Source organism: Tamandua tetradactyla, chromosome 16 (assembly GCF_023851605.1).
Source record: "Tamandua tetradactyla isolate mTamTet1 chromosome 16, mTamTet1.pri, whole genome shotgun sequence".
Classification (NCBI taxonomy): Eukaryota; Metazoa; Chordata; class Mammalia; order Pilosa; family Myrmecophagidae; genus Tamandua; species Tamandua tetradactyla.
This window is the reverse complement of record NC_135342.1, coordinates 15314931-15455467: the sequence shown is the minus strand read 5'-3', so window position 1 is coordinate 15455467 and position 140537 is coordinate 15314931. Positions and strand designations below refer to the sequence as shown.

At 49.0% G+C, this 140537-nt stretch overlaps 7 protein-coding genes and 1 pseudogene across 14 annotated transcripts in view; 2 read left to right on the top strand and 6 right to left on the bottom strand.

Moving 5' to 3' along the window:
- Window positions 1–25975, bottom strand: part of LOC143658962 (optic atrophy 3 protein-like) — a 35786-nt gene extending 9811 nt beyond the window's left edge. Inside the window, exon 1 of the mRNA XM_077131427.1 lies at window positions 25235–25975. Within this exon, the coding sequence (XP_076987542.1) occupies window positions 25235–25376 (142 nt within the window). The 5' untranslated portion in view covers window positions 25377–25975. The remainder of the gene's footprint in view (window positions 1–25234) is intronic.
- Window positions 25976–29215: 3240 nt separating this feature from the next.
- On the bottom strand, window positions 29216–38019 carry GPR4 (G protein-coupled receptor 4). 5 transcript variants are annotated; one of them, XM_077131418.1, is made up of 3 exons: window positions 35346–37749; window positions 33114–33274; window positions 29216–31278 (listed from the first exon to the last, which is right to left on the bottom strand). In XM_077131418.1, the coding sequence occupies exon 3, from the start codon at window positions 30519–30521 to the stop codon at window positions 29430–29432; it is 1092 nt and encodes a 363-aa protein (XP_076987533.1). In that variant the 5' UTR covers window positions 30522–31278; window positions 33114–33274; window positions 35346–37749; the 3' UTR covers window positions 29216–29429. The 5 variants fall into 5 exon arrangements, with proteins under 5 accessions (XP_076987533.1, XP_076987536.1, XP_076987534.1 ...); XM_077131421.1 differs by lacking the exons at window positions 33114–33274; window positions 35346–37749 and adding an exon at window positions 37922–38019; XM_077131419.1 differs by lacking the exon at window positions 33114–33274.
- Window positions 38020–44921: 6902 nt separating this feature from the next.
- Window positions 44922–46979, bottom strand: LOC143660188 (calcium-binding and coiled-coil domain-containing protein 2-like; annotated as a pseudogene).
- A 17111-nt stretch (window positions 46980–64090) lies between these two features.
- Window positions 64091–87918, bottom strand: EML2 (EMAP like 2). Of its 2 annotated transcripts, XM_077131417.1 has the most exons (22): window positions 87270–87918; window positions 84541–84759; window positions 84325–84448; window positions 84057–84161; window positions 82228–82256; window positions 81881–82010; window positions 79944–80093; window positions 79360–79429; window positions 79127–79237; window positions 78022–78117; window positions 77091–77225; window positions 76154–76253; window positions 72543–72697; window positions 72265–72390; window positions 70697–70828; window positions 68708–68775; window positions 68370–68458; window positions 68034–68131; window positions 67488–67575; window positions 67027–67122; window positions 65999–66129; window positions 64091–64461 (listed from the first exon to the last, which is right to left on the bottom strand). In XM_077131417.1, exons 1-22 carry the CDS (start codon window positions 87439–87441, stop codon window positions 64336–64338), a joined length of 2550 nt encoding a protein of 849 aa, XP_076987532.1. In that variant the 5' UTR covers window positions 87442–87918; the 3' UTR covers window positions 64091–64335. The 2 variants fall into 2 exon arrangements, with proteins under 2 accessions (XP_076987532.1, XP_076987531.1); XM_077131416.1 differs by lacking the exons at window positions 84057–84161; window positions 84325–84448; window positions 84541–84759; window positions 87270–87918 and adding an exon at window positions 82706–82798 and having other exon boundaries at window positions 64095–64461.
- A 9242-nt stretch (window positions 87919–97160) lies between these two features.
- GIPR (gastric inhibitory polypeptide receptor) lies at window positions 97161–105426 on the top strand. Its single transcript, XM_077133596.1, has 14 exons — window positions 97161–97191; window positions 98238–98363; window positions 98721–98820; window positions 99283–99390; window positions 99824–99927; window positions 100601–100704; window positions 100895–101039; window positions 102580–102739; window positions 102931–102991; window positions 103234–103303; window positions 103421–103509; window positions 103611–103749; window positions 105097–105138; window positions 105223–105426. The coding sequence occupies exons 2-14, from the start codon at window positions 98271–98273 to the stop codon at window positions 105424–105426; spliced, it is 1419 nt and encodes a 472-aa protein (XP_076989711.1). The 5' UTR covers window positions 97161–97191; window positions 98238–98270.
- Window positions 105427–110219: 4793 nt separating this feature from the next.
- SNRPD2 (small nuclear ribonucleoprotein D2 polypeptide) lies at window positions 110220–114392 on the bottom strand. Its single transcript, XM_077131415.1, has 3 exons — window positions 114262–114392; window positions 112672–112851; window positions 110220–110492 (listed from the first exon to the last, which is right to left on the bottom strand). Coding segments are annotated over exons 1-3 (357 nt in total). The 5' UTR covers window positions 114264–114392; the 3' UTR covers window positions 110220–110317.
- Window positions 114393–114411: 19 nt separating this feature from the next.
- QPCTL (glutaminyl-peptide cyclotransferase like) lies at window positions 114412–121689 on the top strand. 2 transcript variants are annotated; one of them, XM_077131413.1, is made up of 7 exons: window positions 114412–115288; window positions 115792–115935; window positions 116608–116889; window positions 118648–118800; window positions 118902–119001; window positions 119454–119570; window positions 120979–121689. In XM_077131413.1, exons 1-7 carry the CDS (start codon window positions 115082–115084, stop codon window positions 121122–121124), a joined length of 1149 nt encoding a protein of 382 aa, XP_076987528.1. In that variant the 5' UTR covers window positions 114412–115081; the 3' UTR covers window positions 121125–121689. The 2 variants fall into 2 exon arrangements, with proteins under 2 accessions (XP_076987528.1, XP_076987529.1); XM_077131414.1 differs by lacking the exon at window positions 116608–116889.
- Window positions 121690–125329: 3640 nt separating this feature from the next.
- Window positions 125330–140071, bottom strand: FBXO46 (F-box protein 46). 2 transcript variants are annotated; one of them, XM_077131411.1, is made up of 2 exons: window positions 139982–140071; window positions 125330–128290 (listed from the first exon to the last, which is right to left on the bottom strand). In XM_077131411.1, exon 2 carries the CDS (start codon window positions 128207–128209, stop codon window positions 126392–126394), a length of 1818 nt encoding a protein of 605 aa, XP_076987526.1. In that variant the 5' UTR covers window positions 128210–128290; window positions 139982–140071; the 3' UTR covers window positions 125330–126391. The 2 variants fall into 2 exon arrangements, with proteins under 2 accessions (XP_076987526.1, XP_076987527.1); XM_077131412.1 differs by lacking the exon at window positions 139982–140071 and adding an exon at window positions 130688–130793.
- Window positions 140072–140537: the final 466 nt, after the last annotated feature.

Sequence of the window (140537 nt, the reverse complement as noted above, 5' to 3'; positions counted from 1 at the left end):
AGGGTTCCATAGCTCCCTAGGTTTTCCTCATCATAATACCATTTATTCTGGGATTGAACTGTTTTTCGGTTTTTTGTTCTTTTAAAATTTAGGTCTAGAGTCTCCCTTTTTCTAAAAATAGAAGAGACAGAGTGAGGGGAAGGTCTAGGAATTGATTATAGAAATAGTTCTTGTTTTAGTTTACTAATGCTGCTGGAAGGCAATATATGAGAAATGGGTTGGCTTTATAAAGGGAATTTATTAATTTGCAAGTTTACACTTCTAAGGCCATAAAAATGTCCAAACTAGGCCATTCAGAGAAAGATACCTTTGACACAAAAAAACAAACAAACAAAAAAAAACGATTCCCATCTGGGGTTACTCTGTCACATGGGAAGGCATGTAACATGGCTGGCGTCTGCTGGTCCTTGTTTCTAGTTCCAGTGCTTTCGGCTTCTGATGCCAGTGGCTTCCTCTTTAAGCATCTGTGGGCCTTCACTTAGCAGCTCCGGAATAACACTGGGCTTCATCTCTTAGCTTAGCACCTCCCAGGACTAGAGATTTCTTCTCTCCTGGCTTCTGAGTTCTGGCTTGCTTAGCATTTCATGGGAAGGTACATGGCCATGTCCACTGGGTTCTGCATCTCCAAATGTCTGCGACTTTGTTGGTGTTTAACTTTCTCCAAGATGTTTCCTCTTTTAAACTTTGAGTACTTGTGTGACACCTGAGACTCAGAGTTAGAGCTCTGAAGCTATGAAAGTGAGCAGTACTCTATACAGGAACTGTTTAAAAAGTGGAAAAAGGGATGAGACTTCAACTAGGGATATAAATGAGGCTGATCTGGATAGGACTGAGATGTACTAGGCGACTGGGTAAAGGATGATATCATCCATATTTTGAAACCTGAACTTCTAGGTGAGACTAAAGGGAGAGATGTTTATTTGGTACAAAATTTATATTTTGGGTAGGGCATTTCCTAATGTAATTTTTATGGTCAGTTTAGTTAAACACCATAAGTACATGGAATCCTGAATAATAGGGAGTGAAATATGGTTGGTTTTACCGGGTTAGTGTGATGACCCAATAAATCCCAAAGCATTTGGGGCAGTGAATAAAGCAGTATTTGCAAAGTCCCCTTGGAGGAATGGGAAGAAAGGAGGAAATATTCAACTTTCCCACTTGGACAATTTCTAATACTCTCACAAACAGTGGGGACAACCAAATCAATAGGCCAAGCCCTCGATCTTGGGGTTCACCCCTATGAAACTTATTCCTGCAAAGGACAGGCTAAGCCTACTTAAAATTAGGCCTAAGAGTCACCTCTTTTGTTGTTCAGATGTGGCCTCTCTCTAAGCCAACTCAGCAGGTGAACTCACTGCCTTCCCTCCGACATGGGACAAGACTCCCAGGGGTGTAAATCTCCCTGGCAACATGGGACAGAAAGCCTGGAATAAGCCAGGCCCCAGCATCAAGAGATTGAGAAAGCCTTCTTGACCAAAAGGGGAAAGAGAGAAATGAGACAAAATAAAGTTTCAGTGGCTGAGAGATTTCAAACAGAGTCGAGAAGTTATCCTGGAGGTTTTTCTTATGCATTATATAGACATCGCCTTTTTAGTTTATGGTGTATTGGAGGAGCTAGAGGGAAGTACCTGAAACTGTTGAGTGGTGTTCCAGTAGCCTAGATTCTTCAAGACAATTGTGTAAAGATAAAACATTTACAATGTGGCTGTGTGACTGTGAGAACCTTGTGTCTGATGCTCCTTATATCCAGGGTATGGACAGTTGAGTAAAAAATATGGATTTAAATAAATAAATAATGGGGGGACAAACGATAAAATAAATTGAGTAGATGGAAACACTAGTGACCAATGGGGGGGGGGTTAAGGTGCATGGTATATATGAGTTTTCTCTTTTTTCTTTTTATTTCTTTTTCTGGAATGATGCAAATGTTCTAAAAAAATGATCATGGTGATAAATACACAAATATGTGATGATATTGTGAGCCACTGATTGTGCACTATATATAGAAAGTGTGTGAAGATTTCTCAATAAAAAAATAAAAGTGTTTCTTCTTTTAAGACCCACCTGGAACAGGAGGAGTCACACCTCCATCCACTCAAAAGGCCACACTCACAACTGGGTATGTCACATCTCCATGGAAACAATCCAATCAAAGGTTTCCACCCTATAATACTGAATCAAGATTAAAGAACATGACTTTTTTGGGTACAAAACAGTTTCACACCAGCACATTCCAGCTGTGTATCCCAGCTCATCACTTTCAAATTCTCAGGCCAGGGGAGCGGGCCACCCATCCACGTGGGAGGGGTGAATCTGCCCCTGAAGCAGACAGCAGGCCTTCCCCTCAAAGCTCAGGGAGAGTTCCGGTGTCCCAGGCATCAGAGAGATTGGAGCATATAAACCAGGGATTGGGGGATGCCTGGCAATCGCCTCACTGTTCTCAGGGTTTTGAGCATGTGCCCTGGAGATGGCAGAGAGCCCTGGTGTTGCCCCGATGCTTGGAGAGAGCTGAGAAAAAGGTGGTCCCCCAAGGTGCCCGAATGTTGCAACCCTCATCCCAGGGTTTGGATAGGGCTGCTGCGTAGGCCCTTGGAAAGGATTGGAGCGCCATTTTCTAAACCTCCAAGGATGACAGATGACACTCAGACTTTGAAATCCAATGGAGTTTGCGCTGCAGGTTTTGATTCTGATGACCCCCGTTTACCTTTCAATTTCTCCCCATGGCATTGGGAACATGTATTCTATGGCTGTTCATCCTTTGCATATTGGAGGCAGGTAACTTGTTCTGAGTTTCATAGGTCAACAGCCAAAGGAGAATTTTTTTTGCCTTAGGATAGACCATGCCTGTAACTGAGTTTGTTGAGATTTTGTACTGTTTTTAACTAGCATTGTATTTGTATTGTTACCGGAATGGTTTAAGGCTTCTGTGATATTGGGATGGAATGAATGTATTTTGTATACAGAAAGACCATGTGTTTGTGGGGTCCAAAAGGTGGAATGTGCCAGTTTGAAGCTGTTATGTATCCTAGAAAGTCATGTCTTTTTCCTGATCCAATCTTGTGGGAACAGCCATATTTCTTCTCATCTTGATTCAATATTGTAGGGTGGAAATCTTTGATTGGATTGTTTCCATGGAAATGTGACACACCTAATTGTAGGTGTGGCCCTTTGATTAGATGGAGATATGACTCAGCCATTCAAGGTGGGTCTTGATTAGTTTACTGGAATCCTTTAAAAGAAGAAACATTTTAGAGAAAGTTCAGAGCCAAAGGAGATGCAGACATTTGGAGATGCCTGGAGGGCTGACAGCAAGAGCAGATGCCTAGAAAGGAATGTTTGGAGATGCAGAGCCCAGCAGACATGGTCATGTGCCTTCCCATGAGGTGCTGAGCAAACCAGAACCCAGAGTGGTGTCCCAGAGTTAAGTGAAGGCCCACAGATGCTTAGAAAGAAAACCACTGGCATCAGAAGCTGGAAGCAATGGAACCGGGAACAAGGACTAGCAGACGCCAGCCACATGCCTTCCCATGTGACAGTCATCGGCCTTTCTTGAGTTAAGGTATCTTTCTCTGGATGGCCTAGTTTGGACATTTTTATGGCCCAGAACTATAAATTTGCAACTTAATAAATTTCCTTTTTAAAAGCCATTCCATTTCTGGTATATTACATTCCAGCTGCATTTAGCAAACTGAAACAAGTCCCTTCCCAGCAAAAAGGCTGATTTCATTGTTTAAAATTTCTTACAGATGGTATAATCTAGGAATGCCTAGAGTGTATAATGATAGTGACTAAATGTACAAATTTAAAAAATGTTTTTGCATGAGGAAGAAAAAAGGAATGTCATTACTGCAGGGTGCTGAAAATGGATGGTAATTAAAAATTTAAAATTTTACCTTCTGTGTGAGACTAAAGCAAAAAATGTTTATTTGGTACAAAATTTATATTTTGACTAGTGCATTTCCTTAATACAACTTTTGTAGACAGCTTAATTGAACACCATAAGCACATGGAAACTTGAGTAGGACATGAGATTTTGTTGGTTTGTCCACAGTGATGCCCCGATAAATCCCAGAGTGATTTGAACAGTGGATAAAAAAGTATTTGCAAAGTCCCCTTTGGGGAATGGTGAGAAAGGGGGAAAATTCAACTTCCCCAAGTTGAATTCTTGATAGTCTCACAAGCAGTGCAGACAATCAAAGCTATAGGCTGAGCCCCTAATCTTGGGGTTTGTTCATATGAAACTTAACCCCACAAAGGATAGGTCAAGCCTACTTAAAATTAGGCCTAAGAGTCACCCCCAAGAGAACCTCTTCTATTGCTCAGATGTAGCCTCTCTCTCCAGCCAACACAACAAACAAACTCACCACCCTCCCCCTGTCTACGTGGGACATAACTCCCAGGGGTGTGGACCTTGTTGGCAACGTGGGACAGAAATCCTGGAATGAGCTGAGACTCAGCATCAGGGGATTGAGAAAACCTTCTTGACCAAAAGGGGGAAGAGTGAAATGAGACAAAATAAGTGTCAATGGCTGAGAGATTCCAAACAGAGTCGGGAGGTTATCCTGGAGGTTATACTTACGCATTAAATAGATATCACCTTGTTAGTCAAGATGTAGTAGAGAGGCTGGAGGGAACTGCCTGGAAATGTGGAGCTGTGTTCCAGTAGCCATGTTTCTTGAAGATGATTGTACAATGATAGAGCTTTCACAATGTGACTATGTGATTGTGAAAACCTGGTGTCTGATGCTCCTTTTATCTACCTTATCAACAAGACAAGTAAAACATATGGAATAAAGATGAATAATAGGGGGAACAAATGTTAAAATAAATTTAGAGTGAAATGCTGGTGATCGGTGAGGGGGAGGGGTGAGGGTATGGGATGTTTGAATTTTTTTCTGTTTTCTTTTTATTTCTTTTTCTGAATAGATGCAAATGTTCCAAGAAATGATCATGATGATGAATATGCAACTATGTGATGATATTGTGAATTACTGATTATATATGTAGAATGGAATGATCAAAAGTTACGAATGTTTTTTGGTATTTAAAAAAAATAATTAATTAATTTTTAAAAATTTCTTGCAGGCTTTTTGGCCAATTCTCCCTCTGCTATGAGTAAGTCTGGTGGCCCAGTGACTGTACTGTAAGCTCTGGAAGGGAGGTTCCCAGAAATGCCCCACTCAGAACCTGGCATCAAGAAGGCACTCAGGGAATGAATGAATGAACGAACAGCCCAAATATCATTTAGGTTTACTCAAATTTACAGCATTTAATACAACTTTTAGTGTTCAAATTTTGTCAAAACATTGTCTGTACTAACTTTATACTTTTACTGTTTGATGTTGACCCTGCCTCTGAAGACTTAAAGAATGCTGCTTTTCCCCAGAGGGAGAGTATTCAGTTCCTGGATACCAAGAGGTTGTTTAGTTATGGAAAGGGCAGTACCTGCCTCCACCTGTCCACCCCATCTTTGTTACTCTACTGCTACTTCCTGACCGAGTTATATCACATACTGCCACTTTCATTTCTTGTCTGTGCGTGCATCTGTTGAGGAGTAATATAGGCTGCTTTGGGCAAGGGACTTCTCTTCTCTAAGCCTGAGTTCCTCATCTTCAAAGTGGGGCCCCTCCCACTGCCCGACAGAACTGCTGAAAGGACCAAATGAGGTCATGCCAAACTCCCTCAGTTCAGGGCCAGGCTTAATAAATGGCAGCAAGAACTCTGGAGCCACACAGGCTTGGGGGTTCAAATCTCGGCTCTGTCACTTCCTGGATGTGCAATCCAAGCCTCAGTTTTCCCATCAGTATAAAAATGGGAATCAAAATACCCAACTGGTAGGATAAAGAGAATTGCAATGAAAGATTAGGGGACAGAACGCTCAACTTAGTAAATGTTAACCTAGCATCCTCTTCCTGACTCCTGGTAAGAATTCTATTCCTAAAACTAAGTCCTACCCCAGGTCTGGGCTCTTCCCTTGAGCTACATAAAAGAGGTTTCGGCCTCCTCATTGGTCTCCCTGCCTCCAGCCTTAATCCCATCCTCCAGACAAGAGCATGTCGCCCTCCTCTAGGATGTCCTTCCTGACCCTGGGCTTCCCCACCCCAGCCCTGACACTCTGGACCCTCACTGTGTAGTGGTAAGTCTGGTCCCCCACCTGGACTGTCAGAGCTCTGGGGGCAGGACCGGAGCCCAGCTCAGTCTTGGCTGTGTCCCCAGCACTGTCCAGTATTTTTTTTTTTGACAAGGGAATTTTTCTATTAAGATGCAGGAATGCCCTCTATGTAGGACATGACTCCCAGGGTGTAAATCTCCCTGATAATGAGGGACAGAACTCCCAGGATTTGCTGGCACCTAGCATCATGGAATTGAGAAAGTCTTTCTGACCAACAGGGCAAAGAGAAATGAGACAAAATAAAGTGTCAGTGGCTGAGAGATTTCAGAGTTGTGAAGTTATCCTGGAGGTTATTCTTATGCATTATACAGATATCACCTTTTTAGTTTATGGTGTATTGGAGTGGATCGAGGGAAGTACCTGAAACTGCTGAGCTGTGTTCCAGTAGCCTTGATTCCTGAAGATGACTGTATAATGATATAGCTTTTACAATGTGACTGTGTGATTGTGAAAACCTTGTGACTGATACTCCCTTTATCCAGGATATGGACAGATGAGTAAAAAACTATAGATAAAAAAATATATAAATAATAGGGGGGATGAGGGGTAAAATAAATTGGATAGACTGAAATACTAGTCTTCAGTGAGAGGGAGGGGAAAAGGATAAGGAATGTTTGAGATTTTTCTTTTTTCTTTTTCTAGAATGGTGCAAGTGTTCTAAAAATGTTCATGGTGATAGATACACAAGTATGTGATATTGTGAGTCCACTGATTGTACACCACATATGGACTATATGCGTGTGAAGATTTGTCTATAAAATTCTTAAAAAAAAAAAAAAGATGCAGGAATGTTAGTCCTGCTTTGTAGCATCTGATGTGAAGTCCAAGCGCTTTGTTTATTGAAATCTAGAAAGTACTCTAATTCTCACCAAATGGCAATGACTCAGCCCATTTCCAGCCACATTCTTGGGAATGACTTCCAGCCACATTCTTGGGAAAATCCATAGATTCTCTTTGGCAAAACAATGGCCTTAATTTCCAGGACGAATCCTGAACACATCTGGCTTAGTCTTTTAGATCTTTATTCTTTAAATCAACATCCTGCTGAAATTCCCTCTGTCCCCTGTCCCAGCATCACCACGGCTGACTCTATATGCCTCCAGGGCTGGGGGTGACAGGGCAAAACTGGTAGCAACCCATCGGCTCTGTTTTACACACACACACTTGTACATGCTCCTCAACATACACAACATGTACATATACACTCAGATCTACACACATTAAACACATGCACACATGTGCGCTCACATACACGGATGCATATGCACACAACCTACAAACAAAACACACACACACATACACAACACACGTACCAGTACGTTCTGATCTGTGGAACTCTGGGACAAGCCGTGAGCTCCCTCTCACCTGGCTCCGCCTTTCACCCTTCTCTCTCTCTCTCTCAATGCTTTTATCTCATCCTTCCCTTCAAAAGAATATGGGAGATGTTTGCTTCTCTTGACTCTAGGGTCCCCACCCCTCAGGCTGCCCCTTTCCTTTGCCTCAGTGGCTATCCTCTCCAGGTACCACAGCATGGTCTTCTCATGCTACACTTGCATCCACTTCCAGGACAAATTAAGTCCCAACCCATGTCCACTCTTTATCAGGTTTTTCTGAATTTCAAAAGTAACAGTCTTTTTTTAGATTTTTTTTTATTAATTAAAAAAAATTAACTAACACAACATTTAGAAATCATTCCATTCTACATATGCAATCAATAATTCTTAATATCATCACATAGATGTATGATCATCATTTCTTAGTACATATGCATCGATTTAGAAAAAGAAATAGCAAGACAACAGAAAAAGAAATAAAATGATAATATAGAGAAAAAATAAAAATAAAAATAAAAAATACAAAAATATATAAAGAAAAAAAAAACTATAGCTCAGATGCAGCTTCATTCAGTGTTTTAACATAATTACATTAAAAGTAACAGTCTTTTGATTCAGGTGACTGAGTTCATCCCTCATGTGAAGTGTGCTGATAAAGTCAGCCTTCCAAAAGGCTCCAGGCCGCAGGCCCCCCACAACCTCCAGGTCACACTCTCTAGTCCCCAGCAGACGTCTTCCAGGGGAACAGAGAACTCTCTCCATCCACCCGGTCAATTATAGTGAAGTCTTTGGCTCCGCCTGTCTGAACTGTGCATGTGCCTTCCTGAGGTGGCTAGGAGGGGCTCCTCCTTCGTGGAAACTGTTGGTCTGGGGTACAGCTGCCCCCCACCTCCCCATGCCAAGAGGGCTCAAGAGCTCAGCAGTTTACAGACGTTAGCCAGAAAGAGCACCTTTCCCCCAAGCCTGACAACACACCTGCACCCTCACAGTGGCTGTTGCATGGGAAACACAGGAAATGCCATCCTTATCTGGACATCATGTGTGCCCCACATGCCTTTCCAGACGAGAGAGAAACTCTGACAATATTTGCCATGTGCCTCTTTACTTGAGAGTGAAACCCTGAGCTTCATCGGACTTCTTGAATCAAGGTATCTTTCCTTCGGTGCCTTAGATTGGACATTTCTATAGACTTGTTTTAATTGGGATATTTTCTCGGCCTTAGAACTGTAAATTTGCAACTTATTAAATTCCCCCTTTTAAAAGCCATTCCATTTCTGGTATATTGCATTCTAGCAGGTAGCAAATTAGAATAGACACAATTTCATCTTTAGGAGCTAGCTGTTCCCTCTTTTGTGGTTCCATTTTGCTAATTTTTTTAAAAGGCTATAAATAAAGGTTCTTATTCTAGTAAGAACCGAAGGACATAAAAATTAAATGTTTAATATATATATATAGGCACAGAGAAAAAAGGCTGGAAGATTTTTATCCAAAATACTAAGAGATGGGATGGATTAAATCAATTTTATTTTCTCCTTTCCTCTGTTCTTTTCCAAGTTTTATACACTGAGCATACTTTTAAAAAAAATAAGCATAAATGTTAGTTAGCACACCAGTATAAGGAATTAATTTACTTCTTTTCCAAGACAGGTATGTAGTACCTGACGGCACCCGGTGGAGTCCCCAGGGTCAATGCCAGGTCCCTTCCCCAAGGCCAACTGGTTTCTGCATGAGCCAGCCTCTGCCAAAGCCTCCAGCCTCAGCTCTCACGCTGTACCTCAAACTCTAAGCTTAAAACAAGTGAAATTCCTGTTTTCCAGATGCACCGTGTTCTACTGACCCTTCAGGATTTTTTACATGCTCCTCTCTCTGCCTGGCACATCCTTTCCCCTCCTTCCTCCTTTCCCTATTGCTCTCCTCCTCATCTTTCAGGTCTCAGCTTCAATTTCTCCCTCCTCCAGGAAGCTCTTCTGCATCAGGTGGAGTCAGACACACCTAATGGGCTCCCTCAGTCTCTGGGTTCCGCCAACTCCAATTCTTACTTGTGTGGGTCTGTGAGCTCTGTAAGGACAAGGTTGGCTGTCTTGGCTTTGCTGGTGCTCACCAGAGCGGAGAAATCTGGGGCTCCTGGGGGAACAGGGGAGAACTGCATGCAATGATGAGGAACAGCTCCAGGACTAGAAGCCTCAAGAGTCACTGGACCATCAACCCCATCATGGGTTGAGGTGAAGGTGGGCAACTGTTGCCCTGCCAGCACCCTCAGACTCCCCTGGGCTCCCTTGGACTCTGCAGGTTAAGAGTCAACGATGCACATTCAGGGATCCTCAGGTTCGAGTCTGGACTCCATCTCCTGCTCACTCTGTGGGCTGGTGGGTGACATTCCCACTCCAAGCTCCAGTTTCTTCTCTATAAAATGGGGATGATAATAATCTCTATCCATATGGTTGTCTGGAGATTCGACAAAACTGTACCTCACCCCACCCTAAGTTTTCTGTAAAGAACAGTCATTGCTGTCAAGGCTCTAATTAGGCTCAGGCTAGGGCCACTGAATCTCAAAACTGAAAGCTTTTATTGGGTGGGGGGTAGGGGAGAGAAGACAGGAAATATGCTGCAAGGTGTGGCCCCCATTATCAATCCCCAGTGATTCCTCTTTCCTCCTGCAAATGCCACAGGAAGGCAGGGTTGCTTTCTGAAAAGAAGCCAGTCTGAAAAGACTACAGACTGTATGACTGCCCAGGGAGTTGGGGGAGGAGGGGAGTAAACCCTTTTCCCTGCTTCATTTTTCTCTTTAGTGATTACTACCATCTAGCACACCAGATATTTTATTTTCTTATCTTGTTATTGTCGGTCTCCTATCAGGAGAATCTCAACTCCAAGAAGGCAGGCAGGGACTTCCGTCTCTTTTTAAACAGCTGCATCTCCAGTGGCATTCAGTAAATATTTCTTAGTGAACAAAGATAAGGAAGGAGGAAGGACAAGCTGTGAAACAGAGATGGTAAACATGTAGTTTTTACCATATTCTCTTTTATACCATCTGAATTTTTCATCATGTGTGTTAATTCTGACCTAAGAGAATTAAACTGGAAATCAATTATAAGATACCTAGAAAAGTCCCACATTTGGAACTTAGACAATGTACTGCTAAATAACTCATGGGTCAAAGGAGAAATCACAAGAGAAACTAGAAAATACAGAAAACTGAATCACAATGAAGACATAACATGCCAAATTTTGTGGGATACAGACAAAGTAGTACATGGTGGGTGATTTATAATTAAATGCTATATAAGAGAAGAAGACAGATTTAAAAATCAATAACCTAAGACTTGGCTTTATGAAGCTAGAAAAAGAGTAAATTAAAACCACAGTAAATAGACAGAAGGAAATAATAAGGATATGAGCAGAAGTCAATGAAATAGAAAACAGACAAATGAGAAGAAAATAAAGTCAAAGGTGATTCTTTAAAAAGATATTTTGATAAACCACTAGCAGGACTGATCATGAGAAAAAGAAAGAAAACACAGATTACCAATATCAGAAATGAAAGAGGTGACATCACTACAGGCCCTACAAATATTTAAAAAGCATACCAAAGGAATATTATGAACAACTTTGTGCAAATAAATTCAGCAACCTATATGAAATGGCACAGGCTTGAAAAATATAATTTCTGAAAACTGACACTAGAAGAAACGGAAAATGTAAGAAGCCCAATGGCTATTAAGGAAATTGAATGTGTTATTTAAAACCTTCCCTTAGACTGAGAAAGTCTTCTTGATCAAAAGGAGGAAGAGAAAAATGACACAAAGTTTCAGTGGCTGAGAGATTTCAGAGTCAAGAGGTTATATATACATTATTCTCATGTATTATATAGATATCCCTTTTTGGTTTATGGTGCATTGGAGTGGCGAGAGGGAAGTACCTGATATTGTTGAACTATATTCTAGTAGCCCTGATTCTTGAAGATGACTGTATAACTATTTAGCTTTTACAATGTGACCATGTGATTGTGAAAACCTTTTGGCTAACACTTCCTTTATCCAGGCTATGGACAGAAGAGTAAAAAAATAGGACTAAGTAAATAAATAAATAATGGGGGGTAGGGAGAAGGGATAAAAAAAATTGGGATAGATTGCAATATCAGTTGTCAATGAGTGGAAGGGGTAAGGGGTATGGGATGTACAAGGGTTTTCTTTTTTCTTTTTATTTCTTTTTCTGGAGTGATGCAAATATTCTAAAAGTGATCATGGTGATGAATATACAACTACATGATGATACTGTGAGCCACAGATCGCATACTTTGGATGGTCTATATGGCACACAAAGATAACTCCATAAAAATATTTAAAAAAAAAAACAAACCTTCCCTTAAAGAAACCTTCAAGCCTAGATGGGAAGTATAACAAATATTTAAGGAAAAAAACACCTTCAATCTTACACAAAATCTTGCAGAAAATGTACAGTAAGGGAATTTTCCCCAATTTGTTTTATGAGGTCAGCAAAACTGTGATGTTAAAACTTAACAAAGACACTACATAGAAATAAAATTACAGAACATATCACTCATGACCACAGAGGTGAAAACATTTGCAAGTAAAATCCAGCAATATTAAAAAAGGATAATATATCATGACCAAGTGGGAATTAGGGATATTAGGTTGGTTTAAGATTAAAAAAAAAAAAAAACAATCATTAATTTTAATGGGAAGCAGTAACAGCACTGTGATAGCCACCCTGAGATGGCCCCAACTGTCCCTGCCTCCTGGTATTTATGCTCCTGTACGGACCCTCCTGCATCATACCAGCTTATGTGCATCTGAGTGACCAAGACAATATGGCAGAGGTGGTAACGTCATTTCCAAAATTAGGTTACAAAAGACACTGCCTCTTTTGCCTTGCTCCATCTCACTCCTGAACCTCCTCTGGTGGAGGCCGGCTACTCAGTCCTGGGCAGCCCTAAGGGGAAGCCCATGTGGAGAGCAACAGAGCCCTCTGGCTGACAACCAGCCAAGGCCCGAGGCCTGCTGCTAACCTCCACCTGAGGAGTCCCCTTAGAAGTGGATCCTCCACGCTGACAGTACTCAGGAGGGACCCAGTGCCAGAGCCACCCAGCTATGGCGCTCCTAGATTCCTGAGGCTCAGGAACTGCGAGAGATAATAAATTTGTTTCTTGTCACATTAAAAAAAAAAATGCAACCTCACCTCTGAATGCAATTCAGAGGCCTGTGAATTGCCGTTTTACACTCACTAGCATGGCTAAAATTAAACTGTGACATCAAATACTGGCTAGGATGTGAAGCAACTGGAACTATACCGGAAATTTCAGACCCCCAAACAAGCAAACAAACAAAAATTAAACATAGCTTTACCCTCTAACACAGAAATTCTACTCTTGGGTTGTATGATTCCGAGAACTGACCTCACCCCTGCCCCCTCTTCCGGCCTCCCTCTCCTTAACTCTCTGGAAGCATGAAGAATTTTGGCTGCTAGAACCTTCAAAGGTGCCCACTCTGTGTGCATCATGTTTTGAAAAAACAGCACATACCCAGATGTTTTCCCAAACCTTGCATGCAAGCCTCTGGCATTCAGCCTCCTCTCCCCCAGCTCTGTATAATTTGAGGAATGGCTGCCATAGGTGCAGACGTAGTCAAGTGAATGTGTTGCTGTCTCGCTGTTCACTGCAAGGCAGCTGCAGCTCTCTGTAAATGTGTTCCCCTAATAAATGCTCAAAGACTGACCACTCTGGTGTGCATGCTTCTTTCTTCAGAATCTTAACAGGTCCTGCTCTGCGGTGGTTTGGGGCAGTCCCAGCTGGGTCTCTGCCTATTTCATCTTTGGGAGTGAGTCCTGCTGCGGGTTCAGCAGGACACAACATTAAGTATTTACCCAAAAGAAAAGAAAACATGTTTCTATATAAATACTTGTTCAAGAATGTTCACAGCAGCTTTACCCATAATAGCCAAAAAACTGGAAACAATCCAAATGTCCATTAAGAAGAAAGCAGATAAACAAACAGCGGCATATTCATGCATTATTAGAATATTACTCAGCAATGAAAGAAACAAACTATCGATACGTGCAGCAACAAAGAAATATCTCAAAAACATTTATAAATAGAAGTTCGACATAAAGTATATACTGTGTGACTGTATTTATATAAAGTTTAAGAATAAGTGGAATTAGTCTATGATGTGAGAAATCAGAAGGGGGTGACAGAAACCAAGGAGGAAGGAACTTTCTGGTAGATGGAAATGTTTTACTTATACCTTGGATACTGGTTACATTTATCAATATTCATTAAACTATACAATTCTAGATCTGTATGTTGCCCCGTATAGATATTTTACCTAAAAAAAATACCAAAAAAATCAAATAAGAAAAGGAGTTTAGAAGCCAGTTGGACTTGTTCTTGTCCTGTGTGGCTTCAGGTAACTTGCTTTTGTCTCTCATACATTTCCTCACTCATAAAACCAGATGATCATGAACTCCCTCATAAGGTAGTTAAGACAATTTGTTGAGATAATAGAAAGCACAATAAATGAACGCTATCATTATTGTAAGGTGATAAATTATTGTTCAGAGTAAACACAGCTTCCAGCTAGTCCCTGCCCCAGCTAACCTCCCTGGATGCATTTTGGCCAGTTTAAAGCTTCCAGAGCAATAGCAGTCCAGGTGTGAACAGAAATGTGGGAGCCGCACCAGCAGAGGGGGACAGCAGGAGAGAAAGATTCTTCCTGGAGACCCAGCCTGATCCTGGCATTACTGCATCCCGAGAAGGCAGTGACACATGGTGCACCCGTCACTAGGAGGACACTGTTTGCTTCCGCCAGCCAACAATCTTTGAGTGGGAGGCTAATCCTACCCTCAATCCCCAGCCCACAGTGATTGCCTCGGCGATGGGGTAGTGACCCAAGCTGAGTCACAGAGATTCAACTTGGAAATTTGGCTGAAACTACTGGAAAGGACCTCTCTGTGCCCTGGAGCTGCCAGAAACAAAGGATGCTATGCCTGGAACTGCTGGGGCCAAACTTGTCACCAAAGGAGAAAACAGAGAACGACGAAGGTTCCTGATATCAACAGAGCCCCTGGATCTAGCTATGCCTGATGACAGTCAGCCTCCTGAGCAATAAAGCCACGTCTCTGCTTAAACTAGACTTGCAACCAAAGTCATCCTGACTAAAACCGCTGAATATGAGCTCTATGAGAGCAAGGATTTTGTATGTTTTGTTGACCATTGTAGCCATAGCTCCTAGAACAGTTCCGGGCACAAAGCAGGCACTCAAAGATTTGTTGAGTGTGTGAACTACAAGCCTCCTTATCTACTACAGCATGCCCCTCTGCTTCCACATACTTCCCTCCCCCCATACCTGGAGAGAACAACTCAACTTAGTGTGGACAATATCTGAGAGTTTACGAGGTGCCGTGGAAGCAGCTAACAGAGAGGCTCTGGAGTGTGGTGGTTCTGGGTTCAAGTACTGGCTCTGCTGCTTATTTGCTTGAAACGTTGGACAAGTTTCTCAACCTCTCTGCACCTCCATTTCCTCTTCTGCAAAATGGATTTCATAAACCATGTTAGCACATTCAAGGCTTATGGATGAAGTGACAGTGTCTGGGAGAGATTCAGCACGGCTGCCTGCAGGGACGGAACCGGGCAGTGAGCTGGAAAGCACTGAGGTAAGGGACATAACCCGAAGTCAGAATGACGAGGCTGAAATCCCAGTTCCGCTATTTACTACCGGTGTGCCCTCAGGCAGATTACATTACCTGTCCAGTTTCTTCATCTGTAAAATAGTGGCAGTGATGGTTATCTACCTCGTGGGGTTATGGTGAGGATAAATTAATACACGTTAAGACTTTAAAACAGCCTAAGTGCTTCTGATTATTACTACTTTATATTATTCTCTAGTGTCTTGTTAACACTATCCTTCCCTGCCACCATTAATCTAGAAACCAATTCTCACCACCCTCACCTCCCATAGAGCAAGGGGTGGTTTGTGATTCAATTCTGGACAATCAGAAGGGCGGGGAGCCTCCTGGGGACTTGTGGGAAGGATTTTCTTCCTTGAGGATCATTCTGTGACTCCCCGGGCCACTGCTCCTTCCCCCATATACACACACACATTCTTCCACCCTTTGGACATTGCAGTATAAAAGCATGATGCCTGGAGCTCCAGCAGCCCTTCTGAGGCCATGAGGAGAGTTACTGCCTGAACACAAGGACGGCAGCAGAAAGAGTCCTCGGGTCTGTGATGCTACCACCAAGTCACCAAAACAACCACAGAGCCACCTTCCTCAGGGCTTACTGTAAAGCCAACAATAAACATTCTCTAGTTAGTTGGGTTTTCAATTACTTGCAAATGAATACCACTTGATTTGTGTCTTGTTCTTTCTTTCACATAAGCATGCATTAAAGAAAGCACCCAGAGAAAAACTTGAGAGGAACAAAACCCTAAAAACCAAAAGGAACCAAAGGACAGGGAAGAGGTGTAACTGAGAAATTAGGATTTAACAAATGACTGTAACTGCTGACTCATTATACAGCTATTTCTTTTTAGTGTCTAGTGTATATAGAATAGCCAGAAGGAAATACCTGAAGTTGTTGAATTGTAATCCAGTAGCTCTAGTCCTTGATGATTGTAAAACTATATTGCAAAAAAATTAAAAAGTCAGTTGCCTGTGTTTGTGTGGATCTACTTCTGGCTGTTTTGTTCTGTTCTACTGATATACACATGCACACACATACACACACATATATAATCTGATCATATTACACTGCGTTAGTTAACCTACCTCTATTAAAAGTCTTAAAATCAGGTAGAGTCCAATATTAGTGGTCAATAAGAAGCTGGGGTAAGAGGTATGAAATGGTTAGGGTTTTCTTTTCCCTTTTTATTTCTTTTTCTGGAGTAATACATATGTTCTCAAAATGATCACTGAGATGAACGCACAACTAAATGATAATATTGTGAACCACTGATTGCATACTTTGGATGGATTATACGGTGTGTGATTATATCTCAATAAAATAACTTAAAAAAAAAGATACAGTACCAAAAAAAAAAAAACACCAAAAGTAAAATAGAATTTTATTCAATTTCTAAAAGAAAGGGAGGATAATATTTGGCCACACACTCGGTGCACAAGGCAGGTCTGGAAGCCGGAGGACGGCTTAGGAAAGAGAGGGAGTAAGGGAGCTCTGTGGAAATGACCAGTGTGTGGAGGCTTAGGGGTCAGCTGGAACCCAGTGGGCAGGAGACAAAGGGGAGCCAAGAAGCTGGAAGTGGGAGTAAGACCCCAGGAAGGGACAGGGGCACATTCCGGGGAGCCAAGAAACGGGGGTAGTCCTCTAAGGAATTGACCATGGAATCCCAAGAAGGGGTGGACAAGGAGGAATGGACAAGGTATTTTTGTGGGTATATAGGAAGAAAATATAAAAAACTTCTGGGTGTATTTGTGTTTTGAAGACAAGGAGAAGGAAAGGCTGGGAAGGGAGAGGAAGAAAAAGGAGGAAAAGGGGGAGGAGAAAGAAGAAAAGAATTAAGCCTTACTGGGCACGCAGAAAGCACGCTCTACAGACAGCCTCAGGTGCCTCTTGGAGCACAAATCAGCCGCCAGGTTCCGCGCTAGGTGCTGGACCCAGATGCAGAAGGGCACGAGCGTCCTCTCCTGTCTGCTCCTGGTGCAGCACCAGCAAGAAGATTCCCTGGGATAGTCTCCAGCTGCAAAATTAACCAGCCCACCCGCGAGGGGCCAAGGGCTTCAAGACTCCAGCTCAGAACCAGCAGACTGAAGACTTAATGAGGGCACCAACAAATTCCAGTACATTCCTCTGCTTAATTAAGGGTGGGACTGAGAAGGAGCAGCAGGCTGAAATGCAGCCCACCGCACACTGCTCCGATCTGGGTCTTGGGCCTCAGTTATTTCTTTTCCAGCTGTAACAGCCATAAACAAAGAATAACAAAACTAGACTCGTTCAGAGGATTATGCCAAGAGTTTCGTTTAGCAATATCTTTATAATAAAATATTTTTAGCGAGAACAAAAATGTTTGGGTGTCCATGAATAAACTTTTAAAATGTTAAAATATTTTTCATTTCATCCCTTCTAATTGTTGTGTATGTTTTAAATGCACATGATACAGTCATACTGTTATATATTTACACTATATATGATTGATAAACAATTGCACACACATATTAGGTAGATTACTCAAAAATGTTTCCTTAATAGGAGCGCATAATAAACACTTGGAGGTCACCAGCAGCAGCCCTGCTGTCATACAATGTAACTGATGTGGCCCTCTTAAGATTATAAATAGACCCCAGGAAAGTTATTCTCAAATGCTGGCTGCACTTGAGAATTCTGAAATGCTGGTGCACTTGAGACTTCTCAAATGCTGGCTCTGGAGATTGTTAAAAATAAAAATGTCCAGCCCGTCCCCAGATGGGCCCAATCAAGAGCCGCAGGAGGCAGCCTTGGGCACCTAGGGGGCGCTCCTGCCACACTCACGCTTCCTTCTTCAGATTTAGCTTCCGCGCTCCAGTCCGCTCAGCAGCTGTGTTTAATCCGGAATTCAACCCTCTGATTGAATTCTGAATGTCACTTGTTCTATCTGCCATTTCTAGAAGTTCTATCTAGTTCTTTTTCAAATTTCCTGGAAATATTTTTTTTTTTTTTAAAGGAAAGACAGAGAGAAGGAAGGAAGGATAGAAGGAAGGAAGGAAGGAGGAAAGGGAAACATTTTCAAACATCCTCTTGTTTTATTGTATTCTGTTTCTCCGTTTTTGTTACATGGGGTGGGGCCGGGAATCGAACCGAGGTCCTCCGGCATAGCAGGCAAGCACTTTGCCCGCTGAGCCACCGCGGCCCGCCCTCCTGGAAATATTTTATTTTACTTGTGTTGTGTTTCGATGTCTTTTATTCTTTTAACATATGCACATATATTTATTTTGCATCCACATCTAATAATTACCATATCTGTAAAGTCTGCAGGTCTCGACTACCTTATTTTGTCTCTGCTGACTCTCACTCATGGTGCCTGATTCTACAAACGGTGTGTAATTTTTTAATTGTGAGCCCACATGACTGAGCATGTGCAGAAATGGGCAGAGGGAGCACTCCTTCAGGGAGGGTTTATGTTGGTCCCTGCTAGGTGCTTAGGAGGCAAAACAGACTCGGGTCTTTTCTCAGTTTGCCTTTTCTAGGACCATTCAAAGAAGATAACTCAGGCCCCAAATCTACATACCGGACAGTCAGTGACCACAAATTCTCTGAAGAGACTTTTTAAATCCACCCAGAGCCAAGGCTGGATCTTTTCCCTGGGGGGTACCACTGCTGAGGCCTGGTTCAACTCAAGGCAAAGGTCCCCCAGGAGTTTCTGGAAGCTTCAATGTTCACTCCCTCCTTGGCTCTCTGCTCTCCTTTCTCCATGCTCGGGGAGGATTTCTCTTCATGCCTTGCATAAAGGATGTTATACATATTTGATGGAACTTTAAGTGTTAGTAATGGGAGACTCTCTTATCAGCTATACTGCCCTCTCTGTTTGACTTTCTCTTTTATTTACTCTGAGATAAAACTCCAATCCCAGCCCCTGATCCAGCAAAATCATCAACATACCGCTAATTAGAAACCATGCATGTGAAAACCCAGACAGTCCCATCTCTGGAAAGCCTATGAGGGCTGACTCTGGAGGAGGGTCCCAGGCCATTTCAAGGCTTGAAGGTTACAAGCCCACCTGGGGAGTGGAGACTCAGAGGATCACACTAGAAGATTTAGCATTAAAATGGTGGTAATGATGATGAAATAATGGTTTACATACTCAATACTACTTAAGAGCCAGTCATTGTCCAGTGCTCTATGGAGATTAACTCATGAAATTGACATAACAACCCAAACAGACAAAAAAACTGAGGCCCAGAGACGTTAAATAACTTGGCAGGGGCCACAGCTGCACAGTGCAGAGCTGGGGTTCACAGGTCAATCCAGAGGCCAGGCTCACCGCTCAGTGTCTGGTCCTGAGCCCAGGGCATGTGGAATACATTAAATCTGCCCATCAGACCTTTGAGGTGAGCGCCACACAATACTGAGGAAGAATCTGAAGCACAGAAAGGCAGAGAAGTTTGCAAAACACACACGGGGTAAAAGGAGGAGCAGGAACCTGGCGCAGGAAGCCTTTAGCTGGAAGCAGAGTGGTTGGAGTAACGCCCACCTCTGGGGTGCTGCCCTGATAAGAAGAGAACCTACCCTCCTGGGAGTCAGAACCAACAACCAGACAAGCAGGCTGTGAGCCGGGGCCTGGCAGACCCTGCCTGGCTGCATCCTCACAAGAGCCACCCCTACTCCCCCCAGTGATAATGAGCTCTATTATGACCCTCATTCGATAAAGGAGATGGAGGCTGGGAGAGCTCAAGGTACTTGCCCACTCTCACCCACTAAGAAGCCACGGTGCCCGGATCCAAAGTCAGGTGTGACTGCTCTGGGGGAGATTGCGCCTCCGGGGACCCCTGAATCAATGATGTGCAGTCCCCTCCCACACCTGCTCCTGGGGCTGCTGGGAGTCTGTGCCACCTCCGGACCTCACCCTTACCTGTCGTGCAGCTTCTGCCTCATGCCCTGAGAGCCTGTGTGGAGAAGGCACGTCCTGAGGCAACAACTGAGGGAGAAGGAACCCACCATGCCAGTATCCCCATCAAGCTTCCTGGCGACTCCAGCCCAGCCTCCCTCTGACCTCAACTGCATGAAAGATTCAAGCAAGACCATCAGAGGGACTGCCCAGCTGGGCCCAGCCAGGCCACAAAACTGTGGAAGGAAATAAAATGGTTACTGCTTTCAGCCACTATGCTTTGGGTTGGACTGGAATGTAGCAATAGTTCACCAAAACAACTCTGAGGCCAAAACTTTTAAGAATGACACCAGACTGACCACAGAGCTGGACATTTGTGAGAAAACTCTCCCAGCAAACTGACTGAATGAGTGTGGTGTATAATTTGCTGTTGTAACATATCACCACAAACTTAGTCCTCAGAACAACACAAACTTATTATCTTATAGTTCCAGAGGTCACAAGCCTGAGTGTGACTCAAAGCATTTGCAGGTGTGTGTTCCTTCTGGAAACTTCAGAGGGAAGCTGTTTCCTTGCCTTTTCCGGTTTCTAGAGGCTGCCTGCATGCCTCAGCTCATGGCCCTTTCCTCCATCCTCAGGGCCAGCAGTGCAGCATCTTCAAATCACACTCTGTTTCTCCTGCCTCCCTCTTTTACTTATAAGGACCTTGCGATTACATTAGGGCCACTCAGATAATCCAGAATAATCTTCCCATCTCAAAATCCTTAATTTAGTCACATCTGCAAAGTCCCCTTTGCCATGTAAAGCAGGTCCTGGGGATATGGACATCTTTGGGGGGCCGTTATTCAGCCCTTCCACAAACTTTCTAGTGGTAAACTAGAAAAATTGTCAGGATACTCCAGAGGAGTAAGCAGTAATAAACTGGAATTTTCCCACTGCTCACAGACAACCCAAGTTCCGTGGGAGCAGCAGCGGTGCACTTTGGAGGAGTGGCCCCAACCTGACAGGTATCACCAACCCGTTTTCTTTTTTCTGCCCTAGGAATACTTTGTTTAAAAAGATATTTGTCTCCCCAACAGGGCGCATCCTTGATGATTAACGCTTCCTGCTTGTATTGATCTTTCCTCAGGCAGACACACCTACCACTGAGCCTCTCCTGTGAGAAGACAGTTAGACCCACTCTGCTGAGTCCAAAGAATCCCAGCCAAAAACACAGACACTGGATGTACTGGCCAGCTTGGGAGGCATGAGACAGAAAAATGTATAGCCGCAACTCACCTCTGGGAAATTCTGATGATACAGGTTGGGGGTCACAGCAAACGGCAGTTGCTAGTGTGACAACAATAACAAATTTTTTTTTTTAAAGTAAATCTAAGAAGTCGGTGTACTCCAATATTTAATAGCATCTCAAACTAAACCTGACCCAAACTGAACTCCTGTTCCTTTCTGTCCAACCAACACCCCCTCCAGGCTACCATCTCACACCCACATTGAACCCACGGAAATCCTGCCGGTTCTACCTTCCAAACAAATCTACTAGTTATTAATTACTAAGGGGAAAAGGAAAGCTTACTTCACAAAGGAAAGACCTGGTGGTCACCACCTTAGTCAAGAGATCCAAGTTACCATCACAAATGACGGAACAAACAGACCTCAGGGGCCCCCCGGGGTGATGCCCCTAAAAGGATATGCCATCAAAATGCTCAACAAGAACCTAATCAAAGGAAGCAATCAGAAAATTCCTGACTGTGGGACACTCTATGGGACAACTGGCTTGGACTCTTGCAGATGTCGTGAAAAACAAGAAAGGGCAGGGATATTGTTCTAGAGCAGAGGTCAGCAAACTTTTTTGCACAGGGCCAGGGAGTAAATATTTTAGACTTCACAGGCCATACAAACTCAACACTGCAGCTACAGATAACACACAAACAAAAGGGCATGGCTGTGTTCCAATAAAACTTTATTTAGATTAAAGACTAAAAGGGCATGAGAACCAAGTGAGGTCCGTGATCCTTGAAGGGATTCTAGATTTAAAAAACAAAACAGCTAAAAGGACATTTTGGGGACAAAATGAGAAATGAGTGTCCCTTACGTATGAGCTGTATGTTAAATAATATTGTTATTGATGTTAAAGTCCTCAGATATGATATCGGTACTGTGTTACACAGGAGAATGTCTCTTCTCATAGGAATATAGGTTGAAATATTCAGGAGTGAAGTTGTCATGTCTATAACTTATATTCAAATAGTTCACACATATATATGAGAATGAAGACAAAGAAAACCTGTCAAAGGTTAACAACTGATGAGCCAGGAGATGAAGGATGACAACTATACCAATCTTTCGACTTTTCTGAGAGTTTGAAATTTTAAAAAGAGAAAAAAAGAAGTTGGGGGAAAGAACAGCTCTAGAATCTGCCCCCTCTCCCTGCCCCCACTGCTCTCTCTCGCCCAAGCCACCCTCACTCCTGCCTGGACTACTGCAGCCGCTTCCCCACTGGGCTCCCTGTGGCCATCCTCGCCCCACTGTTACCAAAAGGGTCCTCCTAAAATAGAATTCAGCTGAGTACTTGAAAGGATTAAAATGGGGAATTGTGAGTTGTATATACATTATTACAATAAAAAGTTTAAGAAGTTTATATATATATATATATATATATATATATATATATATATATATATGTAATTCAGATGTCATCCCTCCTGTACTCAGAACCTTCCAAGGAGTTCCGTCCAATTCAGAGTAAAGTCCAACAACCACTGTGGCCCAGAGACCCCGCACATCTGCCCCTTTTCCTGCCACTACTGGTTTCTTCTCTGCCCTTGGTCTCCACTCCGCTTTTCTGCTTCAGCCGCACTGGCCTCCTCACTGCTCTTCAACTGTGCAAAGCAGATTTGTACCTCAGGGCCTTTGCACTTGTGGTTCCTCTGGGAGGGGAATGCTTTTCATCCAGATATCTGTGCTTTCATGTCTTTGGTAAAGGTCTCCCCAGTAATCCCATCTAAAATTACAATTTATTCTAAACAATCTTCTACTTCCCTGATTTTCTTCAGCATAGCAATTATTGCTATTTACTATCCTATTTATTTTTGTTCAGCTTCCCCCACAAAAAGTAAGGTCCCCGAGGACAAGATCTTTTTTGCCTTTTCCCCTTCGCTGTTTCCACAACTATACAACGACCACAATTCAGTGGCAAGCAAGATAATACTCTTTATCCATTTAGTCCTCACAACAACATGATGTGACTTGTATTATAAGACGAATACATATAGTATATACAGCATGTACATAAAACGGAAATATCAATCTATCTACCTCATACTTTGTGAGGATGCACTGCCATGCGGCCTATGAAGTGCTTAACACACTGCCTGGCACAAAGGAAGTGCTCAATAAATGCTACTATTATATGATGCCCACTCTACAGAAGAGGAAACTGAGGCTCAGAGGGGTTAAGTGGCCTGCCCAGAAGTCACTTTCTAAACCACAACGCTAAGACATATGGTGGTGTTTGGAAGAAAGGCAGTAGCAGGAAAACACAGACCAGGTCTGGTAGTCCATGCACAATAAACAATGTTTAAGACCTGCCTCCGACACAAACCCATGTGTGACCTTGATGATTCACTTTCACGTTAAAGGCCTCAGTTTCCCCTTCTGAAATCTGGAGCAGGTCATTCATTCATCACCCCCGACAAGGGGACAAAAGGGTTATGAGCTATCAAATGAGAGAGTTGAAATGAAAGAAAGCCCTTTGGAAATTAGGAAAAACAAAACTTTTTTATTCTAAGATTTTACCCCTGGCAGAGGCCTCACAAAACAGCAAAAGTTCAAGTACTCTAGGCCCTGGAAAGCAAACCTTAAGCACTCAAAACCATAAGAAAGAAAAGGTGAGTTCCCCTTAACCTTTTGGCCTCGGCATATATTACTTCCTCTGCCTCAACATCATCCCAGTTCCCATGCAGTCTGCTGAGATTCTCCTCCCTCTTCTGGTTTCAGTTCAGACGTCTTCTCTGCCAGGAAGCTCTCCCTGAACCTGGGACTGACATCAGGTGCCCACTGGGCTCCCCTCTGCCAGTCCTGCCCACCCTGGTTCGTCACTGTCTGGGGACATGTCTGTCTCCACTGGACAATGAACTCCCTGAAAGCATGGCCTGGGATTGGCTTGGTCCCTACCTACTGTTACACCAGCATTGTCCCACCCAGGGCCAGGCACAGGGCAGGCGTTCAGAAACCACTAGACGAAGTAACGGGTGGATGCACGAAGCAATTCATGGTGGTTCCCTGACCCAGAAAGGTAAGTTAAATTCCCTTGTTCTATGCTCCCACAGGTCTATCGCACTCAGATTTTTTAAGTAGTTCTTATGTAAAGGGTTTATTCTGCCCTTCAGATCTCAGCTCAGAAAGCCTCTCTTTCAGAAAGCCTTCCTGACTCCAGGCCCCTGGGTCAGATGCCTCCTCCGAGATCAGCTTCTACTGCCTTGACCACTCTGGGTTTGCATGACGGGTCATGATTCTATCTCCCGGTGTCCAGCGCAAAGCTGGCACAATTTACTATAAGAATTAAGGCGCAAATAAGCTGTATGAACGGATTAATGAATACACAGAGGCATGTCCACTCTGGAAAATTCTCCTTCTGATATTCCCAGGCCTAGCTCCCGAGCCAAGCCTCTAACCTAAGTCTGTTCCCCGAAGTAAAGCTGGGTCAAACTGTTGCTCTAAACAGGTGATTTTCAAGACGCTCCCTGATCAGGAAGGAAACTTAGGCATGGAGCGGCGTTCTGGAACGTAGACCACCCAAACACAGCTCGGCAGAGGACAAACCCGATCATCTCTCGACTCCGCCCCCAGCTCGGCTCATCCCGTGTAAGTCCCGCCCAAATCACGCCAATCTTCCATACTATTGGATCCCTTCTATGTCAGTCCGCACACACTCTCCTCCTCCGTTGGCTGTCAAGTTTAACTCCACAGGCTGTCCTGCCCCGCCCTCTCTACCACGCCGGTCCTCTCTACTGGGCTATCCACATGCCCCTCTTCCAGAAAGCCTTCCTATTGGCTGCAGGACTTTGCCGGTTCGGGCTGTGATTGGCCATGAACAGAAGTCCATCCCGAGAGCAACCACCTGAAAGGAGTGGGAGAATGGAAAGGTTGGAGGGACGTGGGGTCAGACTTACGTTGAGCCGGCGGGAGGCAGATGTAGGTCTTGAAGAACTCGCTTCGGCGGGCGGCTTCCTTAATACGGTTGGCGAGCGGCTTGCTAACCTGTCGAATGCCTAGGTAGATCAGCTTTGCCATCGGGAACGCGCCCACCACCATCTTGACGGCCGCACGAAGCACGCGCAACCTTGCCGACCGGGCGGGGCGCCTCCGACTCTTTCCACTCCTCCCCCGCCCGCTCTTGGTCGGTCGTACGTGCGTGCCAACGTGCGTACGCTCGGGCGGAGCTGCAGGGGCACATCCTAACGTCTCCGCGTCAACGCTGACGTTTGGACGTCCGTTAGCTAATATGCAAATAAGTGCAGCGGAAGTGAAGCATCAGGGGGCGGTGCTGCTGTTAAACGCCTGCTCGCGGGATCGTGTATGGATTCCCACGCCCGCCTAATGACGTCGCTGCTCTCTTTCATGACGTCACGTGCCCACAGCTTCACCGCCCGAAGAGGCTCTAGATTATTCCTAATTAGATTCAATGAGTGCCAAATACACCTTCCCCAACCAATTAGAGCTCTCACTGGGAATTAAAGGAAACTGGCTGTGAAAATCGTAGAGACCTTAGTTGTAATCCCGGCTCGGCCTTTTACTCGCTGTGTGATATGAAACGAGTGATTTAACTTTTTTGAATCAGTATATCTTCTATAAAATAATAATAGCACTTGCCTCATTGTGAGGTTTGCATGAGAATCTTGAATATAAAAACAATGAGCGAACCACATACAGTGCTTAAAGTGCTTCCAATTCCCGGTGCCTGCCCATGTTAAAAAAAAAAAAAAAGAAGAAGTGGTTCCAGGCACATAGTAAGCCTGTTATTACTATTCAGGTACATATAACAGTTGCTAATTCCAGGTGCGGGTGCATTCGACCTCCAAAAGCAGCTACCAGCTCTTGGCCAGGTAACCGACAAGGAAACTGAAGCCCAGAGAGGGGCAGGGGGCTGGACAGGCTCTCCGAGACTGCAGATGTTGATAGCCTAGCACCTTGGCTAATAAAACCGTACCGGTTCTCAAGCAGCCCCACTTCCTCCACTGAAGCGAGGGTCCCCAGGAAGCTGGCTCCCGAAGGGCACATGTCCCAGACCCAGCACATGTCCTCACTCAGCCTGAGAGGGGCAAAATCATATAAACAAGGTCTGAAGGAGGTTGAGAGAAATTCCTGGTGGTGGAGTCCTAACGGGTAGTTGAAAGAGTCTAGGAGGGGGGAACACAGAGAAGTGGGACGCAAGAGGAAACGTCAGGATGAAGAGTCAGGGAACCCAGGGCTTCCTCAGCATCCACTCTGACTCACTGAATGTCTTTTGTCAAGTCCGCAGTACCGAGGGACCTCAGTTTCTCCATCTGCAATGGTGCTAGTGTGCGTGATCCTAGATAGTCTAAAATCCTTCGAATGCCAAGACTCCATAAAAACGGCCCCTCCCCAGAATCCCTTCTGGACTTATGCTGTGAGGGAGCGCTGGGCCTACTCCTTCACTGATTCGTGACCAACCCACTCCCCATTTTACAGACTGGGCAACTGGGGCCAGAAAATGAAAGGAAGTTATCCATATTCCAGAGGTCACTGGGGTGGAGCTGAGGCTGGGGTTTCTTGAGACCCAAGGAGGGGTTTCCTCCTGACCTCGTGGGAATTAGCCTAGGGCTTAGTGACCTGTTGGTGGACTGAGGGCCTTGATGGGGTCTAGGAAACTTCCAAGCTTGTACATTACTTTTTTTTCTTAATAATTCCCTAACATTTCCTCAGCCACTAGAACAGTGCGTGGCACACAGTAGGTGATCAATAAACATTTCTTGAGCAGATGGCTTTTGTCCACTTCTCCGAAGGAGACTGTGTTCAAAAGGTTCTGACCTCCTACATCCATCTCCTCCTATGTCTCCATCCCAGCACCTCCATGGTGGTGGGAGAGGGTGAGAAGTCTACCAGGCCCCCGGATCCCCGGCTCCTGTCCCTTCTTTCCCATGTGACCCCATACCTCCTACTTCCTGCATCTCAGGCCCCTTCCTGCCCTACAAAATCACTTTCCTCCTTAAGTGCGTAATTTTCCCATTCTCCTCCTCCCTCCTCTTCCTTTTTCTGAGGAGAGTTTCCAGGAACTTCTGGGGCAAGGGTTGTTGTTGGGGGGGGGGGGGCGGGTAGCAGGAATCTTCTCTTGTCATCAGGACCTTGGGGCCTGCTTATACACTTGGGGGGGTGGAGGGGGGTGTGGGGAGAGAAGACAGAAAGGAAGAGATCTTTAGGGAGGACGAAGCCTGCCCACAATTTAGTGCATCTTTCTGCTCTCCACCCTGTTAACAGAGGGAAGGCCACTCCTGGTGAACCCGCAAGGGCCAAAGAGGGTGGGGACACCATCAGCAGGGCACTCAGCCCTGGCTACTCTGGGGCGTGGGAACAGAGGCAGAAACGGGAAGGGAAGAGGGAGCTCAGGATGGTCCCAGCGCTGACTCATCGGCTGGGCGACCTAGGGCTAATCACTTGGCCTCTCTGGTGACTGCCTTGGGAGACGGCCAAGATTCATTCTGAGGTCTTTCTAGCTCAGGCTCCCTAGTCACCTTTTTTCCCATCCTTTACCCCAGGATGGGTGAGGGGCTTGTGTTACACAATCCCACAGGCCCCTCTGCTTCCTCCATCATAGCAGTGTTTCAAAATAAATACTAAAGATGACCACTGCTCGTTTCACCTTCATCACCACCCAGTCCACCCACCAGCTTCCCCCATCCTGGATTCCCTGCTTTTGCCCCGACTTCCCATAGTCTGTTTCCCACTTGGCAGCCAGAAGGATCTTATTCAGAATTAAGCTAGATCAGATCCTTCCTCTGCTCAGAGCCCTCCCTTGGCTCTATTTATCTCAGAGTAAAAGACAGAATCCTTACTGGGCCTTACGAGGCCCCTCATCCCCTCTCCAGCCTCATTCCCCACTCTTCTCACGCCCCCTCACCTGCCTCAGCTGTCCCTCATACTTCAGGCACTCTCTCACCTCAGGGCCTTTGCACTTGCTGTTCCCCCTGCTTGGAACGCTCTTCCCTTGACAGCCACGTGGCTGAACTGTCACCTCCCTCAGGTCTGTGTTCAGTAAGGCCTTCCCTGTTCTCCAGATCTGAATCAGACTTCATGGTTCTTTCTCTCTCTCCCTTCAGCCAGCTTTGTTTTCCCCTGTTACACTTATCAGTTTCTTTCCATTTACTTGTTTATTGGGAAACTTGTGAAGGCAAGTCCAGGGCCATCTCGGTCACTGCTGTATCCCCAGCACCGTCCAACACAGGACCAGGCAGACAGGAGGTACCAGTACCTAATAAATCCCCAATGAAGTCATGAATAAATACCCTTCCTCTTTTTCGGAGCCTTCTTTCCAATCCTGCCTAGTTTACCCCTCCTCCAGGCAGTCTCTCCTGATTGCCCTTCACTTTGGTTCTGACGTTCTCCCTCTTCCACCTCTCAGTCCTGACTTGGAGAATGGTGTTTATCTAGAAAGCCAGAATTGCTCCATCGTAGTCCCTCTCCCCCAGACGGCTGGGTGCTTCCCAAAGGTAACATGATCATTCTGCACTCAGAGAATTTCTCTTCCCCCTACTCTCCCCTTGAGTCACAGACTTTTGCCCCTTTGGTGAAATTAATCCTAATTTTCCTCTCTTTCTGTCTTTATCCTTGGGACACTAAATAATTGACTTAATGTACTTGTCCTCTCCTCCAGGAAGCCCTCCCTGATGCCCAGGCTGGGTCAGATGCCCACATTGGCTCCCCCAGGCCCGTGGGTTCCCCCATACCAGCTCTGCCCATGCTGGGTTATCGCTGTTTGGGCACTAGCCTGTCTACCCCCCCACACACTGCCCTGTGAGCCCCAGGAGGTCAGCGCTGCCACTGCCTCCGTCACCACTGTGTCCCCAGCACCACCCAGCACCAGGCAGGCATGTTTAAATCGGAACTGCCGGGGCGGGGTGGGAGGGCCTCGTAGAGTCATTTCCCCACAAGGATGGCAGTCGACCAGTAACACACCAGCCTCCCTCTTTTCCTATCTTCTTGTATTCTCACGAATATTAACACGGCCTTATTTACACACAATTCGTATACGCGGGAGCAAGAGGGAAGAGAGCTGAGGGCTGAGGGGGATGGGGGGTGGGGGGACGGGGAGGGGACTTGGCAACAATGCGGGGGGGTGGGGGGGGCTCGTCACGGAGCCGGTGGCAGCATCTTCAGCTGCACCTGGTCGCCCGGGGCCGGCATGGGCACCGCCACCCAGCCGGCTGCCACGGCCCTGGCCACGTTGTTCCCCTTGGACGTGAGCGGGGTCTCGAGTGTGAGTGAGGCGTTGGCCATCTCCTGGGGCTTGTCGCTGGCCAGGAAGCGGAGCAGGCTGTGCAGGGCCTTGACCACGTCGCCACGGGCACCCTCGTTGACCAGGCAGTAGAGGATGGGGTCAGCCACGCAGTTGAGGCTGGTGAAGGCCAGCGAGCTGTGGTAGGCGGAGAAGACCCGCTCCTCGAAGCCGCAGTCCGAGGGGCGGCCCAGGTAGACGGCGCTGCGGGACAGCAGGAGCACGTGGTAGGGGGCGAAGCAGACCAGCACGATGGCGATGAGGCTGAGGGCCAGCCGCTTGATCTTGGCCTTCTCCTGGCGCTCGGTGGCCACGCTGGCCCGCACGGCCCGCAGGATGCCGCGGTACGACAGCAGCATGAGCGCCCACGGGAAGAGAAAGCCCACGAAGACCCGGTAGAGGTTCATCCAGGCCACCCAGCCCTCCATGGGAAACTTCTCGAAGCAGAAGGTGTGGTTGTAGCGGTCACGGAAGAGCTCGTCGTGGAACAGCGGGGCTGAGTTGGCGCCCAGCTCGGTGGCCCAGACCACGGAGCTCACGGCCACGGCCGTCTTGACGCGGCGTAGGCGGGCGAAGCGCAGCGGGTGGGCCACGGCCAGGTAGCGGTCCACGGAGATGCAGCACAGGAAGGCGATGCTGATGTAGATGTTGGTGTAGAAGACGAACCCGAAGAGCTTGCAGGAGCCAGGGCCGTGGATCCAGTTGTCGTGGTGCAGGAAGTAGTCGACCCACAGGGGCAGCGTGCAGATGTACAGCAGGTCGGCGATGCTCAGGTTCATCAGGTAGACGCCCAGTTCATTGCGCTGGCGCACCTGGCGGTAGGCGGCCCACAGGGCCAGGCAGTTGGTGGGCAGCCCCACGCCGATGACGAAGATGTAGAGGGACGGCGGGAACAGGTGGTCCACGCGCGAGTCCACCTGGCAGCCCTCCCACGTGCCGTTGCCCATGGTCGGCGTGGGGGCTTCGGAGGCGCTGCCCCTGGCCCGCGGGGGCTGGGGGACCACGGGGGGCGGGAGGCCATCGGGCCCCCTGAGCCCCCTCTTTGGAGGTTCAAGGGAGCATGGCGGAGGATAAGGGCGGCTGTAAATCCTGGGCCTTCGCGGGGGGCTTGGGAGGGGCAAAGGAGGAGGGCTGGCGTTAGGACAGGAAGTTTAGGGGTGGGGGCGTGGGGAGGGGTGAATAGAAAGGATTGCCGAGGAGGTGGCCACCCCCCCGGGAAGTAAAGTGTTTACAGAAGAGATGAAGGCAGCAGTGGGCCAGCGTTGAGGACGTCTTTGTGGAGACACTAGGCAGTAAGTAAGGCCATGGCGGGCAGTGGTGGGGTGGAATGTTCTAGGAGACTCAACTGCGTTTAGACAGCCCACGCTGCAGTTAAGGAATGCTGAAAAGAAGACGGGGCAATGCAACTTGGGGTGCTGGCATTTCCTAGGACCCCAAGAAGAAATAAAATAATAATAAGGCAACCAATGAAACGAGAAGAGTGAGGAAAAAGAGGTGTCCTACAGGGGGTGGGTGCAGAGGAGGGACTCGATCGGAGACTTGCAAAAAGGATTTTTAGGAAGGAAGAGCGAGATCACGGGGTCGGGGGTAGGGGGCTTGCAGGGGGCAGGGGAGGGGCTCCGATCTGGTCCTGGGGTGGGTCCTGAGGAGTCCGGACGAAGTGGCTGCACCTCACAGTCCAGTTCAAAACTGATTTCGCAGGGCCTGTGGGGAGAGAGGACAGAGGTGAAGGGAGCTGTGGATTCTCCAACCCCCTTCTCCCCATGCCCTTTTTCGGTAATTCCAGTGGGCTGCAGAGAGGGGATGCCCTGAGGGTGCCTAGCTGGAACCCCGTTCTAAGCAACAGGTCTCTGAAAACAGGCATGAGGTGCTAGGGACATTTTCCCCTAATAAGATGTTCAAATAAGGACCCAGCTCGGATTTTGGAACGTTCTTTCAAGATCCGGAAATTAGGTAAAGTTGGTGCAAGTTTCATCGCTATGGAAAATGATGAAATAGCCCAACCCTATCATTTCAAAGATAGGGGAAAAGGGACCCAGAGAGGCTGGGTCACTCCCCTCAAGGACACACAGCAGGACAGTGACAGAACCGGGCTGGGACCAGCCTTCCACTCCTAACCCAGGGCAGCCCGCTCTTGACAATTACAATAGCGATCATAAAAGCCAAAACTGATTGAGCAGACCTGTCCTAAGCACTTTTGTGGGTATAAATTCATTAAAATTTCCCAAACTCTGTATAGGGAAAGTACCGTCTTTCTCCCTATTTGACAAACGACAAAACTGAGGCACAGAACAATCCCGAGACCTGTCCAAGGTCCTGACTACCAGAGGCGACAATCACAGCTCTCACCCCTTTTCTCCAGCCTGTGCTTAAGTTTCTACCCAAGAATAACTGTGCAGAAAAGTGACCTGGGTGGCCAGCAGGGACAGGGAGCCACAGATGTGGAAGGCTCGGGGACTGGGATGGGAGAAGGAGCTGCTGGGCTTGGTCAAGGCTGAGGAGTAAGGGGTCAACACGAGCCGACCCTTCCCCAAGGAAGGCTCCCTTCACTGCCTCTCCCCTCTGACTTTTTCGGTGAGAATCTTGGGTCTGTCTCCACCTTGGGGCTAGGTAGCCCTGCGAGTGCAGGGAAACGGACGGCCATGGACCAAGCCCAGGACCTCCATCAGTCCCAGAGAAAATGGAAACAAAGTCTTGAATCAAAAGCACTTCGGGAGGCTACTCTTCTTGGGCTTTGCACACGTTTGAATTTTTAGGTTGTGAAACTTTTTTTTTTTTTTTTTTTAATGAGGTCTGAACCGGAAACCCAATCTAAGACAGTGAAAAGGGGAAGCTGCTTTATGCTCTGGATGAAATGAGGCGGGGGTAGGGAGGCCACTTCAAATCCCCAGGACACGCTCTAAAAACCGCTGGTTGAGTCTACTGCACAAGTTAGGAAACTGAGGCCCAGAAAAGGGGAAAAGATGAGCCCAGAGCCTTACACAGCAGTCGGCGGGAAACTCCCACGTGCCCAGGCATCTTCCCATGGGCACATCCTGCTGGCTGTACCTCTAAATTAAATCCTGAACCCACACACTTCTCTCTGAATCCACCACCATTGACCGCTCTGCCCACCGTGACCGCTCGCTTGGATGCTTGAAGCAGTATCTTCACTGCTTTCCCAGCCGGCATTCTGGAGTTTTTCAACTCATTTCTCACAGGGAACCCAGGAAGATTTTTTTTTTTAACTTGGAAATCAACTCTGGTCACTTCCCTACTTGAACTTTCCAGTGGTTTCCCAGTGGACTTCGGGGAAAATCCACCCTCCTTGTCCCAGCAGACAAGACCTTACTCGATTGAGCCTGGACAAGCTACCCAACTTCGGCAGGGTCAAGACCAGTGACCTCTCCAACCCCAAGTGTTTGTACTTGTGCCTTCTGCCTGGAACATTCTTCCTTCAGATCTCATGACTAGCTCCCTTACCACCTTCCTTCCTCAGAGAGACCCTCCCTTCCCAGAGTCCCCACCCTCCCCCCAATAAGACGTCCTCTTCACACTACCTGGTATCTTGTTTGTGTCTGTCTGTCTAGAATGGACGTTCCAAGAGGGCAGGGACATGACGTGTCTTGTTGACCTCTCTATCCCCAGCACCCAGAATGGGAACAGCATACAGTAGGCGCTGAGTAAATTACTGTGGGCTGAAGTCATTCCGGAAGCCTTGCTGGTGTCAGACATGGGAGAGGATCACGTGGGTTGCACACGGGACACCTTCCGGCACTGGCCAATCCGCCCCCACCCCTGCCCCCACGCACGCCTGGTTCACCGTCACCTCCGGGCAGCACCCCCCCCACTTCAGGCTCATACAGGTCCCAGCAGGGGGTCCCAGGAAAAGGGGTGGGCAGGGCACACATGAAAAGGGCAGCTCCATAATTGACTTTGAAAGGTCAGGGCTGAGTCCTGCTTAGTAAGTCCTGCCCCCTGTAGGGTTCTCAAGGTGGGAGCTGCTTCCCCCATACCAGGGACACACAGACGGAGGTTTCTGGGTTTTGTGGAAGATGGGGTCAGAGGGTGCTTGCTTCTGACTGGAACAGTGCAATTCAGTTCCTCCTTCTGTATCACAATCCCCTACCCAGACCAAGTCACTCAAAACCCTCTCTCCCCATTCTCTGTCCCTTAGTATTCCCTCTCCCTGACCCTCCTTTCCCCCCTCTTTCTGCCCCTCACTCTCTTCTACCCCTTGGTCTCTCCCTCTCTTCTCCTGTGACATTTAGGAAACTTCTCCTTCTTCAGGAGCCTTAGTTTCTCCTTCTGTATAAAAGAGGCCACAGCCTTTATACTAATCACATCACAGATGTGATTAAAAAAAAAAAACCGGGCGGGCCACAGTGGCTCAGCAGGTAAGAATGCTTGCCTGCCAAGCCCGAGGACCCAGGTTCGATTCCCGGTGCCTGCCCATGTTAAAAAAAAAAAAAAAAAAAAAAAACCCTTGGTAGAGCGTGATGCCATCTATAAAATGTGCAGTACCTGAGCAATAATCATTACTCCAGGGACCCTGGGGAGCTGAGATGAGAAATGAACCAGTTGGTAAGGGGAGGCAGTGGCTCCGAGAGCTGGGAGTTCCCTTAGCCCCACCCTGTCGTGACCCCCAAGGTTTCAGCTGAGGCTGGAGCAGGCACGCAAGCATGAGACGCATTTCCAGACGCCAGAGGAAATACACTTCCCATTGCTAATTTCCTCAAGGGGAACCAGTCTGGCGCTCGCCCCTCCCCCTCCTGTCCCTCCTTCCTGACCCACCTGCAACTCCAAGAGGTTGGGCATGGGGTGGGGGGGTGGCGCTCAGACGACCCTCTTTCATCCCCCTCCTGAGACGTGCCAACCACGGACCCCCAAAAGACAGTCCAAGAACATCAGACTCTCAGAATCACATGATACAACAGGGCCATATGCAGCAAGAGGGTACAAGCTATTTCTGATCCTTTCCTGGAGCAGATTGGGAAACTGAGGCATAGAGAGGCCGCAGTGGCGGCCAAAGACAGGGTGGTGGGCAGATCGTCTGTCTCATCCTTAACCGAAGAACTTCCCCATCTCCAAAGGTTTTCTGTCCTCACTTCCTGTAATTTTTCTCAAATCTTTCTGGGGTGCAGTGGGGGAGTTCTCAGACCTCTTTGAGATATGGGCCTTCATGCCCCATAAAGGGCCAGTGACCTTCAGTGCAGTGTCTTCATCCCGCTCCATCACCTTACTCCCTTGTCTGGCCCGGGGTTCAAGACCTTCTCCAGTTGGGATCTAAGTTGCTTTTCTTACCTAGACTTTGAGGAAGTGTCCAAGCCCCCAAATCTCACAGCCCACAAGACGCTCTCCCTGTCCCACAGCTCCCCCCACCCCCAATTTGGGCTCCTAGCTGCTCACAGACTGGCAGGGAAGATAGATAAGCCTGAGTGGGGAGCGATAGTGGGGGACAGGAAGGACTGGTCAAGCCCTGTCCTGCCCCTCCCCCCTCTTCAGACCTCAGCTGCTCAGACCCGATAAGTCCCTGGGCCCCACCAGCTGCCCCCAAATTCAGCAAGGCTGAAGGACTTGGGGTGGAGGGTTGAGAGAACAAGAAGATGAAGCAATGCAGCCACCCACATCCTCCCAACGCAACCACCTCTGCCCTCACCCCCCACTCTTCCCTTCTGCAGGTTCTAGGCTCCCTCCACCCCCACCCCCACTCCTGTGGTTGCCCCAGGGGACCAGCCAGCTCCAGTCTGCTCATTAGGGACGAAATGCAATCACCGCGCCTCGCTCCCCACCTGGTGCCCTGGCGGCCGGCGGAAACCAGGGGGTGGCCAGACTGTCCCGACCGCCCCGTTGGGCCTCAGTTTCCCCACTTGCTCAAACAGCCCAGAAAGGATGTTAAGTTTCCTGCCATTCTAAAGTCCAACATTCTCAAATCCTTGGGCACCATGTGTTAGTCTCCTTCACAATCGATTCTTATAACCTTCTAGAGCCTTGCCCACCGTCCATTCTAGCATTACGGTGGCAGCTTTCTATGTGCTTACCCCTTCTAAGTTTCCAGGAGTCTCACGTTCCAAGATTCTACAGTGCTATTGTTAGATCGCTCTATGATTTTTTTTTTAACATTCTATGACTTTCATCATCTATTATTAAACCTTCGGCAATTATTATCTTTGCCCAGTAAACACGAAGAGTACAAATCTCCCTTTTCTTTTTTACCCAGATGGGAGACTCCTCGACATATGGTGAACCCCACTTCCTTTTTCCTCCTCATCCATCCTCTTTTCTTTAACATCCTGGAGGCCTGAAGTTCTAAGACTGCACAGAGTTCTGAGAGCCTAAAGATTCACAGGGGGAGCCCGGGGGTCAGTTACCACCTCCACCTACCCCCCAATTCTGGCTGCCTGCTGTGGGGGGGGGCCACTGTTGGGATCCCAAGCAGCCTCTCCACCCCTTAGCCCCACGGGCCCGGCCTCCCCCCTCCCAGCTCACACCAGCTGAGTTATTATTTGTCTAGACACAAACCAAATTACAGGCCCTGTCCCACGGGAACAGTGGGCTTCGTGGGGAGGGTCAGATGACAGGGGAGGGAGTTAACCCCTGCCCCCACCCCCACCTCCCCTCCTCTCTTCCCTCTTCCAGTCCTTCCACCCAAACCAACTCCTGCTCCCCACCACCATGCTTTTAGAAACAGCTTCTCTGCTGCTACAGCTCTCCCTTCTGGATTCCAGCCATGCATACTAACTGACATTCTTTCCTCTTCGCTGGAAAGACCTCATTCCCCAAATTAATCCAACTCAGTGGTGGCCGAAGAAGCCAGATCTTTGTATTTGGACTTCAGGGAATTGGAGTCTCAACTCCCGAGACTGGCACTGACTCCCTATGAGGACTTCTGCTCTCCCGGCCTCAGTCTTCCCATCTGTTAAATGGGGCTAGGGAGGTGGGGGGGGGCCTGGGTCTAGAAGGCTCCACAAGCTTTTTCAGGCGCTGCTGCTCTAAGCTACTAAATGCAGGAAGGTGCCAAAATACCACAACTGCCATCTTTTTAGATTGAAGGATGGGAACACGCCTTAGGAACTTCGATTTGAAGATCCTTCCCTGTCCTTCCGTCGGATTCAATCTCACGTCCCTGGGTCCTTCCACTCCAAACCGCTCTTGATGTAATGACTTATTCCCAGAGTTTGGGTACCCCCCCCCATCAGTCTGTCTAATTCCCTTTCTTCTGAAACACCCCCGACAAAGACCCAGGAAAAGAAAGCAAGAAAGCCACCCCATCTGCACCCCAAACCTGAAGTCAAGTTCATCCATAAGTCAGGGCCAGGGCCGGGGGTGGGGGAAGCCCTCTAGGTGGGTTCAGGAGAAGCAGGGCTACTGTGTGGGCCCCTGTGGGGATGGGGCAGGGGTGGGACACAGTCCCCGGCACCTCCATTGGTGCCCCCAAATGTCCCAAAGTTCCTGAAGCCTGAGTTCACATAACTAGCAAGGCCCTGTGCCCCCACCCCTAAACTGCTGCTGCACAGAAATTCTAGGCCGCCCCTCACCCCGGCTTGGACGTGGTGGTGGGTGTCCAGTTATAGGTGGGGGGGGGCAGAGAGGCAAGAAGGAGTTAATGGTTACCAGGCCAAATCCTGGAAGGGAGGAAGTGGGGGAGCCAAGGGAGGAGGAAGTCTACCCCCACCCCAGCCCGGAATTCCTGAAATCGGAGGGTGGGGTGGATGCAACCTGTGGAGCAGTGGGGTGACATGGAGGGGGCCATTGGGGTCACAGTGTCACTCAGAGTTCACCTGGCCCCTGCTCCACTCCCAAGAAGCTTTCCGGAGGAAAGTTCTGGGATGCCAGAGGATTTAGACGGCTCTGGGGGGTGGGGGTGACAGGGAAGAGGGTCTAAGACAGGGGATGGGGTGGAGAAAAACACACAAAGAGAGAGTCAGGGGAAACACAAAGATATACACAGGGACAGAAAACAGGCAGAAAGATCCAAAGAATCGGAGAGTTCAACAGAGACAGAAGAATAGCAGCTGAGAGAGGAGAGAGACAGGGAGGTAGAGATAGAGAGACAGAGATGGACCGGGATGGGGAGGCAGAGATAAAGAGAAGCAGACAGGGGAGGAGAGAGACACTCAGAGGCGGAGAGATCCCGAGTCCTCAGGATGGGAACAGACAGACCCAGGGACAAATTCAGTGGCCAGCGACGGCGAGGGACCCCAGAGAGGCCGAGGGTACCAGAACCGGAGAGGGGATCGGAGACAGCGCGGGAGACTGAGGCAGTCACCCCGGGGACCGCAAGCCCCCGAGGGGCGCAGGGAGGAGACGCCGACCCGGCGGGGGCTGCGGGACCCCCGGTGCGGGCAGGGGAGGGACCGGCGCCTACCTGCGCGCGGCGGCTGGACGGGGCGGGCGGCGGCGCCTCTCTCGGCTGCGACGGGCTCTGGGCTCTGCCGCGGAGCGGGGACCCGGCGGGCGCCCCCGCGGGGCAGGACGGCGCTGACTCCTCCCGGCCCCCGGGCCTTAGCCGGCCGCAGAGGCCCCGCCCTGGCCGGGTCCGCTCCCCCCTCCCCCCACCATTAACCCTTCCTTCGCCACTGCCCCTTAGACGCTTGAAGCCTTCGCGACAACTAAATGCTTCCAACTCCACCTGCTGTTCGAACACACACCCCCCAATTCTCCAAAGCGCCAGCCAGGAGGGTTCCCCCATTTCATTAACCCCTTTGCTCACCCTCCCTCCAACTCCACACCCTTAACTTTATCCAGCCTTCAGCTATAGGGGAGAGGGGCTCCCCCATTGATCCTCCCAGGGCTGAGTCATTTCCTCCCTGGCAAGACCCCAGGCCCATCATTGGCTTTCTGGCCATTGGGTGCATCCCACCCCCACTGCCAGGGAGGGAACAAAGGGATCTGTTAAGTCCCAGACCACAGCAGGGCTACCACTTGTGTCTCCTGATAGCCCGTAGGCCCTGGGCTGGTAACTTCACCTCTCGGAGACTCAGCTTCCTCTCGTGTTAATGATATCCTTTCTTATGGGGTCTCACTGCCTAGCATCAAGTCTGTAAAATGTGCCCCTCACCTCAAAACTCCCCATTCTCCTCCCTGCTTTACTTTCCCCCATAACACTCCTCGCATCTCTCATTCTCTATACGCCCCCTATTTTTTCTCCATCGTAGAATGCGAGCTCCAGTTTTGCGTCCTGCTCTGCCTGCTGCCATGGATCTCTGGTCCAGGAGGCTGCCCGGAACATGGTACGCGTGACAGACACATTGTCTGCAGAGAGCAAGTGAATGAATGGGAAGTGCTCCAAAAATATTTGCTTATTATTATTATCATTACGTCCTTCATAAACTGATCATGAAGACTCATTATTGTTCAAAGCACAGAACTCACACTTAAACGCTATTAGGCTCACAAATTATTTTCTGTTGATTTTTAAATAAAACGGAAATTGCCCCAATCGAAAGTGAGCAGTACAATGAATTGTGACAAATGTACACGTCCAGACCAGGACCCAGAACATCTTCCTCACCCCCCAGAAAGTTGTTCTGTGCCCTTCTCCAGGGAATACTCACACCCCTCTTTATTGGCAGAGGTAATTCTTTCCTTGTTCGCCATAGATTCGTTTTGCTGTTCTAGAATTTCATATAATTGAAATCATAGTTTTTAAAAAGAAGTGTTGTTATTATTTGCTGTGTGACCTCGGACAAGTGACTTTGCCTGTCTGAACCGTGTCACCCCCTTCTTCTCAGGACTCTTGAAGGAAACAGAGAGCAAGAGAGTTAACCAAGGACCCAAGTCATTGGTTATGATGCAAACAGGGATAAGGCCTACTCCCTCAACGGGGACAGTCAAGGCCAGGACCTGGGAGATGACATGAGGGCTTTAGCACCAGCTCCCAATAACCCCACATAAGTCCTAACTAAGCCCCATAGACCTTCCTCTTAAAGACAACGCTGAATGCCCATTGGGATGGCTTATGGGAGCCACTAGGAGCTTGTGGCTCTGGGTAGAGGAATGCGGCCAGAACTGCAAGGATGCAGGGAGGGGCCCATAGATAAATACCCTGACCTCTCTCCTCCTACGCACAGATTTCCTGCCTGTGCCTCGGATTGGCAGAACCCAACCAGTAAGCAGAGGGCAAGGGACCCTGTGGATGGAGCCGTAGAGATCAGCCTAATGGGGCCCAGAGAAGGGCTGAGCGCAACCCTGGGGGCCCAGGGAAGAGCACCAGCCCTTTTCCTGTAGAACCTTCCTGGTGCATTTTTCTGTGCAGCTCATGAAGCTGGGCACAAGGGGGCGATAGAGCACCAAAGGACCCAATGAAAGAGTGGCTTAAATCACACTGGACCTTCTCCCCAGAACTTGGACAGCAGAATGGGCAAGGGTGAAAAGGTGGAAGAGAGGAGAGGGGATTTGACCCAAGAGGGGCAGAAAACTGGCCTCTGAAACCTCCTGGAGTTCTGGGAAGATGACATAATCGCTGGGCCATGTTGGCTGAGTAGGAGTTCTCCAGCTGGATAAGTTCAGAAAGGGTGTGTGGGGGTTGGGGATGACAGAGACACAGCATGTACAGAGGTTCAAAGGCTTGAAAGCCACAGAGAAGGTAACTGGTGGTTCAAGCAGCTGGAGATAAAAGATGGTGACAGAGAGGATGCTGGCTAAAAATGTAAGAGATCAGAAATAGCTGAAAAATAAGGACAGCTAGCATTTAATGACTGCTTCCAAGGACAGCTAACATTTAATGACTGCTTCCTACATGCCAGTCACTATTCTAAGCACTTTATGTCAGAAACTTGTTTAATCCTCAAAATAACTCTATGTGGAGGTGTGTTATTTTGAGCCCAGTTTTACAGTTGAAGACACTGAGGCACAGACCAGTGAATGGAAATTCTGGAAACCCTAGAAACCAGGCTACAAAGCATGCACTTTAACCTCTGTTATGCCACCTCCCCTGTGGGAAATTGGGGTGGTGGTAGTGGAAGAATTTGAACTTTGACTTCCTTCTTAACACTTTTAACTATTTCACACAAACCCCATCCACCAACCTTCTAATATTCATTCAACAAGCACTCCCTGAGCCCCTGCCTCTGTGCTGGGCAGTACTGGGGACACAGTGGTGATGGTAACAGCTCTGACCCTGCCCTTACAGGGCTTGCAGCCCAATAGGGACAAAAACTTGTCCCCACACTGTGAGAGCCCAGAATGGTAAAAGGCCAAAGGGGTGATAGAACCCAGAAAAGGCTACATCACAATTTGTTAGGGGAATAGGAAGAGGGAGGGTGCAGAGAGCTGTCAGGACTTTACCTGGTTCATTCCTTACTCATCCTTTAATCTCCAGCTCTACCTTCCCGTCCAGGAAACCTTCCCTGATACCTCTCTTGGACTTCCCTTCCCACTCTGGGTTGTCACAGTTTGGGGATGGGTGTTCTTCCTTCCCTGGATTGTCAGGGCAGGGCCGGGACTGTCTCAGTCACTGCTGTGCCCAAGCACTGCCTGGCTCAGGGTCTGGCCTAGAACAAAGTGTTCATTACATAATCATTGAATGGATTGATTCATTCATTAATCAATATATATTTGTCAAGCATTTACTGCATGCCAGGCACTCTGCTAGGCAGTGAGGTTACAATTTTTCAAAACTCAAATCCTCACTCTCATGGGTAGCTTATTAGTAAAGGAATGATTTCTGGTCATATTAATTGAGATCTTAGCCCATAAACATGGGGGGATGGAACCTTAAGATTCAATTGAACCCCACCAAGAAGTTCATGTTTGGTTCTGGGGGCTGTCCTTTTTGAAGGCTCTTGGGCAGCTGTTTCTGGAGACTTGTGGACAATCCTTGCAGGCCAAAGAAGGAGTTGCAGGTTTCTCCTAAATACTATTTCCCTCCCTTAGGAAGAGTTGGGCTTGATAAGCTGTCTCTGTGAAACTTCAAAACTCTGAGAACTCCCTCCCAAGAGACCATTGGTACAGTTGCACAAAGGAAAGGACACACAAAAGTGTAACATTCTACAAAATTAGGCATTGTACTGTCCAGATAAACCCCATGTATTTGCGATCTTAAAATGTTTCTATTAGATCAGGGGTTCTTAGAGTGTGGTCCTTGTAGCCTCAGGGTCACCTGAGAACTCTTTGGAAATGCAGATTCTCGGACTCTGAAAAATGGGAGAGATGGAAAGATGCAACAATCTTATTACAACGAGCCTTCCAGGTAATTTTAACGCTTCCCTCGAGTTTGAGAATGACTGAACTAAAGCATAGGGGAAAATAAACATTATAGTGCCTCAAACATAACGAAGAAAAAAAATGTATAGCTCGAGATCATTTACTATTAGTTATTTTGATTATAAAAGATGTAGGAATCAGAAAAATTCTCCTTCCCCCACCTCTGGATACAGCACAGTTTATGTCCAGCTGGTTCACACCAAAAGGGCTATATTGGTTGCTGTGATTTTTGAAATAGTTCCCTAACAGGCAGTAAATTGTCCCTAACAAGTACAAAGGCACATTGCCCTTCTCTTAGGGCATTAGCTGCGGCTGTAAAATTCTTCAGTGTTTCTGATGAAAGAGTTCCAAATTTCTCCCTTGACCTCATGGTTCCCCACGCTACGCAGACATGACTGCTTACTGAAAACTTGCAAACTTCAGGAGCCCATGAATCTCTTAAGAGATTCTGCTACTCTCTCCCTCCCACATTTCTATTCATTGCTGTGACACCTCGAATCTTGTCACTCTCCTGCCCATCTGGGAGAAGGAAAACCTCACAATTTGGTTGGGGAATAAATTTGTACCTTACTCAGATTTATTAGAGACTCCCATTGAGAATCCTGTCCTAAGGTTATTGGTGGCTGGATCATACCTCGAAGCTGAAGCTGCACTTTATTAAGTGGAATGTGCTGTATCTAATCTAACCTCTCCTTTAGAATAAAGCCCAGATGGGAGAATTTATTACACTTATGAGAACTTGTCAACTAGGCTAGTAACAGAGAGTAAACATGCATGCAGGTTGCAGGAAGGCTTTTGGAGTAGTGTGTGACTTTGAAATGTTCTGGAAACAGAGGTGATTTCTCACCTTTACTGAAAGTCCCATTTAAAAAAATGAGCAAGTTAAGGCATTATTTTAGAGCTATGCTTACCTCCTAGAAATGCAAGGCTGAGACCCATACAAAGAGCTGATGTGGAAGCTACAAGAAACCCTCTAGCAGATCATTATGCCAAAGAATCAGCCTTGACCAAGGCTATTATCCTATCTAAACCCTCCAAAGATAAATCTCTGGGAGACTTCAAAGAGGCCATTATAAAATATCAATATTCAATGCCTTCCTGACCAAGGGGGGGGTTGGAGAAATGTAACAAAATAAGGTATCAGTGGCTAAGAGAGTTCAATAGAGTCGAGAGGCTATTCTAGAGGCTACTTTTTTTTTTTAATAAAGAATGAGTTTATTTTTGGTATTTGTGGTACTGAGATTCAGTTGTCAACTTGGCCAGGTGAAGGCACCTAGTTCTGTTGCTGTGGACATGAGCCAATGGTATGTGAACCTCATCTCATTACATCTGCAGTCGGCTAGGAGGCGTGCCTGCTGCAATGAATGATGTTTGATTTAATTGTCTGGTGCTTAAATGAGAGAGCTCAACATAGCACAGCCCAAGCAGCCCAGCATACCTCATCTCACCACTCACAGCTCAGCCCAGGCCTTTGGAGATGCAGAAAGGAATCACTCTGAGGAAAGTTGTTGGAACCCAGAGGTATGGAGAGAAGGCCAACAGAGATCACCTTGTTCCTTGCCACGTGTTCTAGTTTGCTAGCTGCCAGAATGCAAATTACCAGAAATAGAATGTTTTTTAAAAAGGGGAATTTAGTAAGTTGCTAGTTTACAGCTCTAAGGCTGAGAAAATGTCCCAATTAAAACAAGTCTATAGAAATGTCCAATCTAAGGCATCCATCCAGGGAAAGATACCTTGGTTCAAGAAGGCCGATGAAGTTCAGGGTTTCTCTCTCAAATGAGAAGACACATGGCAGAGACCCAGTGAGGGCTTCTCTCCCAGCTGGAAAGGCACACGGTGAACACAGCGTCATCTGCTAACTTTCTCTCCTGGCTCCTGGTTTCATCAAGCTCCCTGGGAGGCGTTTTCCTTCTTCATCTCCAAAGGTGGCTGGCTCCTGGACTCTCTGCTTCGTGGTGCTGTAGCATTCTCTGCTCTCTCAGAATCTCCCATTCTCCAAAACATTTCCTCTTTTATAGGACTCCAATAAACTGATCAAGACCCACCCAAATGGGTGGAGACACGTCGTCACCTAATCCAGTTTAACAACCACTCTTGACTAAATCACATCATCCAGGGAGATGATCTGATTACAGTTTCAAACATACAGTATTGATTATTCTAACTTTATGAAATGGGATTTTGATTAAAACATGGCTTTTCTAGGGGCCATACATCCTTTCAAACCAGCACACCACGTAAGAAAGAGCCTCAGTTGAAAGTTATCTGCCTTTCCTCCGAAGAACTAACAAAATAAATCCTCTTTTATTAAAAGCCAATCCATCTCTGGTGTGTTGCATTCCGGCAACTAGCAAATTAGAACAATATTAGAGATTAACAATAGTTGTCTCATTACACACTTACCCATGTTCAAACTCACCTGCTCAGAAAATTTCAAACCCATACAGTTTCTAATAACTTATACTAAACATTAAGAAAGGATTACAACAATAAAATTACATGCATAGGAAAGATCAAAAAGTAGAAAATGTCAACCAGAAAGGAAGAAGGCTTTCTGTGATGGAAATAACGTTTCATGTCCATAGTTAAAAATAAGAAGCTTTTGTTGGAAACTGAGAAATCAGCATAAGAAACCCTTGGCATCCAAATTGAGATGGCAGAGTTCTCTGCTGTGCCATTTTGCCTGGTCTAATGTAATCAGAGAACGAGTCCTGAAGCGGAAGAAATACTCAATTTTTGCTTAATCTCTAGCCCAGGATTAGGATGGAGGGCTGAGTGCAAAAACACTCAAAGCCTTATCTGGAATGGCAGTGGGGCAATTTGGAGAACTAAGAAGGCTTGTTGTGAATAGCCAGGTCAGTTTCATTCCAGGGTCCCTGTACTGGAGACCCTTGGAAGAATGGACGCTACAGGTGAGAAGCTGATACAGCCTCGAGTTACCTGACTTACAAAGCAATAGCCCACATGGATGGAAGTAACAGCCCTTAACACTATTCTTCAGATAGTTGAGATAGTTGTCGTGGCTCCACCTCTAGGGCAGGGCTGAATAAAACTCTAATATTTTCAGGTTAGACAGGATCTTGAGTCATAACTGATAGTAGAAGCTGTAGATCCTACTCTATAGAATTTATCTACAATGTAAATCCAGGAGGCTCTGATATTTATAAAGAGTGACAAAATACATGCTCTTCAACGATCTGCCTCTTGCCTGCTGAGAAGATCTTGTCACAAACTGGACAACTCAAACAAAGGACAGGCATCATTAATATCATCAGCAAAATCTGCTCGGCAGGTGGGACATTTCTTGACGGAGAGCAGATTGGGGGCAGAACTTTCTTGGATACCAGAATATGGATTTCCAGAGACAAATCCAGGATTTTGTCCTGTACCCCCTTGAACTGACGTAGGAACTCGATACGGCAAAGAATCCAAATCTAGACCCATGGAACACAGCGACCTGCTGTTTTCTCTCTTCAAAAGATCATTTTCTTCTTCTATTCTCTCTTAATCGCCCTGCAGAACTGTATGCATAAACTCGTTCGCACTCAGTCTTTCTGACAGGTCATAGTTGTGGTCCCTTAGCTCCTGTTGTTTCCTTGTTGCAGTAGTTTCCTTTTGCTTCATCTTCACTGCCTACTCGGGCTTCTTCCGGTGCTTCCTCTGTTCAGTTAAATTGAGAAACAGTTGGCCATTTTCCTTTTTCAGATGCCCCAGACCGTCTGTCTTATCCTGATCTCCTTGAACAAGCTTTTCCATTTCTTTCTCTTGAATTGACAGCTGGGCCTGAAGCTAATCTGCTCTGACTCCCATTGTCTCATTTTCTGAGGATGTCTTCTGGTTTCAGTCTTTGAGTTGAAGCCGTTCTGTCTCCCAAGAGTTCTTCTGCTCTTTCACTTTGTTTTCCAACTTCTTCTTGAGATTCTTTAGGGTTTTGAGCTCCTCCTGTAATTCCTGCATCTTCTGGAGCTCAGCCTGCACGTCTGAATTCTGCTTCTGGGGACCGCGACAGCTGGCCTCCGAGTCCTGGTCTTCTTTGCAACGTACTTTGTTGCGCTGCCCAATCTCTTCCACCTCATCTTGAGTGGTAACAACCGGGATGTCTTCCTCACTTTCTGGATGGAACTGGAAAGGGACACTTGCTCCCTGTACCACACCATCTTGATCCACATAGCAGAACTGGTAATATTCATCAGCCTTGGGCAGGTAATGAGCTTTGACTTGAACTTCCTGTCGTTTGGATGGTTCGTTGTTTAGGTCAATGGGCAAAGGAACCCACACGAAGGACACGGGTTGTTTCCCATCCCATTCTGAAGATGCCAATCCAATCCTTTCGACAGGGGAAAAAATGCTGCAGGAGAGTAAAATAACATGTGACACCCCCTCCAGGTACATAGAACTTCTCCACACTGTTAAAGATGACCTGTTGGGACATGACTCCCAGGGGTGTGGACCTTCCTGGCAACATGGGACAGAAATCCTGGAATGAGCTGGGACTCAGCATCAAGGGACTGAGAAAACCTTCTTGACCAAAAGGGGGAAGAGTGAAATGAGACAAAGTGTCAATGGCTGAGAGATTCCGAACAGAGTCCAGAGGTTATCCTGGAGGTTATTGTTATGCATTAAGTAGATATCACCTTGTTATTCAAGATGTAATGGAGAGGCTGAAGGGAACTGCCTGAAAATGTAGAGCTGTGTTCCAGTAGCCATGTTTCTTGAGGATGATTGAATAATGATATAGTTTTCACAATGTGACCGTGTGATTGTGAAAACCTTGTGTCTGATGCTCCTTTTATCTACCCTGTCAACAGACGAGTAGAACATATGGAATAAAAATAAATAACAGGGGGAACAAATGTTAAAATAAATTTAGTTTGAAATGCTAGTGATCAATGAAAGGGAGGGGTAAGGGGTATGGTATGTATAATCTTTTTTTTTCTCTCTGTTATTTTATTTCTTTTTCTGTAGTCTTTTTATTTCTTTTTCTGAATTGATGCAAATGTTCTAAGAAATGATGAATATGCAACTATGTGATGATATTGAGAATTACTGATTATATATGTAGAACGGAATGATATGTTAATGTTTTTGTTTGTCTGTTCTTAATTTTTAAATTAGTAAATAAATAAAATTTTTTAAAAATTTAAAAAGATGACCTGAGAGAAGTGACAATGATCCAGCAAGACAGCTGATGTGGGGGCATCTTCTATTATCTCTTTCATGCTGGGGGTCCAGGGTTAGAAGCCATCCATGGTGCAATAGCCACTCTTAACACAAGCTTTAGCTAAATATTGCTAATTGTCACAGTTTGCCAAACCTCAACCAAAACCATTCCTGTTAACCCTAAAGAAAACCTAGGGCTCCATCTGAGAGTCTACAAAACGGTTCCATCCCCTTATCCCATATTATCGATGACCCTTTCCAACACGAAAAAGTTAGAAAAGGCAGAGCCCAAATACCCCTAAAGATTGGGAGAAGGATCAAAGGAGTAGGAGGAGTTATCACAGAGAAGATAGGATTTAACAAATGAGTATGCACTGCTCAATCACTCTATCGATATTTCTCTCAGTCTCCAGTGTCTTGGAGCAGCTACAAGGAAGAACCTAGAACTGTGGAAAAGTAAACCATACAAATTCTGAAATCTGTTCTATAACTACTTGTTACAATGTATTTTGAAATGTATTGCTTTTATTTTATTTTTTTTTATTTTTTTATTAACAGAAAGAAAGAAAAAAAATAAAAATAAAAAAAAAGAAATTAACACAACATTTAGAAATCATTCCATTCTACATATGCAATCAGTAGTTCTTAACATCATCACATAGATGCATGATCATCATTTCTTAGTACATTTGCATCGATTTAGGAAAAGAATGTATTGCTTTTTTTGTATATATATTTCATAATAAAAAATGTTTTTGAAAATCAATATTTAGCCCCTAATAAAGGAAGCACGGAATTAAAAATCTGTCCGTACCCCCTCACTCAGATAATCTCTGGCGCTCCCCAAATGACCGCTTGGTGGCACCAGAAGATTTATAATGGGTATTAGCTAAATTTCTCCTGGAAACTATTCGGGAACAAATTGATGACGGTCTCAAATCAACATTGATGGGGAAAGACAGCTGAGGTTGTTTTGGGGTCACATGTCACCTGTCAACAATATAATTCTGGATAAGCTATAAAAGTGGGATAGGACTAGGAAGCCAAACCTCAAGTCCCTTCAGATTGACTTTCTCCAACTTCCATCCTCCATAGGATTTGGACATGTTTTAGTTATTGTATGTCATGTCCATTTTCAAGATGGATTGAAGCATTTTCTTGCTGAGAAGCTACAACTTTTACATTCCGTACAAAGCCGCTTGATTCTTATTTCCCAACCTGGGGCATAAGAATTTTTTATATCAAGTAGATCAAGGCACATGCTTTATGGAAATCCTTATAAAAAGAACTTTATAAAGAAGGTGTTACCCCTTACTCAAAAACTGTACTGTCTGTATTAGTTTCCTATCGGTGCTGGAACTAATTACCACAAACCTAGTGGCTACAAACTTAACACAGATTTCTTATCTTACGGTTTTGGAGGTGAGAGAGCTGAAATTGGTTCTCCTGCGGTAAAATCAAGGTGTGGGCTGGGCTGCGTTCCTTCTAGAGGCTTTAGAAGAGAATCCATTCTAATGTCTTTTCCAGATTTTAGAGGTTGCCCGCATTCCCTGGCCTGCAACCCATTCCGCCATCTTCAGAGCCACCAATGGCCATCTGAGTCTTTTTCACACTGAGGTATATCTCCTCTGACTCCAACTCTCCTGCCTCCCATTTCATTTAGAATGACCCTTGTGCATACGTTGACCCCACTCAGCTAATCCAACCTAATCTCTCCAACTCAAGATCTTTACCTAATCACATCTGCCAAGTCCCTTCTGCCATGTAAGGTTCACACGTTCCAGGGATTACAACTTGGACATGTCTGGAAGACATGTCTGCTAACCATTCTGCCCTCACCACCCACAATCTCCTGAAAAGGTAAGAAGAACCGATGGGACTAATACACTAAAATTAGCAAAAATTAAAGGAATCCTTGAGTTCTTTGGCCAAAGTATTCCCACCATCCCTTAAAGCCATGTGGTCCACACCCTGCTATGAGCTGGTAACTGGAAGACCCATGCACTTAGTAATTTCACCTCTGATACTCCATTCTGCCCTGTTACAGGTAAACATGGCAAAATGTTGCAAGGAACTCTCGTACCATACCCAGTCCTGTCATTACACAGGTTACATCTGCCTCCCCACACCATATTCCTAAACAGCTAATTCATGATGTTCAACCAGCAGAATTTGTCTACTAAAAGACACATCAGAGGAAAACTGTTCTTGTATGTCAGAAGAGGGGACTTATCAGGTATTATTAACAACAAATACAGCAGTGAATCTCCAGGGGGGTCAATCCTTGGATTCACATTTCACAACTAAAGAAGCTAATCCAGAATTCCACACAAATGGAATGTTAGTCTAATAGGAAATCTCAAGATGAGGATTCTTAAAGCTCTTCTGGAAGCAGTTGGCCTTCAGAAGTAGGCAGCTGACCCAAGACCTTCTGAACGAGAGGATCTCAGATAGTGGGACAGCTTCTGCCCAAGCCATCACACAAAAACCCTTGTGCAGTTCCTGTTTTGTTTTTCACTTGCTTGTTATAAACATTCTTCTTGTTTTCTACAGACCCATGGTTGTCATCTACTCCTAGAAGCTCTGTTTCTCTTTATCTTCTTCCTGATAATTTTAGGTCAGAATGTACTTGTTCTAACACCATTTTAGATGATCCCAAACAGTAGTCACTATCCTCAGTCTTACTGATTGCTAGATATGCCCTCATCACCATAACCCCGTGATTTAAAATCAACTCTGGATAATTACAGGATCATGATATGAGACTATAGGGAATTACAGTCAGTGGTGTTTCCACTTTCACCTACATGGACAAATGAGATTAAACTGTTTTGTTCTTGGCAAGGGCAGGTACTGGGAATCAAGCCCAGGTCTCCAGCATGGCAGGCAAGAATTCTGCCACTGAGCCACCATCACACCACCCACAGATAAACTTTTGACTGTGCCAATGTCCCTCTCAGCCAAAAAAGAACCAATTGCAACACTCTATTTATCTATCCCTAGGCAATTCTAAATTTCAATTTGGCAACCTTTGTCAGATGATGGGCCAAATATGTGCCACGTGGAAGAGCTAATACTTCTTACTATATTTGGATCAATGAAACAAGAAAGGTAGAACAAGCTGTACATGGCCTGGTGGAAAAGCTAGTTGGGCTCTTTAAGATTGATACTCATGGTCCATGTTTTGTTGGCCTGGGTTGAGCAGTTGGGATTCCTGGGTCTGCAGCATCTTCAGAGATGATTAATTGCTTTCATTTTTGTCTTAGTGGTCATGATGCTGCTCTGTGACATTCTATCCAGACTCCAGTGGTTCTGTATGGCCACTCTCTCATCAGAAGATGACCATGATGTTGCAATAAAATGATCAAGAAGATCTCAGGCTACCACTGGCAATAAATACCCTGGACATTCCTGAGTGGTGAAGACCTGGATCTTCACTAATTGGTCAACCACTCTCAAGTGAAAGAATGAACAAAAGGCGACTGACAGGCTGAATGTACACACAGATAATGGCCAGACCACATTTGACAATAGAACCCTGGCCTACAACCCCTGCAACCTCCTTCCACAATTGGAATACTATTCAAATAAAAAGAGGTGAACTTTTGATACATAAAACAAATGGGATGAATCTCAAGGGCGTTATGCCTAATGGTAAAAGCCAATCTCAAAAGGATACATATTTGAACTCAACACAGAATTAAAAAGATTATACACCATGACCAAGTGGGATTTATCCTGGGAATGCGAGGCTGGCTCAGCATACACAAATCAGCCAATGTAATACACTACCTAAATAGAGTTAAGGAAAACAAAAAGCCTCAAACATGATTATCTCAATAGATACAGAAAAGGCATTGACAAAATCCAGCACCCTTTCTTGATAAAAATGCTGAAAAAAGCGGGAAGAGGAAGGAACATTCTCAACAGGATAAAGGCCATTTATGAAAAACCCAGTTAACATCATTTTCAACGATAAAAGACGTAAAGCTTTCTCCTGAGATCAACAATGAGACACGGATACCTGCTTTCACCACCACTGTCCAATATTGTACTAGAACTTCTTGCCAGAGCCATTAGGCACAAAGAAGAAAAGATATCCAAGTTGGAAAGGAGGAAGTTAAATATCTTTATTTGTAGATGGCATGATCTTATCACAGAAGATCCAAAGGAATCCATAAGAAACCTATGGAACAATAAATGACTTCAGGAAAGTGACAGGGTACTAGATCAACACACACACAAATAGTTGCATTTGCAATGGACAATCCGAACAGGAAATTGAGATAACAATGATGTTTACAATAGTATCTAAAAAAACAAAATGCCTATGAATACATTAAACCAAGGATACAAAAGACTTGTATACAGAAAACTACAAAATACTGCTGAAAAAAAACTTAAAGAAGATCTAAATAAATGGTAGGACATCCTATGTCCATGGATTAGAAGAGATAACATTGTTAATATGTCGCTATTACCCAAATCAATACATTAATTAAATGCAACTCCTATCAAAATTACAACAGCTGTTTTTTGCAGAAATGGGAAAACTGATTTCTCATATTCATATGGAACTGCAAGATGCCCTGAATAGCAAAAACAATCCTGAGGAATAACAGGGCTCTAGGACGCACACTTTCTGATTTCAAATCTTACTTCAAGGCAATAGTAATCCAGTGTGGGACTGGCATAAAGATAGACAAGTAGATAGTCGGACAGCATTGAAAACTTAGACATCTCTGGCAAATTGATTTTTGACAAAGGTGCTAAGAACATGCAGTGGGGGAAAAGAAGTCTCTTCAACAAATGGTGTTGGGCAAACTGGACTGTGATATGCAGAAGAATGAAATTAGACCCCAACCTCAACCATATGCAAAAGTGACTGAAAAAGGATCAATGATCTAAGTATAAGAGCTATAACTATAAAGCTCCTAGAAGATTATATAGGAGCAAATCTTCATGACCTGGGCTTCTGCAGTGGATTCTTAGGTATCCACCAAAAGCACAACAAATGCTTTAGTTTCCAAGCTGCTGAAGTAAATACCATACAATGAGTTGGCTTAGCAATGGGAATTTATTTGTTCACAGTTTCAGAGGCTAGAAGATTTGCTTCCTCTTGAGGCAGGATATTCTGGCTGGCAGGCAATGTTTGGGGTTTCTTGGCTTTCTCTGGCAATGCACTTGGTGGCTTCTTGGTTGAAAAAAAAAAGTTTATATATTGTAGGATTCTGTTTAGATAACATTCTTCAAAATTACAGAGCAGGGTAACGGATGAGTGTCAGGGCTAGGGATGGGGAGGGGGACGGGAGGATGCAACTATAACGAGGTAGCATGAGGACGTGGTAACAGAACTACTTCAGTTCAGGCGTGATCTCATTTGTGCTGGTTTAAAAGGATTATGTACCCTAAAAAACCCACGTTATAATCCTGACGCACCTTGTGGAGGTAGCTGTTTCTTCTAATCCTTATTCAGTACGGTAGGTTGGATACTTGATTAGATTATCTCCATGGAGACGTGACTCACCCAATGGTGAGTATTAATCTTTGATTAGAGGAAAATGTGACTCTACCCATTCCAGGTGGGTCTTGATTAGTTTACTGGAATCCTTTAGAAAAAGAAATATTTTGGAAAAAGCTTCAGAGCCACTAGAAGTGACAGAGCCCACACAGCCAGAAACCTTTGGAGATGAAGAAGGAATATGCCCCCGAGGGAGCTTCCTGAAACAAGAAGCCTGGAGAGAAAGCAAGCAGACGTCCCGTGTTCACCATGTGCCTTTCCAGTTAGGAGAGAATCCCTGAATGTCATCAGCCTTCTTGAACCAAGATATCTTTCCCTGATGCCTTAGATTGGACATTTCTATAGCCTTGATTTAATTTGGACATTTTCTCAACCTTAGAACTGTAAACTAGCAACTTATTAAATTCCCCTTTTTAGAAAGTCATTCTGTTTCTGGTATATCACATTCTGGCAGCTTGCAAACCCGAACACTACTGAATCAGTTAATCGGGATTGCTGGAGTCCTTTATGAACAGAGTGAAAATCAGACAGAAATAAAGCCATGGGACGAAGCCAAAATCAATGGAAATTGGAGGAGAAAAGAGAAGCAATTCAGGCCGCCATGTGATGGAAAAGCCAAGGATCAAGGAGCCCTGGCAGTCATGCCCACAATGCCACAGCCTTCTGGGAGAAAGCATCACCTCGATGATGACTCAATTTTCGACTTCTCCCAGCATCAAAAACTGTAAACCATTAATTTCCCACTGTTTAAGCCAACCCATTGCACGCTATTTGTTTTAGCAGCCAGGAAACTGAAACACAGGGGATGCTGATAGTGCTAGTCCGGAAACCACACTTTGAGAACCGTGGTTTTGATAATCCCCTTCTCTGCCTAAGGCAGCCAGAGACAGTTCCTCCTGTTGTCAGCAAGACACAGTGGCTGAAACATTGACCACAGACAAACATTTGTACTTTGTCAGCTTCATGTGAAAAGGAAAGGTTCAATCATGTCTGTGACTTTTCAAAAATAATTTTATTATAAAAATTTCAAACATACAGCAGAGCAGAGAGAGTTGAAAAAATGAACTCCCCATCTATGTAGCATCCAAAATGAACTAATTAATTAAAATGGAGTTATCGCCTTTACCATCGGGGAAACCCCTTGTGCTGGTTTGAAAGGATGCATGTCCCCTAGAAAAGCCATGTTTTAATCTGAATCCCATTTCATAAAGACAGAATAATCCCTATTCAATACTGCATGTTTGAATCTATAATTAGTTCATCTCCCTGGAGAGGTAACTCAATCAAGAGTGGTTGTTAAGCTGGATTGGGGGAAATGTGTCTCCACCCATTTGGGTGGGTCTTGATTAGTTTCTGGAGTCCTATAAAAGAGGGAACATTTTGGAGAATGAAAGAGATTTAGAGAGAGCAGAGTAGAACGACATAGCCACAAGAAGCAGACTCTACCAGCCAGTGACCTTTGGAGATGAAGAAGGAAAATGCCTCCTGGGGAGCTTCATGAAACAAGAAGCCAGGAGAAGAAGCTAGCAGATGACACCATGTTCGCTATATGCCCTTCCACTTGAGAGAGAAACCCTGAACTTCATCAGCCTTCTTGAATCAAGGTATCTTTCCTTGGATGCCTTAGATTGGACATTTCTATAGACTTGTTTTAACTGGGACATTTTCTCAGCCTTGGAACTGTAAATTTAGCAACCTATTAAATTCCCCTTTTTAAAAGCCATTTTATTTCTCATATATTGCATTCTGGCATCTAGCAAACTAGAACACCTCTGATTCTGTGTCAAACATTACGGACACCCAAATCAGTAGGTCAAGCCCTTGATCTTGAGGCTTGCTGTTGTGAAGCTCATGTATGTAGCGGAGAAGCTCAGCCTACTTATAGATATGCCTAAGAGTTACTTCCTGAGGACCTCTTTTGTTGCTCAGATGTGGTCTCAGTCTCTCTAAGCCCAACTCTGCAAGTGAAATCATTGCCCTCCCCACTACGTGGGATATGATATCCAGGGGTAACAGTCTCTCTGGAGGCATGGGAAAGGACTCCCAGGGATGAGTCTGCCCCTTGCACCATGGGATCAACAATGCCATCCTGACCAAATGAGGGAAAAGAAGTATAACAAGTAAGATATCAGTGGCTGAGAGAGTGCAAACACAGTCAAGAGGCTACTCTGGAGGTCACTCTTATGCAAGCTTCAGTTAGACATTGCTACCTACCATAACTTGCCAAACTCCAACCAAACCATTCCAGCAAATCCTAAAGAGCACGTAGGGCAACATAAGATTCCACAAATGTTCCACGCACTAGTGTAACTTTCTGGAAACTTACAACCTCCAGATGGGTCCCTGGACCAGACAAGTCCTGAAACCTAGAGGGGCCAGCCTCTCCAGAATATCAGCTAGTTCCACTTCCCGAGCCAATATTACTGAAAGCCCCTTCCAACATGAGAAAGTTAGAATGGGCACAGCCCAAATACTTCCAAAGAGTGGGAGAAAGATCAAAGATGATGGTGGAGTTATACAGAGAAACTAGGGTTTAACAAACGAATATGATTGCTGAATCATTATACTGACATTTCTTTTAGTCTCCATTATTTTAGAGCAGCTAGAAGTAAAAACCTAAAATTATGGAATTGTAACCCATACTAAACTCTGAATGCTGTTCTACAAGTAATTGTTGTGCTACGCTTTGAAATTTACTGCTTTTTTGTATATATGTTATTTTTCACAAAAAAAGCTGATTGTGATGATTAAACATATATATATATTTATTCATTCTAGTCTCCCATGTTTTGGAGCAGCTAGAAGGAAAAATCTGAGATGATGTTATGGTAGTCCATGACAAATTCTGGGATTTGTCCTGTAACTACTTTTTTTTTTTTTTTTAATTAACGGAAAAAAAAAAAGAAATTAACCCAACATTTAGAAATCATACCATTCTACATATGCAATCAGTAATTCTTAACATCATCACATAGATGCATGATCATCGTTTCTTAGTACATTTGCATCGGTTTAGAGGAACTAGCAACACAACAGAAAAAGATATAGAATGTTAATATAGAGAAAAGAAATAAAAGTAGTAATAATAGTAAAAAAAAAAACCCTATAGCTCAGATGCAGCTTCATTCAGTGTTTTAACATGATTACTTTACAATTAGGTATTATTGTGCTGTCCATTTTTGAGTTTTTGTATCTAGTCCTGTTGCACAGTCTGTATCCCTTCAGCTTCAATTACCCATTATCTTACCCTGTTTCTAACTTCTGCTGGACTCTGGTACCAATGACATATTTCAAGTTTATTCTCGAATGTCTGTTCACATCAGTGGGACCATACAGTATTTGTCCTTTAGTTTTTGGCTGGACTCACTCAGCATAATATTCTCTAGGTCCATCCATGTTATTACATGCTTCATAAGTTTATCTTGTCTTAAAGCAGCATAATATTCCATCGTATGTATATACCACAGTTTGTTTAGCCATTCTTCTGTTGATGGACATTTTGGCTGTTTCCATCTCTTTGCAATTGTAAATAACGCTGCTATAAACATTGGTGTGCAAATGTCTGTTTGTGTCTTTGCCCTTAAGTCCTTTGAGTAGATACCTAGCAATGGTATTGCTGGGTCGTATGGCAATTCTATATTCAGCTTTTTGAGGAACCGCCAAACTGCCTTCCACAGTGGTTGCACCATTTGACATTCCCACCAACAGTGGATAAGTGTGCCTCTTTCTCCGCATCCTCTCCAGCACTTGTCATTTTCTGTTTTGTTGATAATGGCCATTCTGGTGAGTGTTGTAACTACTTTTTGAAGAATGCTTTGAAAATTATTGCTTTTTGCTTTCTTTGCTTTGTATAAATGTTATATTATACAATAAAAAAAGTTTTTAAAAATGGAGTTATCACCAATCTCCTTTTTAGAAATTGGTTCTAGTGGAACTTTGAACCAATTTATTGACTTTGAACAATTGAATCATTTTGTCTTGACATTCCTAAACTTCACCTTACATATTTGAAATGAATGAATCAATTAATTCTGACCTGACAAAGATAACAGATCCTAACATAGGGTATCTCTCTGTCTTCAAAACTTTCAAGAGTTGTCACTAGGTAGATAAAGATGAAGCTCATCAGGGTAAAAAAAAAATTTCTAAGAACAGGTGCTGCCTTGAGATGGGTGATACCTGCTTGAATCAGAATTTTTTCAGTAAAGTGATATAATCTAAACTCATAATTGCTTACATAGAAAATGGGATGTATAAGTGGACTTATTTCTATAATCGAGCACAGCTGGATCCATGGCTGAAATGATGTTGGGAAGTCTCTCTCTGTCTTGGATCTGCTCATCTCCAAGATGGTCTGTGGTTCGCACTAGCTTAGCAACTTCAGAAGAAGTAAAGAGGTTCTTTCTCCCAGGGATAGCATATGAAATCTCCAGGCAAGGCTTCCCCTTGGCCCACTTGGGTCACATATCCATCAGGAGGCTAATCACTGTGGCATGGGGTTGGAGTTCTATGATTGGGTAGGCCTGAGTTACCTGTCCCCTCCTGTGGCAGGAATCATAGCACATTCACGGTCCTAGGCCTACCCCATGGATGGGGGGAAAGGAATTTTCCCTGGTAGAAAGTATGTATTTGTTAATGCTGTTGGAATGCAATGTACCAGGAATGGGCTGACTTTTACAAAAGGAATGTATTAAATTGCAAGTTTACAGTTCTAAGGCCATAAAATGTCCAAACTAAGGCATCCAGAAAAAGTTACTCTTCTGGTTTGCAAGCTGCCAGAATGCAACATACCAGAACTGGAACGGCTTTTAAAAAGGGGAATTTAATAAGTTACAAGTTTACAGTTCTAAGGCCGTGAAAATGTCCAAATTAAAGCAAATCTACAGAAATATCCAATCTAAGGCATCCAGGGAAAGATACCTCGGTTCCAAAAGGCCAATGACGTTCAGGGTTTCTCTCTCAACTGGAAAGGCACATGGCGAACATGGCGATGTCTGCTAGCTTTCTCTCCAGGCTTCTTGTTTCATGAAGTTCCCCTGGGGGCATTTTCCTTCTTCATCTCCAAAGGTCTCTGGCTGTGTGGGCTCTCGTGGTTCTTGTGACTCAAGCTTTTTCAGAATCCGAAGCTTTCACCAAAACGTTTCCTCCTTTAAAAGATTCCAGTAAACTAATTAAGACCCACCTGGAATGGGTGGAGTCACAGCTCCCTCTAATCAAAGGTTAATACCCACAATTGGGTGAGCTGCATCTCCATGGAGATAATCTAAACAAATTTCCAACCTACAGTGCTGAATAGGGATTAGAAGAAATGGCTGCCTCTGCAAAATGGCTCAGGATTAAAACATGGCTTTTCTAGAGTACATAATCCTTTCAAACTGGCACAGTTACCTTGACTCAAGAAAGGGCTGACGGTGAATAGGGAAGTATTTGCAGAGTCCCCTAGGGGGAATGGTGAGAAAGGGGGAAAGTTCAGCTTCCTCAAGTGGAGAATTCTTGATATTCTCACAGGCAGTGAGGACAATCAAAGCAATAGACCGAGCTTCCAGTCTTGGGGGTTGCTCATATGAAACTTAATCCCCCAAAGGATAGGCTAAGCCTTCTTAAAATTAGGCCTAAGAGTCACCCCCAAGAGAACCTCTTCTGTTGCTCAGATGTGGCCTCTCTCTCTTGACCAACACAGCAAACAAACTCACTGCCCTCCCCCTCTCTACGTGGGACATGACTCCCAGGGGTGTGGACCTTCCTGGCAATGTGGGACAGAAATCCTAGAATGAGCTGAGACTCAGCATCAACGGATTGAGAAAACCTTCTTGACTGAAAGGGGGAAGAGCGAAATGAGACAAAACAAAGTGTCAGTGGCTGAGAGATTCCAAACAGAGTGGAGAGGTTATCCTCATGGTTATTTTTATGCATTAAATAGATATCACCTGCGTAGTTAAGGTGTAATGAAGAGGCTGGAGGAAACTGCCTGAAAATGTGGAGCTGTGATCCGGTGGCCATGTCTCTTGAAGATGATTGTATGATGATATGGCTGTTGCAGTGTGACTGTGTGGTTATGAGAGCCTTGTGTCTGATGCTCCTTTTGTCTACCTTTTGGATGGACAAGTAAAACATATTGATTAAAAATAAATAAATAATAGGGGGAACCAATGTTAAAATAAATTTAGTAGATTGAAATGCTGGTGATTGGTGAAGGGGAGGGGTAAGGGGTATGGTATATATGAATTTTTTTCTGTTTTCTTTTTACTGCTTTTTCTGAATTGATACAGATACTCTAAGAAATGATCATGATGATGAATATGCAACTGTGTGATGATAGTGTGGGTTACTGATTATATAACAAGAACGGAATGATCATATGATAAGAATGTTTGTGTTTGTATGTGGTTATGTATCATAAATAAAAAATAAATTAATGAAAGAAAATAAAAGGGCTGATGATCGGGATTCCTCTGTTAGCTGGGAAGGCACATGGGGAGTGTGCTACTTTTCTCTCCCAGCTTTTCCTTTCAAAAGGCTTCCCTGGGGGCGTTCTCCTTCTGCATCTCCAAAGATCTCTGCCTGTGTCATCCCTAAAGCTTTTTCCAAAATGGTTCCCTCGTAAAGGACTCCAGTAAGCAATCCCACCTCGAATGGGTTGAGACACATCTCCACAGAAACCACCTAATCAAAAGGTCCCACCCAACAATATTGAAAGAGGATTAAAGAACATGGCTTTTCTGTGGTTAAACAGTTTCAAACTGGAACAAAGGGGAAGTGCCGGGAAGACAAAAACAACAGATGTTCACTAGGTCCCCTCATTTCATGGACTATTCAAACCATGCCTAAGGTGGGGTGACAGGAAAGTTGCAGTGTGTGAGGCCACACAAGGCCACTTGGACTGAGGAGGGTACACTCTAAGATGGCCCCTAGTGGTTCCCATCTCCTGCTAGCCATATCCTTGTGTCATCCCCACCCCTTGTGTAGGCAGGATCTGTGGCTCACTTCTTACCAACAGAATGTGGCAAAAGCGATGGGATGTCACGTCCATGATTATGTTATGTGAGATAGTAACTGCAGTCTTGCTAGTAGACACTTTCTCTTGCAGGCTTTGATGGAGCAGGCCATTGTTGGGAGAAGACCTACGTGGCAAGAGATGGAGGGAGGCCTCCAGCCACAGCCAGCGAGAGAATGCAGACCTTCCATTCAACAACTTTCAAGGAACCAAATCCCGCCAACAGCCATGTGAGTTTTTAGCAGACCTTCTCCAGCCAAGATTTGAGATGAAAACTTAGTCTGAGCCAAAACCCTGACTGCACCCTGAGAGAGGCTCCAGCTAAACTTTGCCTGGATTCCTGAACTTCAGACTGTATGAAATAATAAACGCCTGCTACTTTAAGCACCTAAGTTCATGGTAATTTGTTACACAGCAAGAGACAACCAATACACCCAGGCACATGAGTAAAAGCATAGCCTTCCTGTTCCCTCTGCCTGGAACACTCTTTCCATGTCTGGCTCCTTCTTATGATTAGGTCTCAGCTTGCACGTCCCCTGCTGAGAGGTCTTCCTGGGCCACTCAATGTAAACTAGCCCCCCAGTCACATCCAACATCCTGCTTATTGCCTTCACAGCACCCAAACTATTTGAAACTACCTTATTTACCTATTTGATTTTGTGTTTTCCTGTTCCCCCAACCTCTAAAAGAATATGAAAATCATAGCATGTCTTATAGTTGACGGTGTCGCAGATCAGTGAAAGATGGTAAATAGTGAATGAATGAACGGAAAGGACCCCTAAGGGTAGAACTGTGGCCTCTAAAGGTGGCCCCCAGCTAACCAGACCTCCTGATATTGACACCCTAGTATAATCCCCTCCCACAGTTAAATCTGGCGGGCCTATGACTCATATTAGCAAACAGAGCAGGGCAGAAGGGACAGGATGCTAGCTCTGGGCTCAAGGGATAAGAGAAATGACAAATTGTTTCCTCCCTCTTGAAACACTTGCTTTTGGGAGTTCAGTGCCACCCGGTGAGAAATTTGGCAGAGGGGAGACCCTAAGAAGCTGCATGAGCTATATGGGGGGAGGGGAGGGTGGGTCCGGATGTTCCAGGGTTCCCCCCCCAGTCGAGCCTCCAGATGACTCCTGTCCACAGACCCACAGAAGACCCTAAGCAAAGATAATGGGACAAGGATCTCAAACTTCCAGAGATACTGATTGGTGAGAGCCTGCCCTCCCAGGATGTCACCCATATTCACACATTCGCTGCGGTCACCGTTAACTATTCCCGCCCTACCCTCCCCCCACCCCCACGCTCGCGGTCCTTCCCACGTCCCCTTCGCTTTGGTGGGATTGTGAACCCCACACCTGGTGCACAATTTCTCCCAGATTAAGAGTAGACGCATGACCAGGCCTGACCAATCAGATGACTCCATTCCCTGAGCCACAGCAATTGGTTCAAGGGTGGCCACATGATCCAAGCTGAGCCAATCAGATCCCTCCCAGAGATCCTGTGGCACTACTGGAGAAAGACTTCCTCTGGTTTAGAAGCCACCACGTGGGTTTTCAGGATGCTGCGCGATGGTGTCTGTGTTCCCAGCCGTGTAGAAATAATAATAGTTAACATTTATAGAGTGATTGTTATGTACCAGGCACTGTCTTAAGTGCTTTTCCATGTATTTTATGGCATTAAATTTTCACAGCATCCCATGGGTCAGGTCCTGTTACTAACTTGCTCAAGGAAGAAGCCAGACCCCAAAATTCACAGGGTATGATTCCAGCTATTTAAAGCAAGGGTGAGCAAACTACAGCTGTGAGCCGAATCCTGCCTCTTGCCTGCTTTTTTTGTTGTTGTTGTTTTTTTAGTATGGCTTATGAGCTAAGAATAATTTTTACATTTTTATTTGGTTGCAAAGACGAAATCAAAAGAAGAAAAGCATTTCATGACGTGCAACAGTTACGAACATTTTAAAATTTAAAATTTTGGTGCCCATAAAGAGTTTTATTTGAACACAGCCATGCTCACTCATTTATGTATTGTCTAGGTTGCTTTCACAGACAGAGTTAGTTGTGACAGAGCTTGTGTGGGTTGCAATAACTACACTACAATAGTAAATCTGAGCCTTTATAGAACAAGTTTGCCAACCCCTGATTTGAAGTACGGAATGGACCAAGCTATTCTGAAGTGCCAGAAGTCAGGGTAGTGGCTTCTTTGGGGGCAAAAGCTGGAGGCGGGGAGCACAAGGGGCTTTTTTTTCTGGGGATGGGCTGGGACTGTTCTATTTCTCCATCTGGGGGCTGATTGCATGGAGGTATTTGGTTTGTGAAAATTCAGCAGAAGGTACATATCAGCGAAACCCAAGTGTTCTCTGTATGCATGTTAAAAATCAACAAAAAATTTTAAAAATGTGTTCATTGTTACACAGCCTCTAACTTAAGAATCCAGGATTTGGATCCAGATGGTGTATCAGAGGGAGTGCAGGTTCAAGTAGCCACTAAGCTACATTGTTTCTCACCTCCAGTGGAGGAAAGTGCCTGCTCTGGAGAATTTGGCAAATAGCTGAGAGAGGGAAAATCCCCATGTCTTAGTTTCCTAGGGCTTCTCTAACAAAGTGCATGGCTTAAAACAACAGAAATGTGCTGTCTCACAGTTCTGGGGCCTGAAAGTCCCAAATCTAGATGTCTGCAGGACCATGCTCCCTGTAGGAGAGCACCCTTCCTTTCAACCTTTAGCATCTGGTGTTTGCCTGCTGTGGTATGTTGAATTCTGCAACCCAGAAAAGTAAAACATGTTCTTAATCTCAATCCAATCCTCTGGCTGTGAACCCCACTGTAAATAGGACCTTTGGAAAAATGTTTTCAGTTAATCTTATTACTGCAGGCTTTTTGAAGAGAAAGCCAAATGAAGCAGCAGAGGCTGGAAGTCCATCTGCTCAGAAGACAGGGAGGACATCGCAAGGTGACAAGAAAGCCACGGAACCCAAGGATTGCCAGCCATCTGGCCAGCTCACAGTCCCCAGGAGGAAGCAAGCCTTTTAGCCTCTGAAACCAAGAGCCAGTACATTCCTATTAAGCCAAGCCATTGTGCAGTATTTGTCATAGCAGCCCAGAAATGAATACACCATCCTTGGTATTCCTTGGCTTGCAGCTGTAGCACTTACTTCAGTCTCTGCCTCCCCTGGGATTTTGGTTTTTTACTTTACTTTTTTTTTTTTTTTAATGGGGTGTGCTGGATATCTCTCCAATTTTGTTTGGACAACTGCAGAACATGGAAAAACTGTTGCTGCTATTGATGCATAATGTACCGTTATTGGTCTGTTTATAAATATTCATATATATGTATATATATAATTTGAATTTTTGGAAACTTGAGCTGTGCTGTCAACTTTGGAAAAAGTATCCCAGTGGCATTGAGTTGCGTTGGCATGTACAGAAATTAGCCATATTGGTCTAGAAACATTAAACTTAATTTTTTTCCATTTGTACAGGGATACCATATTATTAAAATATGTAAGGTCTTATCTATATGGGTTTGATTACAGAAACTAACAAAGTATTCTCTAAAATAAAAAACAACTCTGCCTCCCTTGTCATATGGCACTGTCCCCTAGTGACTTATCTGTGTCCAGATTTCCTCATTTTAACTAATCTCATCTTCAAAGACCTTATTTCTAAATAAGGTCACATTCACAGGTCCAGGGTTAGGACTTGAACATAAGTTTTGGGGGGGACACAATTTAATCCATAACACCTGATAACTTTATTTGCGCCCCTGAATCCCACTGGGCCCTGCCTGGACTACTTTAGGTCCATGAACCAGTAACTTCTTCTTTTTTTTTTTTTTTTTGCATGGGCAGGCAATGCAAACCAGAAATCGAACCCATGTCTCTGGCACGGCAGGTGAGAACTCTGCCTGCTGAGCCACCATGGCCCACCCTAGTAACTTCTTTTTATTGTTTATGCTAGAGAGAGTTGGGTTTCTATTTCAATATCCAGAGCCCTCATTCTTTACTCTCCCAGACATCTGTTTCTCACCAGGCCGCCTCTCTGAACACATTCCTTCTCCTGAAGGCCAGTCCTGAGCGTCAGATGGAAGCTTCCATGTTTTCACACGATACCACCTCCCAGGTAACAACCATTGGTCTGGGGAAGCCAATCACAGTAGACTAATCTGCTGACCCAGTGACTGATTTAGAGATGAGCCAATCACAGTCCTCCCTTGGTTTAGATTCACATCCCTAGGGAGTGTTTCAATCTTCCCTCTGAAGCTGGTTGACAATGAGCTTGGAAGCTGCCAAGTGCCATGCTTCTATGGTAATGTAGCACACTGGTCCCAGAGAAAATTACCAACACAATTCGGAAGTCAGAAAAGCTATGGAGGGAGCATGTTGGAAGCACCTCAAATCCCTGGTTCAGTGGTCGCGAAGCCCAGAGGCACCTCAGCCCTTCCTTGTTTGGCTGTGCAGGTCAAAGTGACAGCAAAACATGGTATTTGTCACTTGCAAATAATAAAGACCTAAGTAATGACGTTTTCTCATCACAAACACCGCAATACACATAAACACTTTTAGCCACCCCACAATCTATGCTCATACACATCAAAAACTCTGCAGAGATTGACACTCCAACTCAGTGCCTATGTCTTTATTTCTAGGTGATATAAAATAAACTTAAAAAAAAAAAAAAAAAACACCCCAAACCAAACACCCCAATGGCTGCCCCAAAGCAGTGTGACCCTTCTCCCTACCCCGATAAATAGAGACCTCTGCTGGTCTACCCACCCACCCCATAACCCTCTCTGCTATAGACATACTCTGGGTATATATTCTCTACTTAGCAATAGACATCTCCCAAAAATAGCATCCCAGCCCTGGCACCCTGACTCTGTCCCAGCTCCACATCCCTGGGACCCCCACGCTTCAGACCACCCGCCACTGCAGCACGCTGGTGTCCTTGCCCCCTGTTGTCAGGACCATGCTGTCATCCCACAAGAAGGCCACGTTTGTCACATGGCTGCTGTGTCCTCCGTATTTGTGGCTGAGGGCCTGTTACAGGGAAAGAAGTGAAAGGTCAGAGATTCTACCCCATGGTCTGACCATGACCTGACCCCTGGCCCTGACCCGACCCCATTCCCCTCTGCTTAATAAATGCCTCCTCTGACAACCAACGGAGGAATCGATCTGGTTTACCCAATGGCATGAAAAAAAAAAGAAACACATGCACGTGGACTAGGCTGTTCTCCATGAAGATCTGAGACATAACCAAATTTCAAACAGATAAAGCAACCGTAGAAAGGCCATTTCTGCAACAATCCGGAAGTCTGAATATGGAGTGGATATTGGATTCAGTTAATTACTAAGGAATGAATATTAATTATTAGGTCTGCTAATGGATCTGGGGGTATTTAAGAACTGTCCTTATTTTTTAGGGGGCTAATTTTGGGTGGAAAACTCATGTAGGGAGTTTGCTTAAAATAACTACAGAAAAATAAAAGAAAAGAGAAAGAAGAAATAAGTTTTCCAAATCTGGTGAGAGCTGAGCGTGAGTAATGGGGTACAAAAGAGCGCCAGTACTATGCTCTCTGCTTTTGTCTAAAAAAAATTCTCCCAGTAAAATGTCTCAATCCTCCTCAATTAAAACCAGAGAATGGGAAAATTAATTCCCAGTTCTTAGACACGGTTATCTGCTGGTGACCTGTGACTGCGTTGCATACGACCCAGTACTTTTGGAAACATAGTTGCTGATGTTCAAAAAATGAGGGGGGTTGAATTAAAATGCTGATTTCTGGCTTCTCTTGAAAACCCACAATTTCTCCCTGCATTCAACCTGCTTCCCTCAGGGCCCCCAAGTTTCCCACTGCCTCACCCCCAGGCAGAGTGTCTGACCCTACGGCATTTGAGTCTGTGACCTTTGTTCTAGAGCTGCAAAAGAATCGTGGACACTTTGAATCTAAAAACCTTAGAGCTGGGACAAGCCACAGTGGCTCAGCAGGCAGAGTTCTTGCCTGCCATGCCAGAGACCTGGGTTCAACTCCTGGTGCCTGCCCATGTAAAACCGAAAAACAAACAAAAAAACACCTTAGACCTATAGCATCTTGGATCCATTATGCCATGGGAGTGTCAGCTCCATGAGAGCAATGACCCTGCCTATCTTATTTGCTGCTGTATTCCCTGTGCCAAGGCACAGAGTAGGTTTCTTGAGTTGATCAGGATAAAAGAACCCAAGATCTCAAAACTTACAGACCTCGGGCGGGCCACGGTGGCTCAGTGGCAAGAACGCTTGCCTGCCATGCCAGAGGACCCGGGTTTGATTCCCGGTGCCTGCCCATGTTAAAAAAAAAAAAAAAATTATAGACCTCAGAGCTCTAGAGCCACGCCTTCAGCACCAGACTCTGGCATTCATTGATCTTCAGGGCAAGAAAGAAATGTCCCTGGAATCAAACTCATTGCCTTCCTTGTACAATTGGAGAAACTGAGGCCCAGAGAGAACTGGGATTGGATCAGGGCTCCCAGAATTTTGCTCCCAAGCCCGCTTCTTTACACCCCCACCCCCGACCTCTGCCAGCCCCCTAGAGGGACTCACTCGAGGCTGACAACAGGGGTAGTTAAACAGGTGGACTTTGCCAAAATCATCTGCTGAAGCCAGCAACTTCCCATCGTGGGAGCGGGCCACAGCGTTGATGTCCGTGCCATCTGTTCCCTCAGACCAAATCCCTGTGGGCAAGACGGGGTGGGAGAGTAGTAAGATGTCAGGTGGGCCAGGGACCCCCAAGGAGAGCAAGCCCCACCCCCAGCCTCCCTGCCTGCTTCGAGCCAGCAATCGGAGTTGGAAATGAAAATCTGACCCCATCCCACCACCTTCTGCTCATGGCTCCCCTGGTGGCCTAGGGGAGAGCTCTGGCTTCTCCCCTTGCCCCCCAAGACTCTGCAAGTCCTGGCCTTGCCTGCTCCTCCAGCCCCATCCTTCCACAATGCTCCCTGAGGATTCCGCAATGATTCAACCACCCTGACTTCTTGCATTTCCCCAAATGCCCAGCTCTACGTTGTCTCTTAGTGTTTGTATGTGCTATTCCTTTCGCCTAGAACCCTTTCCTCCCTCAATCCCTGGAAAGCACCTCCTCATCCTCCAAGTCCTAGCATGGATGACCCCTCCTTTAGGAAGCCCTTCCTGACCCCTTCCCAGGCTGAGGCCAGATACCCCCTCAGAGGATCCCCATCCCAGCTGGGTCCACTGTGGACTGTCTGAGGACAGGTCTGTCTCCCCCACTGAAGCTTGAGCCCCATGAGGGCAGGGCCGGAGACCGCTGTGGTCACGACTGTGTCCCCAGCACTGCCCAGAGCACAAGCCTAGGCAAAGAGGTGCCTGGGAATGTATGCTGGCTGCAAAAATGCCAGGTGCCCTCACCCAATTCAGACTCCTTTCATTGTAGCTCCAAGGGATCTCAGCAGTCCTCTCACTACCCCCTTCCTTTAACCGAAATCCTGCCCATAAGCAGACAGAGGTGAGTTCCCTGCCCTGGGGGTAACCAATAAGAGATTGAGAAGACCACCAATCAGCGATGTTTCTTGGAACTCTCATACTCAGGGGGACTCCCCCATTCTAGAACTTACCGAACACTCCAAACCCCAGGACACAAGTAGCGGTGGCCCATTCTACATTCCTTACAGCATCTGCACTGGTGATCTGCTTACAGGTGGCTGAGTCCCCTGGGGGAAAAATGGAGGAGGGACTCAGAGCTGGAAGAACTACTGACAGCCCATCCATTTCACAGACAAGGCACACTGACGTCCAAGGCAGAAGAAGTCAAGAGGCCAGGTGCTCCCCTCACACCCAGGCTGGCCACACCTGATCAGGGGCACCCTGATTAAAAACCTGCATCCCACTCACCCAGACAGAAAGGAGAGGCATGGGCTAAAGCAGGGCCCAGCAAGGAGGAAATCAGAGGCCAGGGGCCCAGCACAGCCCCTGAGTATCAGAGCCAGAGGAGGGAGACCAGAAGAAGCGAACCGCCCACCCCAGCGCTCATGCAAATGAGGAGGCTGAGAGACCCTTTGAGTCTCGGAGAACTCACAGTACAGAATCTCGTAGTCCCCGGAGTTGGTGACAAAGCAGCTGCTGTCCTGGGCCCAATCCAAGTGGGTGATAAAACTGGAATGGCCCTGCCGGGGAGGGAAGGGGCAGAATCAGAGCTGGAGGGGACAGAACCAAGAAAAGGGGGGCGTGATTACACCTGGAAGGAACCAAGGCAAAATACAGAGGTAGGGGAGCACACAAGGGGGCCAAAAGAGGGCTACAGCTGGTCTTTGGAATATGGTGGGGCCAGACCGTCACCGGCGGGGCCAGACAAAAAGGACGCGGAACATAAAGGAGTTTAGACCAAGTGGGCAGGGCTAGACGCAGGGGGCGGGGCTAGACAAAGGGGTGGGCTTAGAATACGTGGGAGGGGCTACACGGAGGGGCGGGCTCAGGACACCGGAGGGGGTAAATGTGTGGGTGGGCGGGGCTAAGACTCCTCCGTGTGATCAGGGCAGCCAGTTGAGTGCTGAAGCTGTGCTCAATTGAGGTAGAAAATTAGTTAATTCTGCATCCCACGCGCTGGGGGCCACTGCCCACTCACCAAGCACTTGCCCAGGCGGCTGACCTTGCGGCCACCCTGGTCCACTGTGTACAGGTACACCAGGTTGTCGTGGGAGCCCACGGCCAGGTACGCCCCGTCTGGGGGAGGGGGAGGGGGGCTATGAGGAAGCACTCAGGCTCCACCCCCTTCTTGCTCAGATTCAGTATCGGCTCTCCCAGGCTCCTCAGCTGTCCTAAATGCCATCCACGCTACAAGTTTTAAACATCCTCCCACCCGCACTTTCGCCCCCAGACTCCGCCCTCTCCCCAGCCAGTAACTCCCCAAGCCCGAGTTCCCAGACCCTTGCCTCTGCAAGGTCCCAGCCTCGCCCCCTACCTGGGGAGAAGCTGACCACCGAGATCTGTTCATTGCCATCAGTGTGGATGGCCACCAGGTCATGGGTCTCCGTGTCCAGCAGTAACCACCTTTGGGGAGACAAGAGGGAAGGTGAGCTGATCTGGCAGAGAGGTGCAGGGATTTATGGGGTCTCTGGGAGGGATCAGACAGATTGCGCGGACAGGTTGAAACCAGAGGAATGCTGGGAGACCAGGGCCTGATAAACAGTCAGCACATAATTAATGTCTCTGTGGGTTTGGGGGTACTTAAAGGGGGTGGAGGATGGTATCTAGGGACGGTTCCCCAGGGAGCAGAGAAGCCCTCTCCAAATGCTTTACCTGCCAGTCACTGTGCCCACGGCCAGGACAGAGCCACTGGGATGGAAGCCAGCTGAGTGAGCAGGGTCCTGAGGGAAGGAGAGAAGAGGCAGGGCTGAGAACTGGGATCCCACTTCCATCTGGCTAGTCCCCTGCCTCAGAGCCTGGCTGGAGGGCTCTAAGCCTCCCTCTGCTGCTCTAGACACGCTGGAAGTCATTTCCCTTTCCTTTAACAATGTCAGCCAAAGAAGAAAGCATAACCTGTTACTACCAACCCAAGATCCCTTTTTTATCCGTTTTAAATTCCTATGCTTTTATTCACCCAAGATGATTTCCTAGGGTAATTTTGGGTCCCAGTAGTCCCCAAAGCCCTATTTTTAAGGCTTGATATATGTCAGTTTGCTCCCCATAAAAGTGTATTAATTTTTTGACAGCTGTATCTGAGTGCCTGTTTCTCCACATCTTCATTAGTACTGGGTATTATGATTTTTGGGTTTGGGAGGCATTTGGTTAGTCTGCAGGCAATAGAGCACCATGGAGTCAGGCCTGGCTTCCAGTCTTGGCTGTGACACTCCCTAGCTATGTGACCTTCATTCACTCTCTTAAGCCCCAGTTGCCTTAGCTGGCAAATGGATGGCTGATACTCACTTTCTTATCTTCCAGGATCGTTCTGAGCACTCATTGAGCCCCTCGCCCAACAGTGGTCCACAGGCAGCACAATAAGCTGTGATTATTGCACTGGAATGTTGGACAAATGATTCTGCCTCTCTGATCTATCACCCCTCCTGCCTTATAGAGTTTGGGGGAGGGGTCAAAAAGATGATGCAAGTGAAGAGCTAAGCCACTTTGTCTAAGCATGACACACAGACCACCCGAATCAGAACAACGGGGGTTGCCTGCAAAAAGCAGAAGATTCCTGGCCCCAAATTTAGACCTCATGGATCAGGCTCTCTGAGGAGGGAGCTCAGAAATCTGTTTCTAACAGCTCCCCAGGTGATTCTAATGCCCTGGCAAGTTGGGGAAATGAAGTGCTGAGCAGAGGATCTGGCCTATAGTAGGTGCTCATTTAGGGCAGCCAGGATGATTATTATACATGCCTCTCAAAATTTCCAGGGCACACCATCCCTGATGCACAGAAGTTCAAAGACCATAAAGAATCAGAGACAACCCTGGGAGATTTCCTGGAGCAAAGCCTCAAAGGGCAGTGTGGGGGTACTATTAGACCTGCCACCTTCCTTCTAGCATGTGCTTCCCACACGGTAGCAGGGGAGCTTAAAAACTACATTTCCCAGAACCCCCTGCAATGGGGTTGCTGCCCCTGTGACTCGGCTCAGACCATCAGATGTACTTCTGCCTGCCACAGAAGGCAAAAGGTGGAGATTGCACTTCTGCTATTCTAGTGACCAGCTGGGTGGCTAAACTACTGGGATTTCTCTGCCTGTACCCAAGGGCCAGTCACTAGCCTTATGTACTTTGAAAGGCAGGACACAGAGAATCCATTTCTGGCCAGTGCAACTTTAGCCAGCATTAGGAGGCCTCAGAGCAAGACCATTCAAGAGAACCGTCTGCGATGATGAGATATTCTTTATCTGTGCTATCCCCAATTTGGTAGCCACTAGCCACACGTGGCTCTCCAGCCCTTGGAATGTGGCTAGTGCAACTGAGGAACTGGATTTTTAAATCTATTTAGAATTTAATGAATTTAAATTTGAATAGCCAATACATGGCAACTAGTTAGCATGGGGGACAGTGTAGCTCTACAGTCGACGGTTGTAGCAGCCACAGCTTTGTGGCTCCTGGATTGCAGCTACAAGGGTATGTTCTCATATTCAGTCATTTTCTAATTCCCCACCTTCCCGACGGTGGCAGCACAGCAGCTCCCCTGGCAACACAGAACCTGGTGGGTTCTGTGTTGTTCTGGATGCTATTCCAGCTGCAAACCCGCTCCCCTAGCTGTGCCAGTGAGTTCATAAGCGCCCATTGGGTATGTCGAGGTCCCCTTCCCCTTACCTCAATGCTCCTGCTCCACAGGGGCTGGTGGGAGTCTGCACTCCACAGGTGCACCAGCTTATCGTGCCCACACGTGACAAACTGCGCCCGGCTGGGGTGTGTGGCCAGGCCCCACAGCTCCTCCACGTGGCCCTGGCAAGGGGCAAAGACAGCAGCATGGAGAAAGCCAATTCTGGTCCCTTTCCACTCCCACCTCGATCCTGGGGAAAAAGCACTGGACTAACCCCAGCAACATGCTCTGCCTCGAGTGTGAACCAGGGAAGATCTGGACCCCAGGGCATGTGAAGGGGGCTGCAACTGAGCGGTCCCGTGGCCCAGTGTGTGGCTCGAGGCAAATGCTGCCCCTTCCCTGAACCTCTGCCTTCCTGTTTGTACAACAGGAGGCAGGAGGTCATGGCATTGAAGAGCTTGACCCTGTGGGTTGGGTTTGATGCTCAGCTCTCTTTTTCTGGCTGTAAGGCGCTGGGCAGGTGGCTTCTTCTTGGAGCCTCAGTTTAATCTTCTGTCAAATGGGGCTAATCACTGGGTACCTGCCTCACAGGGTTATTATCTTGACTTAAATCATGGCCGGAGAGTGCTAAGCCCAGACTAGTATAGAGAAGGGACCTGCAAAATAGAAGTGGCTGCTTATTATTAATGTTGTAGTTATTAAAATGGGACCCCTAAGGCTCCTTCTGGCTTTGGGACACCTAGAAAATCCCTCTAGCCCTTGTTTTTCATGTTCTTCCTATGGAAACCAAAGCCAGAGAAGGATCTAAATGCAGAGGCATGGATTTCAGCCAGACTGCTGGAGGGGAAAATGCATGGAAGGCGTGAAGGGAGAGGGACCACTGAACAAGGGATGATGGTGACCAAGATGTTTTGAGTTCATATCACATGCCAAGCGCTGTTCTAAATGCTTCATGGAATCCCGTGAGGTTGGTTCTGTCAGTCTCTCCATTTTGTAAAGGCACAGAGAGGTAGCTTACTTGCCCAACATCACACAGCTAATAAGCGACAGGGCTGTGATTCAAAGCCAGACAGTCATGCTCCAGAATTCATATTCTTAACTGCCATAGCAAACCATCTCTTAGTAGGTGAGTTTTGTAATAGGGTTGGGTGAGGGGCAAGGGGTGTGGCATACAGGGAAGCAGAGAGTGGACATTCAAGCTTCAAAATGGAAAACAGGCAGGCTCTGGGGAGCCCCTCCCAGCAACTTGGAGCTGGACAAGGGGGAAGGTGTGTGACCCAGGGGCACAGAGCATGCTTACCAACCAGCCTGGGCTCTTCCCAACAGAATGGATGCCTCCCCCTAAGGCAGAGCCCCAGGACCCTCTGTCATGCTATCAATTAACCTGTTAGTTGCTGGATCATGTGGCGTTCTGGGGGGGGGGGGGGGGGTCCTTCATCGGTGGCCAGAGCATGGTGGGGTTATCGTGCAAGGGTAGGTAAAGTGACGATAAATGGTGTTGGCCAGGCCAAGGGAGAAGGAAGGGGACAGAGCAGTGAAGAACAGTGGAGTGGGAAAAGCGGAGGAGGAAGGGATGGTGCGGGGAAGAGGAGAGACGGCACAGAAGGGAGCTGCTCACCTGGGCCAGCAGCGAGAAGCCGGTGTGGATGGAGCCCTGCAGGATGGAGTTGCGGGTGGTGCCCACGTACAGCGTGTCCGCCCGGCCCTCGGCCACCGTGCGCACAGGGCCAAAGTCCTCGGGCACCTGGGGTCAGGACGAGAAGGGAGAGGAGCTCAGGACATGCGGTGCTGCGCAGGCGGGGCTGACACGCTGGGGCCAGGCGGGGCTGCCCTTAGGAGCCCTGGTGCGCTGGGGGAGGGCTCCCCACCCTCCCAGGAGCCTGCGCCCCTCCTCACCTCCACCTCCTGCAGCTTGCTGTAGTCGGAGCCCCAGAGGGCCACCCGCCGATCACGGCCCCCTCCAGACACCAGCGTCCCGTCCCGCAGCACGCAGAGCCCAAACACGCCACCGTCATGGGCACCCAGCACCGCCTGGGTGATGCGGTTCCCACCTGTGGGTGACCAGGGTCAGGGTGAGCTTGGGGAAGCGGCCCCTGTGCTGCCCCCCGCCTCTCCCTGGAGAACACCTTCAACGCTTAAGACTACATCCGTGCATTCAACCACCTTTCCATACTCATAGCTACCCTTCCACCCCCCACCCCTCTGTCTACTCATCCACCCTATACAAATAGTGGAGTTTGATATTGAATTATTGCTGGAGGTTTTATGTTAATAATAGTGGTAATGAAGTTAATTACTAAACCATCTGAATGAACATCTACCCATCCACCCATCTACCCTTGGATCTATCCACTCATCCACCCATCCACCCATCCATCTACTGGTTTGTCCATCAGTCTACCCACCCATTCCCTCACCTACCCATCCATTCATTTCCTCACCCTTCCTTCCATTCACTCATCAATTTACCTCTCATCCATTTACCCACCTTCTCTTTTGTCCAACTTCCCATTTATCACTTAATCCATCCTTCCTTCTAAACATCTACCCATTTTCCATTTATTTTCCCATCCATCTGCCCACTCATCTGTCAAGCTACCCATCAATTCATTCATCCATTTACCCATTCAGTCAACAGCTAGCATTTACTCTGGGCCCAGCCTCATGCTGGGTGGATCTGGTGACACAGTGGTGACCAAGACAACCCCACATCATACCCCTAGGGGGTCACAGACCCATTGCCAGTCAGTGCAACCCAAGGTGGTTGGTGCTGGAATAGGGAAATCCAGTAGGCTGTGGGATTCCAAAGAGGGGACCCAGCATAGTGGATCAGGGAGGGCTTCCTGGAGGAGAGACGGTTGAGTAAGGATCTGAAGGTGAGTAGGAGTCAGGTCAAAAAAAGAGGGCAAAGTGTTCTAGGGAGAAGGAATAGCATGTGCAAAGGACAGAGGGCATGGACTAACAAGTAAATGAAAAGAAATCTGGTGTGATCAAGATTTAACATGAAAGGGGAAGAGTATCAAGGCATATGGGAGGTTGAATTATGTACCCCAGGGGAAAAAAAATGCATGTTCTTAATCTTAATCCAATTCCTGTGGATGTGAGTGCCTCATAAATAGGACCTTTTGAAAATGTTATTTTTAGTTAAGTTGTGACCTAACTGAATAAGGTTAATCCTTAATCCTATTACTGCAGGCTTAATGAAGAGAAAGCCACCGGGAGGGCTAGAAGCTGGAAGTCAAGGGAACCTAGAAGAGAAAGGAGAAGTCAGGAGAGAGGGTGCCATGTGCGTTGCCATGCAATGGAAAAGCCAAGGACCTAAGGATCACCAGCAGCCAGCCCCAGAACGCCACAATCTTCTGGGAGAAAGCATTGCCTTGCTGATGACTTAATTTTGGACTTCTAGCCTCAAAACATGAGCCAATAAATCCCTGTTGCTTAAGCCAACCCATGTTATGTTATTTGTGATGGCAGCTTGGAAGCGAAAACAGGGCAAGAGAAGACAGTGTGAGGCCATGCAGGACCTCGGAGGCCTCAGTGAGCTTTGCTTGCTTTGAGGGCACTGGGGAGAAATGGAAAAATCAGATTAACATTTCAGAAAGATGCTTCTGGAAACAAATGGAATCGGAATCCAAGGGAGCAAGACTGAAGGCCTTGAGACCAGGGAGAAAGTGGGGAAAACACCCAGAGAAGCAGGAAAAGATCTTTGCACTTCTCATGCTTCAAGACCCAGATGTGATGCCACTGCCTCCAGGCTGGCCGGTCTCCCTTTATACTAGATGTGTCCGTCCATCCTTTGGTCCATTTATCTTTCCAACCAACCAACCACCCACCCATCCTGAAGCCCCATAAGCTGTGCCCAGTGGTGGGCCTGGAGATTTGCAGATGAGTCACACCCGGTCCCTGCCCTCAGAGAGCTCACAGTCTGTCAGGAAAGACACCTTGCCACTGATTATTTGGAACTTATTCTCTGCGGCCTGATCTCAAGGAAACCTCAGATCAACTCTGGGAGGAAGGTAATGATGTTATATCCATGTTTCATAGGAGGCCACTGAGGCTTCGAGGAGGGACATGGCTTTCCAAGGTCACACAGCAAGCACAGAGCACTGCTGGGAGCTGGGTTCCTGCTTGCCAGACTCCTAAACCCACTGCCCTCCCACTGCCCAGCCCTGCCTGGGGTAATCCCACAGGGGGCCGGTTTCCCCAGGTCAGCAAAACTGATGCTGGAGATAATCGCTGCCTCCAGTTCATTGTACAGACAGGAAATCCGAGGCCCAGAGAAGGAAAGGGTTTCCCTGAGTTCACACAGCAATAACTGGTTCATCCCACACACCCCTGGGCCGTGTGTAAAGGGCAGGGGCCTTGGACACCCAGAGCCCTGATTCTGCTCTGTTCAGCCACTTGCTGTGTCACTGTCCTTTTCTGGGCCTATTGTTTTTCATCTGTGAAATGGGAATGATATTCAGTGCAGCCTTGACTCACGAGCAAAATGTATGTGGAAGCCAAAATGACCGGGTCAAAACAACTCATTCATTTGCTTATACCATCCTTTGGCTGGGACAAACCATTCATTCCTTTATTTACAGGAATAAAACCTGGGGCAAATTTTTATTCACTCCTTTATCCTTGATTGGGACAATCCATTAATTCATTAACATGGTCACCCATCTCGCTGGGTTGGTTCATCCATTCATTCATTCTTCCAACCACTGGCTGGTATAACCCATTCATTCATTCCTCCATTCATTCACTCAATGGATCCACCAGCTGGGACAATCCATTTGTTAACAGGTCAACCAGTGGTTGGGACAATCATTTATTCATCTGTTCATTTATTTATTTACTCATTCACCCATCTATTGGCTAGGACAACCATTTATTTATTTTATCCATCCATTGGTTAGGACAATCAACTCATCATTCAGTCATTGATCTACTTACTGGGAGAACACATCAATCTATTGGCTGAGAAAACTATGCATTCATTTATTCATATCTATAAGCCATTCATTCATATCTATAAACTCATTCATTCATCCACTTATAGATGCCCTGGTTGGAATAACCTATTCATTTATTAACATAGTTATCCATTAGCAGGCACAACCATCATTCATTTAATTATTCATTCAGCTAACACTTACCTATTAACATTCATTTACTTATTCTTCCATTCATTGACTAGGACAACAGCTCCATTCATTTATCCATTCATTCATTCACTCATTGATCCACTGGTTGGGCAAACCACCCATCTATCTATCTACCGGCCATCGAGGATGATCTTTCATTTATATGTAATCCAGAATTGATCCCTAACGTGGAATTTGCAGAGGGCCAGAGTTGAGAGTCAAGAAAGATTTCATGGAGGAGGGGCTATGAGCTGAACCTTGACCGGGGTGTTGGAACTGGACAGCCAAGGATTTAAATATCATACCCTCCACACCAAGCAGTCAGAAGGGAGGCAGAGCCAAGAGGACTAGGGGGACTGGGCTGGGGACACTAACCTTTGCCCCAGACATAGAGGTTCCCCCCAGAGTCCCCGGTGACCACGTCGCCACCCTCCAGAAAGGTCACACACAGCACATACTTCGGCTTCTCATGTTTCTAAGGTGGAGGAAAAGGGAAGGTGTCAGAATGTCACTGAAGCAGGGGTGGCGTCCCAGAGCTCGCCCCTCCTCAGGACAGTGAATCCCCTCCATGCTCTTGGGTACGAGGCCCCTGTGGGGCAGCTTCTTCTCCATCTGTCTCTACCCCAAGTGCTCGGGCTCCCATGGGGTTTCTGCCTCATTGAACCTCCCACCCTCAGACCCACCTCCTGATTCCCTATCTCTTCCCTGACTTCTCTCTCTGGACCCCTCTCCCCTGCCCCTCGGTCCCCCCTCTGCCAGCCCCTCAGACTTCCCCACTCTGACCCTGCTCCTTACTTCTCCCTCATGCTCTCCCCATCTTTTGTCTCTGTGTTCTCTCCCTGCCCCACCTTCCTCTTGGTGTCTCCATTTCATCTCCCTCTGGGTCTGGTGTTACCAGGTCCTTCCTTTCTTGGAGCAGAAGCCCAGATTCTCCCCAAAGGAGGGGGAGCCCTGTCAGAATTGCTCCCCAGGCTCACTGCCACCTGCTCAGCCTCTCTTGGTCAGCCACCTTTTGCCTCCTCTGCCCCCAGGGGCAGCCTCTGGGCCCCTCTACCTCCTCTGTGTTTATCTACATTCCTGACAACAGCATCACCCACTTATAGAGCACTCATTAGCTGCTGGGAGCTGCTAAACTCTTTAATCCTTTGAATCCTCCCAACTTCAAAGAGTTCAAGAGGATCATCGCTTATAAATAAGGAAACCCAGGCCCCAGGCAGGGCAGGCAATGGCTCAGCATCCCTGGGATACCCCCCAGATCCCGGTGTCCTTGCTTTCCTCAGGGTGCCCCCGTCCCTGCCTCCTGGGCACTCACCTCAAAGAGGCCCTGCCGCTTGCTCAGGCTGCCCCCCTCCAGGCTCCAGAAGTAGATGTGGGATTTCCCACAGGTGATAAGCAGGGCGGGGTCTGTGGGGTGGAAGGTGGCCACCAGTACGGCCTCGTTGGAGCACTTGGTGGGGAGAGATTCTGAATGAGGACCTCAAAACCACCAGGGCCAACACGGGCCGCCCTGTACGGCTGTGTGAGTTGTGCATTGCACACCCCCACCCTTCCCATACAGGCAAACTGAAGACCAAGAGGCAGGCCCAAGCACTGTCACCCTCATCCCCACACAATAGCAGGCACTTCTAGGGACCTTCCTCCTGGCCAGGCTCTAGGCTAAACAACGTACATCCATTAACTCATTTAATCCTCAAAACGACCCTGGACCCATTGGTGACCCCTGCCCCTCAAGACAGATGGGGAAAATGCAGTGGAGGGGGAAGTCTCTTAAATCCGCACGGCCAGGTCAAGAGTTGCATTCAGAATCTGAATTTACTTCAGTCTGACTCCAGAGCCCAGCCTCTCAGCCACGCCCTTCTCCCAAACTGTGGGCCCATCGGTCTCCTGTCCCTAGCCCAGGATGGATGTGTGTCTCCCCCATCCCATGCCTCAAGTTCCTATAAAATGGGCTGCTGCCCCAGAGTGGCAGGTCAAGGTCTGTCTCAGATATCCCAGGGCTGTACAGTCAGCTTGGGCTGAGCCTTCTGCAGGGCTGGCCAGCCCACCCACCCTACATTCCAACATCCTTACTAAGGCCCCAGGAAGAAAGTGCCATGGTTATCATAGGCTCAGAGAGGCTCAGACTTGCCCAATGTCACACAGCCAGCAAATGGCAAAGCCAGGACTTGAACCCAGGTCCATACGGTCCGAGACTCCTAACCACCGAATGCCCCAGGGAGAGGTGATAAGCAGGGCCACCCCACCTTGCAATCCACGACCTTGGCCTCCTTGGCCCAGTCCCACACGGAGAGCACATGGTCATTGGAATCATCCACTGCACAGAGCAGGTTGCCACCATTCTAGAAGGAGAGGGGAGGGGCAAGCTGGGTCAGGAACAGCCCCCACGCCCACTGGGGCATCCCTCACTCAGCCTTGTTTTGAGACCTTTAAAGGGTCTGGCCCGTGGCATAGAAAGCACATTAAAATACACTTCCAGCCAGGGGCCGTAAAAAACATTTGAAAGAGTTTCTATAATTTTCCTTTGGAAACGACTCCATTGTAGCAAGTCATGGCTGTGATTTCTCAGCTGCTCTCAGACACAGACAGGAATTTGTGCTGAATGGGACTATCTGGCCTGCTTATTCATTTGTAATGAAGCTTTTATGTATATGAAATAATTAATAAATTTGGTATGATGTGTTTTGTACCTTTAGTCCATTTTGATTTTGCAGCTCTTTTCTTTTTTACACTTTGGCACCATAACAGGTATTTTCCCCCCAAGCTGTCAAATATCTTCTCAGGCCTCAGATTTACTATTTAAACTATTTGTGGGGAAGGCTCAGTTGTGTGTGTGTTTTTTTCATACCTCAATCCATCAATGTCAGGTACGTTTGTAAAATATGATAAAAATGTAAAATATGATTAAAAAAAGAAAAAACATAGAAAGCCCACTGATGCCACACTTGGGTGTTTGTTGCAGCAGCATCAAACTAGTCTACAAGCTCTCAACCTCTGTCCTTATCTCAACACAGCAGATACATCTGCACCGACTTAGACACAGGGTTTTTTAAAAGAGGTGCTAAAAGTAATGCAAAAAGCACTCAATGATCTAGAAGCGAACACTGAGGAGGTCCAGGGCAAATCAGGGCTTATGATTCTGCTGATAAGGAATAAAAGAGCAGACCTGTGAGGTCACAGATAGGAGAGCAGCCAGGCCCTGGAACTTCGCCAAGGGGCGTGTCCCGAATCTGTGCAGTCGCCAAGAAGGCGGGATCTCAATCCCAACGGGGTGGGTAGGGACCTGCAGGCGCTTGCTTGCCCGTTTTGGGAGAGGAGGGCTGGGTCCCAGCAGGCAGGCACAGGACTTACAGCCTTGGAGAAGCCCACACAGCACACGGCTCTGTCAAACACCCCCAGGCCCAGCACGTGTAAGGTGGAGAGGGAAACTGAGTCCCAGATGCGCACGTGTGGCGGCAGCGGCTGCAAAAAAAAAGGAGACCTGTTACTCGAGGGGATGGCCCGCCTTCCCCCTCCACCGCCATCCCTGAGAGTCTCCCCACCCGGCACCCGCCGGCTCTGCTTGCTCTCTTCCACTCCCTTACCTTCCCCTCCTTGGTGGTACCTGCCACCTGGCCGGTGGCGATTGTGACCATATCGGGGTGGACAGCCAGGCTGGGGGGAGAGGGGGCAGGGTGGAGAGGGCTTAGCGGGGAAGGAGGGGGTTCGAGGCCTGGACTCCTCTCTCACAAGGGGCTCGTTCCCGTGGGTTTAATCATTACACCAGTTGGCCGAATGAGTCATGTAGTCAATTAACACTTATTTAATCCCTCAGTCAGCAATAAGAGGATGCCCTTGGGTATCTAACTCAAATGCCTGCAGGGTTCCTGCCGTCAGATGGGCCCACCCATTTAAAGGGTCCATGCCCCCTTCCACCTCCCTGCCCACCCCACCAATGCACTGCTGGAAGCAAAAAAATCCAGGGATTTAAGGGAATTCACCAACTCTTGAAATACTGACAGTTAATCCACTTTTTTTTTCCTGAATTCAGCCTGAGGGCAGCTTTTAGAGACAAAGCAAAGACTTGGCACCACCCTGCCCACCCACGGTTTCCTGGGGAAACAGAGACCTGATGAGGGGGCGGGAGCTGGATCTCTGGGGTGGGGTGGGGGGCTGAACCTGGCCTCACCATTTGATGTCATCGTTGTGGCCCAGGTAGTGGCGCTGCCTCTGCTCCTCCACGCTGTACAGCACTGCCACAGAGGCCACAAAGTACACTATCTCCCCCGTGGGCAGCAGGTAAAGATTGGCCCGGCAGTCACGGCCCCGGTACCCATAGCTGGAGACGCCCAGGGACTGGTTAAGGAGTCAGTGGTTCCTTGGCCTCTACGGGGCTATTGCTCTCACTTCCTGGCTGACCTCCGAGTTCCCTAAAAAGCTCAGATCATGGCTACTCCAAGCCTTGGCTCTAGAATAGTCCTTGGGCTCATTTCCTTCACTGTACTTATCCCATTCAGTAATAATCTGGTCTGTTAACTGTCCAAGGTCCAGGATGGTCAGGACTGGGCTGTTTTGTTCACTCCTGTATCCCCATCTCCAGGAAGCCCTCCCTGACTGGCTGTCCCCACTTGACTCTCCCACTCCCTTGGATTCTCCCAGCCCAGCCCACTCCAGGTCATCACCATCAGGTTCTTTCCCTCCATTAGACTGTGAGCCCTAGGAGGACAGGGTTGAGCCTGCTATAGTCACTGCTATGTCCTCACCCCTCGGCCCCAGTAGGTGTTCAGAAAAAATCTGAATGGTCAACATATATATCCTGATCTCATAAAACTGCTGCAATCCTGATCTCATAAAACTGCTGCAACCTGCAATTGTTGTAGAGATGAGGCCCAAACTGACTTTTGCAGTCTTAGCCACCTCTCATCTGATCTCATCCAGCTCAGCCTGGCATAAATCCTTCATCTCACTGCCCATGAATATTTCCAGCTCCCTTGAGGAGTCTCTGGGCTTCCAGAAGGCCAAGTCACTTCAGTTTCAATGCCTCCTCCAGGACGGAAACTGAGGCCCAAACAGGCAGACAGGGACTGGATCCCTAGAGTGCTGACTCCAGTGGGCTTTTGGGAAAAAAGGTTGGGGCCCAAAGCCGGGGCCCAAAGCCAGGGCTTCTGGCCTCAGGTTGGCTGTGACTTCCTAGCACAGGGCCCAGGCTCTCTTTTGCTCTCAGTTTTCTCCTCTGGAGAGTGGAAGTATTCATTCCTAACATGCTGGCCTCAGGCTCAAAGGATGCTGGCTGTGAAAACACATTCTTAATTCTATAAAAGAGAAGGATCACATTATTTAATGCATTCCTACACGAAAGAGTGCCTGGCTCATAGTAAGTGCTCAATAAAGATTAATATTTTATCAGTTCCCTATTTATAAGGCATGTATTGTGAGCTCAGCACCTTTACACATTATTTCACAACCCTATGTGTCTGCAATTACAAAACCCATTTTTTCAGGAGGCAACCGAGGCACAAGTAACAAGGTGAATTGCCCAAGTCACGGTCAGTCAGATGTTGGGTGGGGCCTGAACCCACTTCGGTCAGGCTCTGGAGCCAGGGCTCTTAATCATTAGCAACTTCTGTTTCTCCTGTACCCCAAGTCTATGTTCACACTGGCCCCAGGCCCTTTGTACTTGCTGTGTCCTCTGCCTGGAACATCTCTTTCCAGTGTCCCCTACCCTGGCTCCTTCTAATTGTTCAGTTACTCTTCTCCCATGATCTTAGGTTACTGTAATCCTAGCATTTAGCCAAAATGAAATGATCTTGTTGATTTAATCACCGGCTTCCGGGTTATTATCTCCCTCCCCCACTATAAGAGGTGAGCTCTGTGAACAAAGCTTCCAGAGAAAATCAGCTAGCATATGGAAGGCACTCACTCAGTAAACAGGTGCTGCATTAATGAATCATAAAGGTCATTTCAGCTAACTGTTTGCTTCTGCTGTCTCCTGACCCCCTGCCACAGAGGCTGGAGAAGTCCCACCTTCGATACAAAGTCTCTCCTTCCAGATGAAATCCCAAACCAAAAGGGCCCTTGTATGGGGGGAGTGGGGGTGGGGGGGGAGGGATTAAAATGAAAGGATACACCCAATCGAGTTTTAGCCGGCAGGAAGGTAGCTCCCAACGTGTATCCAGGCTGTAGGTGGGCGCCTGCTCATCTGGGATCAGCATGGGCACAGGGCGGCCCCTCAGGAACATTTTCACGAAGCCCTCCTCTGCCAGGACACCCCCAGAAATCAGGCACTGCCATCACCCCATCCCTATTCCCTCTCCCTACTCCCTCTCCCTCCTGTTCAAGCTTCATTTTTTTTGAACAGGCGAGGAAACTGAGGCCAGAGAGGCAAAGGGTCAGTAGTCAGGTCTCCTGATGTCCAGCTCTGACCTCTCACCCCAGCAAGCACCAACCAAGCTGCTCCTCCTCTCTCCACTCACCCATGCTGAAGATAACTTCTTTGGTTTTGCTGTCAGGAAAAAACAACAACAAAAAGAGTCAGCGCTTCAGCGGGCGGACCTGAAAAGGGGAGAACCATCGCTGCCCCAAAGGTCTCTGACGAATCACCCTGCCGCTGAGGAGCTGAGCGCTGGCTCTCTGCAGGCCGTGTGCTTTGCTCGGTTGATCTTGCAGAGCCTAAGACACAGGCCCAGAGAGGCAGTGATCGCCCAAGATCACACAGTACGAAGTGGCACGGACCGGATCTTAATCAGGACGCAGCGTTCCCCACCCCCCAGCGCCCCAAACTTCCAGCAGCCAGGGAAACGGCGAAGGGAAGGGGCGTGTCTCCACATTCTCTGCGCCGGCGGAAAGGGGCGGGGAGTCGCCCACCAGTCTGGCTGGGTCCCCGGGGAGGGGGAGGCCTGGGGAACAGGCCCCGGGAGTGGGGGGAAGGTGGAGTGTGCCAGAGGGTCTCACCCAGCTCCAAAGCTACTCATGGCGGCGGCCGGCGGGAGCTTCGGGGGCCGGGGGAGGAGCCGCAATCAGCTCCGCCGCTTCCGGCCCTGGGAGGCGCCCGCGCCCCGCCCCGCCCCGCCCCGCCCTCCGCGGCCGAACCCCGGAGCCGGCGGGTAGCACTCGGTCTCGCATCCCGGGCTGCTGGGTCTTGATACAAGGCTGTTTTGGGGTGCGGGGGCGCGCGGTTGGACCCTAGAGCGCGTCTGCCTGACTCGAACCCCCAGTATTGCCTCTTCCTAGCTGTGTGGGCAAGTTGATCCACTAACCTCTATCTGCCCTTCACGTTTAAATTGGGGATAAATTGGGGATAAAAGCACCTGCCTCCCTGGAATGTCTTGAAGACTAAACCGACCAACTCGCGCGCAGCGCCCGGAGTAGTTCTGCTACACAAGTGTTTGCTACTATGTGACTAGGGATGGAAGGGGTGGTTTTCCACCCTGGTGCTGCCTCAGGAGGACTCAGCCCGCAAACTCTGACCACGCCCACTGCACCGTGACTCCACCCTCGGGTTTAGACTCCGCCCAGATGACAGAATGGCCCCGCCTCCAGGGAATTGATCTCACACACACCCCCAGCATTCTGTTCACACCCAATTTCTCCTTCTGCGTCCACCGCCCCCTCCCCTACCAGCCAGGCATTCAGGCCACGCCCACTTCCACGTGACCCAGTCCCTGGGAAGAGCTCCTTCCGGCCGGCAGGAGGGCTCCGCCCCCTGAGAGTTGACCACACCCGCCCATGGCCCCGCCCAACCTTAAAATCACACCCACTTTCCAGTCCCTGGGTTCCGCTACGCCAGGGCTTCCGGCCACTGACACAATCCCACGAGGTCTCAGCCTCCGTGACCCCGTCCCCAGGTTCTGATTCCTCCCAGCCTAGGCCCTGGCCACGCCCTCAAATTCCAATCACGCTCCCAGCTCTCATTCCCTCTTTCCCTGCGGAATCTCCCTCTGAGGCTTCTGCCCTAGCCCCACCCCTGGCCCTCGGTGAAAGAGTATCTTTTACCTGGGTAGCCACGCCCATAAAATCTGGCTCCTCCCTGACTTCCACTCCGGCTCCACCTTTCCGCCCTGGCCCGCCACGCCTTCTACGTTCTAGTCCAGCCCCTTTGGGCTCTGGCCACGCCCCTCGACTTGGCTCCGCCTTTTCAGTACTTCCGTTTGGACCATGCCACCTCAAGACTGATCCCTCCAGGCCTCCAGCACTGATCTCGGTTTCTATCTGTCCCCACTCCAAGTTATGTTCTGGTGCCCTGAGACATGACCCTACATTCCCCATCCTTTCCCCCGCCTATCTGTCCCTCCCTGGGTCTTACCCTTCTTTTTTGGCGCTACAATTGCTGCTGGAGGAAGTGGTGCGGCTCCGGGGGTCCTCGCGGCGCACCGAGGCAAGGCGCTCTGGTGACAAGTAGCGGCGGCCACTGGAAAGAAACCACACAGTTGGGGACAGAACCTAGAGGCCAGCCGGCAACTGCCGCGGACGAGAGAGAACCTCCCGGCACCCTCCGAGCTGGAGCTCGGGCACGTGTCTCTCATTAGGTCTTGGAGGAGGCTGGAGGTGCCAGGTTCTCGTGCCTTCCTTACCCACGCCCGGAGGTCGCCTCCTTCTTGGGGGAGGATGGAGATGTGGCATAGCCACCCACGCGCCGCGGGGGTCCAGAGCCATTGAGGGGCGTCCTGGTGGGAAGACCTTTCAAGAGCTGGCATACTGGAGGGATGGGGTCAGAGGACAGAAGAGGGTGAGTATGAGGTCCCGGACTCCGGCCCTCCCCATCCCACCCTTCAGTCTAGCTAATATACCGGAGGCGGTGGTGCCTAGACGCGGGGGTGCCCGGCCTTTAGGAGTCCCCCGTACGCGCAGTGCAGCGCCCTGCTCCTCGCACGCCCGAAGACGACGCAGCGCGTCGGCCAGCGCCGCCTTTAGGACCGCCAGCTCATCCTCTTGCAGCTGCAGCCGCTGCTCCAGCGCCGACACGCGGTCGTCCACCTCCATGCCGCTAGTGCCCGACAAATTGTCATCTGGAAGGCGGGGAGGCGCTGGCTGCGGGGGTCACCCAGGAGCCCCAACGCCTGAGGCTCCCTTCCTGCCTTCTTCGGTCCAAACGGGGCCGGCCCCGCCCCCTTCCTCTCTCGCACCCCGAGATTGGGGCTCTTGGAGATCTGCCAAGGAAGAGGGCTCCGAAGGGGGAAGGAAATCCCCATCGTTCTCCAGCCCTTGCCCCACACTCCTCTCCTAGACGCAGCGCCCTGACCGTGTGATCTTGGGGAAGTCCCTCCCTCTCTCTTACTTCTAAGATTCTACTGATCCAGGAGCAAAGTGGAAGATGCTTCGACTCTGGTTTTAAGATTCTATGACTAAGATGCTAAATATCTATGAGTGATGTCAACATTTCAGAACTGACACCAACCTACACTGAGTGACACCAACGTTCTAGAACTGATCTCCAACGTTCTCTAACAAATATCAATATTCTAAGACGGGAACTAACGTGTCCAGACGTCTAAGATTTTCCAAGCCGTGAGGTCATCCCTATTCCCTCCTCTTCTCACCAAGGGGTTCGACCCCAGAGCCCGCTGCAAGGACGGAGCTCGTGCGACCCCTCGCGGCAGACTTGGGGATTGCAGGCAGCGCATCGCAGACCCAGGAGACCCAAGGAAGCGAGTTGTCCGCGGGGGTCTCACAGCTAAACTCTCTTCTCCGGCTGGAGTTCTTCTCTGGCCCCCCTCTTTATTTTGTCTCTGTACTCCACGTCCCATTTTCGGCTTTCCCCCTCCTCCAAAATGACTCACACCGCTGTGTCCCCCCCACCCCCGCCTCGCCCCGTCCATTTTCCCGGAGTGGGAGGGGCGGAGGACAGAGGTGGTTCCCCTCCCCCTTCCCCTCCTTGACCACCCATACCCAGACTCATCGCTCGCCACAACCGAGGAGGCTCTGGCTCCCAGACCGATGGAAGTAAAGGGGGAATCATGAAGAGGTACGGGGGTATGGAGGTCGCACCTGCCATCCTGCGTCCGTAGCCGCCCCGCCCTCCAGCCTGGCTCCGCAGTGCTGCCGCCCGTCCTCTCCCTCCCCGCCCCCGTCCCTCCCCCAGCAGCCCAATTGCCTGCCGGGCCTCTGCCCGCCCTGCCCCCCTCCCAGCGCCTCCCAGGTCCGGTGCCTGGACCTGCAGTGGAAGGTGGGGGCCTCCCGAGGTCGGAGGGAAAGAGCGATTGGGACTTAGAGGTCAGAACAGGAAAGAACCTTAGAGTGCTGATGGCATCACGTTTTGCAAAGGAAGAAAGTAAGAATGGAGACCTGGGGGGAATGTACAGAACCTCTTACTACAAAAAATAGGTTCTGTTATTGCAAGTTTACTTGTGCCAAGCAAAACACTTTGCACGCTCCTGCAAAACACTGCATGCTTCCTGGCTCATGGTATGTGCTCAATAAAATCCAGACTAATATTAACTATTATTATGGCACCCAATGCTCCCTACAACTCTAGTTGTAGTATTATACCCATTGTTGCTGTTGTTCTGGGGAGTGTCCTGGCTGGGGGAGTGGGGAGGAAGGTAACTGAGGCCCAGAGAGATGAAGTTACTTGTGCAAGGACACACTGCAGACGTTTGGAGGCAAAGCCATGCTCTGGCCCCTGCCCACCTCCAGGGCTGTCTTTGATGCTCGTCCTGCCTTTTAAAGGAGCAGAGGAAGGTAAGTCCAAGGTTCCCTGGCACTGAGATGGGTACTCAGTAGGATGAGAATCCAAACTGAAAATTGACCCTTTCCCAGTCTGTCCAGAGTAAAATAGAGGTGCTTTCATCTTTGCCCTTCAGCCTCTACCCCAGAGAGGCCTTGGCCTATGCACCCCCTTGGGGATAACCCAAGCGCTTTGTTCCCTTCTGACCCTCCCCTCCCATTTTAGCCCTTTGGCCCTGAGATTAGCACCCACCTCCCATTCCCACCTCCCCTGTCCTCTGCCCCCACCTCCCCTCATCTGGGCCTGATGCCCATAAAGCCCCTTTTAGTATCGTATCCATTTGTCTAGGAAGAAGGGGGAGATTCTCATGGGTGGGAAGAGTGCAGCCTGGAAATTCTAGGGAATAGTGGGGGCAAAGTCCTCTGCCTGGTCCTACACCCTGCCTAGAACAAGGCCAAACTCTTCTCCCACCCTACCCCATGCCATCCCCATTGCCTCCCCACTGATCCATCTGCCAGGGAGAAGGGGGAGGGTCCCAGAGGCTTGAGAGGATAGGAAAAGCAAAGTTCCAGAGGCAGTCGACCCCCAGGCCTCTCCCTCTTCCAATCCGAAGCTCCTGCAGGCTCTACCCTCTTCTCCTGGTCTAGCCACTTCAGGAAAAGAGAGGGTCCAAGAAAGTGGGGAGCCAACATGGGGATTTGGGGATCAAAGTCCTTACTCTGGAGTCCAGGTCCTGCTGGAGGGAGGAAGGGGGATTTTCGGCCAGGGTCTGGGATGGGTCCTTGGAGGGAGGAGATGGGTCCAGCCTTGGGCGGGGCCAGGGTCGGGACTGAGGAGGTGGGGGGGTCTCACCATTGCAGTACTGCAGCAGCGAGGACGTGTCGTAGAGGCCGCAGAACGCCGGGCCGCGCTCCGCCATCGCCCCGCCACAGCCACCGCCGGCCCCCCCAGCCCCAGCCCGGGCCCGGTCCCCCCCCCCAGGCCCTGCCTCCCGTTGCCATAGCAACGCCCTTCGCTCCAGCATCCCGGGCTTTGCCCGCCCGGCATCAGGCGGCGGGCGGCGGGCCTGGCACCGGGGTCATCCTCCAGGATGCCCAGAAAGGGGGATCGGGACACCTCCTGCAAGGCTCCCCCAACACAATCCGCGGGCCGGGATTGGCCGCGCTGAGACCCCCCTCGACACCTTCTGGCCTCGCCCACAACTGGCGCGTATTCTGTCTCCGGACCCCCTCCTCTCCTGTTCAGGACCAATGAGACGCTGTCGCGCAGGCCCCTTAGCCAATAGAGATGCAGGGGGATTGGAAGGGGCAGGGCCTTCCCTGCTTTTCAGTCTGCTGCTTAGCTCCTGGCTCTGGGAGAAGGATGGGGTGGAAAAAGACACTCCCAGATCCCCCAAACCTTCTCCCTAATTGTTTACTGAATTTCCCAAAAGCCTCTCGCAAGACCAGGCCCCAAGCCTAGAGCCTCAAACCCTCCCAAGTATCTACTAGCTCCACCCTGGAACTCCTATTCTAGCCCAGTCCACAGAGAACCTTGTTTATTGGATCTAGACCCACCCCCAGGATTCTTAGCTCCACCCTCAGAATCTCGCAGAGCTAACGTTCTATGCCCGCCCTCAGAGCCTTTTGGCCACGCCCCCTGACCAACTGTGCTCTATAGTACTTCGCTCACCTCCCAGAGCCCTTGACCCCGCCCTCTTACAGAAGTCGCTTATATTCCTCCTTATAAGAATAGCTTCAAGCCGGGTGTTTAGACTCCTCACCTCGCGTCTGTAAGACCCTCCCACACCTTCCCTTCCATTCTCTTAGCCGCGCCCCAGGCCCTTAGCTCCTCCTCTAGAGCCCGCGTTTGCCACAACCGCGTTATCCAGTCCGGGTTTTGGCGCAGGCCCAGCTGTGAAGCGAAGAACGGCGGGTGGTATCAGTCCGAGCTGGCACCGAGGTAGGGGGAGGAGAGGAGGATAGAAAACCTGACGATGGATTTTGAGAATACTGGACCGCCTTCCCAAGTGCCCACCGAGGTTCAGCAACTAGAGATGACCCAAGTCACGTTTTACAGGTAGGAGAAGCAAGGCCAAGAACGGGAAGATTTTTGCCTCCGGACACACAGGAATCTAAGCCGTGGGAGCATAGGACTTTGGAACCAGACTGACCTGGGTTCAAATCCTGACCACTACTTCCTGGCTGCGTGATCCTGAGCCTCAGTTTCCACATCTGGAAAGTGAAGTTTTATAACCGTGCCTACCTCTTTCATTCATTCAGAAATGCGTATTAAGTGCCTACTATGGGCAAGCTCTGTTCTCGTGCTTGAGTTCCTATAGAGAACCCTTCCTGACCTGATCCTGTGAAAATGGTAAGACAGGACGATATGATCAACAAAGAGAGAGGCCAATGGAATAGAACTGAGAGTCCAGAGATAACTCTACACACTTATGGCCAATTGACTTTTGACAAAGGTGCCAAATCCATTCAGTAGGGGAAAGGGTAGTTTCTTCAACAAATGGTGCTGGGACACCTGGAAATGCACATGCAAAAGAGTGAACTCAAAATGGAGCAAAGACCTAACTATATGAGCTAATGCTATAAAAAAACTTACAAGAAAATATAGGGATATATTTTCAGGACCTTCTAGTAGGCAATAGATTTTTAGATCTTATACCAGAAGCACAAAGAAAAAAAAAAGAATAGAAAATGGGACTTCATCAAAATTAAAAACTTTGTACACTTACAGACATTATCCAAAAAGTGAAAAGACAATTTACAGAATAGGAGAAAATATGTGGAAACCATTTATCTGATAGTTTAATGCCCAGAATAATATATAAAGAACTCCTACAACTCAACAACAAAAAGTGAACCAACCCAATTTAAAAATGGGCCAAGGATCAGTGGCCAAGATCAAATGGAGTCAAGAGGCTATTCCAGAGGTTACTCTCATGCAAGCTTCAGTTAGATAGTGCTAATTGCCATGGTTTGCTAAACCCCAATCAAGGGTAAACCCTGTTTACCCTTAAGTACATCTAGGACTCTAACTGAGCTCTATAAAGGTTTCATGCACTAGGTTTGCCTTCCTGGAACTTAGAATTCCTGGAGGGTTCCTAGGTTAGATAAATCCTGAAACTCAAAGGGACCAGCCTCTCCAAGTTATCAATTAATTACATTCCCCCTATCCTTTAGAGTTGACACCCCTTCTCAACACAAAAAAGTCAAAACAGGCATTGCCTAAAGATCTCTTTAGATTGGGAGAAGGATTAAAGGAGAAGGACGAGGTATAACAGAGAAAATAAGACTTAAAAGAATATGACTGCTGAATCACTATATTACTATTCCTTCCAGCCTCCAATGTTTTGGAACAGCTAGAAGGAAAAATCTGAGATGGTGGAATAGTAGCCCATGACAAACTCTGGGATCTGTTCCGGAACTACTTGTTTTGTTTTGATTTTTATTGAGAAAATTTCACAAACATACATTCCATACATGGTATACAATCGATGGCTTACAATATCATCCCGTAGTTTTGTACTCATCACCATGATCACTTTTTTTAGAACATATGCATCACTCTAGAAAAAGAAATCAAAAGAAAAAAGAAAAACTCATACATACCATATCCCTTACTCCTCCCTCTTATTGACCACTCATATTTCCATCTACCCAATTTATTTTACCCTTTGTCCCCTACTATTTATTTATTTACTTATTATCCATATTTTTAACTCATCTGTCCATATCCTGGATAAAAGGAGCATCAGAGGGTACATGAGTGGTTCAATGGCAGAATGTTTGCCTTCCCATGCGGGAGACCTGGGTTCGATTCCCGGGCTATGCATACCCCCCCAAAAAAAATCAGACACAAGTGTAACTACTTGTTGAACTGTGCTTTGAAAATTATTGTGTTTAAAGCATGTATAAACATGCTTTTTTAAAAACGGGCAAAGGGTCTGAATAGACATTTTTCCGGAGAAGATATTCAAATGGCCAATAAGCATATGAAAAGATGCTCTACAACTTTCCTTATTAGAGAAAGGCAAATTAAAACTACAATGAGACACCACTTCGCACCCACTAGAGTGACCATCATCAGAAATAACTAAGTGGAAACAATATTTTTTTAAATACCGTGTGTTAGAGAAGATATAAAGAAAGAGGAACCCTCCTACATCGTTGGAGCAAATGTAAAATGGTGCAGCCACTGTGAAAAACAGTTTGGCTGGTTCCTCAGAAAATTAAATTTAGAGTTGCCATATAACCCAGCAATTTCTTTCCTAGGTGCATACCCCAAAAAAATTGAAAGCAGGAACTCGGACTAATGTTTGCACACCAATGTTCATCTCAGCATTATTCACAATAGCTAAAAGGTGGAAACAACCCAAACATCCATCAACATATGAATAGATAAACAAAACGTGGTCTATCCACACAATAGAATATTATTCAGCCATAAAAGGAAGTGAAGTGCTGGTACATTCTACAACACGGGTGTACCTTGAAATCATCATATTGAGTGAAATAAGCCAGACACAACAGGACAAATATTGTATGATTTCTCTTATATGAAATAGAATATGCAAATTCATAGAGACAGAGGGCAGAATAGTGCTCACCAGGAGTGAGGGAAGGGGGGACTGGGGAGTTATTGCTAAAGGAGTATGAGTTTTAGATGAGGATGATGAAAATACTGGTAAAAGTGACACAGTCTTGTAAATGTACTTAATGCCAAAGAACTGTCCACTTCAAATGGTTAAAATGATTTCCATGTTATGTATATTTTATCCCAACTAAAAATGAAGTAATCTTAAAAATTAATGTAATCAAACATCCAGGTAGTCTACTTAATGTCAGATATGCTGACGTATTTGGCGGAAAAATACTGATATCTGCAATTACTTTAAAATTCATAAAAAAATGGATTGATGGGTGCATAGAAGCAGCTGATTTACACAAAAGGTGCAGGGGAAGGTCTCTCTGAGGAGGTGACATGTGAGCTGAGATGTGAATGACAAGAAGGAAGCAATAAGGTTGAGAGTTGGGGGGAAAGCTCTCCAGGCAGAGGTCCTGGGGGGTGGGTATGATTTTGGCATATTCTTGGAGCTTGTAAAGATGGTTGGAGCAGGGTAGCAAGGGGAAAGTGGAAGAGGATGAGGTCAGGGTAGTGATGAGCCCAGCAGATCCTGTAGGGCCTTTGAGCTGTGGGAAGACAAAGTATAGTTTGCCATTGAATCCTCCATGAACTTCAATGAGGTGACACGTGCAAATCCCCCATTAGCACAGTGCCTGGCACACATAAATGTTAGCTACCCCTATTCCTTTCCCGGTGAACACCTACTACGTGCCACCACCCCCATTCCTTTCCCAGTGAACACCTACTACGTGCCACCACCCCTATTCCTTTCCCAGTGAACACCTACTACATGCACCACCCCTATTCCTTTCCCAGCAAACACCTACTATGTGCCAGGCACCAGGAACAATGATGGGCATGAAGTGACAACTAGAGAAGACTTAGACCATTATCATTCTATGATCACAACTCATTGTGTTACTGATAGGGACAAGGCTGGAACTCAGATTTCCAGCGTCCCAACCCCCTTCCCCCACCCCCAAGCCTATGCATTTAGATTCTAGGAGGGGGGAAGTCCGAGTCCTACATACAGAACTCTGCAGCAGGCTGCAATGTTCAAAGGGATGTCACGGGACTGCCCCCAGAGGATTGTGAGAGCCCAGGGGAGTTCAATCCTGGGGGCTCCATATGGCAGGGGATGGGGGAGAGCTTGGGGAGGAAGGAACAATCGGCAGAGAAACAACAGAGCTTACACTGGGGGCTCCCGGGAGGGAAGGGACACACAAAGAGGAATCAGAGCCAAGCTCTGACTTCGAGGGACGCCGAGCTTGGGGACAGGGATGAGACACTGTCCGTATGAGCAGGGTGACCACGGCCCAATGGCTTGGCATTTCATCCTCTGCAAAATGGAAATCAACCCAGCACCCACCTCCCGGGGGAGGAGGGCACGTTCAGTGAGCTCAGGCCGGTGAAGTACTCAGTACAGGGTTTTTGGGTACGGTTAATGGAGTCAGTTTTATTACAAGTGCCTGGAGGAGGGAGGGAGTGGAGAGGGGGGCAGTGCTGCCAGCGGGGGGGTGGGGGTGGAGAGAGAAGTGGGGGATGGGCTCACAATCTCTGACTTTTCTGTTTCCTTCTGCATGTGTTTTTCTCTCTAATTTCTGTTTTGATCTTTATTTACGCCTGTGTTTGGAAATTGGATTTTGAAGTCAGACATCTTGGACCCCTGTTTCATCACTGATGAGATTTGAGATGGATTTGAGAAGATTTGACAAAAATTGAAGGGAGGCATTTCAGAGAGAGAAAACCACCCAAACAAAGGCTGGGGTTGGGAGAGGCTCTGGAAAGAGTTTGAATAGTCAGGGAGTCAAGAAGAGAAGCCTAGAGAACTCAGCAAAGGCCTGGAAGGCCAGGGAGAAGAGCCTGGGCTTTCTCCTGGGGGCACTGGGGAGCCATGGCAGGTTCTGAGCAGGGGAGGGTCAGAGTCAGATTTATGCTTTAGGAAGACCCCTCTGGCTGCCTGCAGTGGGCAGGGGTGGAGAAGAGGGAAAGGAGCTGGACTGGGGCAGGAGACCAGGGAAGAACAGGGTCTTGGATCAAGGTAGAGGCTCTGGGGAGGGGGTGGAGGGGCCAGGTTCAAGAAACATGGCTAAGAAAGCCCAGGCCCGCCTGCCCTCTAGGACTCCGGGAATGGAACTGCAGGGCTCCCTCACCACCACCAGAGGGCAACCAGGGACCCTCTCAGCGGCTCCTTGCGGGGCTGCGGTATTTGCACCCAGATTTGGAGGGGTGGGGGGAGGCTGGAGCTGTCTGTGGAGCCTTCACCAAGAGCCAAACTGTTCTTCTGGCCCCTGGGTCCCTGGAGCTCCTACCCCACCCGGCACAAAATTATGTCAACACAGACCCGCTGCTTCTGGTCCAGACAATATTTGCCCTCGGGATCTGGGGAGGTCGCTATGGAGACGAGCCCGGCCCCCCCACCCCCACCCCCACCCCCACCCCCAGGCCCTGAAGTGGGTGATGGGAGCGAGTCTCTGTCTCCCGTCGGTCTGAACGTGTCCTTGAGAGCGTTTACTCCCCCCACCCCCAGCAACCCACCCGGGTCTCCGTCTCTGTCACTTTCTGGGACCAGATCTCTGTGTCCTCTCTGCATCAGTCTCTGTATCTCTCTCTCTCTATCAGAGACGTCTCTGTCTCAGGGCTTGTTTCTCTGTCTCTCCTCTTACTCCCTCTGTCTGAGTTCCCCTCACAGTGTTTGTATCTCCTTTTGTCTCTCTGTGTCCCTGGGTCTCTCCTTCTCTCTGGACTCCGGGTCTATGTGTCTTGGACTTTCTGGATCCTGATATTTCTCTGTGCATCCCTCTAGGTCTCTGGATCTCTGTCTCTTTCTGATTCCGGGTTCCTATCTCTCTGGATCCCGCCTATATGTGTGTGAGTGGGTGCGTGTGGACCCTCTCCCTGGAGCTCTGTCTCTCCCTGGATCCCCATCTCTCTGCAGCCCTAAACCTCAGGGGGCCCGCCCCAGGCTCCCATTCCTGGCCTCAGTCCCCGTAGGGCGCCCCCTCTCGCCATCTCTCTCTGCCTCATTTCTCCTGCACCATCTGCCGGCGCTCCAGGCCCCCGCCTGCTCCCCGCAGGCCCTGCTGGGCTGGGCAGCCCCACGGTGGGGGAGGCAGAGGCCCTCAGCTCCTCTCCAGCCCCTGTCTCCCCACACCCCAGCATCCTGCAGCAGGGAGGGGGCAAGGTTAGGAGAGAGGCGTCTAAGGCCTCATCATTGGTGGCAAAGACGGGCACGAGAGCTGGGAGACCCAGGACCAGGGGCAATGGAAGGAGAGAACAGACAGACGGACTTTTTTTCCATCCCGAGAAGCTGGAAAAAAGAGGGGAAGGAGAAAGGAGAAAGCTTAAAGATGGACTAAAGAGAGTGACCTGGAGAGAGACCCATGGAAATGAGCCGAGATGGAGAAAAACAGAGAGAGAAACCAGGGGAGAAAAGGAGAGAAGACAGAATGACAGACAGAAAAGAAAGACAGACACAAATCAAAGGGGTCAGAGAAAAGAAGAAAGGAGTGAGAGCCTCATGGAGGGAGACAGACAACAGAAAGAGAAGAAGGGGGGTGACATGGGAGAAGAGAGAGATGGAGAGACAGGAAGAGAGGTGGACAAGGAAAAAGGGGTATGCTAAATTTAGAGACTGGAACAGAGAAAGGAAATGGAGAGCTGATGGGGAGGATGTTTTGAAAGGCAAGGAGAATGGGGCTTCTCTCTCTCCTGGGCCCCTGGGCCCGTGGCTGCCTGGGTGGCTGGGAGGGGGCACGGCTGCTTCTCAGCACCTGAGGAGGTTCCCAGAAGCCCTGAACAGCAAGCTTGGGAGAGCCCATGTGGCTGCAGCTTCGGCCCTGCTGCCCCCTACCCCGGCCCTGGGAGATCCCTGAGGCCCGCGGGAGGGCTGGGCTGGGCAGGGGGCCAGAGAAAGACCCAGGCAGCTGCCTGCCCCCACTCCTGTCCTCAGTGCCCATCCCCCCCCCCTTCCTCATGTGCCCTGTGTTCTCCACCAGAGGAAGCCGAGCTCTGAGCCAGCCCCAACCTCCCTGTCCATCCCCAGCCCTCAGGGTCTCCTTAGGACCCCATGCTTCAGGCCCTCCCTTCCCCTCTCTTTCAATCTGTCCACCTCTCAGTTCTTATCCCTTCTCTCTTTCTCCTTCTCTACATCCCTCTCTCATGCTCTCTCTAGCCTTTGCTCTCTCTCTCTCCCCCTCGGTCTCTATTCTCTCTATCTCTGTCTCGCCCTGCCTCTCTGTGTGTGCTTCTCTGTTTATCTCTTTCTATTTCTTTCGATCCATCCATCTGTTCCCCTCGTTGTCTCCATCTCTTCCTGTCTGTCTCTTTCCCCCTCTCAGTCTTGCAGTCTTTCTTGATTTCTTTTTCCCTTTCTCTCTCCCCACCTCAATCCATCTCCTCTACTTTTCCACCACCCCCCTCCTCTTCTCATCCTTTGCCCCTGTCCCTGGGGCCTCAGCCACCCCCAAGCATCCCCCAGGCCCCCCAGCTCCTTCGGCCCCGGTCTCCGCTCGCACCCTTGGAGCCAAGGCGTGACTCCCTCCTCCACCCCAGCCTCTCCCCTCCCCCTCCCAGAGGTATCCAGCAATCTCAGACCCCTTTCCCACTCCACTCCATGAACGGAGCCTTTCCCAGGACCCAAGGGCGCCAGGAATGTGGGGCAGAGAGCAGGGAGGCCAGCCAGAGGCCGGGAAGTGAGGCCCCCTCCCCCAGCACCACGCCCCCCAGCCGCCTCTCCTTCCCGCCTCTGGTGCTGGCCTTCCCGCTGTCCCTTCCTCCCCACCTCTCCTGGGGCTTCTGGGCCTTGAGATTTCTCCTCTGCAAGATGGGCTCACTCACCCCTGCCTCACTCCTCTTAGGTCCCGGGGGGGAGGACGTGCTCCTCAGTGTTGACAGGGAGATGGGGCTGCGGGTGTCCGCAGTCTGCGTTAAGAGGGCCCAGGGACAGCGCTGAGAACTGGGACTCGGTTCTCACGCACACGTGTCCCCTAGGGTTGAAGACAAAGCAAGAGAAGGGAAGGAGAGATTGTGAGAAGGCGCGTGATTCCGTGTTGACTGTGACCTCGAGACTGTGGCCCAGTGTGTGTCTGTGAGATTGCAGTGCATGGCAGGTGTGACTGGGACTGTGTGTGGCTGTGGGATGGTGGCACGTGAGTTGTGTGGCTGTACAGTCCATGCCCCTGGGTGTGACGGTTTGCGCACGGGTGACCACATGACAGCGGAACGCCGAGAGCTCGTGAGAGTGGGCGCCCGGGTGGCAGCTGGAGGCCGTGCCAAGCTGGGGCTTTGAGGATCCTGTAGGTGATTTATGTGACGTCTGTGAGACTGTAGGTGGGTGCGGTTGTGCAGCATTGCGTGTGACCTTCAGTGGTGTCATTAAGGAACCAATGGCTTTGTTAGCAACCATATAACCGAGTGCATTTGCTTCTTCCAACAATCGTTCACTGAGCCCCTGCTCTGTGCCCTGGGGACCCAGTGTGACCAGGATAACCGGGCCCTTGCCCCTCCCCTCTGCTGGGTGTGGACAGGACAGTGGGGGGGGGGGGTGCAGATTGCCAGGAGGGGGAGGCAGATGATGTTTGGGACGTGCCCTAGCGATTGCATGGACTGTGTGTGGCTGGCACGGTATCGTCGAGACTGTGTGAAACTGTGGTTGTGTTTACTGGGCATGTGAGGCCCTGGGCATGTGGCTGTCAGCCCCGGGACTGTGGGAATGCAGGGCTGTGAGTGAATGTGGGACTCCTTGCAATAGCCTGTGAGGTCCTGGGACGGCGGCTCAGGGTGCGCCCGTGTGTGATGCTGTGGGGGGGACTTTGTGACAGTGGCTCTGTGGGGGTGGAATGAGCTCTCTGCGACCAGGGTTGGGGTGGGTGGTGGGGGGTGGGTGGTGGGGGGTGGGGGGTGGGGGGTGGGTTGTGGAAAGGACATGCCCAGGCCTGGGGGCGGGGGTGTGCCTGGTCACGCGTGACTGGGTGATTGTGATCCTCAGACACCACAGCCCTCTCCTCCTCCTCCGAGTGAGTCTGCCCCAGAGCGCGCCCCTCCTGTCCCTTGTCCCGCCCCGGTCCCGCCCCCTCCCATGGCCCAGGCTGCCAGCGCCTGTTGCCTCCCCAGAGCCTGGATGAGACAGTGAAGGCAGCACCAGCAGAAGCAGGTGAGCGCAGCAGGGGGTGGGCAGGCAAGGGCTCCCCCAGTCCCCACGGGTTCCCCTAACCCCACACACACACCCTCAATCTCTCGGTCTCTGCTTCTGCCTTTTTCTCTTTTTGACTCTCGGTGCCTGCAGTCTCTTTCCTATGTCTCTGCTTAGCCTCTAAATCTCTGGGCTTGCTCATTTCTCTCTTTCCCCTACTCTTTCTCTGTCCATGTCTCTACCTCTCTTTCTCCCTTAGCCCATATCTCTGGGTGGCGTTTCTGTCCCTTGGTCTCTGCTCTCTGGCTGCGTGTCTCTGTCTCTCAGTCTCTATATCTCTGTCTGCTCCGTCTCTGACTCCGTGCTTGTGTAACGGGGACCCTGAGAGCCTCCCTGCTCCGCTCTTTCCCTACGTGGTGCCGCCGCGGGGTGAGGGGTAGAGGTGGGGCCGGAGATTTCCAGGCCTCTGGGTCCCTGCAAATGGGAGCGTCTCTCGCCCCGGACTATTCAGATGCAGGGAGAGGGGTTGTCCCGCTGACTCTCGACTTGATTCACATCGGGGAAAGTCTATAGCGTTGGGTTCCTAGGAGTGATTTGGACTCAGATGAGTGGGAACGCCGACCGGGGGTTGTTTGTTTCAAGTCCCCCCTCCCCGCCCCCAGCCTTGGTTGACGGTTTCTACTCCCTCTTCTCCAAGGTGGTCCCAGGTGCCCCAGAGTCGCGGGGTCTAGACACTGGGTGACACGTGCGTTTCCGCCCAGCCCAGCTCTAGCGCTAGTCTTTGCCCCCTCAGCAAACAGCCCCCCTTCCTCCGCTGCTGCCCCAGCAACAAATTGGGGGCCGGGCCCGCGGGAGGTCACGTGCCAGCGCTCGGCTCCGCCCACCACCCTAGGCGGCCCCTGCCCACCTCTCCCCCGCCCCAATTCGCCGGTGCGGTGGGCGCGGGGGAGATGGATCTCGGTTTTCCCGTCTCCCCGTCGGTGGGTGTGAATCCCTAAGGCTCAGGGCGTTGGGGATGGAGGAGGTGGGAGGTGGGGGGTGCCTGACCCTGTCCTTGGACCCTTCAGGCCGGACTGCTTCTGCAGGACCAACACCCTTCGATGCCTCCATGCCCTGACGTCCTCAGGATGCCCAACTTTCCGGCCTGGCGGCTGCTGCTGCTGCTGCTGCTCTCGCTGATCTGGAGGGCGGAGGTGAGGGCCCGGCGAGCCATAGGTGATTAGGGTTTGGCGGGATGTCCGGGGACGGTTTTAAGTCTCCCCGAATCACAAAGAGTTTTCAGACTGCCCAGCTTGCCCAATCAAGTTTGGATGTTTGTTGCCAGACCATCTTTTTTTCCCCCAACAAATCCTCCTGCTGATTTCCAGCCACCCCTCCCCGATTTTCCTGAAGCTTTTCGGCCTCTCGCTGCAAATAATCACCCCAAACTCCCGGGCAAAACTCAATAGTCCTTCCAAGTCCCTCTGAGCTGTTTCTGGGCCACGCGAAAAGAGCTGCCTGTTAGCAGGGTTCGGTTTGGGAAGGGGGTCCTCCCCTCTCTCATTTCATAGGCAGGCTCTGAGGGGCAGACGACGGGGGAGCTCTACCAGCGCTGGGAACGGTACCGCAGGGAATGCCAGGAAGCCCTGGTGGCCGCGGGGCCCCCCTTAGGTGCGGCGGGATGAGCTGGTGGCAGGAGGGTGGGGCTGGGTCTTAGAGGCGGGCCGAGGCTTGACGGGAGGGGCCTGAGGAGCCCTCTGGGACCGGTGTGTGGGGGCTGGGTCGGAGGAGCGTGGGTGGGGCTTGGCCTCGGTGGGCGGGGCCTCGATCTGAATGCAGTGGGAGGGGCGGAGACTGAGGCGTGGCTCGGGACGATGTTTGAAATGGGAGGAGACTTGGGTGAGGTCTGATGTGGAACTTGAAGGGGGAACTTTGGGGTGGGGCCTGGGGAAGACCTGTGGGGTGGGAAGAATCTGGGGCGGGGATTTGGCTGATGGGCGGGGCCTGAGGGTGGTGGGCGGAGCTTGATGCAGAGCCGGGGGCTAGGGCAGGGCTTGCAGACAGTAGACTTCGCTGGCACTGGGGCCACAGGTCCCCTCCGTCCGTGTCTGGTCCCCACACACCTACCTCCAGGCCTCGGTTGTAACGGGTCCTTCGATATGTACATTTGCTGGGACTACACCGCACCCAATGCCACTGCCCGTGCGTCCTGCCCCTGGTACCTGCCCTGGTACCACCACGGTGAGCATCCCTCGTCCCCACCCCCCTACTCCAGGAACCCCGCCCCTCCCCAGACCCAAGGACTCTCAACCCGTGTCCCAGACACCCTCCCAGCTCACCTGCACCCCGTGTGGTGTTCTTTTCGATCCAGCTGTGTCTCTCCTGACTCATCTACTCTGGGTGGGCCATCCTTATTTTACCTCCTTGTGTCTCAGTTTCTTCATCTGTAAAATGGGCATGCTGAAAGTACGGATGGCATAGGCTTGTGAACACTGAGCACATGTGAAGTCAATGGTTTATTGTTCTCATCATCATCACTCTGGTAGTCCCTCTCTGCCTTTGCTTCCCAGTTTCCTTCTGTCTTCATCTCTCTCCTCCCCCTCCCTCTCTCCCTCCCTTCCTCTCCCCCCCCCACCTCAGTGCCTCTGAGTCCCTCTTCCTTGTTTCCCCATAGTGGCTGCAGGCTTCGTCCTCCGCCAGTGTGGGAGTGATGGGCAGTGGGGACCTTGGAGGGACCATTCCCAGTGTGAGGACCCTGAGAAGAATGGGGCCTTCCAGGTGCGAAGGGGTGGGTGATTCAGGTTAGGAGGTCCAAGGAGAGAAGAAGGCAGCGCCTCAGGCTGAGCCTGAGAGTCCTTGGACTGCTCAGGACTCTGGGTTGCAAGTGACAGGAACCCAGCTCCAAGAGAAAGAAAGACAAATGTTTTGTCTCCTATGGTTGAAAAGTACAAATCAGTCCATCACTCCAGGCCCCGCTGCATCCAGGTGTGGCTGGGAACCTCATTCATTCCCAGGATACCACAGTCCAGTTTTCCTCTGTGCTGGCCACCTTTTTTTCCTGTGGGGTGATAAAGGTGGCCCCCCATTAACCCCAGGCTCCCATCCTAACAACAAAGAACTGGAAAGACTGAGCTCCCGTCCTCGGTAGTTCCAACTTGTTGTCCCAGGTCCGACCGGCTCTCATTGGCCCGATTTGGGTGATATGCCTGCCCTGAACTCGCCACTGTGGGTGGGGGGCAGGTGTTAGATAGAATGTCCTGGTTGCCTGACCACATGCCCAGTCCTGAAGCTAAGGGGTGGGGGAGCCCTACGCAAACCAGGATAGAAGTTTTCCCAAGAGAAAAGGGGGCTGTTGGACAGGAATAAAAAGCAGATGTCCTTCCAGCCATGCTATGCTGAGTCTGGTGGGATAGCTGAGCCCTGTTCCTGTGTCCCCTTTGATCCCCACCAGGACCAAAGGCTGATCTTGGAGCGGCTGCAGGTCATGTACACCGTTGGCTACTCCTTGTCCCTCGCCACACTGCTGCTGGCCCTGTTCTTCCTTAGTTTCTTTAGGTGGGACCCCCACCCCCACCCTGAGTCATGGTGGCAGAGGTGTGCCCAGTTGGGTGGGGTGGACAGGCTCCACCAGCTCCAATATCCACTGGTGGCTCAACGGAAAGGCCAGGAGGGTGGTTTATGTGGATTCTGTGTGGGTGGGGTACCCCTCCAGGGGCTCCCCAGAACTGCCCCCTGCATCCCCCAGGAGGCTGCACTGCACTCGCAACTATATCCACATCAACCTGTTCACCTCCTTCATTCTGCGGGCAGCAGCCATCCTTACCCGAGACCGGCTGCTGCCTCCACCTGGCCCCTACCCTGGGGATCGGGCCCCAGCTCTCTGGAACCAGGTGAGCACCATCCCACTGCTTCCCCAAATGGGATCCTGCCCCACTCTGGGATGGCCAGGAAGTTGATGGTATAATGATAAAGCTTTCACAATATGACGTGTGATTGTTGAAAACCTCGTGTCTGATGTTCCTTTTATCTACCTTATCAACAGACGAGTAAAACATATGGAATAAAAATAAATAATAGGGGGAGCAAATGTTAAAAGAAATTTAGATTGAAATGCTAACGATCAATGAAAGGGAGGGGTAAGGGGTATGGTATGTATGAATTTTTTTCTGTTGTCTCTATTTCTTTTTCTGAATTATGCAAATGTTCTAAGAAATGATCATCATGATGAATATGCAACTATATGATGATATTGTGAATTACTGATTATATTTGTAGAACGAAATGATCATAAGTTAAGAATGTTTGCGTTTGTTGTTATATATTTTTTAATTAAAAATAAAAAAATAAAAAAGAAACATGGCTACTGGAACACAGCTCTACATTTTCAGGCACCTTCTTCCAGCCTCTCCAATATGCCTTAAAAAAGGTGCTATCTATATAATGCATAAGAATAACCTCCAGGATAACCTCTCAACTCTGTTTGAACTCTCTCAGCCATTGACACTTTATTTTGTCTCCTTTCTCTCTTCCCCCTTTTGGTCGAGAAGGTTTTCTCAATCCCTTGATGCTGAGTCCCAGCTCATTCTGGGATTTCTGTCCCATGTTGCCAGGAAGGTCCACACCCCTGGGAGTCAGGTCCCAGGTAGAGAGGGGGAGGGCAGAGAGTTTGCTTGCTGTGTTGGCTGAGAGAGAAAGCCCACATTTGAGCAACAAAAGAGGTTCTCTGGGGATGACTCTTAGGCCTAATTTTAAGTAGGCTTAGCCTATCCTTTGTGGGGATAAGTTTCATATGAACAAACCCCAAGACTGAGGGCTAGGCCTATTGCTTTGGTTGTCCCCACTGCTTGTGAGAATATCAGGAATTCTCCACACGGGGAAGTTGAATTTTCCCCTTCTCGCCATTTCTATTGGGCGATCTTAGGGTGGGAGAAACGATCTGGCAGGAAGATTTGGGTAATTCCAGTTGTTCCCAGGAGATAGAGCGGAAGGGGCCCCATGGGGCTGTGGGGCATGAATTGAGAGGGAAAACTATGCGTTGGCAAGATGCGCCACTCCAATTGTTAAGAAGGCATGGAGAGGAAGAGTCCAATGCTGGTGGGAGAAACTAGTGAGATGGGACAATCTTTTAATGTTAGAGAAGATTTCAAGTCTTAGAAGGAGATGGGTGGGAAAGACCATATTTGGGGGGCCTGGGAGAAACTCTGATAGCAAGATAGACGTCAATTGTTCAGGGTGTTGGGTGGGAGAGGTCATATAGGGGACGAAAACAGGGTGAGAAAAGCCAACCACAGACACCACCTTTTGGGGATACAGAGGGGGCTGAACGTTTGATGGCAAGGTATCGGGGTAGAAGGAGGACCAGATGGGAAAAGACTTGGGGGACACCCTGGCGGCCCTTACTGCTCTCTCTCCTCTCTGGCCTCCCCCCAGGCCCTAGCCTCCTGCCGCACCGCACAGATCGTCACCCAGTACTGCGTGGGCGCCAACTACACGTGGCTGCTGGTGGAGGGCATCTACCTGCACAGTCTCCTGGTGATGGTGGGAGGCTCCGAGGGGGGCCACTTCCACTGCTACCTGCTTTTCGGCTGGGGTGAGCCGCGACTCAGGCCCGGACCCCTCCCGGCGCGCCTCCGCCCGCCCCTGGCCGCCCTCCTTCCCTCTCCTCGGCTTGGGCCTTTCCCTCCGCGCCTGGGGAATTCGCGGGGCTGGGCCTGGCGGGGGCCCCCGTGCACGTGCTGACAGCTGCGGTGGGGTGGGGGGCGGGGGGCGCGGTCTGCACAGGGGCCCCCGCGCTTTTCGTCATTCCCTGGGTGATCTTCAGGTACCTGTACGAGAACACGCAGTGAGTCGCGGGGCCTGGGGCAGGGCGCGGGGCTTTGAGGGCCGTGGGCGGGGCCTGACGGCGTCTAGAGGCTTGGCGGTAACCCGGGTGGGATGGGGCCGGAAAGTGGGCACAGCCATGAGGGACGTGGGCGGGGTCTGGCGGCGCGTAGGGGCTTGGCGGGGCTGGCTGGTGGGCGGAGCTGGCGCGTTCCGGTGACACCTTGGGCCTGTCGGTCTCTTAGGGCTCACCCCCTCTCCCAGGTGCTGGGAGCGGAACGATGTTAAAGCCATCTGGTGGATCATCCGTACCCCCATCCTCATGACCATCTTGGTATGACTGCTCCCGCCTCCTCCAGGCCGTCCTCCTAGACTTCCTGTCTTGGGAAGCCCCGCGCTCCCCTCTCCCAGGACCGGATAGGAACCAGCTCAGCTTCTCGCTCTCCCGCAGGTTAATTTCCTCATCTTCATCCGCATTCTTGGCATCCTCGTGTCCAAGCTGAGGACGCAGCAGATGCGCTGCCCGGATTACCGGCTGAGGTGAGGGTGATGGGACAGGGGCAGCGGGCCAGGGGGCCCACGGTGAGCGGGGGGGGGGGGGTGCGGGGTGCCGCGGGGCCACTGCCACCCTCCTCCCCCAGGCTGGCGCGCTCCACCCTGACGCTGGTGCCCCTGCTGGGCGTCCATGAGGTGGTGTTTGCGCCCGTGACCGAGGAACAGGCCCGAGGCACCCTGCGCTTCGCCAAGCTCGGCTTTGAGATCTTCCTCAGCTCCTTCCAGGTATCCGGGGCCAGGGAATGGGGTGCTTCCCGGCGGGGCTCCAGGGCTAAAAATCATCCCCTGGCAACAGCCACTGAACGGGATGCAACGATGGGATTTTGTTCACTCATTCATTCAACGCACAATTCTGAGCCAGCGCTGGCCTGGACTGAGGGAAGCTGGGCGGACCAAGACAGAAGCCCGAGTAGCCCCAGAAGGACTGCTCCAGGTGAAGAGGGAATGCGTGGAGGCCAGGCAGACCTGAAGCCCAGTGCGGCTTCTGTCACTTCCCAGCACTGTGGTTTAGATAAATGCCTTCACCTCAGGGGCAGGACTAGGGCCTGGCAAGCCAAGTGTGCAAAATGTAAGGAGGCACTCACTCCACAATTTAAGGACCCTGCAGTAGCCTGCTTCACCCTCATGCCCCGCTGCCCCCCCCCCCCCCCTTCACCCTGCTGGGACTTAACCTTCTAATGTAAGGTGGATACCAGGCCCATCTCCTAAAGCTGCTCACTCATTCAGTTCAGCAAAGATGTATTGAGTACTTGGAACTGAGAACTCCTCCAAGCTTTCTGTGGGGCTTTTGCCAAGAACCACATAGGTAAAGGTCTGTGTCCTGTCGTGGGAGAGACCCATGGGAGAGACCCAGTAAACGCGATATAACAATATAGAGGTCAGGACGTGGGATGTGCCTGGAGAACAAAAGGCAAGAGAAGGGTACCCGAGGGAGGGTGGGGCTGCTGCTTTAGACGGAGGGTCAGGGAGGACCTCCTTGAGAAGGAGACTTGGGGACAGAAACCCAGGAAGATGAGCGCACAAGCCAGGCAGATATTTGGGGAAAATGGTCCAGGAAACAGCAAGTGCATCATCCCGGAGGCAGAGCAAGCAAGGGGGATGAGAGGAGCTGGTATCAGAGAGCAGGTATGAGGACTGACTCGATCTGAGTTAGAGATTTTTTTTATATATTTATTTTTAATTTAGAGACCTGAGTTAGATTTACTACGATTCTTCTGGCTGATGAGTAGGGAGCAGTAATATATTTAGGGAATATTAAGATTCAGAAAAAGAAGAGGAGATTCGTGTATATCGTTAAATCAATTAATTCTCAGAAACTCAAGTTTATTTTCCTATGGTCCAGTTTCCCTGAAGAAACTGAGGCACGGGGGTGGGAGGGTGGGGGAGAAGGAAGTGGGGATCTTTCGCAACCTACCTCCGAGTCCGCCCTTCTTGACCCCCACCCGGTATTGCTCGGACCAGGGTGGCGGCAGCCGAGGTGCTCTGGGTCCCGGCGTGGGTCACAGTTCATTAAGGGGGTGGCTACGGTCCTTTCCTCCACCTCCGACCTAACTCCCGCCGCTCCCGGGACAGGGTTTCCTGGTCAGCATTCTCTACTGCTTCATCAACAAGGAGGTAGGAGGAGCCCCAGCCCGCCGCCCGCGCCCCCTGGCGGCCACGCGGGGAACGGCTTCGCGTCTGAGCGCCTGCCCTTTGCAGGTGCGGTCGGAGATCCGCCGTGGGTGGCACCGCTGCCGCCTGCGCCGCGGCCTCGGCGACCAGCAGAGCCACCCGCCCGGGCGGGCCTCTCGGGCCCTGCGCTCGGGCTCCGGTCCCGGCGAGGTTCCCGCCGGCCGAGCCCTGTCCTCGGGGACCCTGCCACGGCCCGGGGACGAGGCCCGGGTCTTGGAAAGTTACTGCTAGGCAGCGGGATCATCACTGTCCATTCAGTTAGCAAGTATTTATTGAACGCCCACTGTGTGCCAGGCCCTGGGGGCTCCGGGAAACGGGGGAGAGGGAAACAGAAGGCAAGGTCCCTGCTGTTCTGGAGCTCACAACTGAGTAGGGGAAACAGACCACGGGACAAAACATCATATATGCCTTGGCTTCATGGAATGGCTTATGAAGGGGAAATTAGGAGGCCTAGGATGGTCCTGGAGGACTTCTCTCAGGAGGTGACATTTAGGCCATGTGTGGAGGCGGTGAAAGAGACAGATTTGGGAGGAATAGAAGGTTGAGATTCTAGGCAGAAGGAACAGCATTTGCAAGGGCCCTGTGGTAGGAAGGCACTAGGCTTGGCTTAGGAACAGAAAGAAGTTCTGCCTGGCTAGAGTGCAGTGAATCAGAGATGGATACAGAAGAGAGGGCAGGGGCTCAAGAGCTGCGATTTGATTCCAGCTGCACTGAAGAGTCCTAGTAGGAGAGTCTCGTGGGCTAATGTGTTAAATGGGTCCCTCTGGCTGCTGTGAAGGAGAACGGCCTGTGGGGTGGAGGCTAGGAGCCCAATGAGGAGGCGATGGCAGAAGGGAGGTGATGATGGCTGAACCAGGATGGTGGCCATGGAGGGGTAAGAGGTGGTAGGCTTCTGGAGCCATTTAAGATAGAGCTAAGAGGCTTTGGTGAAGGACTGGAGGAGGAGATGGTAGCAAAGGAAAGTCAAAAAAGACTCCTAGGTTTGGGGAAGTGGAGAGAGGAAGTAGAGAGGGAGACAGGATTTGGGGCCTAAGGAAGGAGGGAATCAAGAGTGCCTGTAAGATGTCCAAGGGAGCTGGATATAAGCAACTGGAGAGAGAAATGTGAGAGGAGCTGGCTTCCAGAGAGGGGGATTTGACATGTAGATACAGACACTGGCTATTAGGGGTGACCCTCAGAGCTAAAATCCTGGTATCTGGAGTGGCTGGGACCTCTGCCACCTGAGATGGGCAGTCCCTGGAAGCTGGATGAATGGGGGGGGGGGCTGACAGCCTCATCGTGGCTGGACCACCTTTACACTTGCGAGAACCTCAGTCCTTAATTTCCCTCCCTCCTCCACCCCCACAGATTCAGCTAGTACCTACATGTTGTTGAGTCTTCTCCCTGGGGTCCCCTGACTCCCTGGACAAACATGCCCTGTAGCACCAGCCCCCTCAAACTTGTGGCCCTGCTGGGTCCCCCTTTGTGGGTTCTGGGGAAGTGGGGGCCCTGGGGAGGGCACCTGTAAATAAAGCATGAGAATCGGTGGTGTCGTGTGTCTTCTTTGTGGGGTGGGAGAATGGCCTTTGAGGAGAGGGGCCAGGCCCTCAAGGGAGATGATGAGTGGTCAGCATGGCTGGGTGGGGCCTGTGGTAAACTGGAAGTCCCCACAGCCTCTAGAGATTGGCGCTGCTGAACTTCAGCCAGGAGCTGCCATGAAACGCCGTGGACACCATGCTGTCACTCTCCCCACTGTCTGAGAAGCCCCGGTTGGGAAGATTACTAAGATATTCTGATGTTTACCTATTTGTGATATCTACAAATAGAAATGATAGATGGAGGGGAGGTGGTGCAAAATTTTTCTTTTCTGAGGGCTGCTCTATGAGTGTAGGCTCCGGATCCAGCCAGGATCTCACATCTTCGTGGCTACTCATTAGTCAAACTTGGGAGGAAAGTTTTCAACTTTTCTGTGCCCTCAGCTTCCACTTCTGGAAAATGGGTATAATGAAGTACCTACATCCTAGGGTTGCCAGAAGTTTAAACAAGTTACTCTTAGGATGCTGCCTGGTGTATGGTAAATGTCCACATAGTGCTATTCCTGCCACCTCTTGCAGGATGAGGTAAAACCATGTGGGCTGGGGGTGGTAGTCAGGTTAGGGTGTCAACTTGGCCAGGTAACGATGCCCCGTTGTTCTGTTGCTGTGGACTTCTAGAACCCATAACCCAGGAGAGAGGGCCAGAACATCACCCCCGTGCATTCCGGTTGACAAAGGAGCTCAGACAAAAGCTTGTTACCTTTCCTCTGAAGAACTATACATTTGTAACTAAGTAAATCTCCTTAATAAAAGCCGATCCATCTCTGGTGTGCTGCATTCTGGTAGCTTTAGTGATTAAAACAGATGGGGTGAGGAGGTGGGGAAGTTAAGAATCAGCCAAGCAGGTGCCTAGAGCTGGTCTCTGCTGCCAACCGGCAAGGCAGGGATACTGTATTAGTTAGGGTTCTCTAGAGAAACAGAATCAACTGGAAATATTCATAAATATAAAATTTATAAAAATGTGTCTCACGTAACTGTGTGAATGTAGAGTCCAAAATCTGGAGGGCAGGTTGTGAATCTGACGATTCCGATGGAGGGTCTGGACAAACTCCACAGGAGAGGCTCGGTGGCTGAAGCAGGAAGAGAGCCTGTCTCTTCTGAATCCTTCTTAAAAGGCTTCCGGTGATTAGATTAAGCATCACTCATTAAAGAAGACACTCCCCTTGGCTGATTACAAACGGAATCAGCTGTGGATGTAGCCTAGTGGTCATGATTTAATTCTATGAAAAGTTATTATAGCAACAGACAGGCCAGCACTTGCCCAACCAGACAAACAGGTACCACCACTTGGCCAAGTTGACACATGAACCTGACCATGACAGATAACAATCTCCATTTCTCAGTGAGAACAAGCCCACAACTAGGAGGAAGTGGGGCAGGGGCTCAACCCCTGGACTGTAACACTCCAAGGCTTGGACTGCCCCGGCTCCTGCACATAATCCAATCCTCAGGGGGGTCCCTACTGCAATACCACCATGCCACCATTTTACGTGAGGATACCGTGGCTGCACCCAAGTTAAGACTGCTATTGAGGGCGGGCCACGGTGGCTCAGCAGGTGGGGACGCTTGCCTGCCATGCTGGAGGACCTGGGTTCGATTCCCGGTGCCTGCCCATGTAAAAAAAAAAAAAGACTGCTATTGAGAGCCTGGTTCCTGGGTTTTAATGCACCCCCATTATTTTCTAACTGGGTGACACTGGTTACTTACCATCTCTGGGCCTCAGTTGCCTCATCTGCAAAATGGGGAGACTCTAGTACCTACTCTACAGAATGGTTGTTCCAATTATATGTGGGCCCCTCAGTGAATGTTTATAATCTTTCCCTGCTGCAGGGTCTCCTGCTTTACCCCCAAAGCTCTGCAGCAGATAGGCCAACAGGGTACTCAGCCTGCAACTTCTGCAGCTAAGAAAGTGTTTGACCTCAGGCCTGTGGACCCCTGTACTGCCTATTTGGAGAAGAGACAGAAGTGCAGGAAGGCAGAAGGTGGGGGTGGGGGTGAGTGAGTCCGAGCAAGACAGGGATCTTCCTTTATCCCTCCCCACAATAAAGCCTCCCTTTTCTACTTCTTCTATCTCCCCATGTATATCAGAGCATTTCTCTCAAAGGTAATTGTCATTTAGGGGGCAGCAGTGCTTGGAGCGGGGTGGGGGTGGTAAGCCACAGGCCTGGGAGCGAGGTGGGTTTGACTCACAGCTCCACCACTCACAGGCTGCAGTGCCTTTGTGAAAGCAACATCACCTCTCCGTCAGTTTCTTCTCCTGGAAAATGGAGGCAATAAATAGCAGTGCCTGTGCGCTGGTTTGAAAAGATGTATGTCCCCTAGAAAAGCCATGTTTTAATCAAAATCCCATTTCATAAATGCAGAATAATCCCTATTCAATACTGTATGCTTGGATTTATAATTAGACCATCTCCCTGGATATGTAACCCAATCAGGAGTGGTTGTTAAACTAGATTAGGTGATGACATGACTCCACCCATTTGGGTGGGTCTTGATAAGTTTCTGGAGTCCTATAAAAGATGAAACATTTTGGAGAACGAAGGAGATTCAGAGAGAGCAGAGAAGAACGACATAGCCACAAGAAGCAGAGAGCCCACAAGCCAGAGACCTTTGGAGATCAGGAAGGAAAATGCCTCCCAGGGAGCTTCATAAAACAGGAAGCCAGAAGAAGCTAGAAGATGATGCCGTGTTCGCCATGTGCCTTTCCAGATGAGAGAGAAATTCTGTGTTCACCACGTGCCCTTCCACTTGAGAGAGAAACCCTGAACTTCAGCAACCTTCTTGAACTGAGTTATCTTTCCCTGGATGCCTTAGATTGAACATTTCTATAGACTTGTTTAATTGGATATTTTCTTGCCCTTAGAACTGTAAACTAGCAACTTATTAAATTTCCCTTTTTAAAAGCCATTCTGTTTCTGGTATATTGCATTCTGGCAGCTAGCAAACTAGAACAGCCTGCCTCAGTGTTGTGGGGAGGGCACCTGGCAAGTGCTGAGCCCAGGGCCTGGTGCTGATAGCTCAGCAGGAGCGAGCCATGACCACTCACCGGATTTGGGTCCTGACTGCACCAAACATGTAACTGTTCCTCCTGTTTATGAGCAGGGCTAGGACATTCTTGGGCACTGCTGTGTCCCCAGTATTGCAACACAGAACTGGGCACCAAAGAGGTGCTCGGGTGATGCTTGTGGAATAGGTAAATGGGAAAAAAAAAAAAAGACTGAAAGAAGGAACCAGGCAGACTCAATGAGAGAAAGGCAGGGAGAAAGGAGAGAACGATGAGAAGCTAGAAAAAACTGAAACAGAAAAGTGCAGAAGTTCCTCCTGCATTGGAAGTGGGAGGCCATTTCCATCCTGCCCATTCACTTCACAGTAGGGGAACGGTCCCGGCCCCAGGGTTTAGCCCCACACCCAAGCCCGGCACCACTCCCAACCCTGGGAACAGTCGGCCACTAGAATAAAAAAACACAGGAACTTTATTATTATTTTCTACATGAGGGCAGGTCATGGCAGGACAGGAGAGGGAGGCGTTGGCAGCGGGGAGGAGGCCCCTACTTGCCAGCGATGAGCGGGTTCCGCAGGACCACGATGACGGAGTCCCCGCGCAGGAACATCTTGGAGATGTAGCGGTCCTTGTTGACCGGCTTGGATTTCTTCTTGCCCTTGCCGCTCTTCGGGACTTCAGTCCACATCTCCTTCACGTTCTCCAGCACCATGTTGCAGTGCCTGGTGGGAGCAGGTGGGGACACACAGGGAGTGAGGGGAGAGCCTTGTGGCTGCCCACACTCTGCCCAGAACGACTCTCATCCTCCAGGTTCCAACCCTGCCTCAGCAGGCCCCAGGCTGGGACTCGGGCCAAGGACCGTGCCTCAGTTTCCTCTTCTCTAAGACGGAGACCATCATCAAACCTACCTCACAGGACTGTTGTGAAGATTAACTGAGTTAATACAGAATTATCTAAGTGCTTAGAACAGAACCTGGCAGAGGGAAAATGCAAAAAGAAATTATTCCACTTGTATGTCTGCAGATGCCAAGAAAGGAGCTGCCTCTCTCTAGAGGCCTGAGGCTCCTGGGGGGTTGGGGCTTGAGGCCACCTGTGACCCCTCCACTCCAGTCCTGCTTTGTCCGTTTCTGTGGTGCCTGGTGGGCATGTGTGAAAGACAGAATAGACAAGTTCATTCAACAAATGTTCACTGAGCACTTGTTACATGCACTGCTTCAAGCACAAGGGATATGGAAAAGAGGAAAAAATAATACTCTGGCCCTCGTAGGGTGTGCATTCTCATAAGGGGAAAAGAAGAAAAAGGTAAACCAATAGATCTATGATATACGGTCAGCAGCTGAATCATTGCTGTGAAGGAAAAATAAAGTAGGGGAAAGGGTTGAAGGAGCTGGGGAAAGGGCCACTGTTAAAGATGCTGCTAATTTAACCAAGCCAAAACTCATCCACGTGATGGAAATATTTTCAAGTTGTAAGGAAAAAAGAAAAAGTAAAAGAACTGAACAAGGAAGCTCTTTGTATCTTGCTCTGGAGTAAGCTACAGAAGACACTGTTAAGTGCAAAAGGCAAGGTGGGGAATAGTGTGCTTGGAAATTATCTTTAGAAGGAAAAGAGGGCAGAGGATGAGCAGGTGCAATGCCCACCTGTTTGCTTCACATTTGGAAACCCTGGGAAGACATCTGGAGAAGGGTGGCAGTGGATGACCTAGATAAATAGGGGATGGGCAGGATGGGAACTTTACTATTTGGGGAGTCATGTGAATATATTACCAATTTGGAAAAATTAAGTTAAAAGCAGAACTGCAGTGTGCCAATATGGAAACATTTATGAATTAATTATATTAAATTAATATTAATCTCATGAATACTGAAAAAGCTGAGATCTAGAACTGCGTGGTGGGACAGTAACAGTGATTTTAAAAAGGCTAAAACCCCACATATGTGTATGATGTCATCTTCAAGTAACATCCCTGAGAGGCGACCCAAGAAGTGAGCTGTGGTGGTGGCTTGGGGGAGGGTGGCTAGGCATCCTTTGTAGCTGTTGACTTTTGCCTCACATGTATGTATTACCCATGCAAGAAAGTAACATAAGCAAATAAATAAAGGCCAGGGGATTGGAGGGTGGGGGTAGGTTACTCATAGTGTTGCCCTTAGGTGTTGACGAGTGGGAGAAATGAGGCAGAAGAGTGCGTGGAAAATCACAATTTTGTCATATACAACTATGTCTCAATAATGCTGTTTTTGTTTTTTAAGTCCACGAACAAAAACTACCATTACAAAGGATCCCCCGGATATACGTGTGAGTGTGTTGGTGTACAAATGTGTATTGGGGTGAAGGCTGGGTAAGGGAAGGATGATCTGAGGGTCAGAGGAGGAGAAAGCTAGAGAGAAAGAGAAAGAAAAGAATAACAAAAATATAAACCACCACTTATCAAGCACCCAACCATATGCCTGATCCTCCTTTAAGCATTTTAGAAATATTAACCATGAATCCTTGCCACAAACCCAGGAGGGAAATACTACTATCATCTCTAGTCTCTGGAGTACAAATAGAGGCTTAGTGCCATGAAGGGACTCATTCAAGGTCACAGTTTGGAAATGGCAGAAACTGGTTTGAATCTACTGACTCTCTGCAACCACCATGATTATTGCCATTGTGCTGACGAGATGAAATCATGTGATGAAGGTCACATGGCTGCTAAGAGGCAGAACTGAGACAGGAACCTAGGTGGGGGCTGGCTCCTGAGTGCATGCCCATAACCACTGTACTGCACAGCTGGAGGGGCAACAAGAGACAGCCACACTATGGGGGTTTTAGATGCACATGTCTTCAGATTCCTCCAGCTGGAGCTGGGGCTGCTTCTCCAGGCCTGCACAGAACACCTCCCAGGACCCAGGTGCTCACCTGTCAAAGGCCTTCACACGGCCCAGGAGCTTCTTGTTGTTACGGCAGTTGATGAGCACTTGGGTGTTGTTCTTGACAGACTGCGTGAGTACGGAGAGGGGCCCTGTGTTAAATTCCTCCTCCTCCCGCTTCTGTAGTTCCTCTGGGGTCATCTCACTCTTGGGCTTGTTGAGGAGGCTCCTGAGGGGGCAAGCACAGGACCGTGAGTGAGAGGGGTTGGAGGTGGAGGATGAGTAGTTATGGTCTTGTCCTTGGTGACCTCCCCCAAACTTGTTCCAACTAAACCACTCTCCCGCTTAGGGCTCCAGTTCTCCTCCCTCTTAGCATCACTACCTGGATCCCTAACAGACATTTCCAACCTTGCATGTCACAGGTTGAGTTCCAGACCACTGAACCACCCAACCCACTCTATCCACAGCCTTCCCCAACTCCATACCTCAGGGAAAAATAATCGAATGTCAACTTGTCTCCTTGTTCTCACATCCTACATCTAACCTGTCACCAAATCCTGCCATCTGCCTCTAAAACATATCCAGGATCTGAACATTTCTTACCATGGTTACTACTCTGGCCTAAAATTCCATTATCGCCCTCCTGAGATCTTACTGGTTTTCCTGCATCTCCCCATGTCCCCAACAAACTATACCATGTCACTCTTCGAAACCCTCCAGTGGCTCCCATCTCAGTGTAAACAATAAACTCCAAAGTGCTCACAATGCCCTATACCTGCCCCCTCTTTCATTCTGCTCCAGCTGCAATGGTCTCTTGAGTGATCCATGAAGAGATTCCCCTAACTTTCATCTTAGGGCTTCTGCATTTGCTTTTTCCTCCGTCTGGAAATCCCCCAAATAGCTGTGTGGTTTGCTTCCCCACTTGTCTCAGATTTTTGTTCTGCTGTTAGCTTTCCAATGTGGTCTTCTGTGTTAGTTATTAAATTTATTTTCTCTCAAAATTGGCATACCCCATTGTTCTTATCATCCTCTACGGCTTCTTGATTCACTGCCCTGATCATTTAAATTTTATTTGCTTACTGTATTTATTGCCTGCCTTCTTACGCAGAAGCTGCACTGAGACAGGGAATTTTTTGCGGGGTGGGGGTTCTATTTTATTCACTGAGGCGTATAAAGCAGTGCCTGATACACAATGAGCACCCCATAATATCTGCTGAAGGAATAAATGAATGAAATCACTCCTGTGATTCATTATCCATGAAAAGCCATTTGTTTCCAAAGTCAAATTTCCAGTATTAGTCCTTTACCTCAAATCGTTTTTCCTTGAAGTCGGCACTTACTTTTCCCCAGGTCCTTTATCTGTAACATCGCTTCCCCTTAAAATTCATCTTAGCAAGTCCAGTTATCTGGCAAAGTCCCTAGCCTGTTATCTGAAAAGGCAGCTTCCTCTCCCGAACTCATGATCAGTAAAAGGCCCAAATCCCATCCTCAAACTCGCCAGAAGGAACATACGCCACTTTACCCATAAAACTTCTACCTTCGCCCCCAGCTCGCTATCAGAAAAGGGCTCTTCCCAACAGACAAATTTGTACCCCCAACCCCACTCCCGCCGCCCAGACCGGGCCGGGCCGGGCCTCACATGATAGTAGGTGAGTCCTGGAACCTCTCCCTTCTCAGGCGTGTTGCGTTTCCCTCCGCAGACAGAAAGAGAGAGAGGCGGGACTTCCGCTTCCTGCGACCTACTTCCACGGGCGCCTGCGCGAACCAGCGGTAGGGGCGTGGCCTGTTGCCATAGCAAACCCCGTCCGCCGGGCGCAGTGGTGGGATTAAAACCCTGTTTAGTAGTTCGAGGCCATTCAGGGCTCTAAAGGGCAAATGGTCTCGACGACACAGAGAAAAATAATGGGGGTCCGAGTCAATTCATTTCATTGTAGGACAGGATAGATTGAAGGGGGAAAACGACACGCCAATTCCAAATACCCGCCAGCTCTGCTTTCGGAGGCGCGACCTCCGCGTGACCAATCCGCTTCCGGCTTCAGGGGTGGGCCCCGCCCTCTTGCCCTCCCGCCCTCCCGGAAACTCCCTTTACGGTTCGGTTGATGGCCTCCACGCCGCGCAACCAATTCTTAGCCAACTCCCGGGGGGGGCGTGGACCTGCCTCTAGGTGGGCGGATGTTGTCAAGGATCAAACGCTTCTTCTGTTGGCTTCTCCTCCTCTGCTGAGGCGGAGCCTACCTCTTTCGCGATCCCTTTTGGGTTGTGCAGCCCAAAGGGAACCGACCCCAAAACCTCAAGGGGCCCATCCTCAAAACGGCAGTTCCCATTGGCTTTACTGCCTGCGGGGGGTGGGACGATGCAGTCGCTCTTGATGCTCATTGGTCCGGTGGTTCCGTGGGAAGGGACTTGGCTGGGCCTGAACGAGCTTCGCGGTCCTGGACCCTTTGCCAGGTAAAGCTGCCATGCGTCCCGGCGGCCGCGGACGGCCTCGGCTACGGCTCGGGGAACGCGGCCTCTTGGAGCCACCCTCGCCTCCCACGCGCCGCCTGCTGCCCCGGGTGCAGCTGCTGCCCCTGCTGCTGGCGCTGGCCGTGGGCTCGGCCTTCTACACCATCTGGAGCGGCTGGCACAGCGGGCCTGGGGAGCCGACGCTGGGCCGAGAGCTGCGGGTGAGGCTCCGCGCGGGTTGGGGCATGGCAGGGGCCCCGCATTCTCCGCCTCTCCTTCCTCGGATCTTGGGTTGACGTGGCTGTATCGTCCGGCCGCAGCCGCAGGTGCTGCCGTCACCGTCATTCGAGCCAATGCCCCTTGCCAGCTGAATCGGGCTTCGGGCTTGAACTGTGGTTCTCCCTTAAGAGGAAGGATCGCGAGTGATAAGACTGGGAGTTGGGAGATCGTGGTTCTAATCCCAATGTCATCTCTTTGGAAGAGTCCCTTTCTCTTTCGGGGCCTTGATTCCCCCCCCCCCCGCCCCCCAGGATTAGGGTGGGCTGGACCAGATGGGCCTCGAGGGATATTCCTGAGTCTAGGATTTATCCTAGAAGTCTTTCACGAGGAGCCAAGGATTATGAAGAGGAACCGGAGCTCCTTATGTCCAGGGTTCCAGGGTTAGGGTCTCGGTGGGGACTGCACTTACGCGCTGGTCTTCCCCACCCCCTCTTTTCCTCTCAAGACCCCGCTGATCGGAAACCTTCCCGAAGCCGGATTGCGGAGGGTGGTGGGGCAGCTGGACCCTCAGCGTCTCTGGGACACCTATCTGCGCCCCCTGCTGGTGGTGCGAACCCCGGGCAGCCCAGGCAATCTCCAAGTCAGAAAGGTAAAGGGCCCCACCTCCCAGTCCCCAACTCGCCCCGGGAATGGGAACTGAGCATTCCGCCCTAGATCACAAAGCAGCTAAGGGGCAGAGCTGGGGCTGATCTGAGTCGATTCAAACGCCCTGTGTACCGTCCCCATCAAAAGCATAAGCAACAGCTCAGTGAGTTGGTCACCAATACAATCTTCACATGCAGATGGGAAAACTGAGGCCCAGAGAGATTATATACTTGGCCCGAGTTCCATAGCTAGTAAGTGGTAGTCCTGGGGGTTGAAACGAAGCAGGCTGGCTCTGTAATATCCCAGTACTGCCTCCCAGAAAGAGTAAGGCATCACTGAATACAGGTCTGGGTTCGAATCCCAGCTTAGCCGCTTGGAATGTGAACTTGAACTAGTCTCTTATTTTGTTGTGCCTCAGTTTCCTCATATGTAAAATGGGGTCAATGTCAGTTCCTACCCCACAGAGTTCTGTAGAGTACATAGAATAGGGTCTGGTATTGAAGAGTGGGCAGTAATTAATCCTGTTGGTATCAAAAGGTAGGGTTGCCCCATACCTGGCACCCACTAGGTGCTCAGCAGATGTGTTTCAAGGGAATATGAGGTGGTCTGGCTGCTCTGCGTGATTTAGGTCATGGCCTTCCCCTGACCCACACTCCCGCCTCTCTGTTGCCACTAGTTCCTGGAGGCCTCGCTGCTAGCACTGACTGCAGACTGGCATGTGGAGCTGGACCCCTTCACAGCCTCAACACCCCTGGGGCCAGTGGACTTTGGCAACGTGGTGGCCACACTGGACCCACGGGCTGCCCACCACCTCACCCTCGCCTGCCATTATGACTCAAAGCTCTTCCCATCTGAGTTGGCCCCCTTTGTGGGGGCTACGGATTCGGCTGTGCCCTGTGCCCTGCTGCTAGAGCTGGCTGAGGCCCTTGACCTGGAGCTTAGCAGGGCCAAGCAGCAGGTGAGGAGGGGGGTGGGGTGGGCTGCCTCCACCCTCACTTGCCTGGGTGTTTATCATCCTTCCGGTCTTCTTGCCTTCATGCACAGGGACACAGGGGTCCTCCCACTTGCTGAATGTCAGAGCCTGTCCCTTCTCTGTCCCAACCTTCTCTTGATGGCTTCTGTGTCACTCAGAGCATAAGCCAGAGTCTTTGCTGCCTCTCCAATCTCATCTCCCACCCTCACCTATTACTTACTCTGCTGTAGCCACACAGGCCTTCTCAGTTTCCCCTAAACCCACGATGTTCACTCCTACCTCAGGGCCTTTGCAGTTGCTATTTTAGCTGCCAGGATCGCAGTTCAAGTATAGTGATTACAGAATGGGCTCTGGAATCAGAAAGCCCTGGGTCCAAATCCTGGTACTGCTTCTTACCAGCTCTGTGAACCTGAGTTAAGTGGCTTCAACTCTCTGAGCCTCAGTTTTCCCATCTGTAAAATGAACATCATGATGAGATAATTGGGATAGCTACTGCCTCGACTCATAGGGGTTAAATGAGACCTGGGAACCCAGTGAGCCTACAGTAGCGGGTAACCAGCATACATTCCTATTGCAGTGAATAGGACCTTATGCCCTGGCCTTCTGCCCTCCAGTTTGCACCTGCAGCATGCTTTTCTCATACCTTCCTGGCTAGCTCCCTCGCTTCATTCAGGGATCTGTTCCATCATCACCTCCTCAAAGAGGCCTTCCCAGACATCCTAAAATCCCTCCCTGTCACCATCCTGTACTTCATATTGACTTCTCGAAGCCTCACTTTCTTCACCTGGAAAATGGTGTGAATTCCTAGGGTAGGTTTTGAATCCAGGTCTTAGAACAGTGCCTGGCATCACCCCAACAAGAGTGAGCTCCCTGAGGGCAGGGAGTTGACTTCTTTTGTTCCCTGGGCCTAGAACAACTCCTGATGTAGAGTAGGACGTCAGTACAGATGTGTAGAATGAACGAATGACAACACAGATCTCATCACATTGTTTCCCTGCTCGAATCCCTACCTTGGCTCCCCAGTGCCCCCATAACAAAGCTCAAGCTGAACTTGTTGGCCCTTGCCATCCCTCTGGCCTCTTCTCACACCTCTCTGGCCCCTTCCCTGGGCCCAGTCTTGCCCTGTGCTATTTCTTTGCCCAGAACTCTCTTCCCACTGCTCCCCCATTCACTTTTTTTTAGGCCAGCTCCCTCTCACCTTCAGGGCACAACTCCTTGCCCCAGATCCAGGAACCCTCCCCAGGTCAGGCCTCTCTCCCAACCTGCTCTCCCACTGCCTGAGCTCTCAGGACACTGTAGTTCTTGGCAGCATTTGTCCTAGCTGCAGTCCACTGTTTGTATAGTTATTCATTATATAATGAATAATTGGGTCTGGCTCGTCTGCCAAACTGAGCTTGAAGAATAACAATAATAATCAGAGCCAACCCTTTGTAGTCACTATGTACCAGGCACTGTTCTAAGACCTGGATTCAAAACCTACCCTAGGAATTTACCCCATTTTCCAGGTGAAGAAAGCGAGGCTTCGAGAAGTCAGTAACTTGTCCATGACTGCTTTGTTAATATGCAGCTGAGCCTGGATTTGAATCCCTGGCAGTCTGACTCAGAGCGGGTACCCTTGGCCACCATGCTCTACAAGTGAGGAGACCTAGTCTGCCCTATTCAATTTTGTGAGCGGACAGGGTGCATGGGTGGGCTGTGGCCGCGGACCTGGCACTGGGTGGGTGCTGATACCTTCTCCTACAGGCAGCCCCGGTGACCCTGCAGCTCCTCTTCCTGGACGGCGAAGAGGCCTTGAAGGAGTGGGGGCCCAAGGATTCCCTCTATGGGTCCCGGCACCTGGCCCAGCTCATGGCATCCGAACCCCACAGTCCCGGTCCCACCAGGATCCAGGCTATCGTAAGACCAGGGCCCACTCCGGTTCCGGTGAGGGAGGCAGAGGGTGAGGCAGGGTTGGTGGCTTTGCACCCGGCCCCTCCAGCCCCGGCCTCTCTCCCTAGGAGCTCTTTGTGCTTCTTGATCTCCTGGGCGCCCCCAACCCAACCTTCTACAGTCACTTTCCCCGCACGGCCCGCTGGTTCCATCGGCTGAGGAACATTGGTAAGGGCTACGGGGGAGGCAGGCGCTGGCCTGGGATATGGGAGCGCCTGTCCCCCAATAATGGCTTCTGTTCTCTCCCTTGAAGGAACTAGGGCAGAAAAACAAAACAATCCCACAGCAGCCATGTCCAATTACAAAACAGGGGCTCGGGGATTGCACAGCCCAGGGTTCATATCCTGGTTCTGCCTCTCACTGGCTGTATAAATCGCCCTAATGGCTTCATCTCCCTGCACTCAATTTCCTGTCTATAAAGTAGGGGCGATGGTGATGATAACAGGGGTATCTCCCACCTTGCCTCAGAGGGATTCAGTGAGACAAGAACATAGCAAGCCTGCAGTAAAGTGTCCTGGCATTCATTCCCACTGGCCCCCTGCCCTCCTCTGCTTTGTGAGCAGGGGAGCCGTAGACCCCGGAGGTGCTCACCCTTTCTCTCTAATCCCTGCCACCTCCAGAGAAGCGCCTGCACCGTTTGAACCTGCTGCAGTCTCATCCCCAGGAAGTGATGTACTTCCAGCCCGGGGAGCCCCCCAGCTCTGTGGAAGATGACCATCTGCCCTTCCTCCACCGAGGTACCTGCTGGGGAGGTTGGAGGGTGGAGGGTGGGGTCTGAGGTCTGAGGGAGCCACAAGTGGGACCTGGCCCCAGCCCCTCCCAGCCCTGGGGACTGGAGGCAAGTTGCTGAACTTATGGGCTGTCAGTCCTCAACTATGAAATAGGAGTTATAACCATCCCTACCTCGGAGGTGGAGGACACCGAATGTATCACTGCCTGGCACTGAGCAAACCTCCAGGAACACAAGCTGTTACTATTTGTACCTTAATGATTACAGTTTCTTCCAGCTCTTGCCTTTTGAGGTCCTGACAGTCGATCAGAATAGCCTAAGAAGCTTTGAAAAATGCCGAAACCTATTTCAGATGTACTGAGTTACCACCTCGGGCATCTGCATTATTTTTTACAAAGCTCCCAGGTGATCTCAGTGCACAGCCACGGTTGAAAACATCTTGTAGAAGGGTTAAGAATGTAGGCTTCAGAAAGGGACAGTTCTGGGTTGACCTAAAGCAAATGGGGGCCCAGAGAGAGCCATCTTCTGGAAAATGAAGATCTGTATACCTGCAGACACATATACATAAATCACAGGTTATGAGGATTCAGTGAGATCAGGTATATAAAATGCTCATTTAGGACATTGTAGGGTACATAAAAAGGGCTAAAAACATTATAGAAAAAATTCTTATTCTATAAATTACTTATTCAACAAAGAGGCATACCGTGCAATGCTGCCCTCTTTATTGATTCATTCAACGAGCATTTCCCAAGTCAGCACACAGAACATTTAGCAAATCTAGATGAATGCAGAGGGAAGTACTCTGAGGATAGGATCCCTGTGTGGTGCAGGGACTAAGAGCCCAGAATCTGGAGCCTGGGGGTGGCCTGCTGCATTCAGATCCTGACTCTGATGCTTACTAGAGGTGGGACTTTAGGCAGAGCACTCTCTCGGCTTCTCTGTGCCTCAGTTGCCACATCTGTAAAATGCAGGCAATGATAGAACCACCCTAAAAGGATTGCTGTAAGGATAAAATAGAGTATGGAGAGAGCACAAGAGGAAAAGCCTCAGACCAGGTCCTAGAATAGAGCAAGTAGTCTATATAAGTATTACCTATTAAAGAAGAGAAGGGCCAAGGACCCTTTCCCTTCTTCTGACTTCTCCACAGTCCATTAAGTTTTGAGTTTAATTTTCTCTAATATGTGCTATGAAAACAATATACTGGTTTAGAAAGAAAAAAGAAACCTCACACACTTCAGACCACTGATCAGAGTTCTTAAAGCACCAGACCAGTGCATCTTCTGTATGTAGAAGGCGATTGTGTGTGGTGGGAGAGGTGGCAAGGTTATCTGGCCAGGTTTCCAAGGTCAACGGGGGGGGGGGGGGGGGGGCGGCACCGGCAAAGCCTGACCACTATTTCCTTTCTCCGGCAGGGGTCCCAGTGCTGCACCTCATCCCCATCCCCTTCCCCGCCGTCTGGCACACATCTGCCGACACCGAGGCCAATCTCCACAAGCCCACTGTGCACAACCTCAGCCGCATCTTTGCTGTCTTCCTGGCCGAGTATCTGGGGCTCTAGCTGTCGAGCTGGTCCCTGCTGGGGAGAAGCTGCTCTGAAGAAACCCCCAGAAGGTGCCTGGAGGCAGCGGCGCTCAGGCAGGGCACCTTTCAGATGTGCTGGGTTTTTATTAGACTTTTGGCTCCAATTGGATGGAAGACCCTCTTTCCTTTGTCTCAAGCAGCTGCCCTTCCTAGACTTGGAAGAGACCACTAGTGGGGGCAAGGACTAAAGGACTAAGGCTTGCTTGGCCCCTTGCCCCAAGGGGAACCCTTGGTCTGAAGTTTGGTGGGGATCAGATGCTGTCTGCCTTTCTAGAATTGGGTAATTGTACACTGGTGCCTGGACCACCACCAGCTAACTGGATTGCTTACGGCTTGTGTTTTCATGTCACTTCGTTCTCCAGAATGGCAGACTCAGTGCTGCACCCAGTGCAAACCTAACTCCCATATGGATATATCAAGTGGGGTCCACAGAGGAGCTGCCTGTAAAGCCAGGAACAGAGGAGATGGAAGCAATATCTGGGGAAAAAAAAAACAGATTCTGACCGACCCAATGGGCAATAAACCCATGTTTCTGCAAATCATATTCTGCAGAATTAGTGGCAATAGTATCACATGTAAAAAAGGATCAGTGATCAAAGTGGGGTGAGATAATGGTAAACACGTTTCTTCACCGCACAAAAGATTCTTCGAGAGAATGGAGAATGCAGTGTTTTCCCAAAGTATTGGACCATGGAACTGCTTCTCTGGGAAGCACCTCATAGGACTAAGGTACCTCAGAACATAATTTGGGAAACACTGGGTTTTGACTGTTCGAGCATTTATAGGAGGAATGGTGTGCTAGGCCAAGGTTTGGCTGACCATCGTTTTCCTCTCAGCTGTGAGTATAGGTTTGTGTTACGATGGGTCTAACTGCAACTCTAGTGAAGTCCTGAAGTACTTCCCAGTCTTACCTGATTTGCAGATTCCCAGGTTCTGACCACCCTCTACTCCACCCCCACCCCCCCTACAGACCTACTGTATGAGAACTCTGGGGAGGGACTGGGACTCTGTAACAAGCCCCAAGGGAGTTTCATGAGCAAAGTTGGGACTGTTAGGGACACAGCTGGGTGTGTTCACAGCTGCAGGGCAAACGTACTCAACAAAAAACTTTAGGTAAAGGGAGGACTTAGGAGAGGCCCATGCTGAGCTCAGTCCCTGCTGGTTTTGTGACATCGATGGAGATATGGTAGGCAGTGGGACACCTGGATGAGAGGTAATTCACCAGTGAAGGTGAGCTTCAGCCTTGTGAGCCAGCTCAAAGCTAGAGGAAACCCATCAGGATGCAAAGGCTGAAACTCAGGATATCAAACCAGGGGATAAAACAGAAGGTGCTTAATTCAGGTTCTTCCATAGTAGGTGGCACTTATTGGGCACCTCCCATGTGCCAGGCACCACAAGCACTTTACATGCATCAACTCGTTTATTCTCCCCTTCAAATCCTGAGGTAGGTCCAACTTCCGTTCCCATTGTGCGGGGAAGCGGCTGGCAGTTGGGCACCGTTTTCAGAGCCCAGGTTTTCACCCACGGCTGTGTTCCTAAATCCCAGGTCTTACCTCCCTTCCAAAACCCACCTGTGCTGGATGAACAGTTTGCTGACAAGAAGTCAGCTCCTGGTACTTTTAAACTGACTGCAAGATAGATTGGGGTTGAGCTGGAAGGGAAAAACTAATGGCTTCCAGAGGAAGATTTAGCAGAATTCCAGGGTTCAGAAAGGGAAGCTGACAGTGATATCTACAGCCAGGGTGGCAGAAGGGTCTGGTAACCACAGGGACATAGTATTCATGTCCTGTAAGCAGGCATGGGGCCAGACTCTTACAGGACACCATCTCACCTTAGATTCATGGTCACCCCAGGAGGGAGGAAAAGGCCATTGTCCCTGTGTGGCAGAGAAGGGAAGCAATGTGCCCAGCTATATTTCAGTCCCTCTACACCTCCCTCCCCGTGTGGCACCATGGTTGAGTGTGCCATGTGCCAGGAACTGGATAAGGGGCTTTATGCACATTTTGTGCTCACATCCTTAAATTCCTTTGGATTCCAGATGAGGCTGCTGGTGCTTGGCACAGTGTGTCACCAAGTCCCATAGCCAGCAGGCCATGCAGCTCCCATTCATATCCCAAACTGGGGTTCCCCTAGCTTCACACTGAAGATGCCACTAGATGTGTTTGATAAACTGTTGAGTGCTCAGGATGTGATATCTTTACATATCACTTGTGCAATAAATCAAGAAACTGAGCCTTGGGGAAAAAAAAAAAAGAAACTGAGCCTCAGAGAAGTAAAGTAAAGACAGTTGCCCAAGGTCACATAGCTGAGGACTTTCCCTACCACATGTCTAGGTATATGCTTCTTTTTATTTATCCTGCTGATGACTCACTGGGGCTCACTGGCATCTTTTATTTGCTTAGAATTCTCAACATCATCTCTAATATTCTTCATCTCATTCTCTTCTGATTCTGGAGTGGCAAATATATGTTAGACCATCTTACTTTACCCTCCATATCTTTTCTTTCTGGGCTTTTGTTTGTTTTTGTCTCTGTGCTGCACTGTGGATTTTTTCTTTCCTAGCTTCTAGTTCAATATATCATTCTTCAGTGTCTTATATAATACTGTTTAACCCAGCCATTTAGTTTTACCTTTGTTTTTCATTTCTAGAAGTTTATTTGTGGGTTATTCTCATTCACGTTTGCCTAACCACTTGTTAGTTTTGGGATCCCTGCAGATATTTTCAGTATCTTGTTTTCCTCTTTTTAGAGAAGGCAGTGTTGTATTATAAAGTGTGACTGACAATTTCAATATCTGAAGCTTCTATGGGTCTTTTTGCTCTCTTGTTCCTGCTAGGTCTTGCTTCAAATTGCTTTCTTTACATGCAATGCATGTTTGGTTACTGGACTGTGTGCTACTCAGTATCTTAAAAAAATTATTTGCAGAGATTCTAGATGGCAGTGCCTTCCACCAGAGGGTATTTGCTTCTGCCAGATGTTTCAGCCAACAGCTCCCTGGGTCACCAGGCAATGAAAACCGGGGCTGCAAATGCTTATCAGTCTGTGGCCATAAATTATCAGCAGGGTCAATTGTTTCCTTATCCTTTGGTCTTGTGCTCACCAAAGCATTTAGACCACCTCCTCTGCAGGCTTCTGGATGAACCTTACTGAGCTATATTCCCCTGAGCCCCCAGTTCCTGTTAGATTCTCCATCTTGGGCAGACTTTGGTTTCAACTTTGACCTGCTTGCCCCAAACAGAAAACCCAAGTCTGTCCACATCAGCCAATGCCTTCAAAGCAAAAGTGGCTTCAGGGCCCCAAGAACCCCTTCCTTAAGTTTTTAGCCTCTTTTAAGGATATTTTTCTAGCCTGTTTTTAAGGTTTTTAAAAATTTCAGTTTTTTTCAGCAAAACAGTTGATTCTAAATGACGTAGCCTGGCCCCCACAGAAACTGAAGTCCCACAAACACAAGTCAGGATTCAACCTAAGTTTCTTTGATTCTAAAGCATTGGATGACTACAGATAAATCTCTGGAAATTTTGATTCCCTGATAATAAAGTCAGAAACTACTAGCTGACTTTCAATATCCAACCTTCTTTTTTTTTGTATATACCAATTTAAAGTGTTTTAATTTTTTTTTTATTTAGTAAAATAATTAACTTAGTATTTTAAAACATACATTAAAAAACTAAAGTACAGGGATATTTAGTAAAAGCTTTTTACTGGGCAAACTGCACTCAGCTAAAGCACTACATTTCTCACCTCCCTTGTAGCCCTTCTGCTATACGGCTGAATTCTGGCCAATGAGATGTATTCAGAAAGTAAAGTGTACTTCCAGGATGAAGGGGGCTCTCCACTCCTTTACCCCATCCTCCATCCCATAGCTTGCAAAACAGTGATGGTAGGAGCTCTAGCAGCCATCTTGGACCATGAGGACAAAGGCCACGCCCAAAGGTGGTGGAACAATGAGCTAGGAGGAGCTGGATTCCTGATGACTGGAGGGCTACCATACCTGCCTAATTCTGGATTTGTGAAGAAAAATAATCCTAACTTCCAGAGATAAGAAGAACCCACAATAATCTCAGGTTAAGGAACCTGGCTAAGGACCCCTTTCTCTCAACTCCTTCTCCCCCCATGCACAGGACCAGCATCCCCTTCTCTCCCCAGAGCCCCTGCCTCAACAACACACAAACCAGTCTAGGTCCAGCCTTATAAATATTGACTTTATAGAAAGGACCAATTCAAAACTGGTCAGATGCCACACACTAGAAGCTTCGAGAACCACAAAGATGGAAAAAACAAAAAACTCCAAACAGAACAAACAAAAATACCCCAGACTAAATTGCCATTTTGAAAATCAAGGTCCCAAAGGATTCTAAAGAAATACATATGCTGGGGATGAAAGACCCCAACGCCTGAACAAGTAAGTACCCAGAGTGGAAGGGAAAACAACCTAGAAATTCAAACCAAGAGTCCCTGCCCACTGGCCCCCCACGCTGTCAAGAGCGAGGCAAAGGGCTTCACAGCTTTTTTTCTTTTTTTTTATTTGGGAGAGAGGGTATTTGATGGCAATAGCTTAAATAGTGAGAAGAGGGAGTTTTTATATTTTGACTTTTTTCCCTCCCTCCTTCCCTCTTCTTTTCTAGAAAGGGAGAGACTGGTAGCTTGAGGTTCAGGAGAAAACAGTGATTTCTGTTTTTCAATAGGGAAAATATCTAGCAATGGCAGGCTGCCAAATCGGTAGCCTATGATCTAATGGCCCCCAGTTCCTAAAGAAGAGGTGAGCCCTGGTGTGGGAAGTCAGGAGAGGAACCAATATTGGGTGCTGCAGCCCCTTGGTAGAGAACAGCCCCAGAGACAAAAAACTGGGTGGAGGGAGCAGGAAGGACCAGAATGGAGGAAACTTAAGTGCCACCAAAATTAGCTGCCGTCTGCTCCCTGCTGGTGGGTCCCTGGGGTGTAAAGAGTGGCAGGGAAGGTGTTATGGCTGAATGAAGAAGAAATTGAGATGTTGATAAAACAAAATAAAACAAACAAGAAACCACCCTACTAGAGGGTCCCCGGCCCTGGGTCTGATGAGTAGAAAACTGACAGGGGTCAGTCAGTCAGAGTGCCTGCTGTCTGGGGTCATCCCCTGAGCCCCATCTCAGCTGGGAGGGGAATCAGTGCTCCCCAAACTAGGGGTATGGGCTGGTGACCCTGTCCTGCCCTCGGCTCCCACGGGGGAGGGGGTGGGCACCTCGAGCCGCCCCCCCCTCCCCCGGCTTCACCTCCCCTCCTCCCGGCCCCCCCGGCCCCCACCCCCACCCGGCCCATTGCAGGGCAGCACCCAGTTGTTATCGTGCAGGCCCAGGCGGCAGCCAGGTGTCTCGCGGTCGGCTCGGCGGCAGCACATCCAGTAAGAGCGTCCATAAGGCAGGTCATGGTGGTAGGGCTTGGGGTGCCAGCGGCAGAGCGACACATCACCCTTCTCGTATCTCTTGCGGCACTGCTTGCAGGGGTCGTCGCGGTAGAGTGGGTCCCGGCTCCAGCGTGAGTCTGTGGCCCGCACGCCGAACGCCTCAATGATGCCCTTGAAGTGGTGACAGGTGCACTTGAGGGCCGCCAGGGCCCGTGTGGGCAGGAAGCTGAAGATTTTGACCAGCACGTGCTCGGGCAACAGCAGCATGTACTGCCGCGGCTCCAGCAGACGCTGAATCTTGAAGCGGATCTCCAGGAAGTCATGCGACACGTGCCGGTACAGGCGGCACAGGGAGGTGTCCGCCACCCCCTCGGGGTCGTCGGGCCCTGGCGTGGTGGCCGGAGCATCGACTGGGGGTGGCTCAGGTGGCCCATCGGGCCCGCGGGCCTGGAGGAAGAAGAGCTGGCCGGGAGGGGGCGGCTCCTCAGGGCTGACAGTTAGGCACACCGTCTCCTCCTTCACGTTTTTGGTGCCGTCCTTGCCAAAGAAAATGCACTCGTCCACCACGCCCGTCACTACCACGTCCACGTGGAAGCCAGAGGCTCCGCAGTCCCGGGCAGGGGGTGGAGGGGGTGCTGGGGGAGTGTCCTCAGGCCTGGTGGGGGCTGGGGTCTCACCCTCGCTCGCCTCGTCTGCCCTCGCCAGCAAGAACTCCACGTTGCTAGGGAGGGCGTCCCGTGAGGGGCTGATGAGCTGGTACAGGTCGCAAGTGATCTTGTCCTTGGCTCGGGCCCCTGGGCCTGGGCTGCCCGGATAGGCACAGCCAGGCCGGCCCCCACCCCCACTGGGCAAGCCGCCATCGGGTGCCCGGGGCTCCCGGCTGTTGGAGATGCGGAAGGCGATGCGCACCTCTCCCGGGCCCGGCCCAGGCCGCTCCTCCTTGCGGAGGCCCTTGGCGGGAGGGTTGTCCAGCTGGGCCTCAAAGTGAGCCACCGCCTCGGCCACGCGGCTGCAATCCCCACTGCCGGCCCGCCGCTCAGGCCCCAGCCCCTTGGCCGGCCCACCCTGCTCGGCCGACACAAAGACCATAGGTGCCGGGGTGCCGGGGTGTGGGTAGTTCTGGAGGGCCAGGGCAGCCCGCTGTTCTACCAGGGCCACCATCTCAGCCACAGAGAGCAGGTCCATATCCTCGGAACCTGAGGCCGGGGCCCCCTCAACAGTAGGAGGCCCCTGCCGGCCCCCTGGGTCCGGCGGAGCCTTGGTGGGCTCAAGACAGCGCCTCCGCCGCTTGGCCTTGGAGCTCTCACTGCCCCAGTGCCCCTTGACCTTCATGGAGCTGGCCCGGCTACCACCCCCACACTGGTGGGCAACAAAGAAGGCCACCTTCTCCTTTGTATTCCCGGGCTTGATAACGTACCACGTGTCCAGCAGGACTCGACCCTCGTCGCCAGCAGCTGCTGCGGAGAGGAGTGGGGCAGGCTGGGAGGCAGGGGCCTCAGTGGCCAGGCTGGGTGGCGTGTTCTCCGAGTGGGCAGGCCCGTGGTCTGGTTCAGCCCCGCTGCTTGGCTCAGGGCAGGCTGATGGCTTGAGGGCTGCAGAAGGCGGGCGCGGCTGGTTCTGGGAGTAGGTGCCAAAGGGCCGGGGGCACCATAGCTGGAAGGGCAGGAGGCTGCTGCGGTCCATTCTGGGGGATGGTGGCCTATGGGCAGGGGTTCACCGCATCTCACGACCTGGATAGTGGGGGCAGGCCTCCAGAGGGCATACCTGGAGACAGGAAAGAGGAGACTGGGGAGCTGAGGGAAGAGCCTTCTCTCCCAGTCCCATCCCGACCTCTCATGAGGAGAAAGACTGGAACACCAAGAACTCGTTTCCTGCTCCACAGTACAACTGAGCACATGGAGGGCTGCAGAGGGTATGGGACCTTCTCCTCGGAATTCACAAAGCATGACCCTCACCAGCAGCGCCCTCCAGCCCCACAGCTGACATTCCACCACCAGACTGCCTGCCTTCCCTCATTCTCAAGGCCTCCTGCTGCCATAACCTTGAAACTCCAAAGTACTGACCAATAGACGGCACCTCCTTTTCCTACTTGCTCTCCCACTAGCCAGTTCCTGAAAAGACAAGAATTCCCAGGCCTGCCCACAGCCATGGCTGCTTGTGCCCACAGAGGGAGGAACCGGGTGGGCTGGTTGGAGAAGGAAATCTGAGGTCAGAGCCCTTAAGAAACTGGTTCTACGTTTTTGGGGGCATCAAGGGGCTCTCTGAGAACTGCCTAAAGCTATATATTGTCACCCAGAAAAATATACACACTTGCTCAATCACTTGCAGCTGATTTCCTGAGGCACAGCCACAGGTCCCTGGGATAAGAAGGCCCCCTCGAGCTGCACACAAGTTCAACTGAGGCTCAGAGGGAAGAAGCATTATATAGCTAAGGTCGTGCAGGGGGGTCAGGGCAAACACTGGCCCTCAAGCTTGGTGTCTGGACTTCTCATTTCAGGGTTCCCTCAATATTTTGTATTTTATTTCCCTATGAATTCATGTGCATGACCTGGTTTAGAAGTAATTCTGGTAATGAGGCTGTAGTGACCACTTGCCATTACAGGATCAGGAAGTAGTGTGTCCCTCAGCCTCAAACCTTTCCTGGCCCATCTTCCTCCAGACACCTCGAAATCAAGACACCCTCTAGACCTCAAGCCTTCCACACACCTATAAACCAAGGGACAGTAAACTATGGCACACAGGCCAAATCTGGCTCCCTGCCTGTCTTAAAATGTTATTGAAATACACTGATTTGCTTATGGCTGCTCATGCTACAGTGGGAGAGCTGAATAGTTAAAACAGAGGCCACAGGGTATGCAAAGTCTAAAATGCTCACTGTCTGGTCCCTTTCAAGAAAAAGTTTGCTGACTCCTGCTATAGACTGTCCCATTAAATCCAGGCAATTCCAGATACCACTAAAACCCCAAACACTTTATGGTCCTATAGATACCACCCAAAATCCAGATAGCCCCAAACATCTACAGACACCAGCAACAGAGAGAATCCTAATCCTCATCCCCAACCCTAGCTTCATGCCTGCTGAAATCCTAGTTTACTGTAAAAAAAAAAAAAAAAAAAATCATGCAAACAGCTTCCCTAACACCTAAAGTTGGCAAAGTTTACCAACCACCAATTCAGATATATCCAAATCCAGGGATAGAAGCAAAGGTCAGTCCCTCTAAAACCTGGCTACCCACTGAAATCCCCCAGTGAGCTCCTCTTATCTCCAGAATTCCCACCCCCCAAACTATCCAGATCCTTTCAAATTCTCCTTTAAACCCCCAAATCTGAGTATCGCCTCAGGCACAGAAGAATCCAATTTCAACAAATCCTTCACAAATCCCATGCCTACCAAGAACAGCCCCCAACTCACACAGCAGTTTCCCAGCCTCAGATACCCCAAAAGAACAGTCTCCTACATTTCTATGCTCACCCCAAACTCACAGAACTCCTACACGCATTCCCGAATTCCACAGATGCCACCCAATTGCAAGAGAACTCACTAAAACACATAAGCTCCCTAACATACAAGACTAATCCCAAACTAAATACCTCTCAAATCACAAGAACTCCCAAAATACCCCTAAAGAAGTCCTGCAAATATTTTAAAAGTGAACGTGTGCTTACTGCACGTATTCTAGGTAGTGTCCTAACAATTCCTGCTACCGCCCCCATCTCCTTGATGCAGGAGCTGCTATTAATCCCGGTGTCCAGCTGAGGCACTCCAGGCACAAAATAGGTTAAGTCACTTGGCCGAGGTTGGATACGGGGGAGAAACTTGGGGGCTCAGCATTCTGGCTCCAGAACCTGTGTCCTTGGACTCTTTGCTTTGATTCTTAGTCTTGGGCTTCTCCATGAGCTCCCTAAAGCCTATACTTACCAGAAGCACCCCTAAACCACAAAAGAACCTTCCAAACCACAGAAGAACCCAAACCCAAACCCAAGGAGCCGCCTAAGCGCAAGCGTATCCCTACATGCACGCAGAAACTTTGCCAAGCCCTTAGCTATCACTTCAAATCAAAGGGAACCCGTAAATTTTGGAACCGCCCCCCACCCCAAAGAAATCCGCCCAACCCCTCCCGCGACCCTCGAAACCTAGACACGCCCCCGCAGCGCCCTCACCCGCGAGCCCCCCCCCCGGCGGCGGGAGGGGGGGTCCGGCGGCACATACGCATGCGCGCCAAGTGCAAGGGGCCCCGCCTGTCCGCTCTTTTCCGTCTGGCCGTCGCGCGGGCCGGCGGGCGCGCGACTAGTTTCCCCCCGCCCCTTTGTTGACAGACGCGCGCGTGACGGCCCCAGCCAATGAGTGGCCGCCGTTTGAGGCCATGCCCATATAAGGAAGGCCTTGGCGCTGGGGCCCAACTTCGGGAGAAGGAGGAGTTGCTGAGAGGTGACTCGAGGTGGGAGGTGGGAGGAAGGCAATGGAAACGGCCCAGTGTAAGGGAGCGGGGGATAATTCCCAACTTTCTACAGAATGGAGGAACAAGGCGAGGGCGGAGGCAACGGCTTTCAAGAGAGGCTTTGTTAAACGACGTTCCCTCTAAATAGGAGCCCTGACTGACAGTCGGGATTTAAAGGGCCCAGGGATGGAGAATGCTAGGGCGGAAGGAAGCGGGCGGAGAGATCCGAAGAGTGCCCAGCTTTGGTTTCCCGCGGGGGAAACTAGGCACCGGGATCTCTTGCCCGGAAACACACACGGAGAGAGGCCTGCAACGGGTCCCGCAGCCCAGAGTTTGAGCCTGCCGGCCTGTGGCCACCACGGACCCTTCCATTCAGCTTTTCCAACAGGAGACACTTGCCTGATTCAAAGACTTAGGGCCAGAAAAGAATATGAACTATCTCAGCAATGACTTTTAAAATACTTATTACGTTGAGAGGCTGGAAGGAATTGCCTGAAAATGTAGAGCTGTGTTCCAGTAGCCATGTTTCTTGATGATGATTGTATAATGATATAGCCTTCACAATGTGACTGTGTGATTGTGAAAACCTTGTGTCTGATGCTCCTTTTATCTACCTTATCAACAGACGAGTAAAACATATGGAATAAAAATAAATAACGGGGAACAAATGTGAACATAAATTTAGATTGAAATGCTAGTGATCAATGAAAGGGAGGGGGTAAGGGGTATGGTATGTCTGACTTTTTTTCCTGTTGTCTTTTTATTTCTTTTTCTGAATTGATGCAAATGTTCTAAGAAATGATCATGATGATGAATATGCAACTATGTGGTGATATTGTGAATTACTGATTATATACGTAGAACGGAATGATCATAAGTTGAGTGTTTGTGTCTGTTACATATTTTTTAAAAAATTTAAAAATTAATAAAAAATACTTATTACGTTATAGTGGTAACGTTTTGGATATGATTGGACTAAAAATTGGGTTTCCTTTTTAAATGTGGCTACTAGAACATTTTAAATCACACATATGGCTCGCGTTCGATTTTTGCTGAACAGCTAACAGTTGAACCAGATCCTTTCAATGGCAGGATGGATTCAAGAAGCACCCAAAGGTGGCTCCACAGCAGGACCCGTTGAGGCCTCTCATCCTCTCTCCATCTATCTGTTCCCTACCTGCTTCCATCCATCTAGTTCATGCCAGCCAGAGGGTCTCACACACACCTGACACTGACCTTACCCTACTCTGAACCTGCCATGGCTCCCCAGTGCCCTGGGGGGAAAAGCCCAGGTACCCCATCAGGGCCTCCAAGACCTTGCCCACCTGTCCAGCCTCCATCAGCCATACTCCTTCAAACTCCATGCCTCCAGAGATTCAAGTGGATACCTGATCCGGCATACAGACTAGTTAGAAAAATTCAGACCCATTCTGGACATCAGTAGGAGCCATTAATCTCCAACATATAGATAAAGAAAGTGACAGCAGTTTGCCTGGCTAGCCTAAGGGCACCCAGAACCGGTGTGAGGTAGAGCAGGGAACCCAGAGAATCTGGCTACAGAGCCACTGTGCTCTGTTTTACTATGTCTTTCTGGGGTGTCGGCTCAGTCATCAGGCCCCACTTTTGGGCTCTTTGCTATCTGCTTGTCAGTCACCAAGCTCTTTTCCCACTGTCTTTGCAACTGCAATTTCCTAAGACCTGAATGCTTTTCCCCCAGATCTCCACATGACTCAGTTCCATTCCTTATTTCATTCATATCTTTGCTCCAACGTAACTGTTTCAGAGAGTTCTTTCCTGTTCTCCCTTTCTGGAAACTTCCTCTACCCAAAGGAGGACCTGCCCGCCCTGGTTCATCACTGTCTGGGGATAGATCTGTCTCCTCCATTGCACTGTGAGCCTGAGAAGGCAGGGCTAGGGCTGTCGTGCTCATCATAGTGTCCCCAATACCACCCAGCCTGGGGCTAAATGGATCAAAACTCCCTTCCCTGCACTCCATGTCCTAAATGTCATAAGACATGGCAGAGTAAACTCTGTTTCAGACCCAAATTCTCTCTGTATCATAGCAGGTGGGGTCAATGGGGCAGGATTTTCTTATTCCCCACTTGGTGAGCCCAGCACAAAGTCCCATACCAGTTCAGCCTTCAGAGACTGCTCCATGAAGAGCCACTGATTATAAAGCATCATGACCCAGAAAGACTGAAAATAAAAACAGGGAAAAAGACTGACCAGGCAACTATAAACCAAGAGATCAGGAGAGAAGTAACAGTGACTGTTAAAACTCAGCAAAACCTGATAAAAGCAAAAGGCATTATTAGGGACAAGGATGGTGACACAACAGCTGACCCATTACACACAAAAGTTCTCAACATACACCTAATAAGATAGCATCAAAATACAGAAAGCAAAAACCATCAGAATGACAAAAAGTTTGGCAAATCCACAACTGTAGTGGGAAATCAACATATCTCTAAGACATCAACTGAGAAGATAAAATTGATAAGGACATGAACCACACAATCTTCACCCTTGAACTAATGCTCCCAATAATTAGGGAGTCCACATTTTTATATCTCTTGCACACACCAAGCATTTACAAAAACTCATCACTGAGCTCCTCTTGTGTGCCAGCCCTGGATTAGCCTGGGATACAGAGATGACACTGAGCTCACCTTCACTTTAGGAATAGCTCACGGGAAAGGGGACAGACAAGGGAATAAACAATCACAACCAACAGGAATATACTGAGAGAAAGTGATGATTATAACAGCAGTTAAAACACTTGAGCACTTATCTTGAGCCAGTCATTGCTCTAAGGACTTGCAAATATTAACTCATTAAAAAATCCTCACATGTTCTCACTATATTTTTAGTCAGTTCAAAGATCAAGAAGAGCACAGGCTGGGAACTATATCCGAATAATGATGGTGAGGGCCGCTTCATTTATGGAATAGACTGAGCATACATCTCATTTTACCCTCAAAGACTTTGCATTTGCTACACACACACACACACACACACACACACACACACACACACACAGCATGTCCTTCCCTAGATACCCACAGGGTTTGACCCTTACCTCCTTCAGGTTTTGCTCAAAAAACCTAAAGGTTTGCATGAGACCTTCCTTGATTTAAAACTGCAGCCTCTTTCACCCAATGGACAAATCTTCTCAACCCCCTTTCCTGATAATTTTTTTTCCTTTGCACATATTACTATCTAATATACTATAAACTTGTTTTATAAAGCTTCCTTTTGGTCTCCCCTCACTAGAACAAAAGCTCTGCCAGGGCAGGTATTTTGCTCTGTTGCCCCCTCCCCACTGCTGTATCCCCAGCTTCTAGAACACTGCAAGCACGTGGCTACTCAAAGTATGATTGGTCCAGGAGCAGCAGCCTCAGCATTCCCTGGGAACGTGTTAGAAATGCAGAATCTCAGGCCCTCCCAGACCTGCTGAATCAGAATCTACAGTTCAAGAAGGTCCCCAGGGTTTTGTTTTTATTGTTTTTCTTTTTTTTTTCGGGGGGGGGGGGCTGGGACTCATACCCAGGTCTCCCACATGGCAAGTGAGAATTCTACCATTGAACTACTGTGCACCCCATCCCTAGGGCTTTTTAAGCACATTAAAGTTTGAGAAGTACAGCCCTAGTACACCTAGGCACAGAATACAAAGGAAGGAAGGAACCCCTAATACAGCCACGTTGGAGGGCCCTCTCCTGAAAAGCTGGCTGGCTCCACCAACTCCACCTGTGGATATCCTGCTCCCAAGATTGAAGCAGGATGTCACCTCTTTCAGGGAAGTGTCCCAGAGCACTCCCTATGTAGGTTCTTGCCCTCCAGAGTCCTCTCTTAGCACCTGGATAAGAGTTTCTCTCCCTTCCAGCCACAGTCTCTGCAAGCCTGAACTGTCCCTCAAAGGTGCAGTTGCTCAGTCCCCTAACTCAGCTAGTTTGGAGGTTCTCACTGCATCCTTTACCTGGCAGCCACAGGTATCTTTCCAAATACAAACAGGACCATTTCATTCCCCTGCTTAAAACCCTTCCAGCAGTTCCAAGTTCTCAAAAATATATCCCATGAACCATTCTCAGAAAGTTGCTGGAGGATCTGCTTCACCAAAATGAAGGAATAAACCAAGGAAAAAGAAGACAGTAGATCAAAGAAATAGGATCTAACCCAGGAGAGAAGCAAAAGGAATCCTCAGGTGAAAGTAAGGGGTGATCCTTGGATGACAGCTGGCAAAGATCAGAGAAACTTAATAAGCAAAGTGTCCACCTTAAGAAGTCAGGAAAAGCACTACAGAATAAACCAAAGAAAGAAGGAAATGATAAAGAACAGATGACTGACCAGGTACACAGGGTCAGGTGAAACTCTTCCCCCCAAAAAAGGGCTCCCCCATCCCAGGGTCAGGGCTGTCTTGGCCACCCTGTGTCCCCACCACAGTGCTGGGCCCAGAGCAGACATTTAGGGAATACACTTGCTCACAGTCACGCAGGAACCAGCGGCAGGACACAAGGGCAACATCCCTACAACTGCACACCGCACAGGTCCCCCAACTCCCCATGTCCTCTAGCTCTCAGTCCAGATCCAACACATCTCCTCCCACGTCCTTTGGCCCCAGGGCCTGTTGGCCTCATTCTCCCACCAGTTTTCCTTTCCCACTAATAGCTCCCAAACCCTCAGGCCCTAGACAGAATGCAGGCAGGGCCTGCTGGCAACTCAGCTTTCCCACTTCCTGGGGGTGTGAGTTTAGGTAAGTTGCTTAAGGCTCCACGCCTCAGTTCCCTCCCCTGTAAAATAGGGATAATAGCAGTATCTGCCCACGGGCTGGTTGACGATTCTCGGAGATCGACCCTAGTAAAGCGCTTGCTGCCAGCCTGGCACCAAGGAAAGTCTCAATATCCAGGTACTGGGATTATTTAAAAAAAGGTGAGGTGATACTGCCTAAGTGTTTGAAAATCATACACCAAACCAAAGATCCCTCTTCCTCTTTATTTGGCATTCTGAAAGTCAACTGACCCCAAGAATCAAAAAACTCAAAAGGAGCCAAGAACTGGCCCTCCCTGTGTCGCTGTTGGATACTGGGTCTCACTTATTCAATGAACAGCTATTTACAGGTCACCTACTATGTGCCAGGCAGTGTCCCAGGCATCGAGAACAAGCAGAAAATACGGAATAGAAATTCTTACCATCATGGGGCTGACATAGATTAGAAGAGAGAAATCGTGAATATATAAATCAGAAGGTAGCAAGCATTATGGGAGAAAAACCAGAGCAGGTAGGAAGGATTGTTAATGTGTGGGAGTTACAGTTTTAAATTGAGGGGTCAGGGACAGCCTCATGGAGCAGGTGACATGAGCTGATCCTCTGGCAAAACCTGTGTTTTTAGGAGTAAGACAGATTTACCAAAGCCGCTAGAAATGTATCATGAAAAATGGTTTTAAGAAAAATAGTCTGAAGGCAGGCCACGGTGGCTCAGCAGGCTCTCACCTGCCATGCCGGAGACCGGGGTTTGATTCCCGGTGCCTGCCCATGCAAAAAAATCATCTAATACCAGTAAAACAGACAACCATAGGCTGAAAACAAATTTAAGACTTTAAGGAAGGCCAAAGCAGTTGGAACGGAGACATATTTTCTAAGATAAATGAAGGCAAGGGGCGGGGGGTAGAGTGTCAATCATCCTGATGTGACAAAATAGGAATGGGGACAAGTGATAGATTGGAAACTTTTCCCCAAACCAATAGGTTTTCAAATAATTCACTGTGAGCTGGGGATAAAATGTTAAAAATTCATCAAAACAACAAACAGCAATGCTGGCATAAGCGGCTGAGACTGAATCAGTAATAGAGAAACTCAAGTCTGAAAAATGACACAAATGCCACGAGAGCTGCAAAACTGCCCCAGCAGAAATGCAAATCAAAAGCACAAGGAGACAGCACTTCACACCCACTAGGAAAAAAAAATTTTTTTAAAGGAAAAATAACAAGTCTTTGCAAAGATGTAGAGAAATTCGCATCCTCATACATTGCTGGTGGGAATATAAAATGGCACAGCTGCTGTGGAAAACAGTTTAACAGTTCCTCAAAAAAGTTATACACAGAATTATCAAATGACCCAGCAATTCTACTCTTTGGGTATATCCCCCCAAAGAACTGAAGAAAGGGACACAGATACTTGTATGTGAATGTTCGTAGTGGCATATCCCCAATAGCCAAAAGGTGGAAACAACCCAAATGCCCATCAACAGATAAATGGATAAAGAAAATGTGGCATATCCATACAGTGGAATATAATCAGCCACAAAGAGAAAAACGAAGTACTGATACATGCTACAACATGGATCAAAAATATGCTACAAGCAAGAAGCCAGGGACAAAAGGTCACATAATATGTGTCCATTTATATGAAGTGTCCAGAACAGGTAAATCCATAGAGACAGAAAGTAGATTAGTGGTTGCCAGGGGCTGGGGGGAGGAGGGAATGAGAAGTGACTGTTTAACACATATGGAGCATCCTTCCGGAGTGATGAAAATGTTTTGGAAGTAGACAGAGGAGATGGTTGCACGACATTGTGGATGGACTACATGGCACTGAATTGCACAATTTAAGACAAAAACAAAACTGCCCCGGCATAATGACATCAAGGAGCTCCCCGAATGCAGGGTCTCAGGCTGCACAAGCATGGGCCCCTCATATAAAAGCAAGAGTGTTAGAAACACTTGTGGATTACATTAAGGAATATATCCCCATTTTTCAGAAGAGGAAACTGAGCTCCAGGAGGGTTAGGTGACTTGTTCATAGCTGGTGAGTGATTGAGCCAGGATTCGAACCGAGCGCTCTAGCTCCAGCACACGTGCTTAATACATTTTTCTTGAAAGAATCAAAATCACAGAACCTCACATTTACTAATTTACGAGTCAGGCATTTTATACACATCCTCTCATCGCTCCTTACAAGGGCCTCTTGGTTCCAAAGTGGCCCCATTTTACCCAGGAGAAATAGGCCCAGAATGGAAACGCTACCTGGCCAAGGACACACAGCCACAGAGGTGAGGATTTGAAGCCAAGCCTATCTGATACTGATGCTTTTAACCATAAGCTTTATTATCAGGGTCACAGAACTTAGGTGATAAACTCACGATAAACTCCGTTAGGCTTGCAGCTAATGAACCAAACTGTTCCAAAGGTGAATTACAAAGTTACCAGGCTGCCCAGTGACCCAAATGACCAAAAGGTTGAAAACACACATACACACATTCACACAAGTTACTAGAAATATTTCCTATTCACTGGAAACACCTGGAATTGGGTCAGGCATCAGGCCAATGAATTATTTATATGGCTGGGGACAGGTCGGGTTTCTGAGCACCATGTCAGGGAGTCACCCTTGAACTTGGGAGTTGATGGTAAAGGTATGGAACTAAAAGGGTCACGATGTAAAGATGATCTGGTTGAGAGGGAAGAGGAGACTGATGCCTTCTTCACTGGTCCCTCTCTGCTCACTTTCCTATGGACGTTCATACTCAACAACAATTCACATGTATTGAGCTCTTACTCCAAGCACTTTACATGCATTGTCTTCCTGAACCCTCTAACCCTCCTAGGGTTACTGATCCCCTTTTCTGAGTGAAGAGAGGCCAAAAGACTTGCTCAAGTTTACACAGCCAACAGCAGAACTAGAATTCAAACTGAAGACCGCCTGAGTTCGTGAGTGTCTGCTCTGACTCATGACACTGTAACTCAGTATAGATAACAGTGGTGAAAGCACAGATGGTGAGCCAGGCTGTCTGGGTTGGAATACTGAGTCTACCACTTAATGCTGGATGGTCATGGGAAAGTTGTGCCACTTCACTGTGCCCCTGCTTCCTTTCTAATATATATAAAGTGGAGATAACAACAGCTCCTACATCTAGGGGTGTTGTCAGAGGCAAATGAGTTAAACCCACAAAATGGCTAAGAACAATGCCGGGGAATTTCATCAACGATTAAAAGTGTTAGCTGTAATCAACTGTGGGGAGCCCCTGCGTGCTTTTGAGCTGGAGGGCGGGAAAATAGTGCTAGGTTTTGTGAAAATGCCCTGGCACTGGACTGAAAGGGTGGGAATCTCTTAGAACTCGGGACCCAGTCACATTCCGGGGTGGGAAACTTTGCACAAGGGCTCTGAGACTTAGGACTTATTTCAAGCCAGAGCTTTCCTACTAACATAAATGATCTTGATGGTCCTCCTTTTAGTCTTCTCCTGAGTTGGAATACTTGTTGTTCTCAAAAATACAAATAAGAGCACTGAGACTCTGAGACAGGAGACTTGCCCAGGTTACAAGGAATGACATAATAAGGAATCTGAGTGTGGACTGCCCATACTGAACACCACTACACTTTTCTAAGTCCCTCTGGGGAACTGAAGAGTACAGTACCAAGGAGGTCTTCATGGCCCCTCCTGGCCATATTAGCCGACCGTTCTGATTGTCCAGCTCACTGGAGTCTATGGCAGGACTAGGCAAACTATCACTACATCAGGTCCCTATTCCATACCCTTCCCACCTCACCCCCCAGCCTTCGAGCGTACACCACTATATTTCACTCCACTACTAATTTCTCTCTCTCACCTCCTCAGCCTGCCCTCCCGTCAGCCATCGTATCCAGACGCCCCAACCCACCCCACCCAGGCTGGCCTCTCCGTCAGTCCCCCCAGATCTCACTCATCTAGTCCTGACTCCCATGCCTTTCCACACACCTAGTGCAGGCCCCTGAAAACTGCCCCATCTCTAACTGAGGGCTCCTTTCCCACCTCTGAGCCCCCTCACAACCAATCCCAAAGCTCGATTCCCTCCCCACCTTAAAGCCCCCTCCCCAGCCCCCATTCTTCAAATGGTCCCTCCGGCTCCCACTCCTCCCAGAGCCCCCACCCCCACCCCAAGCGATCTTCCCTCGCCCAGTCTCTTCCCTCTCGTCACCCGATCCCGTATCCTCGCCCCGGCTCTCGGGCGCCCCTGGCCCCAACCCCTACCCGGGGTTCTCACCATCTACCCGCGCAGCAGCTCCCTCGGCTACGCGGATTTCCCCCTCTCGCTCCTCTCCAGCCGCCCCTTCCGGGTTCACGCCCCGACGCCCGCTGGGAATTGGAGTCCAGGCAGTCGCGGACTACATCTCCCAGAAGGCATAAAGAGGCAAGCTTGGAGGTGGGGGAGGAAGCCAGAGAGGCGGGGCGAGGAAAAGAACGATTCTGACTCCCAGGAGGCACAGAGGCACCGAAGCACCGGCGGCGCAGGCGCGGGGGACGCTCGGACGAGGTTCGCTGGGAGATGCAGTCCAGCGTCCTCCATTTTGGCCAGGGGCCCTTGAAAAGGGGATTGAAAACCTTACGAAGGGTATTTGTCAGAGGTAAACAGCTAGGAAAGAGCAAGCTTACTGATTTACTTTTGCTGATTAACATAATAAAATAACGGTGTTTTGAAATTTCTCAAACATTTTCTCATCCATTCTTCCCGTGGCTTTCTTAACTACCAGCACCTCCCAGTTTACAGATGAAAAAATTCTTAGGCGGAAGGGAGGAAAGTCCCTGATTTAGGTCATAAC

Excerpts from the sequence above, each read along its gene's own strand:
- GPR4 (XM_077131421.1), bottom strand. The coding sequence starts at position 30,521 with ATGGGCAACGGCACGTGGGAGGGCTGCCAGGTGGACTCGCGCGTGGAC.
- EML2 (XM_077131417.1), bottom strand. The coding sequence starts at position 87,441 with ATGCTGGAGCGAAGGGCGTTGCTATGGCAACGGGAGGCAGGGCCTGGG. Across the intron at positions 68,132-68,369 it reads GGTGGTCAGCTTCTCCCCAG|ACGGGGCGTACCTGGCCGTG; the intron begins GTAGGGGGCGAG and ends CCCCTCCCCCAG. Across the intron at positions 64,462-65,998 it reads ACCCCTGTTGTCAGCCTCGA|GCCCTCAGCCACAAATACGG; the intron begins GTGAGTCCCTCT and ends TCCCTGTAACAG.
- GIPR (XM_077133596.1), top strand. The coding sequence starts at position 98,271 with ATGCCTCCATGCCCTGACGTCCTCAGGATGCCCAACTTTCCGGCCTGG. Across the intron at positions 98,821-99,282 it reads GGCCGCGGGGCCCCCCTTAG|GCCTCGGTTGTAACGGGTCC; the intron begins GTGCGGCGGGAT and ends ACCTACCTCCAG. Across the intron at positions 99,928-100,600 it reads AGAAGAATGGGGCCTTCCAG|GACCAAAGGCTGATCTTGGA; the intron begins GTGCGAAGGGGT and ends GATCCCCACCAG.
- SNRPD2 (XM_077131415.1), bottom strand. Across the intron at positions 110,493-112,671 it reads CGTGTGAAGGCCTTTGACAG|GCACTGCAACATGGTGCTGG; the intron begins GTGAGCACCTGG and ends TGCTCCCACCAG.
- QPCTL (XM_077131413.1), top strand. The coding sequence starts at position 115,082 with ATGCGTCCCGGCGGCCGCGGACGGCCTCGGCTACGGCTCGGGGAACGC. Across the intron at positions 119,002-119,453 it reads CCATCGGCTGAGGAACATTG|AGAAGCGCCTGCACCGTTTG; the intron begins GTAAGGGCTACG and ends TGCCACCTCCAG. Across the intron at positions 119,571-120,978 it reads TCTGCCCTTCCTCCACCGAG|GGGTCCCAGTGCTGCACCTC; the intron begins GTACCTGCTGGG and ends TTTCTCCGGCAG.
- FBXO46 (XM_077131411.1), bottom strand. The coding sequence starts at position 128,209 with ATGGACCGCAGCAGCCTCCTGCCCTTCCAGCTATGGTGCCCCCGGCCC.